Source organism: Talpa europaea, assembly GCF_964194135.1.
Source record: "Talpa europaea genome assembly, chromosome: 2".
Lineage (NCBI taxonomy): Eukaryota > Metazoa > Chordata > Mammalia > Eulipotyphla > Talpidae > Talpa > Talpa europaea.
In genome coordinates this window covers 45,001,321-45,145,499 of record NC_140068.1, presented here as the reverse complement: position 1 = coordinate 45,145,499, position 144,179 = coordinate 45,001,321, and the positions used below count along the sequence as shown (strand labels likewise).

The 144,179-nt window shown below is 36.3% G+C and overlaps 1 protein-coding gene across 3 annotated transcripts; it reads right to left on the bottom strand.

The window, feature by feature from the left end:
• Window positions 1–25,534: 25,534 nt before the first annotated feature.
• Window positions 25,535–130,966, bottom strand: ATG5 (autophagy related 5; the record flags this gene model as incomplete). 3 transcript variants are annotated; one of them, XM_084227703.1, is made up of 7 exons in its annotated part: window positions 25,535–25,671; window positions 40,566–40,683; window positions 72,804–72,898; window positions 94,718–94,880; window positions 104,413–104,491; window positions 114,710–114,837; window positions 130,859–130,966. In XM_084227703.1, 7 exons carry the CDS (start codon window positions 130,964–130,966, stop codon window positions 25,535–25,537), a joined length of 828 nt encoding a protein of 275 aa, XP_084083829.1. The 3 variants fall into 3 exon arrangements, with proteins under 3 accessions (XP_084083829.1, XP_084083830.1, XP_084083831.1); XM_084227704.1 differs by lacking the exon at window positions 25,535–25,671 and having other exon boundaries at window positions 40,638–40,683; window positions 72,804–72,894; XM_084227705.1 differs by lacking the exons at window positions 25,535–25,671; window positions 94,718–94,880; window positions 104,413–104,491; window positions 114,710–114,837 and having other exon boundaries at window positions 40,638–40,683.
• Window positions 130,967–144,179: the final 13,213 nt, after the last annotated feature.

Below are 144,179 nucleotides of genomic sequence, written 5' to 3'. Positions count from 1 at the left end.
AAATAATAGTATCCTATTAAACTCCATTCTGAAGGAAGTCCTCCAGGGTTTCCAGGGTGAAGAAGTCTCCACATATTTAAACCATCATTCACTTTCAGACCCTGTCATTCATTTTGTCAGGTGAAGCCTAAATGTCACTGTTGAAAACTGTGTCAAACTGTCAGGCTACTAAAAAGCCTTTGAAATGAGAGCCAAGCATTAGCCTGTGCCTCGTATATCCCACAGACTTACTCCCGGTGGCAGAAGAGGTAAGAAGTAGTAGGATTCTTTCAACAGACCAAGTTCATTCCTACAGGGCCCAGAACAAGTATTAAAACTCTCAGGATAATATTAACCAGTCATCAATATGGCCTCGCTTTTTCCAGCCTCTAACAGGGTTTAGAAAGAGTTGAATTTCTTTTTAAAGACTTTGAAGAGCAGGCAGTGGGACTTGAACTGAGAAGAAAGGCAAAGTGAAAGGGTTTAATGACAGCTGCCACTTCCCCACAGAGCCCAGGACTAACTCCTCACAAAGACAAACCCTGGTGGTGGAGCAGAGACTGCCTGAGGACACACTAAAACTGAGAGCCGTGAAAACCGCCCATGAGATTTTGTTCCAAGCTGATGGGTACACAGTATCAGGAGATCCTTCAGTTCTGAATAGAAAGGTCCTCTGTGATGGAACACATCTCATGGCCTAGCAGTGCTCCACTGACTGACAAGCATCCCCTATGGCCCAGGGCGTGTCCAATTGGGGTCCCCTTAGCCCACTCTTGGGCTAAGCAGTTGGGCAGTGAGGTCCCAACGTGGGGTTACTCTCCGTATAACCTCCCCACCCCCATTCCCTGGACAGACCCAAGGCCTGCAGGCCTGTGCTAGGAAGTACTGAGTGGCCTGGGATAGGCCTACAAACCCTGTGACCATCTTTGCTCCAGCTAGACAGGGTCTTTTTTTAAAGATTTATTTATTTATGCATACAAGAGCTGGGGGTGTGGGGGGGGATGAGAGGCTAGGGGTGTGTGGGGGTGGTGAGAGGGTTCACCAGAGACCGAGTGGGCAACAGAACAGGCAAATTGACCGAAGTACACTGCTGAGGGGAGCAGCAGGAGAGTTAAGAGAGGTCTATGGGCCATGTGGGTTGCTCCCTGGCCAGCCAGGGGCAGGGGATAGAACTCATGCTAATGCTGCAGAGGCTGCGGACAACTTCATAGATTGCGCCTTAACCCTTTGCGCCACCAGGGAGGCCCTAAACAGGTCTGTCTTAATCCAGAGTTCAAGGTCTCCTGCAGAGCCTGAGGAGTATAGTGGCAGCCAGAGCTTGTGTTAGAAATGATCCTTCTTTGGCTTCTCTGTCTAACCTGCAAGTTCATTTCAGCATTTTTAAGAATTAAGGGATATCTGACCATATCTTCAATTTCTATTGGCATTGCCCACAGTGATTCTTGGTGGCTATATTGTTTCTGAACATATTACTTTTACAACCAGAATTCCATGACATTCTATGAGTAGCAAGGCCTTTTAAAAGAAAGACCTCCCTGAAGCTTGATGCTCTGGTTTCCTGACTTCCTTAGCTCAAAGGTTGGTTTGTAGGCAAGAATATTTCCACCAACTTTACCACTAAGGGGCTTGAGTGACTTTGGGCAAGTCACTGCACCACTTGGGCCTTGAATTTCCTCATTTAGATAATGAGAAAACTGGACAAGATGATCTCTAAGGTGGATTTGGCCTCCACATCTCATCAGCTTTGATCTAAACATGCTGGAACTTTCCTGGGGTGCTTGTTACTCATTCAGCAAATGTTTTTTTAGCAACTATCATGTGACAACTTCTGAGCTAGATCGTGGGGATATACTGTGAACAAGAGTGGCCACACTGTCCTCAAGGAGTTTATAGTCTGGTTTAAAAAAAAGTCACCAGACTCTGTTTTTAACACATAAACAGCAGATTCTTGAATGATGACCTCAAATGTTCTATTCAATGTCATTTTTTTATAACACTGATGAGAAAAAAGTTGATTCTGTCAAGGGCCACTATGTGGAGTTTGCATGTTCTCCCCACATCTATGGGGATTCTGTTTCTTCCCACATCCCAAAGACCACATTCAGTCCATTGCTGAGTGTCAACTGTCCCATCTCAGGGGGTATGGGTGTGTAGGGGCGCCTGCACTGGAAGGATATCTTGTGCTTCCCAGGTTGAAAATGAATGAATGAATGAATGAATGAATGAATGAATACAGATATTGTCTAATATTGGAAGTGTTTGGGGTCTTTATTTAGAACTTTGGTGATGTTCTTGCAACCAGAAAAATGTTGCAGGCACTATACTTGTTTATATCAAAGCAACCTATGATAAAATTTGGTTTTGTTATGTCATTTTGCTAAAATTTTAAGTTTCCAAGAATCTGTTGATGACGTTAAGTAACTGTACAACTGTTTTTTAAATTATGTGAGCTTAGTAGAGGTAGTAGAGACCATCATAAGGCTCACTCATTAGTTTTCCATCTTGCAGGGATCCCTTCATGTCCTAATGTCCAGTATTTTGAAAACTATTGTTTCATGTATTTGGTGTGTTTTTTGTAGGTGTTGTTTCAGACCAAAAGATAAATTTGGCCTCTGTTACTCCATGTTGGTCAAAAGCAGAAATCCTGCCAAATATTTTTGATCATATAAGCCAATACAAAAAACAAAAAAATTGAACCTGTCTCCCTCATCATATTTATTTGTAAGTTTAATACATAATATATACTTATAAGTAATAGTAAATATTAGTAATTTATTACTACTGCTATTAGAATATTAAAGCTGAATTTCTTTCTTTCTTAGATTAAAACACAGGTTTAGAGACAAGTTAAAATATTTTCTTCTTGCACTTCATTGGAGTATCCCTGAGGAGAAAGTGTGCAGCAAGTTCAGTACTCTGAAATATCATAATCAATTGAAAAAGATATCTAAGATACTTGGTGTGGGTAATTATACACTTGGTTCTAAAATAAATCAGAGATTGGTACTCTGTGGCTGATAGGAACTAAAACTTAAGTTTCTGTAAAAATCATTTAAAAAATTGCATCCTTTGTTTCAGGGCAAGACCCATGTGAAATGGATTGCCTGACTGTGGGTCCTCACCCATGTCCTTAAAAGGGACTTATAATGAGACTCAACTGCAGGCACACACAAAAAGGTTAATAAAGGTTTACAAAAGAAGGGGAAATGAAAAAACGAGTAACTCAGGGAGAGAGAGAGAGAAATTGGTGAATGCATCCTACCAGTTCTGCTGAGCTGGAACCCCAATAGCACACTGAGAGCCGGCGAAAAACCAAGGTCTCCCCAAGGCCCACATGTCTGGTTATACACCAAACCTGGCTGCTTAACTCCACCCTCAGTTCCCAGCAGTCCTCCCTTTGGGGATGATGACATGATAGGATTTGTGGTCCTTGGGTCTGGGATCTCTTTGGTCTGGGGTCGGGGTGGGGTCCATAAAACCTATATGTGGAGTTTGTTCAAGACATCCTTTCCCCCCAACACCTTGGTCCTGTTTGGCAATCCCTTTACATGGCCAGGCACATTTAAAAGTCAAAAGGGCCATAAATGTTAGCTGCCTACAACCAGTGAATGTGTGTGAGTGTGTGAGTGTGTGTGTGTGTGTGTGTGTGTTGGGGGGGGGGCGAGGAACCTTTGAATACTGCAGGTCCCTCGCAGGTGGGTCTTCACCACTGGTACCTGAAGGGAAAGGAAGTGGGCACTAGGCTTAGGTCTGCCTTTCCTTTCTGGAACTTAAGGAGACGCCAAGAGACCTGGCTCTTTCATTCCTTTCCTCAACCAGTGTGTTCAGCCTGCTTCTCGAGTTTGAATCCCCAGGCGGCACCAGCAGGGAGGCAGCTCCAGCAGGGAGGCAGCAGGGCGATGGGCCTGCGGAGCCGCTGGCAGAGCTCGCTTCGCTCACTTTCACTCTGCTGCTGCTGCTCCGACTGCGCAGGCCCCTCCCCGCGCTGCCGCCCCGGGCCGGCGCAGCAAACCAGCAGGAAATAGAAATGCAGGCAGAAAGGGTAAGAAAGAAACCTGTCCTTTCTCAGATAGGCGCTTCATTTCCACCCAGGTCGACTGCTTCAAAGGCAACTGCCTCACAGGGAGAGTTTGACCAAATCCGGTTTGCAGGTTTAAATAAGAACCTTTCTTATCTGTGAAACTGAGTCCTAGAAGGCGCTTCCCAGCACCCTCAAGTTCCTTTCTTTCCTACTCTGACAGTCCAGGGTATTCCAGCTGTCCCCCTGACTGCTGACACCACCCCCGCCTCACTCCCCAAAAGGAGGTTTAGTCAAGAAGCCCCGGACTGTTCTCCACTTGGACAATTTTGCAAACCTTTGCATAAGAGCAGATTGCACAAGCCTGTGTGCATGAGGCTGAGGGAAGAAAAAGGGAAGAGCATTTTCTGCTTATGACTGGGGGACCCCGTTATTCACTGGGCTGGGGTGTTTCAGCTGAGTTTTGTGGATTAGGAGGCCAAGTCACATCAGCACTAGAAACCTCCTTAGTCTCGGTCATATGGGCTGCCCACCTCTTCCCTGCAGCCCACACTGTTCCTTTAAGACACCCTCGGGGTTTCGTGCTTTCACAGAGCAAAGCTGTTCTGAGCTGCTCTTGGTCACACTCTGCTCCCACTGCCCCAGGGAATCTAAGAGGAGGCTGGGGCACCTCTCTGTGGCCCTGCTGCTGCAGCCAGCCACTTCCCCAGGCGGCAGGAAGCAAGACACACAGCAGAGCTGGCCTTGGTGTCTGGCAGTGGCGGGACTTCCCTCAGCCTAATGCTTCAGGGGAGGAATGTAGGTCCCGTGAAAGCCAGGGCAGTTGTGGAATGTGGGAGACAGTGAGTGCCATGTTCCCACACTGTAAGTCATGATGACACTGTTAAAAGCAACTGGTGGGCGGGGGAAAGTGAAAGAAAAAGAATAGGGGGAACAGAAACCCAAGTGAGACATACAGAAGAACCAAGCAAGAGTAACGGCCAAAGCATGAGCAGAGGCTGGGGGACAGGATGGGCCTGGAAGAGAATCAGGGAAAGGCCGTCAAATGAGACTGTGGGTGGGAGGAGAGATTAGACCAAGGAAAACACAAGGAGACATGAAGAAGAGAAGACATGATCATTTGTTTGAGGAAATGGCAGTAATCTGCCAACACACACACCCCAACAGACGGTGTGAGAGGCCAGGTGCAAGGTCACCCCTGGGTGCATCACCTTCAGAGCGCCCAGCGGAGATCAGTTCCCAGCATGAGATTGGTGTCTCTGGTCTCTCTGGTTGCTCAAGATCCATGTACATTCAAGCAGAAAGGGACTGTGAGACTTTTAGGAGAAAAGAAGGGGAATGTAAGCAGAGGGAAAGGATCAGGGAGACCCATAAACAAAGTCTTCTCCCTTTCATGAGTGAATCCCCAAGGTGACCTGCTCATGGTCTTGCAGGTGATGCCAGGACATAGAAGCCAAGGCTTTTGGCTTCCAGAAATTCACCATCAGGAGAAGGGACGAGATGTACACACACAAAACAGTAAGTAGCAATAATATTATTTGGACTTCTCAGAAAAACACAGTAAGAGATTGAGTCCTGGTTGAAAGAAAGAATAAAGAAGATAACCAAAGAACAGAGATACAGAAGGGCTTTCTTTGATAATGTTATCTTTTGGGGGGAAATGCAGGAATTAAATTAATTGATGTTGATGTAATTGGATGAAAAGTTTACAATTAGGCCAAGGTTACTCGGGCTGGACTCCAGTATACACAGGTTCCAAGTCAAAGTGAAAAACAAGAGGCATATCTGCCCTAGCCACTCCTCCGGGGGAACGGCGCTCCCTAGATTTGACATTCAACCCAATATCTGACATCTTTTTTTTCTATTTAATTGGTGCTCCTGCTTTTCATATTTAACATTAAAAGGCAACAAGGAAAGTTTAGGGAGATGGCCCTGGAGGAAGCGAGACTTGCCTTAGTGTGAGACAGATGTTGGAAGCCAACTTGAGATCAAAGCTCAGAAGAATAACTAAGGTTGGAGGGAGGCCAGGGAGGGGAAGAGGTTGGTTGTATATGTGTGAGTCAAAGAGGCAAGGGCATTCAACTTGCAATTGAGAAAAATGGATAGTGAAGGTGCTAATAATTACCACAACTAACCTTTATTGAGTGCAAACTGCATGCCAGGTGCTGTTCTAAGCACATTACAGCATTAGCTTACACAATCCTCACTACTACCCCATGAGGTATTTATTATTACTATTATTTGTATTTTATCCACAAAAAAACTCAGACAGAGATCAAGCAATTACAAAGTAAGTTAGCCTAGAACTCTCATAAAATTCTCTCTGAAGCCATGGAAAATTCAATGTCTGTTTCTTAGGCTGTAAATACTTGTTATCTAACCTGCTTAGAGAGGCATTGGAGATGATAAAGTCTTTGTGAAGAGACGGGCTGTGTTGGCATTATCTGTGAGGCAATGCTTTTTCTAGAGACACTGAATGTGTGCTCACTTTCTCACGCAATATCACAAAGACTTTAAGAAATTTACAGAGGCTCATCAAATAAAGAACCCTCCTCTGTGCTCACAATGGAAAATAATGTCAAGGGAATAGCTTCTACAGAGAAGAAAGGTCTCTTTCTGACATCCTCTACAGTTCTTTCAAGGTTTGGGGGGTGGCAGTTTTCTTTTTTGTAAAAATATTCCCTACTGAGAATAACTAGGTTCCTGCCCTCACCGGAGCCTCTCCCACACCAGAGCCTCTCCCAAATCATCTCAGATAGGGTTTTAAGTGTGAGAGGCAGCAGATAGAGAAATAGATAGCAAATACATCTGTTTTCACAAGAGCCTGTTGTTCTCTGTACTAACTGCTATAAAAACGACATGAAACTAGCCACACATTGGTTTTGGTTCTCGTGACTAAATCAAGGAATGTCAAGATGGTGCTGTGTCATTAGAAATGAAACCAGTTGTTAAACAAGAGAATAGAGCCGACATTTTAATATCCTTCACGATTTCATAGAAAAATCAGAGCAGAAACTTCAACACCCTAACCCTGAACACCTGCTGCTTAAGTTTGGTTCTGAACCAGTGAAACTTTTTTCTTGCAATGAAAACATGAGATGGGTGCTGACTTGCCCAACACTCACGGTGGCTGGGGAGCCTTCCTTCCACCTGCTGTCATGCTGGGTGGAAAAGGGGCTCCATCTTGGCTTTGACTGGACTGACTGTTCTTGGCACTTTATTTTTTTTTTAAGATTTATTTTATTTATTTATGCATACAAGAGCTGCGGAGTAGGCCAGAGGTGTGTGTGTGGGGTGAGAGGATTCACCAGAGACAGAGTGGGGAACAGAGCAGGTGGATCTACTGAAATACACTGCTGAGGGGAGCAGCAGGTAAGACAGGAGAGGTCTGCTGCGCCATGTGGGTCACTTCCCTGGCCAGGGATCGAACTTGTGCTGCAGTGGCTGCGACATCACTACCAGCTTCATAGTGCTGAGACTTAACCCCTTGCACCACCAGGGAGGCCCCTGTACTAGGCACTTTAGAACAAAAATGTGAGTGTTACCTGTTTCCAATATATGATTGTTACCTGTTTCCAATGGGTAGCCACATACATACATAGATATATCACATAAATTTAGATACATGAATTTGACCTTCCCTGAGACGTGGTCATCCACATCATTTTAGAAAATTGAGTGTTGGGCCTCCCCGGTGGCGCAGTGGTTGAGCGCTGGGTTGCGAAGCTGCCCGCAGCCTCTGCAGCGCCGGTTCGATCCCCGGCTGTTACCCGGCCACCGGAGGAGGGTCCCACATGGCGCGCAGACCTCTCCTGCCGCCTGCTGCTCCCCTCAGCAGTGTACTTCGGTCCTTCTGCCTGCTCTGCTCCCTGCTCTGGCTCTGGTGAATTCTCTCACCCTCCCGCGCTTCTGACTGTACCCAGTGCTTGTATGAATAAATAAATAAATAAATCTTTAAAAAAAAAAAAAAAGAAAATTGAGTGTTGAAAAGGTTAAGTGACTTGACCTAAAGGCAGGCAGAGCTGGGGTTCTGAACACAGGTTTTCTTATCTGTATCTGAATTGTCTCCAATTTGGTCTTTATCACAATAATAATGACACTGATGTAGTCAATCTCTACAGGTTGCCTCCCCAGCATCCATTTTCCCTTTCTCCTGTGCACTGCCTTGAGGGAGCCCCCTCCTGGGAAGTTTTCTCCCCTTTCTCTAAGAGGTGGATATTTCCAGCTTCTAGAGGTGTACCCTACTGTGCTTAAACCAATCATAACACCCATGATCTGACCATCAGGGTGGCCATATGGCCTGATTCAGGTCAATAAGGTTGAAAGAACTGTTTACTAGGGTTTCTGGGGAAAAGTTCCCTTGGTCCTCTGTTGGGTTAGCAACAGTCCTGCCTGGTATATTGGAAAATAGGAAAGTCCCAAGTTCCCTCAGATGTTAGAGTCACCAAAAGTGCCAACGTGAGGATGACACCAGCGCTGAGAAGAGATGGTGCATCTCTATGCACAGAACAGACAGAGAGTTGGCATGGTGAGCAGGGTGTGAGTTCTAGACTACACTCTGGAAGTTTTGGGCTATGAGCCACTACAATCCCTTTGTTCACTTAAGCCCAGTTTGAGTTTGTTGTTCTGTCATATGAACATTCTTAATCAATGCAAACATCACTGACATCACTACCAGAACATCAGGTGTTTGTATTTGTTTCTCAGTCAATAACATAAAACCCATTTGACCAAAATAGCCAATCCTTCAACATTAATCAGCATTTCTGGAGCTTGACTTTCCAGAGAAGACTCACACTTTTCTGTTCCTGGTCTTTGGCTGCTTCCGTTTCCTGCTCTAGGCTGGCTCAGTATAGGCCTGTCCTCTTCCAAGTCCCACAAAAGATGGCTAAACCCTGGTGAGGAAACCAGTGGGGGCTGTTGGGCTGTCAGCTGTAGGCCTCCAGCATCAGCACTGTCAGGAAAAGTAGTATCAAGAAAGGATTGTGCCACAATATATTTTAATGTAATGTTATTTCATGTGAGGGAAGGTTTTTGGAACATGGTGATATAAATGGTCACCTCACCAGCTCTCTGCAAGGAATTGTGGCACCAGTCTATAAGGGTCTTTTATGTCCAAGTGGTTGACTACTACAGAGGTGCAGAGACTGGTATCAAAGACTGTAAAGTCCTGTGGGTCAGAAAATCTGTGATAAGTTTTGGCTTTTGTGATTCTATTCAATCTCAGTTTCTCTTGAAAAATTCTGTTATTTCCACTTCTGGCCAAATTACTAAGCACTGAGGTAGAAACACAGTTTAAAGAGGTAAAACTATGCTCTAACTATCCAATAATGGAGAGAGAACACCTCAGTGAGCCTTGGCAGTGTGAGATGTATGAAGGAGAGCTCTTCCATATTCCATTTTCCCTACTCCCAATCTTGCAACCAGACTTGCCATTTTCTAAATACCCTAACCCATTTATTTCTCTCCATTCTTATTATAGTCACATAAACCATTCATTCAACAAATTTTACATTGAAGGGCTGCTGTGTTCCCGGCTCTGTTCTAGTAGCTAGAAGAATAAGACTGACAATGGAATATGTTTTAGTGACATGTTTTAGTGACTCTTTGTGCTTGGGGCACTGTAAGGGCCGCCTCACTGACAGTGCCTGCTTCTTTTTTGCCCTCTCCTCTCCTCCCATTTTCCACTTAGCCTAAAAGTGGCCTTTAAAGTGTGAATACTTCCCTGTTTAGAACACGTCAATGGCTTGCCATCACTCCTCAGTTGAAATACCAAGGCCCTGCTGCATGGCTGTGTGCCTCTGAACATCCTAGGCCTCTTGGCCCATGCCACTTTGCTCCTCACAGGCACCCTGGCCTCCTTTCAGACCATCAAATATGTCAAAGCCTTTTCTTTCCCAAGCTTCAAACTGCTCTATTTCCTCCTTAAACAGTAGTTTTCAAACTATTTTAGACTATGACCACTAGTAAGAAATACATTTTATATCATGAAACAGTATATACATCAACTCATAGCCTATATATAAAGGCAACATTAATTTTGTATGATACTTATCATGTTTTCTATTCTTTTTTTTTTTTAAAAGCTGGTCATTACCCATTAACCTGCAGTTTGAAAATACATTTCCCTCTGCTCTATAAATGGTGGTATCTTTTTCATCTTTCAACTTTCCTATCTAAATGTTAGCCACACCCCTTGGCCTTCTCTGGCCACCTTATCTAAACTGGGCCTCTGACTTGGCTTATATTTCACCTGAGTCCTTTGTCCTTCTATTCACAGCACGTATCAGAGTTATAATTATATATTTCTTCGTTGGGACTTGCTCATTGTCTGTCTTGCACTCCACATTGCCAGCTTTTGAGGGAGGGACTTTGCTTTGTTCCTCATTTCATATCCTGCATCTGGTTCAATGAGTAGATTCAGAGTGGAATATAAAAAATATTCATCAACTAAGTAAGTGAGTGAGTGTGTGGGTGGGTGGGTGATGCTGAAGCTTGGATGTAAAAGTAAGCCTCTCCAATAAAAGGAACCAGGGCTACAAAGTGAAATGAATATGGTTGCTTCTAGGATTGGAGCAGTAAATATTCAAGTGGTGTTAGCAAGTCCAGAATACTCAAAAAACCAAAGGAGTAGGAGCTTGTTCAAGGAATCTGAAACCCCCCAATGGCCAAATCTGGAATAATTCAAGCAACGAAATAACCTACTCAGTCATTAGCAGATAACGACAACCTCCTAGTAATAAATTAATTAGTAGTAATAACCTACTATACATTAAGTAAATATAAATGAAAGTTCATACTGATATAAATAGCTCACTAAATCAATACACGGGGAGAAGAGAGACAACCTTCAAGTCAGTTATACAGACACCACAGTCCAGAAGCTGGAGCTTGATCCCGCTCTTCTCCATCCCCACCCCCTCAAGGGCAGGAGGGGCTGCGCTTAGTGACTTGCTTCCAAGCAATAGAGGAGGGAAAGAAGGAATAAGGTAACTTGGGGTGGGGGTGGAGAGACTGGGCAAACTCTCCCTTCACCACGTTTAGGCCTGGTTTTGCCATCATGTCACGTGGCTAGCTTGTACCCCTGACTTTATGGGGTAAGAAGAGTGAGTGTCCTCTGTAAGCTACCCCCAAAACTCATAACCCCCGATGACCATTAAGAAAACATCAGACAGGGCCTCCCAGTAGTGCAGCAGTTGAGCGCTGGGTTGCGAAGCTGCCTGCAGCCTCTGCAGCGCTGGTTCGATCCCCGGCTACTGGGTGAGGGTCCCACATAGCGCACAGACCTCTCCTGCCGCCCGCTGCTCCCCTCAGCAGTGAAATTCGTCAGTCTGCCTGCTCTGCTCCCCGCTCTGACTCTGGTGAATTCTCTCACCCTCCTGTGCTTCTGACTGTACCCAGTGCTTGTATAAATAAATAAATATGTCTGAAAAAAATCAAAGCTTACATTATTAAAAAAAAAAAAAAAGAAAAAGAAAAAGAAAACATCAGACAAACCAAAACAGAAGAATATTCTACTAAATACCTGATGAATAGTCCACAAATCTGTCAAAATTTGATTAAAAAACCAAGATTTCAAGTTGTCAAGACCAGATGGGAGACACGACGATTACTTACAATGTGGCTTCCTAATGAGACTCCGGAAGAGAACAGGGAAGTTAGTGGAAACACGAAGGGAATATGAATAAAATATGGACTTTAGTTAATAATAATATATCAATTTTGGTTCATTAATTGTGATAAATATGCCATTATCGTATAAGATACTAACAGTAGGATGAACTAGGTGAGGGTAATTTAGGAACTGTGTATTAGCTTTGCAACTTTTCTGTCAATATGAAACTGTTCTAAAATTAAAAATTTACATAAATAAAAGTTCAGTCTTATTGTCAAGTGCCAGTTCTTCAGTGGGTTTTATGGAGCTCCTACAAAGCATTTAAAATCCTGCTGGGGACAAAGAAGACACATAAAAACACCTGGCAGATGACTAGATAAATACAGGTAAGGCAAAGCATCCAGGATGGTAAAAGGCATGAGTGAAGCAAGGAGGCTTCCATGGAGAGGAGAAACAGGTTTGGGGTGAGGGTGGACATGAGAGAAAGTAGTGACAAGACTGGGAAAGTAAGAGAGACAAGGACGGGCTGGCTTTGGAATGGACTCAGATACTCCCTACTGGAAGGAAGTTCCCTGAAGGAAGAAACCTTGTCTGTCTTTTCATCATGCTAGTACCGCGAACGGTGACTGGGGAAATAGTTAATGTTCACAAATGTGGTGAATAGGTGAGTGGCCAGATAAATGGGCAAGTTCAGGAACTCCACCTGAACTCCAGAAACAATGTTGTCACTTTAGGTTTCACAGGTCCTACTGGATTTGCATGTTTTACATGGTGATGATGGTGATGATTGCATCATCAGAGGCTTCTGAAAAGCGTGCAGATGTTAGCTTTGGATTTGAATGGCCCTTATGTTCATCACAGGCATGGCTGTGCTAGCACATAAGCTTAGTTTCTTGGAGTGTTTGATATTAATAAGTAGGTTGCTGACAAGCAGAAGTGAAGGGCATCTTTGCTCTGTTCTCCTGTCCTGTTCAACCCAGTAGGGACTCACAGCACCGTGGAAATGGAGAGAGTTAGCAGGGAATCCATGTTCAGATACGGTATCTGAAGTACATGGCGAGAGTTTACATAAAAATTCAAAATTTGGGGAAGTTATGGAAAACTATATCCAATTATACAGCCATTAGCAAAAATAGGGAAGATTGTATATTAATATGAAATAATCACTCTACTCTTTTGGGATGTGCTTGTATTACACACAGGCTGTAAATGCCTAACTGCTCTCTGAAATACACATAGAAAACTGGTCAGAAGTGGCAGTTCTGTGAAGGAGACAAAGAAAGAAGGGGAGAAAGAACGATTTTCACTGTACATCTTTGGAACTTCTTAAACTTTATGCACATATGAAGTATTTTAAAATTAAAAATGATTCCAGAGATAGAAATTTTTGAATTTTGGCTACAGGTTACACCCATCCTTTTTTTCTGACTTATGCCTGGATTACTTTTGAATCCTTGCCTTTAGCAGGATCTATTGCATATTGGCTGATAGACAGGTAGGCTGGCCTGCCTGCTAGTCCTTGCTTTGAACACTTCTTCATTGTTCCAATTTTAATATATGTGCTGCTGAAGTGAACACTTAACACATCCTAAAATAAGGCTTTACATGAAGTTACAGAAGTACACTGATGGGGTTGAAAAAGGAAGACATTTGCCATAATTAATTCTAAACTAGGAATTATCTTTAAAATGAAATCTTATTATTTTGTAAATTATTTTGGAATATTTGTATTATTTTGCATTAACTTGTGGTTTTCTGTTAAAAAGCATTACTTTGGGGCCTCCCTGCTGGTGCAAGGGGTTAAGTCTCAGCACTATCAAGCTATCACCAGCCACTGCAACATGAATTCGATCCCCGGCCAGGGAGCTACCCACATGGCACAGTAGACCTCTCCTGACTTGCCCGCTGCTACCCTCAGCAGTGTATTTCAGTACATCTGCCTGTTTTTCTCCCCACTCTGTCTCTGGTGAATCCTCTCACCCCCAATACCTCTGGCCTACCCAGCTCTTGTATGTGTAAATAAAATAATAAAATAAAAAGCAGTACTTTATGGAATATAGACATTTAAAAATCATCTCAAAACCATCAATAGTGAATCACACTAAAAAATTTGTGCAAAAAATTTCTCAAGTCTCTTTGAATCAACAAATAATAGATCCCTTAAATAAACAACTGATCAATAATTCACTCTAGACAAATGTTTCATTAGGATGACATTTGTTTTTAAGCAATTTTCTGGTTTTCTCACATTCCAAAAGCTATACGGTTTCAAATTCCAAAGATAACTCCTTTCTTAGTACTGAGAGAATTACTGTTTGAGAAACATAAGCATTTTCAGTTATTTAAAACTGGAATGCATTTGTGAGAAGATATATTTCAGTCATATGCCAGCAAACTTCAGGAAAAAGGATGTTCAATTTATCTTGCATAGATTTCACTACAAGGTTAAAACACATATAAAATATTCACATTCCACTGCCATTAAAAGAAAAAAATCTTCATAGAACCAATGATGGAAGAGCTAAAACCAGCGGCAATAGAATCCCTTGGGTGTTTGTTGGAAATGCAGAATCTCAGGCCCTGTTCCACCATATTTATTTATTTATTTTATTTTTGTTTATTTATTTTTTTTATAGTGCAGCAGGCCTACAAGACAGCTTTCTATGCTTTTTTCTTTTTTTTAATAATAAATTTTATTTTTATATTCCCCATACAATTGCAACCCCCCCATTTTGACCCCAATCCCTCCCCTCCCGCCCCCGCCCCCCTAAAAGTGTCTCTGGTTCATAGCTTTTTGATGATTTTGATTTTTACTTTCTTATAGTTATTCATTTTCCTGGTCCCTTATTTAAGTTTTCTAGATTCCTGCTATGAGTGAGACCATCCGGTATTTTTCTTTTTCTTTCTGGCTTATTTCGCTGAGCATGATCCCTTCCAGCGCCATCCATGTTGCTGCAAATTGCATGTGTTTATCTTTTTTGAATGCTGAGTAATATTCCATTGTGTATATGTACCACATCTTCTTGATCCAGTCATCTATTTTTGGGCATTTGGGCTGTTTCCAAAGCTTAGCTACTGTAAACAGTGCTGCTATAAACATAGGGGTGCATGTTCCACCATATTTAAAATCACATTTAAAGCAAGAACCTCAGGTGGTGACTCCTATTTCTGTTCATGCTTGAGAAACTCTGTGATAAGAAGCCTTAATTATGTTCGAATTCAGATTATACTCCTTAATAAACAGTATATATGATCTTTATATATAACAATAATACAATAAGTCACAGGAAAATGTGACCTTTTTTGAGACCAGAGTCATGCTTATCAGAAATGACTGTAATAGTCATTGTTCCCACTCTCCTCCTCTTTGTAGTTTAACATTCTTCCTCTTTTCTGAACCTTTTCTAGACCTTATAGAACCCCTTACCCCAGGATGACCACCTTCCTCTTCTCCTGATTCCTTCCCTTTCACAAACACATTGAAGTCTGCCTTACGTACAGAACACACACACACACACACACACACACACACACACACACATTTTCTTTACACCAAGCTAACAGCACAGTTACAATCTTTCCTCTATAATCACTAAATTTCTCAAGACTAATCTGCAAACTGATAACTATCAAGCCCAAATCAAATCTCTTGAAGGCCCCAAGTATTTCACTGTCGAATCCAAAGGGCATTCTCTGTCACTTCCCGAGATCCCTCTGCCACTTATGAATTCTTTCTTTAGCATTAATGTCTTTGGCATCTGCCCTTCTTCCTCTTTTCTGCCACCCAAGTAAGGGTATTCCCCCTAGCTTCACCCAATGTCTCCTCTTTCTACTGTACCCCTTTGCTGTGCATTCTCTCCTCTCTTCCCACACCTCCTGCTTCAAAGGTCACCTCCACCAGGAAACTTGCTGGCCAGTATCTTCAGTGCTGGCCCCTCTCCAGAACTCCAATAGTCTCATATTGTTTTCATTCCTTTAGTAAATGTCTATTGAGGGCCTATGACATACTATGTTTTGGTGAGCAAAGCAGACCATCCCTGCCCTCATAGAACTTACAGATGTGGAACAATTAATACAAGAGATAAATGCTGGAGAAAGGCAGACAGTGAGTTAGGAAACGGTATAACCAAATCTAGTTCAGGAAGTAGTGTTTCCAGATAAAATACAGGGCATCCAGTGGAGTTGGATTTCAGATAAAGAACAAATAATTTTAAGCAGAGTATGGGATAGATGTACTTAGAGTAAAAATCATTTATCTGAAATTCAGCTTTAACTGAATGACTTGTTTTTATTTGCTACATCTGGCAATCCTACTAGGAAGGGAGTGATCAGTTGGAAAGTCCCAAGGAATCGAGAGAAAGGATGAGTAGGAATTAGCAAGCCAAGGAGAGTGGTAGAAGAGGGGAGACACTCCTTGGAGAAGGGATAATAGAGGTAAGTTTGTACAAAAAAAAAAAATTCATGCTTTTGAGAATCTGAGAGAGATGTATAGGAGAGTTGCATGGCAAAGAGAAGGAAGAGCACAGGGGAATAAATCTGGTAGGGAAGTATCTAGATCTTACAAAACCCTGTATCATGGTAAGGACTTTACAGTACCCTAAAAACAATGGAAACCATTAAAAGATTCATGTATAGGGGAAAATAGTTCTTGTACCAATTCCAATTCCTGTGTGTGTGTGTGTGTGTGTGTGTTGGGGAGGAGGGGGTTCTCTATACTACCAACAAGCAATGTGGACACCATCAGTGTCCTATGGTTCAACTCAATCTCACACTATCTCCCCAGATACAGCATCAGATTCCACAAGTCTGCCCACCAAGCCCACCTCGGATGCCAATGCCAAGCCCAGGTTGTTACCAAGCCTTCTGACCTTCTGACCAATTGACTATATATTAGGGATTCCCACAGGCTCCTTCCTCTTGGGTTCAATTAATTTACTAAAGAAGCTCACAGAACTCAGAGAAACATTTACTTACTAGATTATCATTTTATTATAAAAGCATGTAACACAGGAGCAGCCAGTTGGAAGAGATGCCCAGGGCAAGGCATATAGTGGGGGTACAGCGCTTCTCTGCCTCTCCAGGTACTCCATTTCCTCCCAAACTTCATGAGTTTTCACATGCAGAATCTCTCTCAACTCCAACTTTTTGAGGTTTTATGGAGGTTTCATTACACAGGCCTGGTTGATTGTCTCAGTGGCTGGTCCATCCCTCTAGCCCTGCTCCCCTCCCTGGAGGTCAAGGGGAGGGTACTGTGATTCAAACCTCTAATCACCTGGTTGTTTCTCCTGGCAACCAGCCTTCATCCTAAGTGAAGTCCAAAAATCACCTCATTAACACAACAAAAGACACTTTTGTTGCTCTCACTCAGCACCAGAAATGGAGATGAAGATCAAATAAATATATGCGTGTGTGTGTGTGTGTGTGTGTCTATTATAAATTACAACATTGCAGGACCTGAACTACTTTTATTTTTTTAATATTTATTTATTTATAAAAGATGTATTTATTTATGCATATAAGAACCGAGTATAGACCAGAGGTGCGGGAAATGAAAGGATTCACCAGAGACAGAGCGGGGAGCAGAACACGCAGACTAACTGAAATACACAGCTGAGGGGAGCAGCCGGCGAGACAGGAGAGGTCTGCAGCGCCATGTGGGTAGCTCCCTGGCCAGCCGGGGATTGAACATGTGCTGCAGAGGCTGTGGATGGGTATCTTCACAGTGCTGTGCTTAACCCCTTGTGCCACCAGGGAGGCCCCTGAACTACTTTTAAATGATCTTTCTGGCTGCTGCTGGATGAATAAAGGAATTGAAGGGGCAAGAGTGAAGGTTAAAAATTCCATTTCTGAATCTACTCTGATAGTTGAGAGATGTTCGTGGCGTGGTCACGGCTACTTTCTCCCTTTGGGCTCCCAAACTCTGCCTGTTCTAATTCCTCTGTGCACGCTGCCCCTGAGCCATCATCTCAATGGTTGCTCTGAACATTGAACCTATCTACTAAGAGCGTCCAGTGGCTCTTACCGCACACCAGATAAACCTCATCTCCTTAGCTTGGTACTCAAGGTTTTCAATAGTCTTGTCAGAACAGAATATTTTTTTCTGTGTTGCCTGTTCTCTCCTGTCAATGACTTGATTCTCGCCCAAATGAACAACTTTTACTCTGTGCTTTTATTCATGTTGCTCTACCTGGTTCATTGTCACTCACTTTCCTTCTCTCTTTTCTCAGTTGTTGTATTTTTTTTTAAGAATTTCCCTTTCTTCGAGTTCCGGCCCATCTTCTTCAATGAAGTTTCCCCTAACCTAGTCAGAAGCTAGAGAAACTTATGCATTCAACAAATGCTTAAAAAGGCCCTGTGATATGTCAGGCACTAACAAAGGTGTGGGGGTAACAAGACCAATGTGCCTACTGTCGTGGAGCTTTCCTTCTACGTGAGACCAAAAGTAAGCCAAGGCAACTGCAGGAAGTGGGTAAGAGTGTGGCCCCTGGGCCCTATTCTGTCTAGATGTAAATCCTGGCTCTTACTTACTTCATGATGCTCTGAGTTACCTAATTGTCTCATGCCTCAGTTTTCCCATGGGGAGAGTAGGAACTATCTCATGTAGTTCTGCAATTAAATGAGTTAATACGTGAAAAGCACTTAGACCAGTGACTGAGACGGAAACACTCAGTGACTGTGAGCTGTTATACAGCTCATACATGGTAGATGGATGTGTATACAGAGGCCCTGGAGTGAGAATGATCTTGATGTGATCAAGGTGCAGGAGGTACAAGGAGGCTAGTATGGACAAAATAAAGCAGCAAAGGCAGAGTGTGATGAGGTCAGAAGCAGCAACCAGATCAAGCAGAACCTGGTAGAGTTCAGATGTATTTGGGGTGGGATGAAAGAATACAAGAACATTTAATCAAGGAGTGGCCATGAAGCCATTATGTTTTAGTAGCCCAGAGTAGCCCAGAGAGATGATGTGTGCTTAGCTGTAGGTGGTAGCAGGTGATGTGGTGGAGAAGCAGCTATATTCAGGGAGTATTTTAAGGTAGACTCATCTGAACTTGCAGATGGATTGGATGTGGATGTGAAGAGAAGGGGAATTAGAGATACCTAGGTCAGGAATTGAAGATACTAGACTTTGGGACTTATTAGATGGGAAAGGGTAAGAGAGACACAGATTTGGGGGAAAGGCAAGAGTCTGTTTTGACCACATAGAGTTTGAACTGTTGTTTTGTCATCTAAGCTGGATGCCAGGTGGGTGGTTGGGTACACGTCTGGAGCTCAGGGGAGAAGACCTGTGAGTGGTGGTAAAGGCCCTGGAATGAGTTGAGAGTAGCTAGGAAAAAGGACCAAAGCTTGTGCCCTGAGAAATTTCAACATTTAGAGGGCAAAAGGATAAGAAAGAATCATCAAAGGAAACCGAGAAAGGGGCTGAGGTAGAAGGAAAACCAAGAGGGTGTGGTGTCCAGTGAAGAAAGTGTTTCAAGAGTGAAGGTGTGATCAACTGTCAAATGCTTCCGAGAGGTTAAGCAAGATACCATCTAGTTAGCTCAAAGTAAATTGTTTTCTCAGCTCTAATTTCTCATAGAATTTTAAGTTTCTCACTTTAATTTCCAGTAACTAAGCCATATGGTTATTTTGGTTTGTCTTCTCTTCAGAGGTCCTTTAAGGTCAGAGACCATGTCTTATCCCTCCTAGAACATCCACTACCTATTTTTGTTCAATAAATATTTGAGTAGATGAGTGAATAATGGGGAATTTTAGAAAATCTGGGAGAATGTGTCTAATAGAGAGTTAGCAATTAGAACTAGTTTTGCTGAGATGTTACTAAATGTTTTTCTTTAGGACTAACTGTGGGCTTTGCTCTGGTCAGAATAAAAGATGTTTACCACACATCTGATTTGGACTATTGTGAATCACAACCTACCAAGCATTTCAATTTTTTCACAGTAACGTTTTATGCACGGTGTACTCCAAAAGTAATTTAGGTTTTATCTAGTTTGCTCCTATATGATCTATCTACCTATCTATCTATAGATCTCTATCTATAGATGTCTATCTATCTTACATATTCTCCCTCCCCTGTACCCCCACCCCCAGACCTGACTGTCCCTCATCAAATCCACATTTGATGAGGCTCCACAAGTAACTTTTTCTCCTACATATGAGTATGAGCATCATTCAAATAAATCAGAGATAACAAGGTAAGTTACATTTCATAATACCTGATAATTTCAAAGCCAAGACAAAAGGAGCTATAGAAATGTAGATACTAGGGGCCTCCCCTGGTGGCGCATGGGTTGAGTGATGTGCTGTGAAGCTGCCCGCAGCCTCTGCAGCGCCGGTTCGATCCCTGGCCACTGGCGAGGGTCCCACATGGCGTGCAGACCTCTCCTGCCGTGCCGGCTGCTCCCCTCAGCAGTGTATTTCATCAGTCTGCCTGTTCTGTTCCCCGCTCTGGCTCTGGTGAATTCTCTCACCCTCCTGCGCTTCTGACTGTACCCAGTGCTTGTATAAATAAATAAATGAATCTTTAAAAAAAAAATGTAGATACTAGGGATGACCACATTCTTAAGGAGGAGGGTTGAGATGACATATCCAGGAAAAGGCTAGTTGGCCAGGCAATGAAACTTGGCCGTAGGCACAAAATAGTTCAGATACAATGGAGAGGTCACTGAGTTACTGTCTCTGGAAAAGGTAACAGTTTTGAGTAAGCCTTCAGCAACATAATTTAGGAAATCATGCAACTAGAAATGACAAAGTCCCAACAAGTAGATCCCAACCCAGTCCAGTATCCCCCCCACAGATCAGAAATGCTACAGCATGTATTCCTAGTACAGAAACCCCCCCCACCTGAAAGCTTGCCCCTCTGCTTGGCTATAAGGATTTCACTGGGGGCTCTTGGGATTATTTTCTTAGAATGTCACACTTAAGTTTATGGCCCTTTGGTCTAGCTTTACGGTAGCACCTAGAGAGCAATTATTCATCTTTGATTCCCATTTACTATCATTTCAAAGGATTGAGAAGGCATTTTTCTAATCCATTGATCACTTGCCTTCGTTTTCACATTGGAATGAGTATTTTGTAAAGAGATCTTGTAGTCCCATCCTTTACTAGATCTTACTCTGAATATACCCAAATTATGGCACTGCTGAGCAGCCAGCCTATCCACCCATTATTGGCATAATGGATTCTAAACTACAGCATCCATTGCACATATATGAGATACTCAGTATGCAGATGGTGAACTAATTTCAAGAGTGAGACTGAAAAACTGGGGGCATACCTAACAGGAAAGAATAAACAGGCTAAAGATATTTTGGAATCAGAAGCTTGAAAGTGTCTTTCAAATAGAGTTGTCAAAAAAGAAGCAATAAGTCATGCTACAAATACTAGGTCACTGGGATTTAATAATTTAATGTAGCATTTCTCAAATTAGTTTAATATGATATAGTACTAGGAGGTAGGGGAGAATCCAGACATATCTGGAAATACTGGACAAAATAGCAGTGTGCTTTAAACTCTAGAAGGGTGATATACCAAACAGCTTTTCCCAAACTTTTACTTAACTATTAGCATAGTTTACTGCATCCCAGGTTCAGGGCATAGTACTAAGCCAAGCAGACCTGGTCTCTGTTCTTATGGAATTTATGTTTACTATAAGAAACAAATACCACAAAATGGTTATTATAAACCACAATGTTACAAAGGAAAAACTCCTCAGCATCTTCTAAGTAATATGTGAAGCAGATATCCTCTACCTTAGTTTGAATAACTGTGCTCATAGGTTTAACACATTTCCCTAGTTAAAAACGTATTACATTTTCAGAAGTGAAGTCTGGAGGCAAAAGCAAGGCACAAACTACTCATTTATGAAAAGGTCAGAATTAATAAATACCTCCAGATGCTAGATGAGAATAGCCTCCACTTAAGGGGCTGCTGAAATTAGAGTGATGTTGAAACAGAAGATCTGTGCTGTGGTCTACGCAGCTAACGTGAATGTGGACTAACGCAAGGAGCTGATCCACAGTGGTTCCTGCTGAAAGTAGCCGGTTTGAGTAAGCAAGTCTTCTGCAGTAATGCAAACCCGAACTGACTGCACTTTGTATACTGATTTCTAAATGACAAGGTTCTTCCTATTTTTATAACAGAATATAGCACAGATTTTAAAGTGTCATTAAATAATTCTAAGTTAATTTTTTCTCCTTTTCACACACTTTTGGAAAGCACCAGTGGAACTAGATGCTCCACTAAGAACCAGGGAAACCAGAGGAAAAAGCTTGGTTATGTGGGGGTGGGGAAGATAGTGGGAAAGCCAAATTAATCACTTGCAGAACAATCCATTCATATGTCACAGCACACTGACATTCCTAAGTCTACAGATTTGTCTTTATCTCACTGTTAGCCATTCCAACACACTCTTGGCTAACCAAAGTTTCTAAAAACTGAAACATTTCACAAAAAGCTACCTAAAGGATCTGAAAACTGGTCTTCTCTTTACAAATACTGTAATTTGATTAGTAAAGTCCATAGTATTATTGCAGTTGCTACTAAGTACAAAGAATCAAACTTATAATGCATATTTGAGAGAAATTAAAGGATTCTTGTCATATAAAGCTATATGGTAAATGTATTTTTACAAAGTGTCACTTGATCTCAAATTATCTGAAAAGAGGCATGCCTCTCTTATCTCATCCCTGGCACTCCTGTGAATAATTTTCAATACTTTCAAAAGACCAGGAAATGAAAATATTTTGAAAACACTTTAGAAAAAGATAGCACTCGAAATTGACGTATTTTGACTTACTTCATTCCAGTGATTGGCTATGAATGGGACTGACTATACAGGTTTCCCTGCTATTCAAAAGTAGTGTGTTACTATTTGGTATGATTGGATAGGCTGATTTTGGGATTGAGAATACGCTCACCTTTAGTTTATATAGAATGATCTTTCAGTGTTCCCAGCCCCCCCAAATAACCTACCCAGCAGAAAGGCTCTAGTTTAGAATAGTGGAGGAAACCTGCAAATATAATCACACACGATTTTTTTCCCACCATACTCCAAAGATTCAAAACTTCTATTTCTACTACGTTAACGCATCAAACAGGAAACTCAACTCACCTCAGGCCTAAATATGATAGTATAATAAATAAAAAGTGAGACTTGTTCTTCGAAATGATCCACTTAAAATTAAATTTCTGAAAACTGAAAGGAAGTAACCTATAAAAATTAAACCCTATAATCAAAAAAAAAAAAAATTCTAGAAAGGTAACCACTATGTTACTGTCACAATATCAAATCCCATATATTGTGCTCTCTTAGCAAATGATCATTTTTCAGGGGTTACACAGAATGAGACTAGTCCACTCATGGGTTCATCTCAAACTGAGTGGGATGTGGTCTATACGTGCTGCTGTAGAGGCTGGTAGGTCAACTTGTCTAACTCTGAGCTACTTTGGGACTTCCTGTGGGATAAGGTGCTTATCAGCTCATCTCTATCCCTGGTCAGAACTTAGGTCATCCCTATGAAAAGTAACATTACGAAGGACAAGCAATGTTTTACTCTACTTAAGCTGAACTTACTCCTTCCTAGTTAACAATGCCGAATATTTAAGAACAGATTTTAAATTTCTTGGGGCGAGGCGGAGCACTACCAAAGATGAGTTAAAACAAGCAGACTGCAATTTGTGGTGCGCTCTAATTTTCATTCACATGTTCTCCTTTACCCTCATAACTTTTCTGCCTTTGAAAAACTTTTATGATGGGTATAAGAGTAGGGAAATTTTCATGATTCCCTGAGTGGGAACCTGTTATATATAAAATTCATTTCTAACTTCTGGAAAGAAGGACAGACACATTATTTATTTAATTTTTTAATAAACCATAAAATTTAAATATTCAACAAAAAGAAACAAAAATAGATATTTAAGCTAGCACTAATTTTTGTTTTTATTCTTCCTCTGGGTATCAGAGGAAGACTTACTTGGGACTAGAGTAACACAATTAGGATGCTGGTGTAATGATGAACAAATATGTGAAAATGGGCAATGGCTTGACAAAATTTACTTTCAAACCTGGAAGTAAAGCTCGGCTGCTTGGTGAAGCCCAAGACCTCACACTGGTCTTGTCTGTGGAAAACTATTATGGCTTACTGTTCTTACCACACTTTCTTATTCACAGCTACACTCCCTGGCATTTTGATCCTTTCACTCACTGAAGCTCACTTCGGTCTGTCAAAACATCAAGGGGGAAAACCCCCAAACTGAATAGACGAATAAACACTTTTAATGTGAGCAATCATATTCAGATCAATCTCTTGAAAAATACAAGTCAGTGGGTTTTTTAAACTTTAGTAACCCAGATATGCTTTTTTCCCTGCCTTTACTAAAATGGCACTTTTCATTTCATTGACATTAGCCAATTATTTGCTACTTGCTTCTGTTTTTCTCTGATCGCTCTGGCACCCTATGTCTTTCTTCTTGATTCTTCTATTTTCCATCCCCGACCATTTGATCTTTCATTAACTTTAACCTTGTCCTGCCAATCAATCTGATATTAATCAGTGAAAATCACAAAAGGAAAAAGGAAGAAGTGAGCAATACCAGGATTTCACTTCAACATTCATATGATTTTTGTAAGAAACACATTCATTTTTATTTTGGAATCTAAAACCATTGTTGTAGGATATTATGTCTGTCAGCATACTCAAGTGGGCTGACGTTCCACATGGACAGCAAGCCGGCGCACAAGAAACCAAGGATGATGCACAAATACGTGCAGCTGGCAGAGTCCCAGCAGCGTGGTAATAAAGTGCAGCGGAAGTTTCCTTATAGTGAATGAGAACTCCAGTCATCTCAGAATATTTTTGGTAAAGTTAAGGAAAAGCTACTGCAGTCAAGAGATCGGTAATCTTTAGACTTCAAAGACTGACTGCCAGGGACCACCACAGTGAAATATTGGAACTGGAGCCAATGAAAAACACTAGCTTGGAAAGGAAAGGGTTTTTCCAAAAATACAAAATTATCTTATACAGATACTTAGCATACTATGATTTGACAGGTTTACAGTGATAAAACAGCAAAGATAAATGGTAGCATTATTAATGCCTTTAGCATGTAAAGAACACAGATTTAAAAGTTGGCAGCAAAAAGACTCTGTGAAAGCTCCTGAGACAAGTTATTCTACGCCCTCCATCCATTCCATGCCAGTGACAACCAGTGTGAATGGTAACACATAGAGTAAAAACAGTGATCTACTGTGAGTCAGAAAGTACTGGAAAAGTGACAAAATTGTATGTTATTAAATGACAAAACATATTTAGAGGCTTTATTTAAAAATCTCTTACTGTTCATTATCAAAGTTACAAGATTGTTTGCATACCAATAGACAGACTGTAAACATAGGAAATTTTCTTTAAGGAAAGATGGGTTTACTGTAATTTGATCTTTTACAAAAAATTACTGCAAGTTATTGATAACAGAATTTCTCTTTTACTTTCTTAAGTCTAATTCTCTTGAAAATTAAACCAATGTTTCCACTCCCTCGAGCTAAAGTTCAACCATGGTCACCTTAGGAAATACCCCTGTTTATTTGTTAATCAGAAATACAAATTGAGTGGCACATATTTCCATTTTCTTCTTAGGCCGAAGGTTTCGGCTTCATTATATTTTACAAGAAAACAGAAGACTTGCAGTGGTCCTGTGAAGTCTTTCATGTCGCAGCTGAGGTTTAATGACGGCAGTGGAGGAAAGCAGTGGTGATGCAGGCTACGACCAGCCAAGTGCCCTTATCTGACATGGGATCTTTTTCCTGTTTGGCTTGCAGCAGTGTTTCTGGTCAGGTTGCTTCCACCAAACCTGACTGAAGCAGAAGGGTGACATGCTCTGGTAAATCCTGTCGAAGGGTGATTCCGTTCAGGCAAATAGTGGACCCTTCAATCTGTTGGTTGCGGGACGATACTAATATGAAGAAAATTATCGGGGTAGCTCAGATGTTCGCTCAGCCACTGCAGAGGCGTTTCCAACATTGGCTCAATTCCATGAATCATCACTTGATTCTTCTTCTCCCCATCTATTCCAAAAAAGACATCCGACCATAATCAGTGAGTCAAAACAGCTAAAGGGAAAACAACCCGTTGCCCTTTGAGAATCCTTAGCAAATTCAGTGGATTTTACAGCTTTAACAGGTCAAACCTGGACTGTCTCCCCAGCAGGAAATGTGGACATGGAGAAAGTTCACATGTTGCAGTATGTATCACACAAAACAGAAACCTGAGGGTTACAATGAATTCTGATAAAAAATTCTGTTGCTATATGTGAAAGTATTCATTCTTTCTTAATTACTGTGCTTACCTAAGATTGACGTTAATGAAACTATAGTGGAGAAAACAGCGCACTGTACCCACTGACCAAAATTTATTTTAGTAACACATTAAAAACTGTGCTACATGGTTATTAAAAACAACAGGTACATGAAGGAGGTCAACACATTTAAAATATATAAAAAAATTAAAAAGTGATTAGAAATCAAGATCAGTATTTTAGGAAGATTTTTAATAAAACAGGTGGGAGCTGTAGGTTAATTTTCAGTACCATTGTTCAAATATGTAGCTGAAAGTCCTAGAGGCATTAGAATAAGAGTTAAAATTTTAATGAGAAGAAACTATGAATCTGACTCAGGTATTCCTGTTTTAGTCATGAAACCTGATTGATTTTTGTTAACACGCATTCGCTAATTAAAAGGGGGTGCAATTCATACTTTTCAATTCAAATTTTATTGCAAATTAAACTGAAGGTTAGTTTTGTGTCTTTTAGGATTAGTATGATGTACTGAAGATTTTAAAAGTAAACAGAAGCATCCCTGATTGTTGTAGGAAAGCAAAATTAAATCCCTCTTATGAAACAAAACATAATATTGAGGTTTCAACAACTTTATCACTCCTTTGGAACAATTTTTGTTCTCTTCAGCTTTTCAGGTTTGTCTCTTTCAGCTTCCTGGAGATAGAAGACAAGGAAACTGGGAATTCCTGGAACTATGAGAGGGAAATACCCTACTTTTCCCTGATCAAAATGACTTTTGCATCCCAAGTGCTCTAACATCTGGGCAAAATGGGCTGATGACGTATGGTGATAATGGCTTGGCTGGCACCTGAAACAAGAGCCCCTTTTAAAGAAATATTTCAACTTCCTCTCAGAGGCAGCACAGTCCTGGGAGGTGATGGTCAACAGTTTGACAAAGTGAGGATACAAAAACAATACAGATAATTGATAAAAGAGTGCCAAAATAAAAATTGAACAATACTATCAATCCCATGGATGACCAAATAAAAATTCCAAATAAACCCCTGGATCACTGTCATGATTTAAAACAATTTTGGAGAAAAGTTCTCTCATAATACTACCAACTTCAAAAATGCTTTCATTGTTTTGATTTTTCTGCCGATCTTTTTGCTTCTATACTTTTTACACAATTAGAATTACGATGTAATACAATGATTGATTTTCATAGTGATGAATCATCTATAAATAAAAGATTAAGTTATACACAGAATAATGTAGTAATAAAAAGCACGGTTTTAGTGCGTTGAGACAATTTTAAAGTTCAAATGTATAAACCCTAAGCTATGGAATGATTCATTCTTTGCGAGTTCTACACTGTCAAGGTTTTACTGTATTAAATCTTTCTTAGAATATCTGAAAACATTTCCGGTATAGTTTTCTTCATATTCTTATTATATATTTCTTTGAAATATTTTAATATTCTCAGAATCTTCCTCCTACTTAGCACTGAGTCAAAAAATGAAAGAGTGGTGGTGTAAAAGTTCCTTATCTCTAAAGTTTTTCCTTAAAACTTTGGATGCTCTGAAGCAGAGTAGAAGAAACAAGCCACAACTCAATATCCAAAAACTGTACCAAAAGCATATTTAAATATAGGTGCAAATACAACACAGCATGAAATCCACTCAAACACTGTGTGTCTGAGACAAAAGGGTACAACAAACTCAATAAATCACCTTATCGGAAACCTGACCAGGCAACACTGATTCTCTGGTTGAAACTGGGGTCACTTTTAATCAGTAACTAAAGTGGATATAGGACCATTATATCCCTCAGCACAATATTTTAAGTATAGTTTGTCACTATTACATTTGTCCAAACATTTCACCTGTTTATATTATCTCTTTTATTTCTTAACTTTCCCCAACAACACAATGGTTACCAGAAGGATTCTTACAATGGGATGGCAGTTCACTTGGAACTAGTAACTAAAAATTTCTCATCCTTCACTGTACCCCCGTGCCTAGCATACTTAGCAATTGGTCAATACATGTTTTCAGAGCTTGGATAATTTCGTGGCTGGTAGAATATACTGCCAAAATAAATGCTTTGAGACTAGCTCTTGAGGGCTAGCTCTACCACGTAGAAGAGCTCTCTACCCATCAAGACTGCCTTTGTTATTAAAACAACAAAGTCGAAATTTTTTCAGGTAAACCAAGGAGAAATGCTGTCACCCAAATTCATGCTACCATAAATAATAAGAAGGAATGGACATTTTGGCAATATCACAACTAACAAAATGGAGCAGTGAAAAATCAGCAGATGTTTCTGTTTTTCTAATAGTAGAAAGGAAACACTTGATGGTATTACTAAAGTAAACCATGTTTTTGGTAAATATGTCTTTGTGTTTCAAAATGGGAATCTAGAATTTAGTACTCGGGAATAGAAATATGTCACTACAAAGCAAATGACTCAGGAGAAAAATGTTACTCCACACCTCACCCACTCAGGATTAAAAAAAAAAAAAATTAAGTTTGCTGCTTGAAAGTCAGGCAAACATTTAAGACAGTAATCTATATAAATGCTCTCTTATTGGACACATTTTGGGGGATGGCTTCAATTTTCATATAATTTCACACTTAGAGAAAAGTTATAGAAATAGCACAAAGACTTCCCTTCACTCAGATTAATCAATTTCTTAGATATGCCATTATCATCATGCGTGTATATAATTATTTTCTGAATCATCTGAGAGTAAATTAGAAACAATGAGCCTTTTACCCCTTAAGATTTTGTAGGTACCTTCTAGAAAAGATATTCTCTAATATATTCTTTTATATAGTCACAGTATACTTATCAAAATAAAAAATTAATACTGATAGAATCATTTCAAGTGTTATTAGCCATCCCAATTATTTTCTTTTTCCAGTCTAAAATCTAGTCCAGGAATCACACATTTTCTTGTCTCTATATGAATCGTCTATAAATGAAAAAAACCTCAGTTTTTCAATCTCAACAGCTTTTAGCCTTTTTTGGCATTTCTTACCCTTTACAATTTTGAAGAGTACACATCATTACATTAGAGAATGTCCACGTAGCCATTTTTAAGCCTAATTGCTTTAATTTCTCTTATAATTGTAAGGACAGTTATTCATAAGTACTTCAGGTTTGTGAATTAAGGAAAAGGCTAGAAACAAATATCAGAAATCTGTTTTTTCAGGCAGAGAAGGGATTCAATTCACTTTAAGAGTTAGATATTAAATCTGAAGAGATTATATCTAAGTCAATGGAGAGAATGTCACAAAATTTCATCCCTTATATTTATCTTAAAGTCCAAGTATTATAAAGAAGATAATAATGTAAATGTATTATGTAACTTTGTCTTATCACCAACAGACTAATAAAAACAAATTGAATTCTTAACTAGCATCTACTTTTAGACTTGAATATACTCAGATATTGTGGAACTAGAAAAACTACCGCAGAAGCTATATGTGTATGTGTGTGAGTGTGTATGTACATATGTATATAATTATATAGACATATAATTATATAGAAAGGTTACATAGCAAAAGGAAGAGACAGAAATTCATATTAGCCACATAATTCATTAGTGAAAATTATGAATTTAAAACAATGGTAATTTATGATAAAAAATGATGCCTACACACAGATGTAGACGTACATCTGTACACACACATGTACCTAATTGAGACAAATAGACCACAGTGCCAACTACACACTGACAGTTCAGGTCCTACTGAAATACAAATTGGGAGGTAGACAATCTGAATTCTAATTCTGGTATTGGAGGACTCTGGGCAAGCCTCACATCTCTTTTAGGGTGTTGCCTTATATATATAGTGAAGGCGTCTGTCTAGATTCATGTTATACAAATCTGGCTGACCATCAAATCATTTGGAAGAATTAGAAAAGCTGGGCCCCTCTCTAGACCTTCTGAATCAACCTCTGTTTTTAAATGTTCTCTTAAACAGATCTTACAACATAGGTATAGAATTTTTCTTCACACAAAATTTTACGCAGAAACCCAACATACAAGCCAGGGGAAAGTGGGGCAGCTCTGGTTGATGTGGGATTGAGACTGTTCCCCAAGTCGTACTGCTTGCTGACTTAAGACCCATGGTAATGTCTGATGTAACTCTATGGGCCAGTTTGTAAACCACTGTCCTAGAAGAGATCACCAACATGTTTTCCAGTAGTAGTATGAGTCTTTAACACCTAAATAGCAAAATATTTCTTTCTGAGTTAAAAATCAGTATAATTCACTAGTTTTGAATCTGTAGGCAAATAACTTTCTGAGTCAGTTTCCTCCTCTTATAATGTAAATAAAGAATTCTATTCTCCAGGGTTGCATGGAGGACCAAATGGCCAATGCAAGCACAGTACTTAGAGAGCTCAGCACAGGGGTTGGACAGAGTAGGTATTCAATAGTGAGTGGCTCTCTTTCCTACTCCCCTCTCGCATTTACGCCTAAAAAAAAAAAAAATTCAAGAGTCTTAAAGATAATACTTAAAGAACAGGTGAAGAAAAGACTGCTTTTTGAAAGACCATGTATTAGCAACAAAAGATGAACAATCAATATTGGGGATAATTCTTTTAGTACTAGATCTACCAAAAGAGATAGAAAAAATGGATACAATTATGTGATAGCATGCAAAAGGCTGTGAGAATGTGGCCTCATTTAATATATACTCCAAATTACTCAGTCTTATTATGTCCTGTGGCACATGATTTTAGCAATGTGCTAAGAAAAAAAGACTACAATAACTTAAACCCAAAGACTCAGTCATTATACAAACAACTAAATAAATGACATTAAAAAAACTCTTAAACTTAAACCCAAAGACTCAGTCATTATACAAACAACTAAATAAATGACATTAAAAAAACTCTTAAGTATTGAAAACATTTCTGGATTAATCCAGGTTATTCTCAAAACGCAGTAGAGCACATCATCTACATATCCAATAAACCTTTATTTGTACTATGCTCACATTACTTAATAGATTTTGGGTAAGGTTCTTATTTTTAATTTTTAAAGATGAAAATATTCAGGCAGAGGGGGGAAAAAACTTCCAAAATCAACTATATATTTTAAAATATACCACTTGAGAACTCAGAGCATGTGATGAATCCTTCAGAAATTTTATTAGCAATAGCTTATAATCTTTCCCATCCTGATCTGCATTTTAGTCCTTATTTTTCAGCCAGTTTCTACAAGGGATGTGATCTATTGATAGTTTTACAGGTTATTTGAGATTCTATCAAGATGAATGAGTTTTTCTTACTGTTAGTAAGTATAATAAATATGTGAAATCTTTTTGAATTTAAAGGAAGCTACATAAATAGATGGTGTGCCTTCAAAGGAAAATGCTTTAATCAGAAAATTTCAGTTTAATTCAGTAAGTGTTTTCAGTCCATATTTGTGAATATGGAATAACAGAAATGTAAGGCCAAGCAGTATAACTATTGTGTTTAAAAGCTTTGTGGCTTCATGTTTACATTTTATAATTAAACACAAAATTACTTTATTTGCTATTTGGAATGTGTGATGCTGAAGGTAGAGGTTTTGAAAAATACTTCATACTTCTAAAAAGCCCTAAACATAAAATAAAAAAATGAGTTTTCTGATTACCACCAGTTTGAACAATTTTGTTCTGTCTGGCAAATTCTTTAACCTCTGATATGTTCATTAGTAAAACGCCAACTAATTGAATCCATCGACATGAAAAACCACAGGCTGAAATCTGAAGTGCATACATCATGCTGAAGGATTTTGACTCAGCCTCAGCGGTAATAGTCAGCGAGGTCAGGTCAAAGAGGGTTAAACCAAGCCAGGATATAGCCAAAGGAATACATCAAACGCTGATTTTAAAAGGGCAATTAATCTTAGACAGAAATGCTTCCTGGCGAATGAGATCTCAATCTTAAGAGCACACTACATGATGTAGCAGTAAAAATGAACATATACAAGCTTACAGAGCTTTTATCCTATGATCACAAACAGAAGGAGAGTGCTGTTTATCAGAGAAATACAAACCCATTTTAAAATACTTACATTAACTTCTTCCGGATCTATACTCACTTAGCAATACAGATCTTAATGAACACATAATATCACAGTTAATATATACCACATCTCTTTTCATGTATAAAAAATATATTTTATATACTTTTTATTTCTGCCCATTATATTCTCAGAGACATCTCTCTTTATATTTTAAACAAGATTTTCAAGCATGTGTATGGTTAATCTTTCACTAACTTTCACTTACAATTTTTTTCTTAATAGGGAGGACACACACCAAAATTTAAACTAAAAAATTCCATATAATTTGATAATTATAAAAAGAAACTGTATTAAATTGATAGTAAGGCCATTTAAAAAAACTAAGTGTCTCCTGACAGTAGCTTAGGCTAAGGCAGACATTACACCTTGGTTGCTTAGACAAACACAAAAACAAAACTTTGATAAAATAAAATGTTTTTGATCTGCTTTCATAAAACGACCTAGGAATTCTAGTATAACATGAACTACTAATATTTGTCAAGTATGAATTACAGAATAGTTCAAATTTGTTTTACTTAAAATATAGATTATAATCACACTGTTTATATGTGCTCTGATTCAAGTCTCATAGGACTTCTTTTAATGAAGAGATGACTAGCTTTTAATCACCTGCATGTGTTATTATTTTGGTAAGGGAATTTTGTTTTCTAGTGACAAAGATGAAATGTTACTTGTGCGAGTGTCTGTTTCCATTTTTTAAAAAGTCAGATTGTCTTAACTTCTTGAAATTTAGATAGAGAACCATTAACTGAGCAGAATAAGAGGTATTTTCAGACAAGGTCTTATAATCTCACCAGCTTCATGAATGGAGAATGAAAATATTCAGTCTATTATTTCTCTGATTTTAGAAAAGGCATAGGTCAATGGATTAAGACATTAAGAGAGTCTATATACCCCAAGAATAGTGTATGTTGTTCATGTATTGGTTCAAAGAAGAATGATTGGAAAGAGAATCAAAAAGGCAATCAATATGAACTCGTTTTAGATAGAATTTGATGGCATAATGATAAATTTCAGAAAAGAAAATATGTTATAATTACTAAGCTTAAATTGTGTTTAACAAATTGTTTTTGTGCAATCAGATTTGAGTACAGCAGATCTTGACTCGAGGGTTACTTTTGAATTACACCATATTATTTTTTTCCCATAAAATATATATCCAATGAGGAAGAGAACAATGAAGAGCAGAGAGTGTTAGGATAAGACTGAAGGGCGAGGCTCATGATACAGCCCAGTGCCCCAGTCCCGAAGGTCAAGTTTATAGTATCTCATCAAAGTTACAAATGGGTCTTTCAGCGTTAACTTGTGAATAGCTGAAACTTCAAATGAGTATATGACCCATTTACTTACCGTTTTAAATGAAAAACTTTCCCTTGCAGCAACATTTTTGAACCTCTTGCTTGAAAATTTATACTTTTACTATGCTGACAATAGTGATAATTGAGTTGGTTGCAATGACCATGCAGAAATGTTTTATACCTTACCAGAGTCACACTTTCCATTTTTTCTAATCATGTCCAGAAGTTTTTTTTAATATATATATAAATATAGTATATATATATAATATATTATATATATGTGTGTGTGTGTGTGTGTGTATAATATATAAAGTAAAAACCAGTGGTGTAGAACTCTTGCTATAATCTGAGGTATAAGCATTTATAATACATTTACATTTAGAAATTCACCATACATTATATCTTCTGTGTGTAGGCTGAATATCAACAAGTACTTGTCTGCTGAGATTATCAACAAACGAGAAAAACAAAATTGTTTCTTTCTAATTACTGTATAGATTTCTTATGAGTATATTGACTAGTGAGAAAAAACAAAGCTCTAAGAAAAAAATTGTTAATTGAAAACCTTGGAAAAATATAAAACTATGACATCTCAAACAAACCTTTGATTCATTTAAACCCTACAACTGTTTTGAGATTGGTAGCAGGAGGCATTTTTATTTTCCAAATAAAGAAATACTAAATGATGATCTAAATCAAAAGTGTGAAGGTACAGAGGGATACTAGAATGAAAACAGATTCTAAATGAGTGAACAGAATTGTTAATATTATAATGGCATTCTTCTTATTCTTAGACCCCATTCTGATGAAGTCTATGGGTCTGTAGTTTTCTGTGTGGAATCAATTTGCAAACTGAAATGCCACCTCCTGGGGTAAGGGTAAGGGGCAGTTGTCATCACTTTGATAAAAGTGACTACTGCTGGTTCAAACCTCAGATAAACCAGCTTCATTGTTAACACTCAGGGTTCTGCCTCACATGGGTAACATGAGACTTAGATGTCTCCTTTCTCAAACTACTTTATTCCTGAAAAAATTCACTGTAACATCCAACAGTTAATTCACTTTATAAACATAATTTAGTCATGTTTCTAGTAAAGGAGGAAAAACATGTGACTATATCATTGACTTTTTTTTTAAAGATTTATTTATTTATAAATAATTTATAAAAATAAAATTTATTTATAAACAATCTATAAAAATTATTTATTTATTTATATAAGCACTATATTTATATAGTTTATTTATTTATTTATTTATTTATCCATATACTGCACAGACCAATCTATCAGAAGCGTGGGAGGGTGAGAGAATTCACCAGAGCCAGAGCAGGGAGCAGAGCAGGCAGAAGGACTGAAGTACACTGCTGAGGGGAGCAGCGGGCGGCAGGAGAGGTCTGCGCGCCATGTGGGACCCTCCTCAGGTGGCCGGGGAGCAGCCGGGGATTGAACCAGCGCTGCAGAGGCTGCGGGCAGCTTCGCAACCCAGCGCTCAACCGCTGCACCACCGGGGAGGCCCTATCATTGACTTTTTATGAACTCTATTTTGTGATTTATCATAAAGCATTATTAAAAGTAAAGCAATGTAATTTTTAAATTAACTACTTAAATGGGTTATTATGACTTCCCTAACCAAGTTGTTAAAATTATCTTCCAATGTAGTAGCTAAGCAAATAATAGATTAATCTTGGTCACATACATAGTTCCTTAGTGCTTTTCCCATATTTCTTACCTCACTGAAAATTTTCTGCACATTTATGAGAAAAGTAGAAAAACATGACCAATCCCTCAGCAAACAGAGTAGGGCCATTTTAGACCAGTTATTACTCATTAGTAGCCTGTCCCAGAATAGTTGGTGAAGATTCTATTTCTGCAGTGTTCATGAGATATTTGTGCCTTCATCCCTCCCCTTCAGGTCTTTAAGACTTAGAAGTCTTTAAGACTTAGAACAGTTTTCACCATCTCCTCCAGAATGGGTAAGAGAGCAATTCTAGGTGCTTCCCAATATTCGTGGCATGTACCCATTCCTACATATGCCACACAAATCTGTGCATCTTTCTGTCCACTCAAACTGGACCAAAGCTCCTTAAAAGCAGGGAGCACGTCATACATTTTAGCATCCTTAATGCCAGAAGACAGTTTGAAGCAAGTAAGTTGACTGATGAATAATGAAATTTGTATCATCACATGGAAAGCAATAGTTAAGTGGTAGTTGGAAAGGATTTCAACAGGATTAGGATGGAAATGGAAAAAGGTGAATGGCTAGAGGATTGTATGAGAAATATTGATATGAGAGACAAGGCGATATTTACCAGTTTGCCATGGAATTTAAGCAGTTCCTTATACATATATGGCTCCATTTATACAATATTAAACATGGATTCAGAATTAAAACAGTGCAACTGTTTCAGAGACGGATGAACTAGAACCATGAAATAGAATTATAAAAGTGAGAAAGGACATCTTCATTCCCATCATCCTAACTTACTAGTTGTTTACACATCAGAAGACTGAAACTGAAATATGGTTGGGCAAAGCTTACAGATGTTTTATATTCTCTAAAGTAAAAGAATAAAAGCTATGGTTTTTAATTTTTGTTTTGATTTTCTTATAGGTTGATTTTAATGAACAAAGAGAGAAATATTTCACTTCAGTTCTGGTTCAGAAGCTTGATTCTCTGAGTCATTTTAACTACAGCTGACACTACAAAAACAATTTACCTGAGCTCACCTTTGGTTACTTCCTGTTACCTCTAACTTGGCTAACTCCTCCAGCCACTTACAAAAGCAAAAAAGAAACACACAAAGCAACTCATCATTAGTTACTCCACAAGAACAATGACCTAAAGCACGTCTTCATAAATATTAGTATGTTCTATTTTCATGTGATGAAATAAGACAAAATTCTTTCCTACATGAATCACTTGTTATAAGGAGTAGTAGACAATGGTGCCACATAACTTTTATGAAGTACTTTCTCTTTTTATCATGTGATGACAGCCCGTTCTTATGCACACACACCCAATCTTAAAGTCTTTCGCTTTCAACTTAAGTAGGGTGCAGGTGTTTCAAAATGTTTCACGTTTGACAATACCACAGGTGTACTGAAGCAGCAGTAAACAGTTCCTTACCGAAACAGTGACTTAATGTTTTTAGATACTCCACAGATCTTTAAATGACAGTTATTTTTCAAAATGAAGTGACAACAGGAAGGGGCAAATAAAGGTTTTTCCAAAGACAAGACATTGTTACTAGATGTGTAGCTTTCTCCTGGTATAAAGGTACCATCAAAAGTAGCTCAAAAGATGACTACATTAGTCCAGGAAAGTGTGTGTATGGCATGTGTGTGTGTCTTTGATGAACATAAGCACAGGACAGTTTGGGTGAGAAGAAGTCCGTCACACCAAGATATCCACTTACTGCATCTAAAACTGCCTAAGAGGCAGGTTTGTGAATTGAATTGTGAATGTGTACTTTACCCCCAATTCCCTTCAAAAAAATACACGGGAAATTACATTGTACATTCTCCAGCAATGGCTACACAAGAAAAACATTTGGGAGAGAACATAGAATTTGCAAAATAAAAAGCCTCACAAATCTGTGTGCCATTCTTGTGCAGGGCCAGGTTAATCCTGTATGTATTGTAATCTGGTCACAGGAATGGCAAGAGTATCAAGGTGTGTTCGGATAGAGTATTTCAGCTTAAAGCATGTGACTGCTTTTCATTTACATGTTGGAATGTCACAGCCACCATGCTAATAAATTCAGAGGGAAGAGTGGCCAGAATTATACACAGGAACTAAAACAGCAAAGTAACATACCGGAAGTATTATAAGAGATAATAGCATGTAGGCAAGATTGGGCACTACACACAAATCATAGAATAAAGAGTTAGGAAAAATCAAACACTTCAGAATGTTATTTGAAAGGGTTAAAATGTTGAAAAAGTAAAAACAAAAACAAATGGTAACATAGTGAAGTGAAAAACCAATGGAGCAGGAGATGGAGACTAAGGTTCTAAAACCTATTTCTCTAAAAGCTAAGAGACATTTTACGAATTATCCAAAAAATTAAGAGACTGAACTAAATTATCTCTAAGGTCCTACAGTAATATGATTCTTTAAAGATGTCAAATGCCAAATAAACATACAACTGAATATTCCTGCTCTCCTCTAGTAAGTGTTCTTTCATCCTTCTATGTATTTGTTGATAGTTATGCAGCTGGTTAAGGGGTAGATCATCATAGAACTATTGTTTTCCAAAGTTTTGATTTTCCTTGTAATGTTCCCACTCAATAGGCAAGGATCTTATAAAGAAGCAAATTTTAATTGATATGTTTTTGAAAATAGATTTTCAAAAAATGGTAGCACAGTAAAGTGGAAAAACAGTACAGAGAAATGAATAACTGAAAGTCAATCATACAGTGAAACAGGCGTAGGCTTAAGAATCCCATCTATGTTAGCAATAAAAATGAATTAATTTGTTAATTACACTTCAAATAGAACACTAGTCTATATTCTCAAATCCTCAAGATTGTAGCAAAATAGACATTAAAACAAAAACCACTTACTGCATGGGGAAAATGAACTGGAACTTATATCATTATTCTGAAACAATCACATGCTTATGATGTTATTAGGAATTTTCCACTCAAAATTTCTGTAACTTCAGTGCAAAAATAAAACGATCTCTGTAAGAATATACAAAAAGATGATAACACTGGTTGTCTCTGGAGAGTGGAATAATGTTAGGGTTTGGTGGATACGAGTTGGGAAAGAAACTTTTCACTAAATTCCTTTATATACTTTTTGATTTTGAACTAAATAAAATGCATTGTCTATGAGGAACAAAATTTGTTTAACTGAACACAATACAGTAAAAACCTAAAAGTCAAAATTAATTATTTTTACTCTTCAAAAAAAACCCCAAAAAGACAAGTCAAAGGCTAGGAAAAAAGCAGTGCAAATCTTATATCTGATAAAGGGTTTGTACCCAGAACATACAAATAACTCTCAAAACTCAGAAAGAAGATGACAAAAAGTCCACAAAAAAATGTAAAAAGGATTTAAAGAGATATTTCATAACCATGAATAAGTATGTGAAAACACAATATCATGAGTTATTAAGGGAATAAAAATTAAAGCTACCATGTGATGTCACTATACAACTATTAGGATGGCTATAATAAGACAAAAATATATATTGGCAAGGATGTGAAAAATCTGGAACACCCATACACTGCTGTTAGGCCCATAGAATGGTACAGCCACTTTGGAAAAGTTAGGCAGTTTCTTAAAAAAACACTCTTAAACTTACCGTACAAACCCACCTATTCCCCTCCCAATGAAAAGGCATATCTACATAAAAACCTGTATGTGAATATTCATAGCATCCTTATTCATAAAAGCTGAAAACAACCCACAAAAAGTGATGCACACAATATTCAATGGAATACTATTCAGCAATAAAAAGGAACTGATACATGCTATAATATAGAAGAAACCCAAAATATTACACTAAGTTAAAAAAACAAAGTTATAGTTTTGTATGATTATATTTATGTGAAATATACAAAAGAGATGGAAAGCAGACCAGTAGTTGTCTATGGTTAACAGCAGGAGCAGAGATTAGAAGCAAACAAGCACAAAGGAAGTTTTTAAGAATTAAAATTGAATAGCAATAAAGAGAGATTAGGATTCCATGATAGTATTATAATTAACTTTATGTTACTTAGGCCAGGATTTATTAATCATAAATGTTTAAGGGTATTAACACAAAAGAAAGAATTAACTGGAATAATAAGCACACACTCACCCTCACACTGGACAAGAGGATGTTTAAGACACAGTCTATCAGAACACAAATGATATAAGATCTTAAAATATATTTATAATCTTTTAAAAATGGGAATTAATCAATTTCAATAATTTTGAGCAGTGATCAACGATTTTTTTCATTAATCCCTTTTGGTACTCGTGCTGATGGTATTTTAGATACCCCTTTCCTCTCCTTTTGTTGAGCCTTTGTATATTTTATTAGTGCTAAATACATACAGGAATGCCAGGAAAGGCATATCTGATTAAGGAAAACAGTTATAGTCACAAGCCAAATAACATTATTTTGAGCTCCATATTCTTTGTTTAGTCATTTAGGCTGGAGTATCAACATTCCAACAAATCCTACTCTGTTTCCAATTCTACTTATTAGGCAAACTATTTCCTTAGATACTACATGCTTCCTGAACTGTGCAACATAGTTACAAGTGATGTAAGTAATACTGAGCTTACCCCAATCAAGAATGTTAATAAGAAACCGTATTTATTAATGTATTGATGTGTTTACCTTTATGTTAAAGTGATTTTTCTAAAGGATTTAAAGTAGCAAGTTAAAAATTTTTTTTCTATACAATAAATATGAGTATATGTGATATATTAACAAATTCAGTAATATATCACTGAAATTTCTTCTTAGTGACCAATACTAGGACTAGGATTGCAAGTTATTCAGTAAGGAGTGGTGATCAAACTATGACACATAGATATGAAGGACCCTAACACTGCAAACTAAAAAAATTGCTCTATTTTTAGAAATTATTTTTAGCTCTATTCTTAATAGTCATTAAGAATTTTTAATGACTAAAACTATGCTCATGTTATATTAGGTGAAAAGACATGGAATTTTATACACACAGGTACAATATACCTCTCAAGTTTTCAACTGTAGTTTTCCTTATGTTGCAACTAAGAAAGAATTCAGCAATTTTTGTTTTCCTTTGCCTATAGGGAAACAATTTTAACCTAAGCTATAAAATGAAGACTACAGAAAAAGGACAGATTCTGTGAGAGTGTACAGTATTGAGTTAATCATTAGATAGCAATAGAAAATTCATATATAATGCTTATCTCTTATTCAGTATTTTGAACTTCAATATCTCATAGGTAAGAAGATACTTTTACCATCTCTTTATTCCTTCAGAATGAAGAAACACAATGTAAAAATAAAAATAATTATTTACCAGAACTGAATTCACCATTCTATAGGACAACAGAAATGTGAAAAGAATAATTTAAAAACAGTGTATTTTAGATTGTCAGAGAGAGTTGATTCCTTCTTTTGTTAGTGTCAATAATTTATAAAACAATCAATATTAAGTGCCTCTGTTTTCAAAAGATATTTCATTAAAAGATAGTGAAAATATCTTCCAAGGTAACTAGTAAATGTTATATATAAATGTTGAATGCTTACATTACCTCGATAAATAAAGAGAAATGAAAAGAATATTTTAATGTTATTGATCATGTTACCTTCAGGAGCAACTGCAGAAGGACAAACTTCTTTCAGGAGATCTCCTAGAGTGTGCAAATGTCCATCTGCAGTCATAGGACGAAAAAGCTTCTGGATGAAAGGCCGTTCAGTTGTTGTCTATTTGAAAAATGAAAAAAATTCAAGCAAATCTTTGTTGCTGCAGATTACAAATTAATAGATCAGAAATGTAGCGTTATCATTAGCTGTGTTCTAATGCATAGAAGCATACAATATCACAGTATCACAAATGTGGTGTTATTGTCAAAATGCTTAACATAAATTCAAATAAAGCTAATCACCAGACTCAGACAAAACTCCTCAAAAAAGTCTAGGTATTAAAATACAATATAAAAAGATTAAAAGCAATCGACAAAACCTAACAACTAAATACAAAACTACCTAAACTAAATACTGAATTGGAGAAGGAAATGAAAAAAAAAAAAGCTATGAAAGACATTTTGGGAATAACTGGGGAAATATGGAATGAACACTAAGTGCTATAATTGACTAATGTCCCATTTCTCAGATGTGATAAGGACAATTCCTTATTGTTAAGAAATTCATGCTCAACTATTTCAGGATGAGACTACATGAATGTCTCAAACTGACCTTCAAATGGTTAAAAAAAAGTGTGTGTGGGAGAGAGATATGCAAATGTAGAAAAATTTTAACTGCTGTTGTATTTAGGTGAAAGGTAGTGGTCTTAGTTGTTTTATTATTTTAGTTTTTCTATATTTGAAAATTTTCATAAATAGTAGCTATAGTATTTCCTCTGACAATTATTAGTGCTATGTCATAATTTACTGCTAATGGGTTTTTTTTTTTTGCTTTCGTTCTTTTTTTAAATGAGAAAAGACCTAAATAAATATTCCACCAAGGAAGTTACTCAAATGGCTAATAAACACACAAAAATGAAGACATGTACATAAATGGTTATAACAGCAGGGCAGGGGGAGTGAGGGGGCACAGGAGGCTGACTGTTCGTTCTTTCTTCCAGAGCTTCCTGGGAGGAAGACAGTGTTGGCATACCTTGTACTTAAACAGATCCATATACTGCACAGACCAATCTATCATGAATAGTTGTAGCAAGGATGATAAAAACAACACTTTATGTGATCTATTCCTGGCAACCATGGCATCCTGCCCCAGTTAGGGCGCTGTCATTTTCTTTCTTTTTTAAAAAATTTTGTTTGTTGAGGTAACATTGATTTACAACACTGTTTTATGGATGTAGGTTCAAACCTCAACCAACATGTGCTAACACATCACAACCACCACCAAAGCACCAATAATCCTCCAGCACAGCCTACTGAGTCCCCGTCAACCCTTCATTTTCAGTAGCCTCAGTTCTACAATTCTAAAAAACATTTATCGTATTTATTTATGCATACAAGAGCTGGGGTGTAGGTCAGATGTGTGGGAGGTGAGAGTATTCACCAAGACAATGGGGAGCAGAACAGACAGATCTACTAAAATACACTGCTGAGCGGAGTAGCAGGCCAGACAGGAAAGGTCTGCTGTGCCATGTGGGATCAAACTGGCCGCTGGGGATCAAACTCATGCTACAGTGGCTGCACACAGCTTGACACAGCTTACCCCTTGCACCACAGTCAATTTTTTTTAAGGTTTATTTTATTTTGTTTTTGTCTGTTTCTTTTCTTAGTTTTTTTTTCTATTCCACTAGTGAGTGAAAGCATTCTGTATTTATTGTTTTCCTTCTTACTCATTTAATTTAGCATAATCCCCTCCAGTACTATACCTATGGCAAGCTTTCTATTTTGTAGCGGAGTAGTAATCCATTGAATATATATGTGTGTGTGTGTATATATATATATATATATATATATATATACACACACACACCACATTTTCTTTAGCAATCTTCTGTTCTTGGGCACGAAGATTGTGGACATAACTTGTTTATTGTAAATAATGCTTCAGTGAACAAAGGAGTGCATATATCCCTTTGAATTAGTGTTACTGTATTTTTTTGGTGATACAAAAATATGGAACACTTCACCAATCACATGTCATCCTTGTGCAGGGGCCATATTCATTTTCCCTGTAGCATTCCAATTTTAGTATATGCTGCCTCAGCGTGCACTATTACTAGTAATTTCAATGTTTTCCCCACTTTTAAAGTTGTTAATATTTTTCCAAACTACCTCACAGGAGACAATGCTGATGAGAGCCTCACCATGAGAGAGTGCAGGCTCTGGAAACAACCAGTCTATGAATAGCATTACCACTGATGAGATCTATGATCTTACATATTCATTTTCTTTGGGAATATGGGACATTCATATCTCTTAAGTTTGTTGTGGGAAGAACTGAAAATTTATGCCAAGCACTGAATAAATAAAGGAATATTAAAGAGATCTAAGATGATAAACTTTTATTGCTAAGATTTCTAAAACAAAAAATCATAAAAGTCTGTAAGAACAGAACAGTGCCTTACATTTTATAAGAAAATGATTTCAAAAACCTAGTCATTAAATATGTTTTTCTTTTTAATCACAGAGATAAGCCACAACTTCAACACAATGGTTACAGATGTTTTTAAGGGTGAACACAGACTCAAAAAAAAAAAGAAAAACTAGACATGGTACAAGCTACCTTTCCTACCTTTACACTGTGTATTCAGTGGATACATAATAAATATTAAAAATGGTGTAACATAAATACAGCTGAGTGTCTGTGGCAAGGAAAAAAAAAAACCATAGAAAACTAAAATATTGATAATTAGTATGCACTGAATAGCATTCACTAATTGAACTCTTTAGGGATTAATTTTAAGTATGATTATCCTTCAATTAGGAATCTCATACTTTTCACCCAAAATGAAGTGGAGAACAATATAATGCACAATCAACAGTTAACTATGTGAAGATACGATATAGCTAACTCTGTGAAGATAGGGGAGTTCGGAGAAGAAAGGAAAGAGTAGGGGATTGTAGTAATAATTTAAAATAGCTACTACCCACCAAGGGCCTTCTATTTTTCAGGCAATGAAGAGGCTTTTAAGACTTTTTAGCAAAGGAAGTGACGCGATGAAAGAAGCTTTTTCTGAAAGCTAATGGAAAGCAGCGCTGTGTATGATGACTTGGGTAAGAGGTAACATCAGGATGACTGCTGAGAGGTTGTCTGAATAATGCAAGCCCAAGTGATGACAACTGGGACTGAGTTAATAAAAAAGGAGGGGCAAGGCTATATTCCCCTCGCCAAAGAAACAAAAGTTAATCTGTCCAATCTGAATATACCAAAGTTTTCAGTGAAGTCAAAGAAAGCTTTTTAAGAGTCATTCATCCCTACATAGTGGACAGATCTGTGAGTGGCTTACCTATAATAATTTATTATAATAACCTGAAAACAATATGGCAAACAGTGAAGGCCAAATGGTCTTAACTATATATTAAAAAAAATCTTCTACTACTATTCCTAGAAAAATGGTTTGTAATTTTTTGTACTGCTCTTTTTCCCACTCTCCCCAAATCTGAGCAGTTATAATAAAGGTATATCTTCATCAATTTTTATAAAGATGTTATTTGCTTGGGGTGAGGGGAAAGCCCCAGTACTATTAACATATTCTAATCAAGAAAGTGTTCATCAAGAGCTATTTCTCAGATAACAATAAGCTTATTTTTAAAGAAAAAGACCCAAAATACCCAATCAAAAATCTAATCAACATTTTATTTAATAATTAATAGATTGCCTTTAAAAATTTATATTCTTAAAAAAATTAGTACACTGGAAACTGTCAAGCATCTAAGGCTGATGAAAGATTATGCAAAACACTCATTTCTAGGAGTTACGCTTAAAACACAAGTCCTCCCCAGACAGATCACATTCCAATACATACAGAAGATATAAAGAGCAATGGGAGCAAAGAGTAGACTTCTGCAAATTTCTTAACAGACTTCAATAAACATAAGTTGGAGTTTAGCAGAAAAAGAGTAAATCATGCTAGAAAGTATTTAAAAGCTACCTTACTTTTGAATATAGCAAGAATTTTAAAATTGCACAAAGCCCCATGAAGATGAATTGTGCAAATTTTGGCTTAGTATACATGAAACCAGACAACACTAACAATATCCATGTCACTGAATCTTAGCCTGACAGACAAGAAAGCCACTGTAACAGGAGTATATCTCAATACTTACCTTGATCTAGACTTTTATTTGTAAATATGTAAGCTACTTCAGTGACTTCCAAGAAATAGCTTTACTCTCTCATGAGAAATAATATGATTCAGTCAAGTTAATTTTGAAACTACCCTTATTACTTTAAAAAGCATATATGTTAGTCATTTCTTAAATATACTGAACAGGGTATAAAATTCTGGTGCTAATGGCTGACTGTTTACCATCTTTCTACCCATGTACCCTGACTAGGGAAACATCACTTTTTCTCTATATGGAATTATTTTGGAGAGATATTGAACAGAAGCAGAAGAACCAAATTTAAGCATTTTAAATTAAATTTGTAAAATTTTAGCAAGTCTTATGTATTTAGCAAGTCTTATGTATTAGGAAATTGAAGATGAAGGTTGTTACCACTATAGTGTGAACTATAGGCTACATCTAGGAAATAAAATAGAGAAAAGGTCTACCTCCAACATACCTCTAAGTAATTTAACAGTAAAGTTGATAAAACAAGAAATGCTGACTTATTCTAGTAGGTTGAAAATTAGACTATGTATGGTCTTTAAGAGTAACAGGTACAACCATTACAACTAAGGTCAAGTTTGATTCTTACTAGTTACATAAGGTACACATTGCAACAAAAAATGCAAGATAGTAAAGAAGGTATTTTTTGGAGCCAGAAATAACTGGCTTCAAGTCCAGGTTCTGTTCTTTATTACTGGACAATGGGCATAATTACCTAACTTTCCTGAACCTCAGTTTGCTCAAATGTAACACAGGAATGACTATACATGTATGTACACAAACACACAGGAGCACAAAGAAAAAATATTTATATTACAGAGCTTTTGAGATAAGAAAATACATGCACAGTATAATCATGGTGCACAAAACCACCTAAACAAACCCTCATCCTAACACACATACCACCACCACCATCAAAAATTTCAGCATGCTCTCAATATAATGGGTATTTCAACTTAATATTACTTCAATTTAGCAGACTCAAGTTTTATTTTCTTTTTAGTTTCAATCTATTTTCTCTAAGTTCACTTGTCTGAATGCTGGAAGATTCAGAATCATTAAATTCAGCTTAACTTGCTGTGCTTACTGACGTGGCAAGGGGAAAAAGGGTAAAGCCATTTTAGGACCAAGTCTAGAACTTAATACCAAAACTAATATTCAAAAAAGGAAATATTGAGAAAATGTACTCCATCAAAATAAAAAAAAAATCCTGTAAAGATGATGAAAAGACAAGTCACAAACTAAGAGAATATCTGTAAAATACATATCCAACCAAGGTCTTCTATCTAGAATATATTTAAAAAAAAAAAAAACAGCAGAAAGAAGCACAAAGTATTCAATTAGAAAAGGGACAAAAGACACGAACATATTTCACCAACGATGGAAAATAACCATATGAAAATGTGTTTGATACATCACCAGTCATTAAGGAAATGCAAATTAAAACCACAATGCAATAATACCACTATACACCTACCAGAATGTCTAAAATAAAAAGCAAAAAACACAGTAATAACACTAAGTCCCTGTGAGCATGTGGAGAAACTAGATCACTCATATAATGCTGGTGCAAATGTAAAATTGTAAATATAGCTCCTCTGGAAAAGATATGATGTTTCTTACAAAAATAAGCATGCATTTTACCACAATGACCTAGCAATTGTACTTGAGTAATCCCGGAGATATGCAAATTTATGTTCTCAAAAAAAAATTAAACAAAATATTCACAGCATTTTTACTCATAACACCCCCAACTAGACAAACCTAATGTCCTTCAACAAGTGAACGGTTAATTTATCTGAAGTATATCTGTACATGGAATGCTACTCAGAAATAATAACAACTATTACTAATAATTCATGCAATAACTTATATGGAGCTCAAGGGAATTAGATTGTATGACAAAAGTCAATCTCAAACGGTTATATACTGTATGATTCCATTTATATAACGTTAGAGAAGTAACAATATCTTAGAAATGGAGACCTAGTGGTTGTCAGAGATTAGGGACAGGGGGAGTATGGTTGGTGGCTGTGGTTATAAAAGGATAGTTGGAATATTTGTTTTAGAACAATGCTTAGCATATAGTAAATACTTAATAAGTACCATTACTGTTCTTATTAATGTAATTTAACACTCAATATAAACTTAATACTAATATGTATTTTATATTGAGTTGTAATATAAAAACAAGGATAGTTATAGTAAGATATATTAATCTTATAGTAACCCTGTCACTACATAGCACTAGTGCTATTGATCACCATATAACATGAGTTAGGAATGTTGGATTGGGGCCTCCCTAGTGGCGCAGTGGTTAAAGACAGGGCTGTCTCCTCAAGCTGTTGCCAGCCACTGCAGCATGAGTTTGACAGTTGGCAGGGCAGGGAGCAACCTACATGGTGCAGCAGACCTCTCCTGCCTAGCCCACTGCTCCCCTCAGCAGTGCATTTCAGTACATCCACCTGTTCTGCTCCCCACTCTCTCAGGTGAATCCTCTCACCTCCCACACCTCTGGCTTACACCCCAGTGCTTATATGCATAAATAAATAAACCTTTAAAAAAAAAGAAATGTTGGATTGTTAAAAAGGACAATTTACAATTAGAAGGGTATATATTTTATTCATTCATGATGGAGTTAATGACCTTAAAGAGGAGGAAGAATCCCATCAGGTAGTAAAAGGAGTTTCTGCTCACTGAAACATAGTGATTAGAAGTTATAAAGAAAAAAAATGAAAATTCAGAAAGGATTCAATGTAAAAGATGCCCCATGAATGGCTGAAGATTCACTGGGATCCCACACTTATAAATGACCATAATTAGAATTATTCTAGTAGTAGTAGTAACTTGGTTAAGGATCTCTGACCAATGGCCTGAATCACTATAAAATGAATCCTTAAGATCATCTACTCAAACTAGTCTTAAAAGGCCATTCTATTTTTGGTTGGGCTGATGAAACAAATACTATATTGATACTTGCTATAGGTTGCATTTTTCTATGTGTAGACAAGATTTGATATTATCAACTATTTTGTGTGTTTTGCTGTTAAGTCCTCTGAAAGTCGGGATGATTGATTTACTATATTTATAAATAAAATTAATATTAATTGGATTTATAAGAGTTGTTCAAGTATATTAGTTGATTTCACTTGTTAGAATTTTTTTAGGTGCCTTAAAAAAATCCTCTATCTTGATCTATCACTGGATTTAGCAATATCTGTTGGTTGATTAATAAAGAATAGAACTATATTTATTTAAGAACTACTAAGTGATTTAGAAGAATTAAGTCTGGAAAAAGGATATATTGTAGAAACAGCAGTAAGTGAAAAAAACTGCTTTTCAATTTTTGTATAAAAATTACTATATTTACAACTAGCATACATTGAACTGAAAGGAATTTTTATAAACCACATTTTATAATTTATAACTCTAGTAAAACATAAATAACTAAATTCCACCCACACACAAACGCTACTTCCAATATTAAAAAAAACTCCAACAACAATTGCCAGGGCTGTCAAAAACAGTGTATTTTCACTTGACATATAATTTTGAAAAAATGAACTGAATTTAATATTTTTGAAAAGTTTTAGGTAAGTAGTGAAAGCTTCATTATTACCAAAGTCGTGACAATGATGAATAACAATAAAGCTTTACTTATAGACCCTTAGTAAAACAAACAAACTCACAATCTAGTACTTTAGAGAATCATCAAGTTGCTATATTACATTAATAGTGGTGACAGGAATTACAAGAACACAAAGATAAATAAACTGCAATGAAGAAACTGTATTCATTTCCTGCCTATGTTAAAAAGATTTGAGACTCTTATAACAAAAGTAAGCATATAATAACAAAAACTAGGAACACATATGTAGGTTGAGTTGAGTAGAATTATAGCAATAGGGTTCCCAGATCCAGGATCTCCAACTAACGATGACAGGGCAGGGCTACATTATGAAAAATCTTCATTCATTTAAACGTTACTACCACTTACCAGGGTACTACTGTGCTAGTGAATACCAAAAATGAAAAAAGCACATATAAATAATTGTAATATAGTGTTAAGTGATAACAGAAAATATGTATAGTCCCATAAGATAAAATTTAAAAGTCCAAGCACAAAATTTAACTGGACTTTTTGGAAGCTAGAGCAAAAAAGAATGTAACTGGTTACATAATTTTATTTTCTAAGATTGGAACATACACTAGCAGGTACAAAGTAAAAATAACCGAAGGGTGTTAGAATGTAAAATGCTTAAAACAGTAGGTAATTTCTAAAGAGGAATAAAACAAAGGAGGGAATATAGAAACCTTCAAGCTTCCAAATACATAGTATTTTTTAAAATAGAGAGAGATAAGGCCATTTCAGGCAGAGTGCAGCAATAATACCTTTTCATATGCCCTCCCCACTAATGTATTCAGAAGGCAGCTAGAATATAATAGTACCTATGAAAAATTAGTGGCTAAGAGGAGAAAAGTGGACTAACAGCCTACCATACAGAGCCTGGAATGTCAAATACAGTAGAATTAGCAAAATTTTGGTTGGTATCTGAACTCACAACATAACTGAGTACCTATGGCAAATCACATCAATATCTGGAGTCTTTCTGATTTTGAAAATGGGAATAATACCTATCCTTGAATGACTGCTGTGATAATTAAGTAAGATGAGGTACATAAAATACCTAATGCAACAGGTGCTCAACAATGATTAGTTCTTTTCATTTCTCCCTTTTAAACCCCTGTTAAATGTGGAACCAAAGAAAGGTAACACTATTTAGTCTCTACAGAACCAGTTACAGAAGAATGAAAAGATAATTGGTATTCAACCAGAAGTTCCCTTTGAAGTCTTGTAAATTAGAATAAATATGTGGCACAAAGAAAATAGGGGTTTACACAGGATATGCTGCCAGACTTTACCAACAACGACATATGATGTGCCTCAAACTGTCACATGCATATTTGGCTCAAGGTATATTCAAGCATGTCAAATTTTGCATCACATGCTTTTCAAAAGAAGCCTCATATTAAAATTAGCTTAAGAATATACACATATAGCTTAAGAATATACACAATTACAATACCTCATTAAGTAAAAAGAACAGACCATCTTCAAATGAATGCTTTTAGACCTTTACAGTAAACAGTCCTTTTGGGGGTGGGAAATGAGGGAACAGGGACTGAGCTGTTAGAGAAGTCTATGCTACTTCAGCAGACTACTTTCATCCTTTATGTAAGGAAATAGGAGACCTGAAAATAAGCACTTTCTGTAGTTATGCCACCCGAGTCTCAAGTCCACTTTTAATATTCCCGACACCACTAAAAAAATAATAATTAACATTTGAAAAGCCGTCATTATTACAGTCAGGGACACTTAATCCTCAAAGCAGTAGTGTCTTAATTGAAACTATGATTAAATGAAAGCACTCATCAGAATTATATCCACACATCTGGTTTGAAGTTTATATTTTGTCTTATTTAAATTGTTGTATTTATTATAACTCTGTCTAGACAATGCCAAATATATTGTTACATATAAATAAAGGCAAATTTTCTTCAAATACTGCAACAGTTTGTATCTTCCTCATATCCTTTCATTGAATATAATGTGTTAGAGGGAAGCACTATTTTTCTCTTACCCAAGTTGAGATCAACTTGGTGCTGATTGTAAGACAACATATAAAACTAGTTATATTGCTTTTATATTTTTTATCTGAAATCACCATTTGAGTGGCTAAAGAAGAAGCCTCCTACAAAAGTGCTAGGATTGAAGTTTTTAGTAATAATTTCTTCTGCCAAGGTTTCTCCCCAAAGATTTGTAAATCATACTGAAGGAATCACAGCTTAAATTTCATTATCTATAATAGTTTTAAAATATCTTTGCTAATGTCATCCAAGTCACACTAAAATGATAGGCTAATATAAAAATAATGCAATGAAAAAACTGTTTTCAACTGAAGAAAAAAAAGACACATATGGGACACATATGGGCTACTTCTATCTATATGGTGCATTTTTGCAAAATAATCAAGCAGTACTTTAAATTTATATGAATAAAGAAAATCAAAGTAGCAAGGACAATAAGCATGCTGATTTCAGAACAGAAATTCTGTTCCCTTGATGCCTAGTCAAGTGTCATATCCTCTAGAAAAGTATTTTTCTAAATCTGGGCTTGGAGTAATTGAAGCTCTGTAAAGATCCTCAGCCCTCTGAGCATGGTCTGGGAGTTTTATATTGAATGCTATATAAAGTTTATAATATGGATATGTTAATCATTGTGTTTCTGATACAAGTAATTTTTAAAAATGTACCCCACTAAAGGATCATCAAAAGCAGATTTCATAAATTGTCTTTTTTTTTAGAAGCTGCAAATAAAGACAAGTGACAAGTATTTATAGAGCTCACTGCTGAAGTAATCTACTGATTAAGGAATTTGAAGTAATCTATGAAGGAATTATAAAAAAGCACTTTACTATTCTGAAGAATATATGAAAAAACCAAAGTACTAAAACCATAAAATCTTAGAGGAAAACACAGGAGTAAGGTTTTATGGCCTTGGTGTAGGCAGCTGTTTCTTAGAAATGACAATTTAAAAGCTAAAGCAAACAAAGAAAAAATAAACTGGACTTCATCAAAATTAAAATTCTCTGTACTTCAAAGAACACAATCAAGAAAATGAAAACAAAACGCCAAAGTACAGGACTAAATATTTGCAAATCCCAATTATCTGATAAGGGACTAGTATCCAGAATATATAAAGAACTCTTATCAGTTGATAATAAAAAAACAAATAACCCAATTTAAAAATGAGCAAAAGATTAGAAGACATTTAAGATGATTTACAAATAGCCAGTAAACACATGAAAGGATGCTGAACATAATTAGTAATTAAGGAAATGCATTCCAAAATGAATAATATAGCCCTTTATGCCTACTAAGACAGTTATAATTAAAAAAAAACACACACAAAATAACAAATGTTGGTAAGGATGTGGAAAAACTGGAACTCTCATACACTGTTGGTGAGAATATGAAATAGTACACTTTGGAAAATAGTCTGGAAGTTCCTCAAGACTAAACATAGAATTACCACATAATATAACACATCAATTCCACTCCTAAATATCTAGCTAAGAGAACTGAAAATATATATCCACACAAAAACCATTAATTTCATAGTAGCATTTAATTATGATAGGCAAAAGGTAGAAACGATTCAAACTTTTGGTGAATGGATCAATGGAGTATCACTTGTCATAAAAAAGGTATATTCTTGGGCCTCCCTGGTGGCACAGTGGTTGAGCACTGGGTTGCGGGGCTGCCCGCAGCCTCTGCAGCCCCGGTTCGATCCCCGGCCACCGGGCGAGGGTCCCACATGGCGCACAGACCTCTCCTGCTGCCCACTGCTCCCCTCAGCAGTGTATTTCATCACTCTGCCTGCTTTGCTCTCCCCTCTGGCTCTGGTGTATTCTCTTGCCACCCCACCCCGCGCTTCTGACTGTACCCAGTGCTTGTGTAAATAAATAAATAATCTTTAAAAAAATAAATGATTAATTATAATTTTTAAAAAGGTATATTCTTTTTTTTGATATTACATATTTTTATTATTTTTAAATTTTTTAAATTTTATTTTTATATTCCCCATATAATCGCAACCCCCTTATTTTGACCCCAATCCCTTCTTTCCCCGTCCCCCCGCCCATAGTGTGTCTCTGGTTCATAGTTGTTTGTTGATTTTGATTTTTTCTTTATTATAGTTATTCTTTTTCCTGGTCCTTTATTTAGGTTTTCTAGATTCCTGCTTGAGTGAGACCATCTGGTATTTTTCTTTTTCTTTCTGGCTTCTTTCCCTGAGCACGATCCCTTCCAGCTCCATCCATGTTGCTGCAAATTGAATGTGTTTATCTTTTTTGAACACTGAGTAATATTCCATGGTGTATATGTACCACATCTTTTTGATCCAGTCATCTATTTTTGGGCATTTGGGTTGTTTCCAAAGCTTAGCTATTGTAAATAGTGCTGCTATAAACATAGGGGTGCAGGTGCTCTTTGGAATTAATGTTTCTGTGTCCAAAAAAGGTATATTCTGAACCACGCTACAACACCAAGCAACCATGGAACTAAGATACATGAGAAAGAAGCCAGACACAAAGGCCATATGTTATAAGATTCCATTTACATGCAATGCTCAGAATAGACATGGGCTTCAGGGAAAGAGAAATGTGCAGAGACAGTCAAGAGCTCCTCATCTTCCTACTTATTAGCTTGGAACCCCTGAATTCCCACTGACACTGCTGTGACATGAATGGGGAGGAAGGACTCTGCTGTAAAAAGGAACTCTTTTTGAGTTAGGATCTGGAATGGTAGAGGAAGAATATTATTGATACAAAAGTGGGTTTGGATTAATAGGCTACTACTAATATCATAGTTCAATTTCATTAATCACCTGGCCTAACTTGGGGGTTTTAGTATTTAAATATAACACAAGTCTGTATCTCCATAAAAACAATTCAAAATTTTAGTACACAGTATATGAAAAAAGAACTATGAATTCAAAATAGGCTGATGTGTCCCAACAGTACTTTATTTCAGGGTAAAAATAATTCAATACTAATAATTCAGCAAATAAAATTATGGATTTCTTTTCCCTAGTGGAAATTTTGAAACAGTATAAACATTTTGTTATTTAGTACACTACAGTAATTTTTACATAGAGTTCTAAGATTACACATCAAAGATTAATTCTTATATAATTTGAGTTTATCCATCCAAGAAATGGAAGAGAGACTGGTGAGAGAACAAGAACAAAAACAGGAACAGAACAAGGGGCATTTTGCCTCCCAGAATTCATTTAGTAAAAGAGGATACACTGTGGTTAAAAGCTATAAACACCGCAGTTCTTTTAAAGCCCTCTAAGGAATCAGGTCTGAAAAGTTGATAAACTTGGCAGTATGAAGAGTTATCAATCAAACTACAAATGAATTAAAGAGTGTGGTACTTTAACTTAAAATACAGTGTTTTATTTAAAAGATTTTATTTACTGTTCTAGAAGGAGTACCATTATTCCCCGGAATTAGTTACAACAAAAGGAAACCTTCCTTATCACACAGAATATGAATTACAGTGATATTCAATATGGAACATGATTAAACATGCCAAAGTAATGAAACTCTAAAATTATATGTGATATAAATTAGGAAGTTCTAAACTTTAAAACAATAATGTATTAGAGAGAAAAGCAAATTTGTTAGTTCTACTCCATTAAGGATTCCTCAAGCAATGTAAAAAAACCAGAGTTCAAGTTACACTTTGATGTGTGGATCCTTTTGAAAGCTACTCTACCCTGTTTTATATGAAGCATCTGTAGCTAAAATGAACACCTAGTGAAGAGTATGGATGCTGCATTACATAAGCAGACGTCAGAACTGTCCCAAGCTGATTTTAAGTTACTTTAAACATGCACACAGAGTCAGAAATTAGCTATGGCTTACTTCTTAGAAGTAACAGATAATTACCCTCATCATGATGAAAAGGGTTTTAAATGTAAGCTAATAGAGGTATTTTTCCTTTAGCAAAGCTCTGCTTTTAAAAGTAAACTTCAAAACTTTAATTAAAATAGGAAATACTTTACTATGTTGTAAAAACACTTCTCAGATTAGTGAGGCAGAGAAATGGAAGGATTCTGTGAAGGAGGAAAAGTGGGACAGAAAGGGAAAAAGAAAGAAAGAAATGAAAGACTAAAAGGTTAAAGGACTATCAAAATGTATAGCTTCTTGCAAATTTTAAACAGCAGCAGAAGAAATTTCTTTCCTTTGTATACATGAAATGTGTACAATGTTCCCCTATCTATGCTTTGAAAAACTTGGACAAATAAAATGTTAAGAATAAGTACTACAATGGATTTCTGAGTCCTTAGTTTTGAAAATCTATTAGTATATGTTAATTTTTTACAATTCAACTGCAGTCTACATTTACAAAAATGTTATGAGACAAGTTTAATATGTAAAACATGGTTTACTGGAAGTTTGGTAATAAGTAATTTATTAGTTTGACTGCTCAAAGTTTTGTGTACATCAACTCAACCACATCTCTGATAGGCAATATAGTAGTATCTAGTAGATAAATAACTAATAATTCACTAATCATTTGAAATCCTCAGTGAACTAACATATAATTTCACAAGCGGCACAGTTTAATTAATTTATGTTGTGTACACGTTGTGTTACAACACATGTATGCAGAGAGGTAACTTTCCTGAAAAGACAGACATATGGTTTACTCAGGTATTGTTTCCAAATGTAGAGTAAAGATTCTGTTGCACTTAATAGTGATCAGACTCATCATTCAATTGATAAAGACCTCTCCCTACTGCTCACACAGTGGCTCTTTATTTATTTTTTTTATTTTTATTTATTTATTTATTTATTTATTTATTTATTTATTTATTAATTAGTTTCCATTCCTTTATTTTTTTTTAATAAATTTTATTGTTATATTCCCCATACAATTGCAGCCCCCCCATTCTGACCCCAGTCCCTCCCCTCCCGCCCCCGCCCCCCTAAAAGTGTCTCTGGTTCATAGTTTTTTGTTGATTTTGATTTTCACTTTCTTATATTCATTTTCCTGGTCCCTTATTTAAGTTTTCTAGATTCCTGCTATGAGTGAGACCATCCGGTATTTTTCTTTTTCTTTTTGGCTTATTTCGCTGAGCATGATCCCTTCCAGCGCCATCCATGTTGCTGCAAATTGCATGTGTTTATCTTTTTTGAATGCTGAGTAATATTCCATGGTATATATGTACCACATCTTCTTGATCCAGTCATCTATTTTTGGGCACACAGTGGCTCTTTAAACCAACATTGAGCTTACTTTAAATTTACAGTCTTTTTTGAAAGCTGATGTTGCTTAAGACAAAACATTTTCTGTAACATGTTCCCAAGATATTAAAAATAAAACAAATGAGAGCACTGTCTAGATTTAAATACTAGATTTCTTATAGTCCTTAGGCTGGAAATTAACATTTTAATATGTCACAATCAATTTCTGAAAGAAGAAACTTGCCTGAAGATTTGTTTCAAATGTGTGTATAGCTACAACTGTATCTATATGTATTGTGAATATAATCGAAGCACAAATCAATATATCTATGCACATATTTCATTTATATTATTGCCTTAGTACTTGTCTTATTATAAACCTGCAAAGATCATAAAACAAAATTATTATATTAACCTCCACAAAACCTTAAAAATTAAAAACAAAACATAGTTAATATTTATAATACAGTATTGTATATTTGGAAGTTGGTAAGAGTAAATTTTAAAAGTACTTATCATAAGGAAAAGAATTTATTTCAACCATGCATGGGTATGGGAGTTAATGACATTTATTGTAGTAATCATTTCACAAAATAAACAAATGTTTCATCATGTTGTATACCTAAAACCAATATAATGTTGTATGTCAATTATATCTCAGTAATAAATACATAAGCAAATAAGCACATACAAGAAAATAATAATAGAATGCCTGTTTCAAAATAAGTACAAAAAAATGAGTGACCTAACAATTGATGCATATATTTCATCAAAAATTATGATACCAGGGTATGAAATGTCAAACAAAATTTTCCCTGTTCAGGTCACAAATTTTTAAAAATCAGGACATTGATCTGCCTTTTTAAGTTGGTTTTTCCTCTTTATATTCCTGAATAATCGTCCTATATTACCTACTTGAAATTATTAGTAACTAGTTATTTTAAAAGTATGAGTAATTAGACTAAAAGCAACTCTCATATTTACCCAAAAGAAGGAACCACTACTAAGAATCAAAGTCTAGTAATTCTGTTCTTAAGAGACAGGTGTTGTGTGTTCTGGCATGTTATATGAAAATCATTTATGAGAAGAACAGGAAAAAAAATCAGAAGGTAGTTTTCACTATTGAAATAGATAAGTGATTAAGCAAATTTTCCTACACTATGAAATTGTCACTAGATTAAATGATCAACCTAAGGGGTACTATTTCTGGGTGATGGCATTCTCTGGGATGGAGAGAAAAGGCACTGGAAGAAAAATGAGAGAAACACAGAAAAAATGTGGGTCTTAGAGATCTTTCTGAATAGTAGATTAAAGGAATGAACATTCTTGCAACAGGGATGAAGTTCAGGCTTGCAACTGCTAAGACCTTATTAAGCCGGTAGTAAATCGACAAACTATAACCCACAACAGTTAAGGAACACTGGAAGATTGCAGGTCAATCATGAAAGCAGCAAAGACTCTGGGTGACAGTCCCAAAGCATACATTATCTCTGGCATATATTACACTAGGGTTCACAATTCCTCTAAGAAACTGAAATATTGACTATAATATGAGGTGTCCTAGTAAATAATGGTAAGTCAAGGAGCAACTTATTTTTAATACATGAAAATCTCATTTTATAATATATACACTATCGAATACTTAAGTATGAAACAGTTCTATTTTCATATTGGCCAACAGTAATTTTTACTTTTTTTAAAAAAGATTTTATTTTATTTATACAAGAGCTGGGGTACAGGCCAGATGTGCAGGAGGGTGAGAGGATTCACCAGAGACAGAGTGGGGCACAGAACAGGCAAACAGACAAACACACTGCTGAGGGGGGCAGCGGATGAGACAGGAGAGGTCTGCTGCGCCACGTGAGATTCTCGCCGGCTGGCCAGGATGGAACCAGCATTGCAGAGGCTGCGGACAGCTTCACAGAGTGGCGCTCAACCACCTGCGCCACCAGAGAGGCCCCAACAGTAATTTTTAAAGCCATCTCACATTTAACCTAAGCTTTGTCAAATTTCAAATTGATCAACTGGATTCTAATTTATTTTTGCTATATCTATTCATACTCCCAAAGAGGCATTAAGGATAGGTGAATATCATCAAGAGGGGAGAAAGAGGAAGAAGAAAATGTAATAACTGAAAGTAAGGTTAATGCTTACATAAGCTAGAATAGCATAATAAAATACCAAGTATCTTATTACAAGAATTCTTTGTGAAAGGAGTTAAAAATCCTTTTTAGTGAAATAATTAAATCAATTATATAATATCTGTCTTTTTAAAAATGAAGTATTTAATATTTTGTCTTCTAAAATCACCCCCAACTACTATATGGTTGAACATGGGGAGTGAAATTCATTCTATTCTTATATTTGAGTTAGTATTTTAATGTGGTCACTAAAAATTGCTTAATTTACCACTGGAAATAGAACATTCTGTAAATAAAGAGAAAGAAAAATCACATACATTTCAATCTCTTCAACTTAAAGGGGGAATGTTATGTTTTTACTTTCTGTCCTTATATTTTCTCTATTCGAAGAAAAAAAGGACTGCAGGCAGAAAGCAACAGAAAGGGTGGAGTAATAAGAAGCCTGATATGTGTAAAAACTGGAAAACAGTCTCAAATGGAAAGTTGTAATAGAAAGAAGAAAATAAAAGTAATGAATTTAACAATATATGAAAGGGAATATTGATTAAGAGTGCAGGCTCTTGGAGCCAGAAGCCTGGGTTCAAATCCCAACCCACTTACCAAGCCTAGTGATCTTGGGAAAACTAAATAATCAAACTTTGAGGGCCTCCCTGGTGGCACAAGGTGTTAAGCACGGCATCATGAAGCTATCTGAAGCCTCTGCAGCACAAGTTTGATCCCCATCTGGCCAGAGAGCTACCCACATGGTGCAGCAGACCTCTCCTGTCTCACCTGCTGCTCCCCTCAGCAGTGTATTTCAGTCAGTCTGCCTATTCTGCTATCTGCTCTGTCTCTGGTGGATCTTCTCACCCCGCTCCCTGCAACTCTGGCCAGTATCCCAGTTCTTGTATGCATAAATAATAAACCTTAAAAAAAAATCAAACTTTCTGTCTCAGTCACATTCCCTACACAATGGGGATAGAGTCAGCACATATCCCAGAGAACCACAGTGAAGATGAAATTTATTAAAACCTATAAAATATTTAAAATAGTAGTTGACACACTAAAAGGTACTAGATAAAGGTTAGCTATTGTCTATATTTTAATTACCAGCAATATTTTTTAAACAAAAATAATTAAAACAATGACCTCGCTTAGTGAAACAAAATATTAATGAGAAAATACTGACTTCTTTTAATAACTTTAGTAGTTTGAAATAACACTACTAATTCTGCATATCTTAATTTCTCTAACAATAAATTAGGGATAGTGCCATCAGATTATCTGTATTATTTTTAAATTACTAAAAAGAGCAAATTTTTAAAAGTTGAAAAAATACTGTTTGCTCCCATCAAATGTTTTTAAAACTAAACAGCAAATTATTACATCAAAAACATACCATTCCTATGCAACTGCTTTAAAATATACTTGCCAGAGGTTTATAATTAACACTTGCTTTCATTTTTCAAGGAAGCAATTAAAGTTTATTTATTTATTTATTTATTTATTTATTTATTTATTTATTTTTCTGTCTGAACAATTTGTGAGGAGGTTTATTATTCTGCATATCAAATCCTTATTTTTCTTTTTTTTCCCATGTTCTCCATGTGTGTTATCTTTTATTTTTTTATTTATTTATTTTTTAATTAATAAATTTTATTTTTATATTCCCCATACAATTGCAACCCCCCCACCCCCCCCCATCTCAGAGACTGAAGAAGCTAGCTTATTTAGCAAGGGCAGTCAAAACTTGCTGTATTTGGCTGCCCCCTACAGGCCTCAATTATCTATTTCTTTTCAGAGGTGTGGAAGTAGCAACTATCATCGTAATTTTACATTAAGAATATTAATACTAAAGCAAATTATTATTCATTCTAGAAGGAAACAGATTGAGAAAGTTATAAAGATACATAAAGAAATGAAACAATTCCTTGTTCTCTAGAGATGTGAGGTGAATGCCCCAAATCACACAAGTAGTTGGAATATAAACTTAAAATTGCCTTAATTGAAAACTTCTCCCTATTAATCACTTGCTATGCTAATGAATATTACAGATTCAATGTTTTCATATTTTTCAAAGGCCTGTTTTGGAGAGTCTATGTGGGGAAAAAAATTCCAAAATAATCAAGAGTACACTTTTACAAAAAGTAATCATCTATCATCTGTAACAATATTCACATTGTTAAGCAACATACTGAGTTATAATTTTTATACTTAGAAATAATTAGGATAGATTTAAAAAAACTTAAAAAAAAACTCCCCACCATTTTCTTCCCTACAATTCTACAAAATTTGCAAGTTAAGAATTATTACAAGTGATGATGTCATTAGTAATGGACTGTAAGTATCTTCTCCTCCATAATAACAATAGAACACTACTATAAACTGTCAGAAATCTGAACAGATTTATAATAAGAAAAAGAGGGACTTTATTTTATTTATTTTGGCTGATTTCATTTACTAATATCCAGAAGTGAAAATGAAAAGAAAAACAAAATCTATGAAACATTTAGAAATAAATTTTTAAAAAATCACAGAGCCTATTTAAAGAAAATTTTAAAATCTACATAGAACATAAAACAATCTGCATAAAGAAGATAAGGAAAATTTTGGAGACACTGCGGGTTGAGTTTCACTGCTATAAAAATCAAATGAATCCCATGAATTCTTTGGTTTACCAGTGCATATAAAAGTTCTATTTACACTACACTGCAGTCTATTAAATGTGCAATAGTCTTATGTCTTTGAAAAACATATATACCTTAGTTAAAAAGCACTTAATTGTTAAAAAATACAAATGATTATTTGAGCCTTCAGTGACTGGTGGAGGGTCTTATAAAAAATGCAGTATCTGTGAAGAGTACTAAAGTGAAATGCAATACAATGAGGTATACCTGTTTTTAATCTCAGCATTGGAAGATGAATTCTACCGAAATTAAAATTAAAATTTAATGTACTTCCACTTATATTTAAGTGAGATTCAATGAAATTATGGGAGACTGAATGAAATTATTTTAAAAGTCATAAGGAAAACAATGACGGAGAATAACATGAAGAGTTTGATAAAAAGGTAACAATGGAATTGCCCCAGCAGGTGTCAAAAAACTACAATCAAGGGCCTCCCCGGAGGTGGCACAGTGGTTGAGCACTGGGCTGCGAAGCTGCCTGCAGCCTCTGCAGCACCGGTTCGATCCCCAGCTGCCGGTGAGGGTCCCACATGGCACACAGACCTCTCCTGCCGTGCCCGCTGCTCCCCTCAGCAGTGTCCTCCGTCTGTCTGGCTGCTCTGCTCCCCACTCTGACTCTGGTGAATTCTCTCACCCTTCCAGGCTTCTGACTGTACCCAGTGCTTGTATAAATAAATAAATAAATGTTTAAAAAACAAAACTACAATCAAAGAAAAATAAAGTGGTGTAAGAATAAACAAATATACCAATGGAGCAGAATAAAGAATACAGAAATAGATTCCAGTGGTCAAACTACTTTAATGTAAAGCAGTGGTGGCATTTTTATCTAGTGGGAAAAGGATATTTTATATCATCAGTCATTATACTATGACCTGCAAAGCAAATTGTGCCCTCCATCTGTTTTTATAAGAAAAGATTTAATGGAACAAACCATACCTATTACCTGCAAACTATCTATGGCTGCTTTCAAGCTACACAGTTACACAGTTTTAACAGAGACCATCTAGTCTGCAAAGTCAAAAACATTACTGTCTGGCTCTTTGAAAGGAAACTTTACCTGCCCTGGGCTTATGCAATGACTGATGCTATTACGACCAACTATCACCTTGGAAGAAAATAAAGCTGTGCCTCTATGTTTCACGAGTACATAAAAATAAGCTCCAAATGAATTAAAGACTTGCATACTAAAAAAAGTAATCAATCTTACAAGCAAGGTTAGGTAAGAAAACTGTATAATCTGCAGGTATAGAGGGAGGCACCGACTTAGCAAAGAAAGAAATCATAGATTACTAAGAAAAAGAAACAGATAGTTAGCTATATAAAGAGTTAAAAACTATATATGTAAAGCTACCATAAAAATCAAGAGAAACACTGTAGTTGGTTATTTTTTACAAAGTATTTGATGATAAAAGAATCTTTTAAAAACAAGATAAATAACACAAAAGAAAATTGGACAATACAACCCATGAAGCAATTCACAGAAAAAATCCCGTTGAACAAGGTAAATAATGACTGCCTACACTTAACTGCCTACACTTAACTGCAGGGAGGGGGGGGGGGGAATAATTTTCAAAAAAATGAGATACCTCTTTATTTCCATAATACTTCTGTATGTCAAATAATCATAATGCCTAATTGCTGGCAGTGATATAAGGGGAGAAATACACTCTCATTTAAAATGCTACATTTTGAAAAAGTAACTTGGCAACATTTAAAAAAATACTTAAAAAATGAAATGAATTACTAAATAAAAATAATTTAGTCTCTACCTTTGAATCAAAAGTCCATTCCTGGGTATCTAACTCATAGATCTAAAAGAATGTGTTTATAATGCTGCTTACTGTAGCACTGCTTATAATGGCAAAAACTACTGTGTCACACAGTATGGAGATTCCTGAAAATATTAAGACTAGATCTCCCATATGATCCAGCAATTCCACTCCTGAGTATCCACCCGAAGAATACAAACAAAAGACACAAAAGAACTGACAAAACTAAACCAACATAAAAACCCTAGAAATATGACTGCAGAACTGAGACTACTACAGGGCAAGTGGGAATGTGGGCGGGATCAGAGGTGACAGGAGGCACAATATAGTCAAGGACTATGGGGGTTTGGATGGTGGGGAAAGGGCAGTAATATAATGATACATCTGATAAAATGTGAACTTATTCCCCTAAATAGTGTTGTAAGCCAATGTTGCCTCAAAAAAAGGACAAAAACTAGAAACCAATAGGAAACATCAATAGTTAAGACTGAACGTATTACAACACACCCAAAGATTGAATATAACATAGCCATTAAAAACAATAAATTAAATTAGGTCCTATAATTCAATCTGATTAAAAAATGGGCAAATGCAGAACAGACATTCTCCAAAGAAGATCTACAAATATCCAACATGTACATGAAAGGATATCAACATCACTAGTCAATAGGGAAATGCAAAAATCAAAGCCATAAGAAGATACTACCTGATATCCTTTGGGATGGTTATAAAAAAAAAACCCAACAAAAAAACAGACCAAAAAATCAATATCTGCCACAAGAAAAAAATAATGATTGCTGTTGAAGATGGTAAGTAACTGGAAAATCTGGGTGCTGTTGGTAGAAATGTTGAAATGGTGCTACTATGAAAAACAGTACAGCAGTTCCTCAAAAACTTAAAATATCAATTCCACTTCTGGGTATATGCCCAAAAAACTGAAAAGAGGGTCTCAAAGACATATTTATACACTTAATATGATTGTTTATTTTATGTTATCTTAAATTGAATTATGGCACCCAGATATTTGGTTAAATATTATTCTTGATGTTTCTGTGAAGGTGTTTTTTGCATGACATTAACATTTAAATTGGTGGACTTCTAAGCAAGGTATTCTTCACAATGTGGGTGAGCTTCACCTGAACAGTTGAAGGTTTAATAAAACAAAGGCTGACCTCCTTTAAGCAAGAAGGAATTCTGTCAGCAGAAAGCCACTGAACTCAAATTGTCACTCTTCCTTGGTCTCCAGCTTGCTGCCCTCCATCAGATTTTGGGCTCACCAAGGCTCAGAGATTATGCGAGCCATTCTTTAAAATAATTCTTGCTCTCCGCTATTCCCTCTCTCTGTCTCTCTCTCACATCCTTTTTTTGGAGAGAATCCAAACTAATATACCCATGTTCACAGCAGCATTCTTCTCAACAGCCAAAAAAAGCAAGTTTAATGTCTACTAATGGACAAACAAAATGTGGCATAAATATACAGGATACAACATAAATGAACCTTGGGGACAATACATTAAGTAAAAACAAGTCACACATAAAATTATAAATTATGATTCTAATTATACAAGGTACCTACAGTAGTCAAATTCATAGTTACTTAATGAGTATAGAGAATCAGTTTTACAGGATGAAAAGTATTTTATAGACTGGATGTAAAACAATGTGAATGCACTTAACATTACTAAATTATATGCTTAAAAATGGACAAAAAAAAATCTGTTTTATCTCAATCAAAATATTCTTGAAATTTTCAAAAAGGTACTTTCCAAAAACTGAAGGGACACACATTAAGCCATGGACCAGAGGATGTCACATTTTATCTGGCTAAAAAGTATTAAATAATCTCTGCACAATTCAAAATGTAATATAAATCATTCAGTTTCTTTCTGAAAAGACCAAAACCAAAATTAAAAGCAATAATATTCAGTTTATTGCCCAATAAATCCCTCTTCCTGTTTCCTGGCCTTTCTGCTAGATGTTACTGCATATATTAGATTTATTTTTAAAATAAAAAGGAACGAAAGAATAGAATTATAATTTCTCACGAAAGCTGCCACAAACCTAGAGGAGAAGGAAGCCTACCACTGTCATAATTCACCACACAGTTCTATTGCCCTCACTTTCAAAATTCATAAATCAACATTTCTGAAAAGTGAATCTAAATTTTGTGTTCCTTCTTCAGTCTAGGAAGTACCAAATTAATCTCTGAAATTCTGGTTTCCACTTTGCAAAATGTACTATTTCTTCTTCTAAATCGTAAGTATCTAGATTTTAAAAATATTTTATTTATTCATTCATTCATTTTTTAAAGATTTGTTTATTCATACAAGAACTGGGGTACAGGCCAGATACGCGGGAGGGTGAAAGGATTCACCAGAGACAGATTGGGGATCAGAACAGGCAGACTGACGAAATACACTGCTGAGGGGAGCAGCAGGCAAGACAGGAGAGGTCTGCTGCACCATGTGTGGGATTCTTGCCGGCCAGCTGGGATTGAACTCACGCTGCAGAGGCTGTGGACAGCTTCACAGTGCGGTGCTCAACCACCTGCACCACCAAGGAGGCCCTTTAAAATATTTTAGCACATTACAGTAGAAGTTAAATAGATTTGCTTAAAAGGCAAGTAAGCTTCCCAACAGAATTTAGTGGAATTTGAATGACAAACAATTTTATATTGAAATATTAAGGAAATAACAGTAAAGAACAGAGTTCTGAGGACTATAACAGAGAACAGAATTAAGTTAAAAATCTTATTTATTTTACTATCATGTAACTTACAAACAACTTTTGCCAAAGACAATCTAATTACATTTATCATAATCACCTCAAGTTTACTCATTCGTGGTATATAAATAACCAAAAGGAAAATATGGTAGTTACCAGTGGAGAGGGGAAGAGGGTTAGGAGGAAAATATGATAGTGTGAGGGGACAGCTTGATGGTGGGTCAGTGAAGCATACACACATATCAAGATATGAAGTTTACTCCCCAAATTATATAGTTTCATAAATAAATGATAAAGCAATAAAATTGGATTTAAAAAGGACAAGTAGGAGTCCATTTTCACTTCATTAGAAAATAAGCATTGTTAGGCAACAACAAATGTTGGTGAGGATGTGGTGAAAAGGAACTCTCCTACACTGCTGGTGGGAGTGCAAACTGGTCCAACCATTGTGGAAAGCTGTCTGGAGGTTCCTCAGTCTACTAAAAATAGAGCTACCATATGACCCGACAATTCCACTCCTAGGGATCTACCCAAAGGACACAAAAACATTGATTCAAAAGAACACCTGTACCCCTATGTTTACTGCAGCACTATTTACAATAGGTAAAACCTGGAAACAACCCAAATGCCCAAAAATAGATGACTGGATCAAGAAGATGTGGCATATATACACAACGGAATATTATTCAGCAATCAAAAAAGATATACTCATGCCATTTGCAGCAACGTGGATGGAGCTAGAAGGAATTATGCTCAGTGAAATAAGCCAGAAGGAAAAGGAAAAATATCAGATAGTTTCACTTATAGGGGAACCAAATAATAGTTAAATTTCTTATTTATTTTACTATCATGTAACTTACAAACAACTTTTTCCAAAGACAATCTAATTACATTTATCAGGAATATAGGGGAACCAAATAAGACATCAGTGTAAAACAATAATAACAGTACAAAACACAGCAAAGCAAAAACAGACAATTATAAATCAGAGACATTTTGCAAGGGAGGAGGTGGGAGAGGGATCAGAGGGAGGGAGGGAGGAGCACAGGGGAATGAGGTGATGGTGCACGGGTGCACTGGTGAAGGAAGCTTTATGGGGACCACACCTGAGGGGGTGGGTGGAAGCAAATATTGTTTAAAAATGAACGATGTAAAAAATTAAAAAATTAATACATAAAAAAGGGACTAAGCATTGTTTACCATCACTTTTTATTAGAACTAAAAATAATGTTACTTTGTTCCTAAGAGGAATTTACTTGTAACTTCTAAATTAACATTTAGAACAAAATAGGCACTTAAGTAATCTTTTTTTTTTTTTTAATAGAGGCATGTTTATTTATTTATTTGTTTGTTTGTTTGTTCTGTTTACTCATGCACTGGGTACAGTCAGAAGCGCGGGAGGGTGAGAGAATTCACCAGAGCCAGAGCGGGGAGCAGAGCAGGCAGAAGGACCGAAGTACACTGCTGAGGGGAGCAGCGGGCGGCAGGAGAGGTCTGCGCACCATGCAGGACCCTCCTCCGGTGGCCGGGGAGCAGCCGGGGATCGAACCGGCGCCGCAGAGGCCGCGGGCAGCCTCGCAACCCAGCGCTCAACCGCTGCGCCACCGGGGAGGCCCTACTTAAGTAATCTTCATTGAATGGGTATGAATGGTTATTCAGACTACAAAAGATCTCTAGGATAAAGAGAAAACTCCTTTACATTGACTTTTACCCTTGGAGCCCCACTGCTGTGCTACAGACAGAGGTGGTCCTCTTACTGACAATGTCCCCTCTGCCTGTACCAATTCTTCTCAATACTCTTTGCCTACCTTTATTCCATCCCTCTGTCAGATATCTCAAGATATAATCTGTCATTAAGGGAGTCTTCCATGACCTCCCAAACTAGATCAAATTCCCTTAGAGAAACTAGACTTTTATTGCACTACCTATCTTTCCTTTATAGTACCAATCACAGTTGCAATTTTACATGTTTGTACGCTTTGGTTAGTTTTTTTCCACCTTTAGACTATAAGCTCTATAAAAAGTAAAGTATGATGCTCGTCACCACTTGTATCCTCTGTGTCTAGCACCGGGTATGACATGCAAATATCTGTGTAAATGAACTTGTTGAATGAATGAATAAATGAATAAGACTAACTCTTCTTACATGAGTCATATTGTCAAGGTAACATGTGAATCCATTGCTTAAATATGTTTAATTTCCATTCTGTAATCTAATTACTATGCTTAAGGACTTCAGTCATTTTATGAATCTTTTAAACAAATTATCCTCATTCAACACCATCTGTTTACATGTACTGTTCTAAATTACATTTTAGTTATGTTTCCGAAGCACTTCCTGCTCATAACCTCAGCTCTAGAACACTGGCTAACACGAAGCACCTGGATTTCAGGGACGCAGACCCGAAACTCACACACCAAACAAAAACTGTTATGTAAATGACAGAAATGACACATTTTGGTCTGTAATCTATCTCTAGACTACTTTTGGACCTATTTTACTTTTACCACTAGAAATTTTGGCACTGGGGTATAGTCATTTTGATCCCATAATTGAACTACAGATGAAAACGAACTAAAGGTTTTCAACAATCTGTACAAAAGTCAGCTTTTAAAGAATATCACCAGTTATATTTCCTAGCTCTCTATCAGCTTATTTGGTCAAGGTAGACTTCACTTTATATGATGTAATTATGTCCTTCTATTCTACAAACTTAGTGTTTATAAATCAAATCATACTTTGTCTTACCTAGCTCTGGCTCTAGTTCTTACTATTTTTCATTTGTGTGTCCCTGAGCAAGTAACTTAAAGTCTCTCAGCTTCAGTTTCCTCATATACAAAATCAGATTATCATCCTTACAATACAATTTTAAGGTTTCAAAAGAGAAAATGGACCCCTTCAAGCATTTTCAGTGTCTCCCTCTTCCTTTTTATCACTTGCTATGCAGGAATCCTACTAGGATTCTGCAAAGAAAGACAAATATTTTAGTAAAAATTGCATCTTCATTTATTAATACGAATGGATTTTCAGATTTTATTTAAGTTTACTTATAACTTAAGGTCTCAAATAATACAAGGATTTGTATTGTGTATGTCAAAGAAATGAAAGGTACAGTTAATGAAAATGCTACATAAGAAAAGTTACACTTCGTTAATGAAATACCCCATCCACACAAGTCAACAACAGAAATCTGGCATTATCTTTAGCTCATATAATCAGAAAAATGACAAAGCAAAGCCCATCTTCCTTTGGTGATGAAGATTCAAAAATACAAGAGGGAAATGTGGAAAAGCAGGAAATGACCAATTGGCATAAGTGACTCCTAAAGTTTTATATTACTTCCCTATCTTACTCCAAATATTTAATCAATTCCAGTAAGAACCAAATTGCAAAGGGGTAAAGCCAACAGGAAAGTTACATAGTTCAACTGAAAACCAAAAATGTGCTCAGGCTGTCTCTTCCTGTTTGAGGCAAAACTGACAAATTCTTGACAAAGAAAAGGTCAGCAGCCTTAGCAATCCCCACCTGATAGGTTCTGTGAAGCAAATTTTGAGAATTTTCTAGCTTCCCACTTTCTATCTAATTATAGAGCTTTAAAAACACCATTTTTTTTTCTCTCTCTCTCCCTTCCTCTCCCTCTCTTTTTTCTGTTTTCAATCTCTCTCTCAACCTTGTCTTATGATATCTCAGTAGGAGGTATCATAAATCTCATTTCTCCCAGAGCAGCAATGTAAAGGAAGACCTCCCCTCTGTACATACACTATTATTCTGACAATAATAACCCCCACATGAAGTAAAAATAGAATAATCCACTTCCCCTAGAAGATTAAAGTATTTATAATAAAGAAAGTATATTATAATTTAAAATAATACATACTAGAACCTAACCATCCATAAAAATGCTGGGAGGTATATACCTCAAAACACTTTTGGAACTCTTGGGAATGTCTAAAGAGTATGTGGTATATTTTATTCAACTAAATTCCACAAATAAGATCTCATGCTAGGCTGTGGGGATGCATTATGATTGCTACCATGGCACATCTGGCACAATAGCCCCAAATCAACTATTAATGATGGTACTGATTTAATGAATTAATGAAAATTCACAAATTCATAGTACATGCCAGGTACTTTTCCAGAACCTAGGCACAAAGCATGAACAAAACAAGTGTCTAGCTTCCATGATAAAGATGAACCAGTAGATAAGTATAAATTCAATTTTTAGAAATAATTAAAAATCATATGAGATGATAAAAATCTTCTGCCAAAACAATGCCATAAAGGACAGGACTGCATTTATTGTAAAAATAAATTTGCTCTGAAGTCATGAGTTTAAAATGTTTTTAAAATAGAGTCACTGATATAAATCTGCAATATGGCTTCTTTACAGAACAACTTCAACCAGATGTATAAATTCACCCCGTCAGGTCCCTTTTATTTTCTGGCTGAGGAAATAAAGGCCTGGAGAGGTTGAGTATCCTCCTATGGGTACACAGGTAGTCAGTGTCACACTTCCCAGACATCTTCCCATGGCTCCAAATAGTTCAGTGCTCTTTCCAGGAAACAGGACTCTTTTCAAGGGCAAGTATTCTAGCTTTTATACAGCAAGTATTTGACAACCTTCTGAGCTGAGTGATGTATAGATACAGTCACAAATGTACTAGGGAATCAATGCAAAATGAGGTCAAAATGATTTTCTAGGCAATGAATGAGGCCAAATTGTGATCTTGACTTATTGTGTACTATTACGGGTAACCCTTCCAGCAGCTCTTCCTCTTGCTCCAACTCTTCCCTCATCATTTAGTTAATATTAAAAGTGTTTTGTTTTCTTCTATGACAATAACACCATCTATATTAAAGTTACCATATTTGACTTATAAATAAAAAGCTTTTTTTCCAGTTTTAAATTATGTGATCTTTAGTGCATTTTAACACTCTAGGATTCAATTAAATGTCTTAGAAAGCACTTACAGTGCATGAAATCCTGTGCAAATCCTACCACATGGGTTGTTTTTTCAAATGTAACTCTGCCTTCAAATATCTCACTAGCTGGTTGAGGGTGTCAGTCTATTGAAAATGTGAATTAGATCAAGAATGATCTAACATGGGCAAAGCACTGAACATAGCTAAGACTGGGCACAGAGGTTTTTAAAATGTCCATCAGTATTTCTACAAATATTTGACGCTACAACATCTGGTCCCAGGAAAAGAGAAGTCCAACCACCTGAGTCAGTTCCAATCCTCTCCTGCTAAGCATGCTCAGCCTCAAAGAGGGTTGCTGCTTAAAAAATCTGAAATCCAGTCAGAAAACTTAAGGATTACTTGTAAATTCTAGGATAACTTTTACTATTTTAATCTATATTTAAATACAGATTATCTGTCAGTGATGGTGAAGAAGTAGGTTCACCTTATGAGATTTATAGACAACATAAAGAATCCTAGTCACTGCAAATATACTTGGTCAATAAAACCTGGCTTTTTTCTTTCTTTCTTTTTTTTTTTTTTTTGAGGTGGGGGGCAGCTTTTCTCTGTGTAATAACTGAAGCATATCACTACTGAATCTAGCTCCATAAAATTATTCTCAAAGGTTCTCTTAGGGAATAGCTTGGTGGTCAGTATTGATTTCTTCTATCAATACAAACAGCTAGGCTTCCTGTAATCTTTCCCACATTATTTCATGCATATGTAGAAACTGTTTGATTTGCCCACTATCAAATAACAATCTCTAAAATTGTTATATCCCTCCTCTCAGCAGAAGGTTTAATCCTCCCTGTACAGAGAACATTGGGATTCCCCCATGAAAACCAACAATTTCCCCCCTCCTTATCCTTAACAATTCTCTGCAACCTCTCCTTTCTCTTTAACCTATACTGTTCATTCCAACCCCCAAGTGCCTTGCTCCATCAATTATTTTCCTTCTTATTTGATAAACATATTCTTCCATAAAGTAACCTAAAAATCTTTTCAGTCTTAGCACTCCCATTATTTCATCCAATTCTTTTTTTATACTATGGATGATTCATGGCTTATGCTACATTCTCCTTAGCTACTGTGAGTGACATTTTAGGAAGTAACTTTATGTACATGATCATATTTTTACTTGGGTAAATTATAAAATTTAATTGTACCCTCACACTAAATGATAGACGAGACATTTCTTCCCTATGTAATAATGCTCAAGAAAGTTTAGCTTTCCCTGATGATCCAGTAGGTTTTCATACTATATATAATGAAAAATTACAACTCATCACAATTTTTTCCTTGCTCTGACTTCAAGTCAGACCTGCTAAGTCTGCAGGTCAATTTTAATAAATTTGAGAATCATTCTCATTCACAGTCAGGTAGTTCCAGTCTAGGTTTCTATTTTATATTTTTCAGTTGCTTTGATTTGATTTTAATTTTTTTTTTCCATTTTGTGATTAACATTTTCTTGAAAATTGCATAGATTCTTCATGATACAGGATAAAATATAAATAAACTGGTATTTGCAAGCTCACTATAGCTATGTTTAACAAAGAATTGTGGAAAATTAAATTTTCATTTTCCTATTAAAAAAAGTGTGGCTAGGGCCTCCCCTGGTGGCGCAGCGGTGGAGCGCTGGGCTGTGAAGCTGCCTGCAGCCTCTGCAGCGCTGGTTCGATCCCGGGCCCCTGGTGAGGGTCCCACATGGCACAACGGGCTTCCCTGATGCGCCCGCTGCTCCCCTCAGCACTGTATTTTGTCAGCCTGCCTATTCTGTTCCCCGCTCTGGCTCTGGTGAATTCTCTCACCCTCCTGCACTTCTGACTGTACTCAGTGCTTGTATAAATAAATAAATACATCTTTTAAAAAAAGTGTGACTAATTATATCACCTGGATTTATTCCATCAAGCATTTTTCTCATTCTATATCTATTGTACATATTGTGAATCCATGATCTAAATATGGTCATTTGCCCTTGTGTTAATGAAATCAATGAGAAGTAAATCTCATTTACTTATAAATCAGAAAAACTTCCTTCTTTGACTATACTGAGATCTTTGTTTACTTTTACTTTGTTTTGTTTTTAATTAGTCTGTTTTCCTCTTTGAAACATCTAAAAAAATACAGAAATAACTTTGAATAAAAACTATTGCTATTCAAAATGGCTACAAAGAAGTTTCATCACAACCTCTTTGACTAAATTTGAAAGGAAGTCCTGCTAGATTAGCGTCGATGGAGTTTTGAAATACTCTAGAGAAATATGGAATCTGTTTCCCCCATAAAAGTGTGCTGCAAGGAGCACTTACTACATAGTTATACAAACTGAAGACTATCTAAAACAAATACAGATGATTCTCATTTTGCGGTAACTATGTTTTATAAAATTACTGCTAACAATGATTTAGCAAATACTGAACTATTGTTTTTAGGAGAAATACAGGGTTGGGTTACTATAAGCCTCTGGCCACAACATACTCTTCAACTGTTTAATATAATACCACATTTTATGTGTGTTTCTGTTTAAATAGAGCACCTCAGCATTATATTGGAAGTAATTTTAAATAGCAAAATCACCAACAAAAATCACAACAATGTGAAAAGTAGCACTAAATGTATTGGGGAGTCACTTGTTCACAGTATGAGAGCAGAAACATGAAGGCACGTACTGTGTGTGCACCAAATCAAATTTTGGGACCTCTGCACATATCAGCTAAGGCTCTGTGAAATATTGACTTTGGGGTTACAAATAAATTTTACCAAGAAGGCAAATCTAAAAATACAGAATTTGTGAATACTGAAGGTCAACTGAATGAGTCAAATACTTCAGAGTTCCTTCTTTGATTTGAATGCAACAAAAAGAGGTCTGGAAATTCTAATAAATACTGTTCGGTTACTATGAACTTAAGAGTTTTGCACTAGAATGCTTTAAGAAGTGAGATGTATGAGGCTTTCACAAGTGTTACTGTTAAAAGTGTTAATTCCTACCTGATATATTCTAAAAGGGATGTAACGAAATCCATTTTCTTCTGCATTATATTCCATGAGTTTCCGATTGATGGCCCAAAACTGGTCAAATCTATCTGCAATGATAAATTTACTTGTTATTTACAATGAACATTATAATAATGATAAAGTTGCTAAACATTCTCCCTTAGATTTTTTTTAAAAGGGTGTCACTTAAATGTTATTTTTTTAAACTAATTTTTATGATTAAACACAAAACAAGACAAAATTGATTTTTTCTACATTATTGTTTCTTCTCCCTAGATAACTATAAACATTTTTCTCATAAGAGAAATCCTAAATATATAAAAGATATTTTTGGTGTCAAGGCAAAAAATATCATGTAGAGGTCAATGTCTAAATTTCCTGGGTAACTATTTTTATAGTCAAAATTATAAAGGTGCAGTTCAAGCAACCTAAATTGTAACCACAATTTATTTAAAGAAAAAAAGTCAAACATGAAACAATAAACATTAAGCAGCAAAGAAGATAATATCATAGGAAAGGTTTTTAAGTAAGTGTGGAATTGACTCTTAAGAAATAACTGTCAACTGCAATTTATTCTCAGACTGATTAGTCAACTTTTAAACATTTTCAGTCTCAATTAAAAAATACAGCTCTACTGAAATATAATCCAACATACTGTAAAAGTTACCCTTTCAAAGAGGCTTGTAGCACATTCACTGTTGAACAACCATTGCCAATATCTAATTTCATATTTTCATCATCCCCCAAATAAATCCATACCTATTCACAGACAGTAATTCCCTTTACCCCTTCTTTTACTAGCTCCTGGAAATCATTTATCTACTTTCTATCTCTATTCTGGACATTTCATAATTGGAATTTATGATATGTGGTAGTTGTGGGATCTGTTTTTATTTTCTTAGTATGCCTTCAAGATTCATTTGTCTTGTAGCATATATCAGGACACTATTCATTTTTACAGCCATATAATATTGTATGGAAATACACATTTTGTTTACCTATTCATCGGTTCATGGACATTTAAGCTGTTTCTACTTCTTGGTTATTACATGAATAACATAGATGAACATTTGTGTGAATGTAAGTTTTCAATTTCCTTGGGTATATGCCTAAGAGTGGAATTGCTGAATTACATATGGTAACTGCTCTAACTGCCAAATGGTAACCACATTTTGAGGAACTGCCTGGCTATTTACCAAAGAGGCTGCACCACTGAATATTCCCACCAACAAAATATGAGTGTTCTAATTTGTCTATATCCTTGTCAACACTTGCTCCCTCTTCTTTTTTTTTTTTTAAGTACAGTAGCCATCTTAGTGGGTGTCAACCTCTCTACTTTTTTTAAAAAAAAAATTATTTTTATATTCCCCATACAATTATAGCCCCCTTATTTTGGCCCCAAACCCTACTTCCCCCACCCCAACCCCCATAGTGTGTCTCTGGTTTAGAGTTTGTTGATTTTGATTTTTTCTTTATTATAGTTATTCTTTTTCCTGGTCCCTTATTTAGGTTTTCTAGATTCCTGCTATGAGTGAGACCATCCAGTATTTTCTTTTTCTTTCTGGCTTATTTCACTGAGCATGATCCCTTCCAGCTCCATCCATGTTGCTGCAAATTGCATGAGTTTATCTTTTTTGATTGCTGAGTAATATTCCATGGTGTATATGTACCATATCTTCTCAATCCAGCCATCTATTTTTGGGCATTTGGTTGTTTCCAAAGCTTAGCTATTGTAAATAGTGCTGCTATAAACATAGGGGTGCAGGTGCCCTTTGGAATTGATGTTTCTGTGTCCTTTGGGTAAATACCTAGGAGTGGAATTGCTGGATCATATGGAAGCTCTATCTTTACTAGGTTGAGGAATCTCCACACAGCTTTCCATAGTGTCAACCTATCTACTTATGGTTTGTCTTGCATTTCCCTAATGATCAACTCTGCTGAGCATCTTTTAATTTGTTTACTGACCACTTATATATTGTCTTTGGGGAAGTGTCTCCATTGTCTCCTTTTTAACTGGGTTATCTGTCCTTTTACTGTTGAGTTGTAAGAGTTCTTATTGTATTCTGTATATAGGCCCCTTCCCCGAGAAATAATACGCAAATATTTTTCATATTCTGGGCATTATTTCTTTACGTAGTTTTTAACTCACTCAGAATTCTATCTTAAAATAAAATTTACTTACATTTATCTCAGTTTCAAAGCTATGAAAAGTACATGAATAGTCCCAGAATTTCAGATCAGTTTGTTATTAAAACACCTTCTTCGTAGGAAAGAATACTTACAATGAAATTAGACAACTCAGAAAAGGAATAAAAGTGAAATTAGCTAAAAAACCAACAACAAGGGGCCTCTCCGGTGGCGCAGCAGTTGAGTGCTGGGTTGCGAAGCTGCCCCCAGCCTCTGCAGCGCCGGTTCGATCCCCGGCTACTCCCCGGCCACCGGAGAAGGGTCCCACATGGCAAGCAGACCTCTCCAGCTGCCCACTGCTCCCCTCAGTGGTGTACCTCGGTTCTTCTGCCTGCTCTGCGCCCCGCTGTGGCTCTGGTGAATTCTCTCGCCCTCCCGCGCTTCTGACTGTACCCAGTGTTTGTATAAATAAATAAATAAATAAATAAATAAATAAATAAATAAATAAATAAATAAATCTTTAAAAAAAGAAAACTTAAAAAAAAACCCCAACAACAAAACACATTCTCTACTCCTATACTCATCTCGATTCAATTTACCATCAATCTATTCATATTGCTTAGGCCTTCATAAATATAAAGAAGAATGTAGTTCAGTTGGTTGTTCTTAAACTTCTCTTAAAAAATGGTAACTGGCTCCAGGCTTTCTCTCATTATCAACTCCAAATATAAAGATTCATATTATATGGTAGGATAGAAAATCTATAATCCAGTTACTTCAGTGCAATTCTAGAGATGACAACTAAAGCCAGGTTAGGAGTTTTATTAAGAACCAGGATCAGAGTCTTGGTCTTTTAATTCAAAGTCCACAACTGTTTCAACAGTTACAACCACAAACCTGCATTTTAATGCTAAGAGTATGTCCTTTGACCACAGTCCTTTCATATATGAATCAATTATTCTTTCAATGCTTTTAAAAAGATTCGTTTTCTAGCAGCAAGTATCAAGTAAGCATGTGATAGCTAAAAAAAATTTCTAAATTTTACTAGCTGCCTCATCATGAAATTTCTAGCACCTACCACAGTCCAGTCCATGCATATTATACACTTGAGATAAACAATGAATAATAGGATATTAAGTACATAAGTTACTGAAAAAATTTGAGGTCCCTAGATCTGCAAGTAAATACCTAGGTGACTAGCTATTCAATTCAAAATTCTACCTTAATTTATTTGTAAGTGAAATAAAGGATTAAATAATTTCTAATGCCTCTTCTAAAAATAAAACTGTATAATTATTTAAGACACCCTCTTTTGTTAACAGCATTTGTTAAAAACTACAGGCAAACATTTGTTAAATTTATAGCTTCTAACAGAGAGAAAAACATGGTTTAAAGCAGTGTTCATAACTAGGGAAGATTTTGCTGCCTAGAGGACCTGGAGACATTTTGACTGTCACCCATAGAATGTGTAGGGACCAGGGATACTGCTAACCATACTACAATGCATAGAACTGTGCCTGACCACCAAGACTTACCTGACCTAAAAGGTAAGGAAAGCACATGCAAACAAATAATAAAAGTACAGAAAGGCAAACAGTAAAAAGTTCTTCATACCTATGTGGCAAAAAAGTAAACTGGAAAAAGGAACATTATTGTTCCCATTATCAACTTTACTCTCAGCTCCAATATTCACCAATTAACAATGCATTGCCATAATGGGTACACTGCTCTAATTATCTGTACTATGACAACCACATAAAGCTTTCTCAGTAGAATGGAGAGGACATTGCAAGAAAAAGGAGTTTCTGCCTGCATAGTCAAACTAAAAGCTCCTACCCCTAACAGCACCTTGATTTTTTCCAGAGGAGGTTCATATAGGCAGCTAGCCTGTGATTTCCTATGAGCTGCCATGCCCCTCTGTACACCCATGCCACATATCCAGATAGTCCTGACTGCCGGGTGACTACAGATCAGCTCCATTCTGGGCAAGACAGCAAATTTCTCTACTAATCAATTGGGCTGGAGGCTACTTTTTCCAGCAAGTTCTTAACACAGACTTTGGGAAGGGGACACCTTGTGTGACTTTCTTCCCTTAGCCTATAGTACTACATGCAGTTTTCTTATATTTTTATTATTCTTTTATCAGAATTTAATAATTGCTTATATAAAACTTACCCTGTTTAACCTTCTGTGTGGTTTCTAACTCAAGACTAGACCCAGATTGACACAACTATGTTCAAAAGGAATTAAAATACAATAAAAGATCTGCGTTAATAGAAGCATTTAATCTTCTTATAAAGATGTTACATTTTTATACAAAATACATTTTCTCAACTATACCAAAAGCATTCCAACAAAGAATAATCTGACATTTACAAGTGATAGTAATTCATAAGAAAGATAGAAATAGAAAAAAGCAAAAGGAAATCAATGCTGAGACTGAATATATAACCAAATGCCTCACACTATATTTAATGGTATCATATTTTTTTCTATCCCCCGGTCAACAATTAAAATAAAGGTGGAATAGGATGCACTACTACCTTCCTATATATTAATGAACTAAGAACATTCTGACCTGTTACCAAGCAATACTTTAAATATTACAACTATGGTATTCGTAATCTACCCGTCAGCCGTGAAAACAGTACTAACAAAAGCAAAATGGTCTTTAGTTATTCTTTTTAAACTACAATTATATGTAAATGTACATCAATCTCAACTTTCAAAATATACTCAGTTCTAATTCTAAAACAAATAAAAACAACTAAATAGGAAAAAATTCAAACTAGCAGTCTGCTTACAAACAATGGCAGATGAGAAGAAAACATACATATTTCTTGCTAGAGTTGGTATTAACAATATGTAAATAAGGTTCTTTTTTCAAAACCTTAACATTCATTTAGAAAGGCTATCAAATCAAGGATCACGAAATTGCCGTATATCAGTTTATTTTTTTTAATGAAAAGTATCAAAAAAATAGAATTCCTGAAAATTTTGCTGGCCACCAATTTTTCTCTCATTCTCTACTGAATTAGACTGTTACATAAAATTTTAAAAAATCTAAAAAAAGTGTATTTAAAATCAAAGTTTCCAAACTGGTACATATAAGAACTAAGAGCTACTGCTGATTACATTTGTATTCTTATTCTTCACATGGAAAACAGTGATCAGTTTAAAGGGTGTATCTAGTCTTCCACACAATTTTTATGCATTAAAAACTCAAAGTAAAAATATTTCTTAACATTCTAATGCCACAAATCATGTGTGTGTCTAAAAGCTCCAACCCTTGGAGTCACAAAGGACATAAAACAGAGTGCAAGAACTGTTATACAGCCTCAATTCAGTAATGTGGTGTGGCTGGCTGGGATTCTCAAACTACGGCAAAGGTGAGAGAGGGCTTCACATGTACACACTATCCACACTCCTGGTCTTCAACAACTATCGTGTCAAACAGAACATATTTATAGCACCCCAAGTTAAGTGTCACGTCAGAGTAACACAAAAAACAGACTTTAAGTTCTTTGTAGAGAAAAATGAATGACTGAAAAAATCACAGGGAATCAACTCTACAAAATTTTGCATAATCAACAGTATTATTCAAATCAGTACTACACGTGGTCATGTAATATACATAGTGTTTTAATCAGAGGCTTTCAAAATATGTAACAGAAAGCATACTCACATACAGACCTATTTGAAGTCACTTCTTCATATGTAATATATTAAACATCTTCATAAAGCAAAATAGGAGAAAAGGGAAGAATAATTTCTGCTGAGCTGCCAAATGCAGGTGTGTTAAATACATGACCTGTATCTTCAAACTTCTTTGATTTGTCTTCTGAGTTAAGTTAAAGGGCTTTATGTCAATAGGCAGTTTGGCTGAACTACAGCAGGGAGCTGTCTTTGCTGGTGCACATCTTCTTGGTACTTGGCTGCTGCTCAACCGAACTATACCCACAGACTGCCTTTTAGTTTGAGGTTTAAAGTTACTGAGATTTTTGGTGTGGAGGCCCTAGCCAAATAAAGTAGTCTTGAAAAGGCTTCAAGGTCCCTGAAAATTCATCATGAAGATAGAAGTATTCAGGATGAGTGGGCTGGCCTCTGCATTAAAGCTGAGAGGAGTGCCAATCCTGGAGAAGCTTAATCATTAATCCTGTACATAAACACTCATCTTGGCAGTAGAACTGTACCCTGGGGAATTGTTATTTGAGTGAATCAAAAGAGCAATAAAATCTGTATCCCAGAACACTTTAACCTGGACTCTCACTGTCTGAATAAACTGAAAGAAAAAATTTACCGCCACCACTCCCCCTTTGCCTTACAAACATAGTACAGTCTCGAAAATTTGCATCAAGGAGAGTAATGAAAATATTCAGAATGTAGTTAATTCTCTCTGTACTCACTTCTACAACTTTCATCTAAATCATTATCATCTCTCTTTTGAACCACTGTGATGGGCTTCTAGTGCCTGTCCCTCCACTTGTATCTTCTCTACACACATTCAGATGTTCTTTTTAAACACACCAAACCATATCATTAATGAATACAGTTCCAAATATTTTTCTAATGGGCAAGAAGGAATACCATTTTATAATGTACTTTAACAATTGGTTTTGTGAAGTTAAATAGTAGAAGTACTACCCCCATATTCCCATATTACCTGTAACTGGGGCAGACTGTTCCCTATCTAAACTCCATACAAAAACAACCATAATGTTAATTAATTAAATACCTCTTTCTCTGGAAGCAGCTCCTTTCATTGTCCTCACTCCTTTAAAACACAGTGGCTCCTGCATTCTTGTGGGATCTTATTATCCACTAATCTGTTTACTTACTAAGTTCCAAGTCAAACCATTTTTCTTTTCTATTCCTGGAAAATACCAAGCTTGTACCCATATCACAGTTTTAGTAGCTTGAAATACCCACTTTTCTAATCTCTACATAGCTGCTTGTTTTCTCATCATTCAAGTCTCATCAAAAATGTCACCTAACGGGCCTCCCCGGTGGCGCAGTGGTTGAGCACTGGGTTGCGAAGCTGCCGGCAGCCTCTGTGGCGCTGGTTCGATCCCCAGCCGCTGGGCGAGGGTCCCACAAGGCGCGCAGACCTCTCCTGCCGCCCGCTGCTCCCCTCAGCAGTGTATTCCGTCTGTCTGCCTGTTCTGTTCCCCGCTCTGGCTCTGGTGAATTCTCTCACCCTCCCACGCTTCTGACTGTACCCAGTGCTTGTATAAATAAATAAATAAATCTTTAAAAAAAAAAAAAAGTCACCTACCTTATAATCCTAGCTAAGATTTACTTTGTTTCTTCTAAACACTTATCATCACTTCAAATTACAGCAGGACCGTGCATAATGTCATGTCATTCAACATCATCCTTTCACAATGAAGATTTTTTTCTCTTCCTGATTCCCAGTGGGGCACTGTCTGTGTGGAATGTGCATAGTCTCCCTATGTCTGCATGGGTTTCTAGGTGCTCCAATTTCCTCCCACATCCCAAAGATGTGGCATGTCTAAAATGTCCCAGCTTGAGTGAGTGTGCATGTGGTATGAGTATGGTGTGGTGTAAGGATGCTCTGTGCAGGGTTGATGCCCGTCTTGTGTCTAAGCTGCCAGGATAGGCTCTAGCCACCCGCACACCTGAACTGAAATGAGTGGGTTTGAAAATGAACGCAAATGATTGCTAAACATTACAAGTGTTTGTGGGTCTTTATTTGCTAACACTGGTGGTGCTTTTGTGTTGTTGCATTTAATGTCACAGTTTCCAAGAAGCTATCTAATGACATTAAGTGAGAATTTATTGTACCATATTTATAGTCTATGTTTAATTACTTTCTCTCTCCCCAACTAAAGTATAAGCTCCCTGAGAGCAAGACCTTTGTTTTCAATTCCTGGAACAAAGTATTTGGTAATGAATGTCTGTTAAATGATTAACTGAATGAATAACTAACTTAGGTACATGGGGAATAACACAAAGAAGGAATCCTAAATATGACACAGCAGAATGAAAAGCAGATGCTATGGAGCCACATTGCCTAGGTTTGCCTCTCAGCTTTTCCATTTAGTAGCTGGGTGAATTTCAGCAAGATTCTTTCAAATTTTATGTTTCAATTATGAACATTCACAAAGTTACTGGAAGAAATAAATGAGCTAATAGCTGCAAAATACCCTGCACAAATAGGTGCTACAAAAGTGTTTTATCCTTTAGGCTGCCTTAAGAGTCACAAGCGAAAACTCCGAGCTTCTAAATTCAGTAGCAAGGTAAGTAAAGTGTCAAAACCAGTATGGGAAAGTGGTTCTGCCAAAACCCCATCATCACAAGATTGCTAGAGTACTCAGCTCTGGCTTAGGGCCAGGGAATCTACCTCTCAGATCAAATGCTGCTTCCAGGAGTTATGCAATGAAAGGCCTTTGCTAGCAATGGAGGGGAGATTAAGAGCCGTAACACACGCCAGTGACACCACCACGTTCCCTTCATTTCTCCTTTTGTTTCCTCCAACCTTATCAGCTCCCATATACAGCATTGACTTCTCAGTCTGTGGGAATAATTTAATTTCCATTTACTGTCCATCAATTTCAACTGCAGTAATCTCCAGCCATATCACAAAATGGTGGCGTGGTAGGAATAGTGGTCCCAGATCATTTACATAGTATCTGAGGAGTCCCCCAGTCTTGACAGGTTAGCCTGTATTCCATCTCCACTACCCTTAAGAAAGAATAACCATTCTTCATCTAACTTTCCTCTTTCTCTTTACATGTCTTAAAGTATTAAGGGAGAGAACAAGCATGATGGAGGAAAAAAATGAGGATTCTTGTCAGTCTGGAAAGATGACAGGCTCATATTGTTGTTCCTTTACAGCATAGGTCTATAAACAGAGCCAGTAAAAACTAGCTTTATAAATGGAAATCTAAAGAAAACTAATTTTACTAAGTTTGAAAAGAGTTGACTATAAATTTTAATTTCAACATCACAAACCTGCAAACGCTAACTTCAAGTTACAAACATCTTTAATCTATTCCAAGAGTCAATCCCAGTAATTGGCTTTATTTTTAAGTAGGCAGAATTTAATTATTGTAGTCCAACCAATTAAGAAAAGTTTATTTCAAATTTATTTTGTACTTGGGCCAGTGACAACTTAAAAAGAATTCAGAAGTCAATTAATTTTCTAATGTAAAAAAACTTAACTAGTCTGTGTGCCCATGTTAAAAATAAAAAAAAGGAAACATGACTTTCAAATATACTCAATTACAAGTGTGATCATCAAATTACACTTGCAATTATGCTCAAATTTTCATTTAATCTAAACAACAATCTTTAAGTTAGTTTGTTTGCCAAAAAGAGATTTACGGTGTTGTAGCACAGTGGCAGGCCAAGACAAATTAACCAAATATAGTCTCGTGTAAATCACCTACAGATTTATAGCCAATAATCTGATTTATCACCTTTCAAAATGACTTTAAATTGAGAAAATGTTTTTTCTCTTAGGCTAAATTAGTTTATCACTTTTCTAATTCAGAGGGTCAGAAACAAATTTAACAAGTAATCAAGCTCATTTTCACTTCACTCATAAAGTCTTAACATAAACATAAAAATCTATATTATTGTTAAAGGCCAACAGCAAAAAAGATACTCAATTATATTCACTGTATCTTTACAATGCTTATTATACAGAGATTATATTATATAGATCACAAATCTCTAATGCATCTGATAAAATATAAATGAGAACATGCTATTCATAATTATTCATTGACAAATAACAAAAACTCTAAAGGGAAGAGAGAGGTAGCACAGTGGTAACTGGAGACCAGTATATAACACAGCTTTTCTCAGTTTTAGAAAAATAAATGTGTAGTGAAGTGGCAAGTTACAAAGTCAATATATAAAAATCTGTCACATTTCTATACACAAATGATGAACTGGAAGAAATAAAAAAAAAATCCATTTGCACCTGCATCAAAAGGAATTAATATCTAGGAATAAACTTAACAAAGATGGTAAAAGTTTTATTAAAAAAATATAAGACATTTTAAAATAAATAGAACATTATACAAAGGAACAGAAAGATATTCTCTGTTCATGGATTGGCAGAATATTGTAAAAATGACCATCTTACCCAAAGCAATATACAGATTCAGTGCAGTCACTATTGAAGTTTCAATGGCATTCTTCAAAGAACTAAAACAAAACATTACTGAAGTTTATGGACTCAGAAAAGACCCAAAATAGCCAAAGCAACTGACAAAAAAAGGATAGAGGTATCATACTCCCAGACTTCAAACTATAGAACAAAACTGTATTAATCAAAATAGTATGGTATTAGCAGGGAAAAAACAAAAAGATGATGTAATAGTATTGAGAGCCCAGAAATAAAGCCACACTTATATTGATAGTTAATTTAGGAAAAAGGAGCCAAGAGTACACAACAGAGAAAGGCAAGTTTCTTTAACAAACAATATTGAAAAAACTGGACAGTAACATCTACAAAAAGAAACTGGACTATCTCACATCATACACTGAAATTAACTCAAAATGGATCAGACTTGAATGTAAGGCCTGAAACCACAAACTACATACAAGAAAACATAGTAAAATGCTTCCCAACACTGGCTTGAGGAATGTTTTTGGTTCCCACTCTAACATCAAAGGAAACAAAAGCAAAAATAAACAAATGGAACTACATCAAACTAAAAAGCTCCTGCACGTGGGAAGGAACTATCATTAAAATTAAAGCTTACCCTAACAAATGGGAGAATCTGCATACCACTGATCTGACAAGAAGTCAGTATGCAACATATAACAAAGAATTCATACAACTCAGTAAGAAAACAAATGACCTGATCAAAAATGAGCATAAAAGCTAAACAGAACATTTTGCAAAGGCATACATGATGGCCAATAAGATCATGGATAAATGCTCATCACCACCTATTATCAAGGAAATGCATATCAAAACCACAATGGGATACCACCTCATGCCATGAAAAAGGCTATTATCAAAGAGACAAGAAGAGAATGTGAAAAAAAAAAAGGGAAGCCTTTACACTGTTGGTGAGAATGTAGATTGCTCTAGTACCTATGAAACAGTATGGAGGGTTGACAAAATACTAAAAATAGAGCTAGCATATGATCCAACAATCCACACCTAGGCATCTACCCAACGAATGCAAAAACACTAATTTGAAGGGATATGTGCATTCCTATGTTCCCTGCAGCACTATTTACAAAAAAGCCAAGTTACAGAAGCAACTAAGTGCCCAACAATAGATGAATGGGTTAAAAGATGTGGTATATACACACAATAGAAAACTACTCAGTTATAAAAGAAGATGAAATCTTACCATTGGTGACAACATGGATGGACCAGAGAGGACTATACTAAGCAAAATAAGTCAGCAGGAGAAAGACCAATACCAGACTATTTCATTTATATGTGGAACATACAGAAACAAAACAAAGGAACAGAGAAAACTAAACCTAAATAAATCCTAGAAAGATGATTGCAAAACTGAGACTACCAGAGCAGAAGGGTAGGGAGACCAAAGTGGGGAAGGGGCCCAATGGACTATGATGGAGGATTTGGGTTACAGTGGTGGGTGCGGTGCTATCATTCATGTGCTATCATATTTCTGAGAAGTTATTAACTTGTGCCCCTAGATTACATAAGTGTTATAAACTGACACGACTTCAATTAAAAAAAAAAAAAACAAAACTAAGGTGTATATTAACATAAACAAGAAACTATTTTAAGAAAAAGTCACAAAATTCTAAAGTTCAGCTTTGAGTAGGGCTATGGTAATATGAAAAAAAAAAAAAGAAATCTTTTTGGCTACATCTTATGGAAATTAACTCCAATTAAAAACACTGTTTGAGATATTTTATTGTTTTCCTTCTACTGGGAAAGAGAGACAAAAGCTATGTGTAAAAAAACAAACAAACAAACAAAAAAAAACAACTAAAGATATTGAGGATCCCTAAGGAAATCTATTGGAAGAAATGCTTCCTAAATAGGAAGCCACTCTGAAGAGAATAAACAGGACTTGACCGGACATGCTACATTTTACATGAACAAAATGTTTATTTTGTACTCATCTTTTGTGGGCTCTTTTCTAATTTTCTAAAATCTTGGGTTAAAATCTTGCAACTCTGAAAGCTTATTAATCACTGGCATAGTTTAATAGTATTTATATGTGATTTTCACATAAAAGATTTCTGGATCTTCTACAGTTTCTACAGCAATAAAAGAGACACTCAATAAATAATTAAGAAAATAGCACAGATATAGAACTGCACTTTCTTCTTTGTTTCAGGAAAAGACATTACTAATGTAGAAAATTTTCACATCCAGAACTCATCGTTGTAGTCACTAGCCAGGACAGAGGTGTGAAATGCTGAAATTCTCAATTATGTAGTATATAAATCTTTGTTAAAAGGTAACGAAATAGACACTCAGGGATAGGTAACATATTGGCTACAGATTACTGAGTTAAAATGTATTATTTGGCCATTCAGACACTGGAAGGAATTTGAAGGAATGGGTCAGAGACTAGATAAATTTAAATGAAAGGTGAAAGAGGGGAAAGTAGGGTTGTTAAGGTATACAAACTAGATCAAGTGCCGCATAGAAAACTGGAGTGTGAGATGAAAGGAAGCAAGAGTAAAGGAAAAATACAGTAGACACTAGACTCCAAAAATCTAAGCATAATTAGTATTACTGAAATGACAGCATACTATTGCTTTTAACTGGCACCTCCGCAAAAATAGTCATTGTAATTATCCACAAACAATTATGACAGTCTGTAAGTTTACATGGTTAAAGTTTTATATCCATATGTATGTGTGCATGTGTGTATGTATGTAACTATGTATGTGTGCACATATGTAAGTTACTGGCCTTGGTGGTGGGTGTAGTGGGGTTGTGTACACCTGAAGAGGTGTCATCCTTTACTCTGAGTAATATACAGTATTGTGAACCAATGTTACCTTAATTTAAAAAAAAAAAGTTAATGGATAAAATAACTGTTTAATTTGTTTATATGTCAAATTCCTTTGTTTAAAGAACATAATTCCAAATGCAGCCTAAATGAGCCATTGTGACAACTGACCATACCAGTTCTCAGACTGAGGAGTAGAACAGATGACAAACTTTATAAATTGGTTGGTGTAGGCTTTATACTTTAAACATCTCTTGTTGCATGGCAGTTGTGATGAAAGTAGTAAGTCATGTAAAGTGCCTACCGCAGAACTTGGGTATTTTCAATGACTGGTCTCTCTAAACGAGAAGCAGTTTTATCCATCACCTCTCTCTAGAGCTACAGAAGTAATACTCAAAGGGAGCGATTTTGTTCCTGAGAGGATATTTGATGATGTCTACTTTTTAATGTCATGACTGAAAGTGGGGAGTAGTGTGCTACTGGCATCTAGTGAGTGAGTAGAGGTCAGGAATGCTGCCAAATATCCAACAATTCAGCCCCCTCCCGCCACTGCTCCAACATCAAAGAATTATACAGTGCAAAATATCTACAGTGCCAATGTTGAGAAATCCTGCTCCAGAATGGTGGTTATCAAACTTCAGTAACGATCATCTGAAGGATTGCTGCACCACATGTTGCTGGAACCTTACCCCAGTATATGATTCAGTTGGTCTAGGACACATTTCTAATCAAGTGCCTACGTACTTCTGGCCCACTGCCTACACTCTGAGAAAAAATTGCTCTAGGAGAAAGTGATAAGGAGCTAACAGACAAGACAAAACAAAAAAATTAATAAAGAAAGTTTATCAGAGGTTTTCTGTTCTCTTAAGGAGAATCATGAATCTTAATTTCAAAACAAAAAAACCCACAAAGTAATTCATCTATATGTGCATATATAACTGTGTGTAGGTGGTGCATTTTTTTTTTTTTGTAAGAAGAAAGAAAAGAGGGCCCATGCTATTAATTCAAATAGTAAATACAGGCTGTGACTCCAAGGGCAAAAATCATTTATCAGCTAATATTTGTCTGCATTCCTCTAAAAAATGTACCAACATTCAAAAGGAAGAGGTTTTTGAACCTTCCCAAACTTAACTTATAGAAAGAATGATAGTATGTTAGATCACACATTCTAAAAGAAATTTTTAAACAGGACCAAATATGAATCTTGCACGCAAAATACATTCTCTACCATCAATGAACTCTGGGACATGTGACTATTCACTGTTATTAATGGACTCTTTTCAATAAACCTTTGTTAGTATAATTTGTAGTGCATTATGAAATAACTGTCTAAATGTTTTCAACAAGTTTTATTTTCCATGATGTTCACTGCCAACTCTACACAAAGCACTGTAAGAGGCTATGATCCAAATTATTACCAAATTTATTTATCCAATTAAATCATGTAATTTTAAGAGCAATCTTTCTCCAGAAGCATAGTAAAGTATCTTTAAAGATTTATATTAAAACATAAATACAAAAAAATTTTAGAGTTCCATTATTTTTAAGTAGAAAGTAGAACACTAAAAAATTTTAAGAACACATATAGAGTAAAACACTTGGTTGTTCCACAGTAAAATTTATTGAATATGAAGGCAGGTTTCACATTTGCTTTAAGCAAATGCCACACACACAGCTTCAGACTGAACTTATTCACCTCATTGCATTGTAGGTAAAACAATAATGAAAATTACTAACTCATCTGTATACAGAAAGAAAATCACGTGGTGGCTAGTGGATATAAAGAATGATGAAACCTCCTGAATAGACAGGACTGATCCATTTTTCACTGCCATGTATCACTGGGAACATTAACTGTCATATCCTTAAAGATGAAATAATAAAGAGGACACTAAAGTTAATGAATAAGAAATTAGAAGTTGCAGCATCCAATTCAAATCTGTTAAGCCTTATCCATCTACTGACACACACAATACTTAACTCTAGCACAACTAATTCAATACATGTTCATATGAATGTCACACAGACATTTCAACCTCTTGTTCACTGGCTGACCTCAATTCAGCCTTGTTTCCCATCCCAAACCTATTCTCTATTTCATTATTTCATATCACAATATAAAAAGCAACACTATCAATAGTCGAAACCCAAGGACTGGTTCTTTTTTTCCTTTTACCCTAACATTACCTCAAATTTAATAATAGAGTGTGTCAATTCTACCTCCAAAATAAACCCCAAATTTATTTGCTTATCTCTATCTCTGCCACTGTCTCCCTAAAGGCGACCATCATATATCACTTATCACTCTACGGCTTAAAAATCCCCCAACAGCTTCCCACTGCACTTAAATCTAAATTCTTTCCTTGGCCTGGAAGGCCCTACCTATATCATCTAGTTCTTTCCAAATTCTTCAACATCATCTTGTGTCACCCTAATTTCTTGGTCACTATATCCAAGGGATACTAGTCTTTTTTCAATTTCTTAAAGCATACAGAACTTCTCTGCCCCCAGTCCTTGAAACATGCTATTCTCTAAGGTGACTGGTTCCCTCTAATACTGTAAGATTTCATATGGCCTTCTTTTGAGCTCCCGGAACTTGTTAATTGCTCTTCTGCTTCTGAGCCTACTCCAGATCACTCCCTGTGTCTGGAAAACTTCCATCACAACCACTCTGCTCTCTATCTGTTTACCCTTTTTCTAGAACACAAGTTATAAAAATAGTAATTTTTTAAAGGCTATCTGTTTAATATCTGCTTCCCCTACTAGACTGTAAACTCTGTCATAGACTCCCTATGTTCCACATGCCTAACACAGCATTAAACACATGGCAGCTTCTTGTAATTGGCTAATCCACACTACCAGGATCTGGGTGTTATTCTCCTATAATCAATTAAATATCAGAGTATATTCTGTAAGCACTATTTGTGACACTAGATGAAAGAATAAAAATGACTCTAAGCTCAAGGAAGGGATAAAAAAGTAAAAGATGAAACAAAACTAGCCATATATTGAAAGTGTTAAGGCTGAGTGATAGGTATGTGGGGGGCTGTTATACTACTTTTTCCTGCTCTTATTTATACAATGTAATGCCAGTGTACCCACAACTGGTTTAAAAAAAGAGAGAGAGATAATTTTACTAAAGAAAAAAGAAGGCTTACCAAAGACCAAGCTTTTATTGGGAAAAAAAAAAAAAAAGATTCAAAAAGAGCACTTATGCTTTCTATTCAATGTTCTACTTAGGAATCTCCTTCTAAGCAGCACCTGGCACATCTGGTAACAAAATCACAGAAACTGAAGCTTCAGGATACAAAGTTGAGTCTAAAATCTCTGTCTTTGTGTTTTAGTAGGTCTTTCCATGACACCACACTTACTTCTGGAAAGTTATCTATTACCTCCCACCAAAGTCCTGCTTAAAAAGTATAGGGAAGGAGAGAAGGAGAAGGAGGGATAGGAGATAAGGGGAAAGGGAGAGGGAGAGAGAGAGGAAGAGAGAGATATTATTAACATTAATATTCTTTTGAGAAGTTCTTCTGGGATCAACTGAATACAGGTACATGTATATATGCATATATATTTATAGTGCTTGAATTTAGTCTTATAAAGAATCACTACACTCTCATTTATAAAGAAACTTCAGCTTATAGAGACAGTGATCTGCCATGGCCACTGGTAAAAGAGTCAGTAAAGTAAAGATCAGGTCCATTGTTCCTTCTCAGACCAACAGAATCTTAGTCTACTATAGGCAACTGATAAAAACAAAGCAAGTCAATGAAAACCCAACTGTCTCTAGCACACAAACCCTCAAGAGCAAGAATCATTGATTTGTCTTTTATGTTACCTACCAAACAAAAGTATTTTCAAAATGTTGACTTGTTATAAAAATCACCTTTAACTTCTTCATAAAAGCCAGTACTAAGTTAAACTGATTACTACCAAATAAAATAGGTAATTTCTATAAAAAGTTACTCAGCTCAAAAAAATTAACCATACTTGAAAATAGCAAATTTTTTAAATCATATTTAGCAGTCAAACCTACATTTATTTGAAAGACTATGGAATTCATTAAATACCACCTTTTCTTTCTCAGTGTACTTAGGAAACTAAAGCTGAAAACGAAGTCATAGATTATGTTAAAAATATTTCTTAGCCGTTTCCTCAAACCACTAGTTTATAATGGAAAAACAGCTTGACATTTAATAGAGTAGAACTTGTACATACACTGACAACTGCCTCGTAAGTAATAAAAATGCTACTTTCTTTTCTTAATTTTTTTGATGAGGAGGTTACTTTTATATTTAAAATGAAAACTCATAAAAAACACTGAAAGGCACAGTGTGCCTTAAATGAGTTTTCTTGGTTTCAAAAGCTTTTCTTATTTCTCTTTCACAGAGATCTGAAAAATTAAAATTAGCATTTGAAAGTATTCAAACATTGTTTAAATTGTTGTTCAGTTGCTGTGCTCTACAGGTGCAGTTCTGAATGAAATAAATTTACTAGTTGCTATGTCTCAATTTTGACCAATTACAATTATACTATTCAAAAGGTGAAATATCTTTGACACCTTCTTTTGGATGGAAAAATTCTTAAACATAAAATCTATTTCCATAAGTAAAAGGTGCTTGTCCTTATTTTATAGTGATAAGCTGTAAAAAGTTGCTAGTATTATTTCTTTGTAGTACTAGGAAGGAACAAAGAAATTATTTCAGTCAATATTTCATCTACTCTACGCCTGTGTCTATACTACATGCTATACACTCTAGCCAGGAGAAATTTATATTTATCAGAAATATATAAACCATAACTACACCAGAGTATGATAAAATATGAGAGTAAAAATGCTTATAAATGGACGAGGAACTATGAGAATATGAAAACAAAAATAGTTCCATCTCTACTGGGCTGTAAGTTCCATGAAGACAGGGTCATTCCCTGTTCTATTCTCATTGGATGATCCCTAGGTTCCTAGGATAGTGCCAGGCAGTAGTTGTGGGTTTGATAAATATTTCTGGCTAACGAAATAAAAGAGGGAAGGCTTTACAGAAGATGACAGGAGAAATGAGCAAGAAATCATAAGTAGGACTTAAGTAGGCAAAAAAGGGAAGGAGAGGGCATTCTAGGAAGAAAGAGCAGAGTGAGTAGCTGCACCCAACTTTCACCAATTTACCCCCATCTAGGTAATATTCACTATTTTGCCCCAAAATGTGTTTTCTACAAACAACTTTTACCCAGCTGAAGATCTCCTGAGTGAATATTTTAATTTTTTAAAAGTAGAGGTAAACTAACAAGGTCTCTAATATCCATCTATAAGATACCACTCATAAGATCTTGTGTGGAAGAACGATCGTTACCAGTGCAAGCAAAATCAAACATATCTACAAAAATAGCTTATAGCTAAAAATAAAAATGGAATAAAGTATAATTTTTTTACTATAATTGTTTTTCTTTTTTTTTAATTATTTATTTTTTTATTTTTTTACATCATTGTTCATTTTTAAACATTATTTGCTTCCCTGGAATAAAGTATATTTTAACCACATACATTTTAAGTCAGATAATGAACTTCAACCTGAAAAGTAATTCAATAGAATTAAACTCAATAAAAACTTTAAAACAGTGATATATCTAAGAAAGAGTAAGAACTAAGACAAAAATAGGAAAAAGTAATTTTATGCCAAAATATAGCAATGATATACCACCAAATAAAATATTTGGCAACTGTTAAACTAAGTCTGATACATCAAGTCATACTAAGTTCTGAATAGATAACATTTTAAGTCTTGCTTTTTGATCAGTGATAAAAAGGAGCTGTTGGCTTGGTCAATCTTCTGTGAACTGGCAAATGTTTTCAGATAGTAAATATTTTAGACTATGGGTGACCTGGTCTGTCTCTGTCACAACTAGTTAACCCAGCTATTGTAGTGTGAAAACCACTACAAACAATACATAAATGAATGGGTGTGGCCAGATTCAAATACAACTTTCTTTGCAATAAGAGCAACTCGCCCGTGACCATTGTTTGCCAAGCTCCATTCTAGAGTCCCAAAATGACTTGTAAAAAACTCTTTTTATCAAGACAGCCTTACTTCTTTTCAAACACTTTCACATAAACTGTGTTAGTGATTCACTAAAGCCTCTAAAGACACATAAAAGTAAGAACATGACAGATATTCTCTTGTTTTACAAAGGAAGTTGAGGGACTTGCCCTATGGAGTTATTAGTAGAGCTGTGACTAAATTAGGCCTTTGTTCTTTTTCACAACTCTTAACCATCATCCTCTAAACCCAATCCTCCAATGCCCCAACTGAAACATCTCATTTTTAGAACTTCTGCTAAATTCTGAGCTCTCTATAGCAGAATCAGCATGTTCACAATACATTTCAAGAACATCTACTTAAGTGTCCATTTAAATTATTTACTTCAATTCTGAAACCCAGTGATTCTCAAATCTATCTCTCATCAAAAGATTCTTGTCTTCTTCCTTTTCAAAAGTCTTCTAAAATGCCACTTCATCTTCAAACAGTGAGAAAAAGGAAAAAAAATACACCTACTTAAGGGGCTGAACTCTTTTAATCATTTAATAAGAATTTATGTACTCAGTAATCTGAAAGAGGTGAAAGGCCTTGGAACTGCCTTTGTTGAACCTCATAATCTAGTTGAGAAATATGAGAGGTTACAAATATGAAGCTAACAACAACAAAAATCCGTATAACTCAGGTCAAACCCAAGAAACACAGAAGAAATGAGAACATTTAATTTACAGTATTCATATTCATAAAATGAACATTTTGTACTACTGAAGTAACAGATATTGATCTATATTTTGCATAATAAAAGTTGAATATGTACGAAATAACTATAAATACCTCTTTGTATTGGTAATAACATAACCCAAAGATAAAACCTGATGATACCTGTTTAAAAAACTGGGGGATGGGGAGGTTCTAGTAGATTATTCTAGTTATTGTCAGTTTATACTGGACAGTTCCCTGATTAAAAAAAAACTATCAAAGGACAAATTACAGACAGCCCTACTTTGCACAGTAGTGTGGGACTAGAAAAGTGAGCATACAACATGAAACTGTGCAGTGGGAACTTAATAACGAAAGGGACTATTTATGATTATCCCGTGATCTCCAAAAAAAATCATTAAAACATTGAAAACTGTTGGCTATAAATGTACATGAAAGGGAAAAACTAAATAAAACTATTTAGTACATGTAATTTAAAACATTAGAAACAGGGCCTCCCTGGTGGCGCAAAGGGTTAAGACACAACCTATGAAGCTAATCGCAACCAATGCAGCACAAGTTAGATACCTGGCCAGGGAGAAACCCACATGGCGTAGCAAACCAATTCTGACTCGCCCGCTGCTCCCCTCAGCAGTATATTTCAGTGGATCTGCCTGTTCCGTTCCCCACTCTGTCTCTGGTGAATCCTCTCCCCCCCCCCCACATCGGGCTTGTACCTCCATTCTTGTATGCATAAATAAATAAATCTTTAACAAACAAACAAAAAAAATGAGAATGTGTCTTATTTCATTGTGAAAATAACTTGAGCATCATTTCAATAGTGCTTGCTTTCCTGATGTATAACTTAAGAGCAAGCATTTTTCCTAAATCTTGGCTAGTTGTCAAGTTCTTTTCTAAGTCTGGATCAACGTCTAATAAGTGAACTTTCAAAGTCACAAAATGTCTTCTCCTTATAGACAAAGTTTTTGCTAGTATCACTTCCTCTGGGATAACTGCATCCCTTTTGTCACAACTACTTTCCACATTTTTTGTGAAAAGTCTGCCTTCACTAAATTCCCGTCTCTTAAGTGATGATAGTTTCAACATTCCCACAGTCACCTATTTCTTCTATAATTTCATTACATCCCATTCAAATTTCACAACCAGCATTATCACTTTGCATTTCTTTGTTACACTTTCATCTTTCTTGGATAGTTTCCTCTTTAGAATACCTCTTTAGAAAAATGCTATGTGGGATTTTTACTGGAGACAAGCAGGCAACACAACTACATACTTTGCTGTCTGTGGGTGAACTAAAAGATGCATAATGACTTATTTATTCACTGACAGTGAAAGAAGGGGTATGACTAGTCACCAATAATGATGTATTATCTGCTGTTTTATAATGATTCATGGACTTAAAAGTTTGTATTTTATGTAATTATTCACAGAATATACTATAGCAAATGAAATTTGAAACACATTGCTGGGGGACTGTTATTATTTAACTTAAGTATGTTAACTGAAATTCACACACAGTGGATCCACGTAAAAGCAAGGACTTCCTATATAAAGAATAACTGTTAGAAGGCACTGGAGGGCAATCAATGCAGACAAGAATGAGGAGCTCCGATCTCTAAAAGATAGAGAATACAGAGGCGAGTTACAGGTTCCCCTCAGCTTTTTCCTTGAGTACATCTTCTAAATTCCAGCTACAAGAGAGAATATAAGCACAAAGCAAGTCTTACTGTTCTGAAAAGCAAAGAAAGGTTAGAGCTGATACCCAACCCAAGTAGAGCTACTCTTGTATGCACACAGTGATTCTCCTGTGATTCCAGAAGGACAGTGACTAAAAGTAAAGGAAATTTCTCCAAAAATTAAACACAGGAAGTTTAAGAAGTTTATACTGTCTTATGGTAATGGATAAAGGAATCAGTCTAATAATAGGGAATCCAGGAAAAGAAGAATATTGGAAGAGTACAACGTAAGCAATAATTAAAGGGAGTGTCTTTGCAAATTTTTGTGTGTAGAGCCTAGATTTTAAACTTGTACCATCAATTATAGTTACTTTATACTAGGTAAAGTGGTATAGTCAGAAATTAAACAATGTTATATTTACCATTTTGTAATCCCATCCAGAGTTGCTTGTGATCTTTTTTCTGCATTTCATTGATTACTTGACTTTTGTGCTTTAAAGCATCAGCTTCCTTAACACAAGACATAAAATGAGCTTCAACTGCATCCTTAGAGGGACAGTGTAGAAGGTCCTTTTCTGGAAAACTCTATTAAAGGAAAAAAAAAAACACACATAAAATAGGTACATACATTACTAAACTAGCTTCTTAAAGAATTGTATTGTCCCCACTTTGCTAGTGTTTTTAGCAAATCATCTCTTACTTTTCCAATAAAGAGATTCCAATATAACTTTTAAATTAGGTTAAAAATCCTTAGCTCTCTGGCATATTCATCCTGATATAATAATGGTTTACAACAACATGAAAAAAGATATGAAACAACACTAAATTGAAAACTAGCTTTATGACCATACCTAGTATTAGCAAGAATGTGGAATGGAATACACTCTGGTGAGGATGTAAAATGGCACAATCACTTTGGAAAAGAGTTCGGTAGTATCCTTAAAAAAGATAAAAACATACCTACCATCTGATCCAGTCATCCTACAACTAGGTATTCACCTAAGAGAAATAAAAGCATATGTCCACACAAAGACTTGAACATGATGTTCACAGCAGCTTCATAGATTTTCCTCGACTTATGATGGTTACATCCTGATAAACTCATTGTTGGTGGAGAATATAAAAATGCATTTAATACATCTAAACTACCAAAAACCATAGTTTAACCTAGGCTACCTTAACAGTGCTCACACTTACAAAAACCTGTAATTGGCCAGAATCATCTAACATAAAGCCTCCTTTATAATAAATGTTGAATAGCCCACATAATTTATTGAACAATGTACTGAAAGTGAGTAATAGTCTACAGAGCATCAGCTGTTTACTCTCCTGACTGTGTGGCTGACAGAGCTGCCACTGCCCCATGTCACAAGAGAGCATCACATTGCATCACCAGCCCGGGAGAAGATCAATATTCAAAATTCAGGGTAAAGTTTTACTGACTATAATTAATTTGACACCACTGCATGTCAGGGGCATGCAATGTATTTGTATTTGTAACAACAACAACAAAACAAAAACAAAAACAAAAAAACCAAGAGGAAACCAGTCAAAAAATGTCAACAAATCAATGAATATAAAAATTATGGTAATATATGGTAACTTACCAAAATGTATACTTTTAATAGTATAATTGGCTATCGGTCAATCAGACCTTAATAAAGTTGCTAAAATATAGCTTTTAGGCTCAAGCAGCTAATCTACTTCCTATACTTTCACTGAATTTTTTTTTTGTCAGTTGAGGCAATGATCATTAGACATCTGAGCAGTTATGTAAATGAGATGACTAATGCAGATTTCACTGAGTCAAATAATGTCAGAAAATAGCATTTAGTTCTAGTCTGCTTAGGTTACTGTATTAATAAACAACATTTAATTACCACAGTCATGGAAAGCTCTGAATGACCAGGAAATTTATAATAGATGCCCTCCCTCCATAAGAAAAAGCCTCTGACAACAACCTACAGCCATTCCCTACCGTGTATTTTTTTAAAATGCAAATTATCAGTCATATCTTCTTCTGTTCTAATGGAGGCTAATCTCATAGTTTCTGCTGAGTAAAAAGTGAGTCACTATGTAACTACCCACTAGCAACAGTGGCCTGGAGCAGAAGGAAAAGATGAGACAATCAAATTGACTCTCTAGGTACAAAAAGTTTTCATTCATGATCCTCTTGAACTAGAAGTCCACAAAGAACTAAGGTGTATGTTTCCAGACATAGGTATACAGATGCAAAGAACATGAGAAAATATAAAATTTCATCAAACTGAAAAGGCAAAAGGAGAATGAATATGAGAGACAGAAAGGTAAAACTAAATGAGGAGAGGCTATGGGATGGGGTGAAGGAGGGAGGGAGGGAACAGGAGACCCTTGAGTTAATCAATTTAACAATCAACTATATTTGCTTTGCTTTAGCTAAACTAAGGAAATTTGTTATAGTTTTTTGGCCAGGACAAAATATTAGACATCATATCAATTCTATTGTATATGGACTAGTAGCATTGTGATAGTTATTTCTATTTAAGAAAATTTTAACTTTGATATATCTGATTTATAAATTTAAAAAATAAGGCCTTTTTAGATATACAATTCACTATGTTGCTAATCATCCACTTTGGTTATGAATGGATTGCAGAAAAATAAAAGCTCATATTCTAAAGATAATACTGTCATTTGGTTTAAATTAACCAATGCTGACACCTTAATGACAGCTGATAATTACTAATGACATTCTTACAGCAAAGAGTCTATCAAGAGAATGCAGATATTTGTGTACCTACCCTTCAACAGAGAATGCTCTACCTCTATCTAGGAGAGAGATGAACTCTAATGAAATTAACTTGGAGGAAACGAAAGTGTGACATAACAACAACAACAACAACAACAACAACAACAAAAGGTATCTGCTTAGATAGTCAGGGTGTCTTGAATAAATTGTGGCCAAGTATAAATTCACATGTCTCAGTCAAAGCCCCCTTAGCTTCTTTTCATAATGTTCTTCTCTTTCTGTGATTCACTTGGGGGTGAGGGTGAGAAAACTTTTCTCCAAAGATTCACAATAAAATTACAAATAGACCCTTGATTCAATACAGTACATTTCTAATCTTCTCTTACATATATTAGCAGTTGATTATAAGTACAAATATTTTCAGTCCAAAAAAATTCTTGTAAATAAAGGTAGTGAGTTTGACACTATGCTTTCACTAAACTTCTAAGTCAGAATAACTAATAAATGAAACCTAACTTCAATTTTGCAGAAATGATCGAAAGTTCCCATGGACATAGATATTACTTGTGTCCTTTAATTAAAATGTTAATGGAGATAGATGATAGAGAAGAAATAGCTGAACAACATTAAACAACACTAAACTAAAACCACTTAAAGTAAATGGAGAAAGAAAAGCCTTTCAAATCATTGGTAATATTGCAATATTCTATTAAGACAATAGAGCAGAGAATATTTGCTCTAGTGAAAATATTTCCCACACAATCCACAAGTATAACATCCCATTAGAAATACAGGAGTTGCCAATAATTATTACTTCAGATTCAAAGTTTGTGTCCCTCATTCCCCTCTCCCCAATAATCACATGTTCAAGGAGCAACCCATTGGGGCTGTATTTGGAGAGATGGGGCCTTTAAGGGAGCAATTAAATGAGGTCAAATAGATGGGGTACTGATCTATGGGATTAGTGTCCTCATAACAAGAAACATCACAGCTCACTCTCCCTGACATAAGGAAATGCCTCACTCTCCTTCAAACCCAAAAGGGGCCATGTGAAGACAGTGAGATGGCAGCCAACTGCACTCCAGGAGGAGACCTCACCAGAAATGGAATCCTGTTGGACCCTAACTTTGGACTTTCCAACCTGCAGAACCATGAGAAAATATGTTTCTGTTGTTTAAGCCCCCCAGTCTAACATAGCCCCCCAGTCTAATAACATAGCAATGTTATTCTATTTTACTGTTGAGTCATCTCTATCAGCAGACTCAGCATTCTAACAGGGAAAATAAGAAGCTATAATTTAATGGCTTACTCTTATAAAGTAGTAAAATGTTCTTTCAAAGATTATAACTTAGTTAACATAGTTTTAATTTCCCTTATGATCACTTCTTTGATCCATGGCTAATTGAGGATTGTGTGGCCCAAACACTTATATAATTGCAGTCATGTATTTTACAGACATTAGCCCTGCCTTAAGATTACGTTATTCTTTAAGTAGTCATTTCCCTTTTAAACAAATTAAGAGGTATTTACTATTCGCATATTTTGGTGCTCTTAATTACTGTGTGAGGAATTTTCAATGCCTGAAAATGTCACTGCATTTCTTTTGAACTTCCCTGGTAAGCAGTCATCATTCACATCACTGTTTTCTTTTATGATGTGTCATTTTTCTGTGACTACTTTCGAGATTTTCTATTTTTAACTGTTTTTTTTTTTTTTTTTAAATAGAGGCATGTTTTATTTATTTATTTATTTGTTTGTTTCTTTGTTTGTTTTGTTTATACATGCACTGGGCACAGTCAGAAGAGCGGGAGAGTGAGAGAATTCACCAGAGCCAGAACAGGGAGCAGAGCAGGCAGAAGGACCGAAGTACACTGCTGAGGGGAGCAGCGGGCGGCAGGAGAGGTCTGTGCGCCATGTGGGACCCTCCTCCGGTGGCCGGGGAGCAGCTGGGGATTGAACCGGCGCCGCAGAGGCCGCGGGCAGCTTCGCAACCCAGCGCTTTACCGCTGCACCACCGGGGAGGCCCTATTTTTAACTGGTTTACAGCAGTATAATTAAGATCTGCTTAGGTGTAGTTTTCTATATATTTACTTGCTGAGCTTCTTGGACACACATATTGATGTTTTCTCCAAATTTGGAAAATTACCTATTTTTTTATTGAGATATCTTATATGTAATCTACTTAAAATTCAATATTTTAAAGCATATAATTCAGTGTTTTTTAATATATCCACAAGGTTATGAAACCATCACTACTATCTAATTACATAACACTTCCATCATTCCAGAAGGAAATTTCATACCTATAAGCAATCATTCCCATTCTGCCTCCTTCCAGTACTTGAAAACCACAAATCCATTTTCTATCTCTATGGAGTTGGGTATTCTGGACACCTCCTATTAATGAGTGGTGCAATATGCAATCTTGTTTGTTTACCTTCTTTCATTTTGCATGTTGTTTCAAGGTTCACCTATGTTGTAGCATATAGCAGTACAAAATTTTCAATTCTTTGGGTATATAACTATATTTGACATTAGTGGATCAAATGGAAAATAGATGTTAATTGTTTGAGAAACTTCCAGGGTGTTCTCCAAAGTGGGTGCATCATCTTACATTCCCAAGATTAACATGAACATATGAAGAATACAAATTAGTCCACACCCTCTCCACTGCCTGTTACTGTCCAACTATTTGATTACAGCTATCATAATGGGCAGGAAGGGGCAACTCACTGGGCTCTTTCTTTGCATTGCCTAATGACTAATTATGCTGAGCATCCTTACATGTACTTACTGGCTATTTATGTAGCTTTGAAGAAATGTCTACTCAAATCTTTGCCCATTTTTAACTGGTTATTTATCTTTTCATTATTGAATTATAAGAGTTCATTATAATTGCTGTGTACTACTCTTGTTAGATATCTGACTTGCAAATATTTTATCAAAATTCTGTAGGCTGCCTTTTCACTTCCTTTGAAGAATGAAAATTTATTTTGGTGAAATATAATTTATCTATTTTTACTTTGGTTGTGTTTTTTTTAAGTGTCATAACTAAGGAATCATTACCTAATCCAAGGTCATGAAAATTACTCCTATGTCATTTTCTAAGAGTTTTATAATTATGGCTTTTATATTTAAGTCTTTGATCCATTCCACTTATTTTTTAAGAGGGATCAACTGCATTCTTTTGCAGTTGTCTTAGCACCATCTGTTGGAAAACTATTCTTTCCCTCACTGAATTGTCTTGGCTTTCACATAGAAAATCAACTGCCCATATATGTAAACATTTACATTAAGCACTCACTGCTGTTTCATTGATCCATATACATATCCTTATGCTGGATCCAAACACTTTGGATTACCGCAGCTTTGAAATCAAGAAATGTGAATCTAATCATTCTTAAAAATTATTTTTTTTTTTCTGACCATTTGTCCTTTCTCCTCTCCATCTGGGACTCTAACTATGTGTATGTTCAATAGTTTGGCAATTTCCTACATGTCACTGGAACTCTGCCCCAGCCCCTGATTTCCTTCTTTTGGTTCTTCACATTAGATAATTCTATAGACCTGTCTTCAAGTTCATAGAATCTTTCTTGCGTCATCTCCAAAACTTAACCTTTCTTGTGAAAAATCCAGTGAATTTTTTCATTTCAGATACTGTTCTTTTCAGGTCTATAGTTTTGTAAATTTTATTTTAAGTCATTTGAGTTTCTAATAGTTGTTTTGCTTCATTTTTTGTTAATTATCTCAGGATTGGTTTCTATCAGCAGCATATTCCCCCCTAGATATAATTCAAGTTTTCCTGCTTATCTGCATGTCAGAATGGATTACATTCTGAACAGTGTGATTATATGATTATAGTATAAGAATTCTAGATATATTCTCTTTCTCATTGAGTTTATTTTGTCCTGCCTGGTGGCTCTCTTTGATCCTAAAAAGGCTTAATTGTATGTTTACTAAGGCTTTATGTATTTTGGAAATTAACACCCCCCTCCCATTCAGACTGTTACGAGCAAATAAATATTCTCCTAGTCCTTAGGCTGCCTTTTTGTTGTTGTGGTTTCTTTTGAGGTAAAGAAGCTTTGTAGTATGATGTAGTCCCAGTTGTTTATTCTTCAAGAAAATAAACAATTTTCTAGAAACTTAAAAAAATCTGTTGTTACTCTAGAAGCATTGATTTTCTAACTATAAACTTAATGCTTACTCAGTTTCATCATAATCAATCAAACGTCATAAGGTAGTACAACAGAGGTGGCCCGACACAGTCAGTATAAACTATTGATTACATACCTGGGGACAACCTTTGCGCTAAGTCATACCTCAGTATAACTTTAATAAAAGAGAATCTAGTACATAGACAAACTATGGACAATAATTTTCCTCCAACATAGCCAGGGTCAGAAAGAGTAAGAACAGCTGGTAGAAACACATTGGTATTTGAGCAAATTGGAAACGTCCTCTATAATTTCCTTATTAGTTCTACAAGTCTGCTTTCTATTTAATGTCTCCTAATTCGCTTTCCATCTGGGAAGAAAATGTATGACCTTCTAAGGACCCCAAGGAGCAATTCACTTCAAAATACCAGAAATAAACCCATCACATGTTAACGTAAAATTCCTGTTTTCATGAAAAATTACTATTTTTCAGAATGTCAACAAAAATTTAGGAAAAACACAGGTATTATTTTACAGTTTTACAAATATGTTTAATATCCAGTTTAACATGAAATAAATGGATTATCTTGTTTGTTTCTAAATCCAACATTCTGCAATTTTTTTTCCTTAAAGTATATATAAATACCAAGCTTATAAAAAATATGTAGTTGGAAAAAGTAGTAGTATCTTAATATCTTTGATTCTAACCTTGTGCTTTTACAGACCTATTATACAGGTATAATACACAGTTATAATCATACAGGTATTTTCTTATAATATCATGCATTGGTCATTTGGAAAATATTTTTTTCCTGAGTTGATCTGAGTTGATGTAGATCTCCAAATGTTGGCACATTTTATTATACAAAATCACAAAACAGACTTGTTAAAATGACCAACAGTATCATGAGAAAATTCCTAAAGAATAATAAAGTTGTCAAGTTTATGGTGGCAGACAGATGTTTCCCAAAGTTCTAATTTTCACTTAAAAGTTCAAGTTTTTATTACTGGAAATAAATACCATCAGTTGTTTTCCCTTCATTTATTTTCAAGAAACTGTCCAACAAATATCCAAGTCTGAATAACCACAGTGTGTCAGTCACTCTTCTCAAATAAAAATGTTCTTTCATGAAAAAAGTTGGTCACCTTGTAACTAAAACAAAGACAAAAGTGTAGTTTCTTAAGTCAACCACTATACTTGGCATACAGAAGTCCTTTATGTATATTTCCCAATTCATCACATAGGCGATTAAAAAGACACGTAATGAAGAATCAAGATTAATGGTAATTAATACTGCTTCATCCAGAATAGTCTTAGGTATAGTTAGTATTCTTTTCATTGCAAGTGTGTAGTGTTGACGAAAACAATGACTGCTACTAGCACAATTTGGTGCACTGCCCTGCTTGCTTTGTGCTATGGTGCCAACAGCTTTACCCACCATCACTTTTGTAGATCTGTACAAATGTAAACACCTTGGAAAGGGCACATAGCATTTCATTATTATGGAAACAGATCTGACCTCATGGATTGCTTGAAAGGGTTTTGGGAACTCCCAGGGGTCCACAGACCACATTCAACAATCTATACCAATCCAAACATTCTGAGCTCTCCCTATCATTATTATAATTCATTGAGTCATTCAATCAATAATAAGGGAGGGCTTGTAGAAGAGCCAGCTAGGAACCATAAAGTGCCTGAGTGTTTGAGTGTGTTTGTGTCATTTACTTGCATATCCCAAGCTCCTAAAAAGAATATGGCTGACACACAGCAAGATCACGATATTTGCTGAAAGAATAAATTAATGAGTATGGCTATGATATACTTTAACAAAGATTTCAAAGTCTGTTCTTATGAATTTCTATATCTCATACACATACAAACAAATAATTTAATCACTGAAGTTATTTTTTAATATAACAGGAAAGACTTGTTAGGCAATCTGGAACTTCTACCCTTATTATGCTTGGAGTAGTTTTGCCTTCATACCATTTGAAACTTAAGTTATTATATCTACAGGCAGTTCTTGCTATGTTGCATACCAGAGTAACTGAAACCCATGCATATCTGAACCATATCCCCACTCTATAAGGTTCCACGGTAACTGGGGTAATGTATTGAGAAATACATTAGTGCAAATGATAGGAAAATAAATGCCAATAACCTCAAATCTCAATTTCAATAAAACATGAAGAAAGTATCTTAGGAAAAATGGATGAGCAGCCTTGGGTGATTGCTACTGAGTGTCCCTATAAGCAAATCAGACACCTAGATGACTTTTCAGACTCTTAACATATCTCCCTCCTGGTATCCATAGTATTTAAGAATCAATCCTTCAATGACATCTGTGAATTGCTTGGGAGGCAGAGAATGAAGAAAGACACAAGCACTTTAAAAAGCATCGACACAAAATTAGTTTATAAGTAATCTAGCTTGGTCTTGAAAACTATAGGAATTATGAAGTCTCAAATCATATTTAGAACAAGTCTATAGAATGCTGTCTCCTAACCCCTCTCTCTATTCAATCAAAACAGCCTTTGAGTTACTCAGTGGTATTAGGTTGTCTCCCTCACCACTCTGATGCCACTCTCTACACTCAGGATTTTGTTCTTTTTTTTTTTTTTTTTTTTTTAATAGAGGCATGTTTATTTATTTATTTGTTTGTTTGTTTGTCCGTTTTGTTTACACATGCACTGGGTACAGCCAGAAGCACGGGAGGGTGAGAGAATTCACCAGAGCCAGAGCGGGGAGCAGAGCAGGCAGAAGGACCGGAGTACACTGCTGAGGGGAGCAGCGGGCGGCAGGAGAGGTCTGCGCGCCATGTGGGACCCTCCTCCGGTGGCCGGGGAGCAGCCGGGGATCGAACCAGCGCCGCAGAGGCCGCGGGCAGGTTCGCAACCCAGCGCTCAACCGCTGCGCCACCAGGGAGGCCCAGGATTTTGTTCTTACTATTTGTAATTTTTAACAAATAAATATTGCAGAATATTTTAAATTTTAAATATAGTATATTACGTTCCAACAAAAAAGAGGCACTTATACATTGTATGTTTAAATGGTTCTGCCAACAGTGAGGAACAAACTGAAAGGTGTTTTATCGATGAACACTACTGGCAGCTTAGAGATTAAAAAAGTGTCATGGAAAAGCAATAAACAATTACACTTAAAAAAAAATCTACTCTAAGTCTACGTACTAAGCACCACAAGTGTGACAAATGGGAAATGCTATTTAAACTATACCTTAAAATGTACTGTGATGTTCCAAGGAAGAGCTGAACTTGATGCAAGAAGATCAAATAGCAAACCAATTGGATAATGCCTAAAAATGAAAGAGTATATTTTGAGAGAAAATAAATATTTAAAGTTATAACTACAACCTCCAAAATAGATTTCTAGCACATTATCAATTATCAGGGACATTTGGCCATGAATCACAGGAAAGTAACATTTTATATAGTTACTTGCCTGGGCTAACAAGGTATAAACTTGTTTCCAGGCATCAAGTGGTTTTTATTCTAACCATTTCATAGCTGAGGGAAGCCTCAACAGACATAATGGGATCATGCAAAGACTTCTTTACCAGCCATGAGCACTGTTAGCTCACAGTAGTATAGCAACTAATTATCTCAGTATTTATATTGGGCAATTAGTTTTTTAAATTTAACTCTATTTTTGAGTTGTACAACAATCTAAAATTTTAGAAAAATATGAGCCCAGAAGAACACCTAAAATAATGGTAATCATTTATTTTATGGCTATATAGCATATAAATTTCCAGTCTCTTATGTATGCATACATAACTAAATATAGATTAGGATCATCCTTTACAAACTGCCATAAGTTGCTTAATTTACACAACAATATGTCAACATTTTTACAGAGTCACCGAATATTCTTCTGCAACCTAATTCAAAAGTTTCTTGAAAAAATTAATTTTGGACTTCTTAATAATATAACATTCCTAATATAATTATTAGTGAACTGCAAAGCAAATTCTTTAACAGTAAACACAGGTTAATAATACAAACCTTGCAGATTTCAACAGGTAAATCTAATTTAAAGGATCTAAAGTGAGATAGCTTATTTGTGAATCAGAATTAAATCCACTTAAGAAAAGCAAAAAGGATTGCTTGATGTTGCATACAGTCCTATTCTTTCCCATATATTAATGACTTAATCCTATAATTACCGATGTTTATGTCAAAATGATTTTGATAGAAGGATACTAACTCCAAACAAATATGATATCTGAATTAACTGACTTAAAATTGTTTCTGAAACTCTGTTAATATGCAAGAGAATCTATAAAATAAAGCGGAACTGGCAAGAATTAATATAATTAATTTCTCTTATAATACAATTTATTATGTCAAGGATTTCAAAAGTACTAATTTGCTCGACTCCTCTAGAACATATTCTATATATCATTTTGTCAGAAGGTTCCTAACCCACAACACAGAAACCATATAAGCCATAACTATAAGAAAATCATAATATTGCCATTTGGCCGATATGTTGCCACTCCTGCCAATCTAACCTAAATTTAATAAGAAAAGGAAGCGGTGAGGATTTGAACTTGGAATATATCCCAGAAGAAGACCCAATTAGCTAAAGTTTCAATGTATTGCCCTATAAAAACTTACTGCAGCAGAACATTTAGCATTAGATCTACTTTCACATTATTCATTTCTTTCTCTTCCTTAAATTGCTCACTTTTTCCTAAATTTAATTCTCAAAATTAGTAAGATTTGCATTTTTCTTTGCATAAGTTGTTTCTTTACCCATTCATTATATATGCCAATATACACATACACATACTGGCATTTGGTATAGAAGTAAGAGTTATGCTGTGAAACTAGCTAGGATGTTTATTCTCATTCAACATCTGCAGGAGAAAGAAACCAATATTCTAAGATCACATTAAAGGAAACCTCCCCATGCTAGAGAACCATTATCCTACTCCATTAACTGAAATAAATGCACCCTATTCAAAGTTTGCTAAATTTATTACTCATTAGAAACAAGGTTACACTTCACTGAATAAAAGAGTGCAATTCAAATACAAATTGAAGTAATTCAAAAATTACAATTTTACTGTACTCTGGCATAAACAAATAATTATAAGATAGTACTATGTATCACAGAATTTTAAGCCTACTCTTATGTATAAAAAAGTGTAAAACTGAGCCTCCCCAGTGGCGCAGCGGGTTGAGCACAGTGCTGTGAAGCTGCACGCAGCCTTTGTAGTGAGGGTTCAATTCCCGGCCGGCCAGGGAGATTGCCACACGGTGGGGCAGACCTCTCCTGTCATGCCCACTGCTTCCCTCAGCAGTGCTTTCGTTCTGTCAGCCTATTCTGCTCCCCACTCTGCCTCTGGTGAATTCTTGCACCTGCGTGCACCTCTGGCCTGTACCCCAGTTCTTGTATAAATAAAAAAATAAATCTTAAAAAAAAGTATAAAATTAATCAACGGGATACTTACGAAATGCTAAATAAACCACATTTTAAAAACCTACTTCACAGAATGACTTACAATATTCTAGAAAGTCACAACTTCACAAAAATGACTAAACATGAGAGTCTGCATTGTATTTATGATAAAGATGTTGAAAGATATTTTAAAGATTAAAAAAACTACACATTTTTCACTAAGGCATTTTTGTTAAAATTTACATTTTACATGTGAAATCACATAGATACAGTTTTAAATTCTGGGTCATTCTATTATGTTTAGATCAACATCAGTACTTGTTTGCTTCCTTGTTATTTTTTTTTTAATTCTAAAGGTAGCTTCAGCTCCTTACATTCAGCAACCAACCCTGACAATAAGTCAATTTATACAAAGTAATAATGTCCCATTAGAGACACCTGCTTTTTTTTAATTTAATAGATTTTATTTTATATAATTCTTACATCATTTTTCGTTTTTTGCACAACGTATGCATTTTCATTTTGGTTATATTCCTCATACAATTGTACCCCCTCTTATTTTGACCCTAATCTGTCCTTTCCACCCCCCACCATGGTGTGTAGAGACACCTGTTTTATAGTTGACAAAAAAGAAACTTTTTCTAAATTTTGTAGCTGAAGGCCTAAGGTCTAAATGAATATTAGGGTATGCTAATGAAGAATTCATGAGAAGAACACAGTTATTCGTCTAATAGAAAATTAACATCCCAATTATGAACAGCTGAGTTATGCTAACAAGAAAACTTTACCCCTTAAAATGCAATGTTAGAGCACCCTCTGCTGACTAAACTACTCAAATCACTTTACAAAAGGTGGCAAACAACACTTTCCACCTCCCACGCATTTTTTAAAAGTCAGAAACAAAAGACCGTAGAAGACAAAGCACTAATCAGCTAAAACCCCTTTGGAATTTCTTCAAAAATCAACAATAATAATATATGTTCATTATGTGATAAGCACTGTTCTCAAATATTTTTCAATACTAAAACGGTCAAATTAACACAAACAATTAGAATACACAGAATTAGGGGAAAAGTCAATAATAAACAGAACATCACATGTATGGCAGAAAGAGCCATGAACTAAAATTCTTAAAATCTGTGTCCTACTCATTCACTTGAGCAATTTATTTCATTTTTCTGAGCTTCAGCGTTCTCAACAAAGAGATTAATTTAGATTCATTAATTCATCATATAAACATTTACTTAGTACCTCTTATGTGTTACTGCTTAAGGTACAAAGCCACTGTACAAGCATCCCATGCAGAATTTTAAAACAATTACAATAATAGTAAGCACGAATAGTAAGAGTATGATGTTGACCATAATTATGAGTGCTCTTGAGCACTTTGTGCTAGGCATTGTCCTAAGCACATTATATGTGTTAACTTATTTAATCCTTGAAATAAACTGTTGGAAGGAAGTACTATTATTATCCTCATGTTACAGATAAGAAAAATAAGACACAGTTTAAATAATTTGCCTGAGGTTATATAGCTTATAAGTGATTGAGCTAGGATCTGAAACTTGGTGTCTTGGCTCCAGAATCAGATTCTTAACCATTACGCTACAATACAAAATGACAATATGACAAGTACACAGGAAGTACATACAGTATAGAGATGGATAAAGGTAGAGATGAATAAAAGAATCATAAAAGTAGAAAGAAGTTAGAAATTTAAAATAAGAGCAAAGAAATACACACAAATAAATGAATCCTTAGAAGGAAGGAAACTAGGAAGAGCAAGAGATTCAGCAAAGAACATCAGCACAGGAGTTCAAGCAGAAAATGTCACCCAACATTCACAAAAACAAATGATTTAGTTCATCTGGAAAGAAATGGCTCAAGGAGGACCTTATCACACGTGCATGTCATAATATAGAGTTGGGCTTTACAATGTAGATTAGAAGTTATTAAGGGGTCCTTAAGAAGGAGAGTTAACAACAACAGATTTGTATTTTAGAAAGATCACTTATGGATCTGGGAAAGATAAACTGAAATTAATAGCATTGGAGGTAGGAAGACAAATCAAGAGGTTACTAAAATGATCACTGTGAGAAATTAGATGGGTCCTCGCCCAGGTTAAACAGAGTGAAAAATTCAAAACACAGAAGGCAGAATCAGAACTTAGGAGCTAGATATTAAAGGAATCAAAAGTGAAGTATGAACCCTAACAAATTTTAAAGAATCAAAATGACAGTGGTTTTGACTACAATAGAATCAAACTAACCATCAGTAATAGGAAGAAAAACCTCAAAACCTTTAAAACAACATATGGAAACTTATGGAAATTGAACATATGGAAATTAAACAGCTCACTTTCAAATAATTCATGGTCAAAGAGAAAGTCTCAAAGGATAATTTCTGAAAACACATTAAATGAATGACAATAAAAACATAACAAAGGTTATGGAAAGCAGCTAAAGCAGTGCTGAGAGAAATTTATAAACCTACATGTTTACATTAAAGACAAGGTAAGAAAATACAGTTCTGGTGACTGATTGCATAACAATATGAAAATAATTAATACAACTAAAATGTATAAAAATGGTTAAGGTGGTAAACATTATATTCTGTATATTTTACCACAATTAAAATTTTTTTAAAGATCTCAAATTAGTAAGTGAAGTTCCTATCTCAAGAAACTAGAAAAAGGGTAAAAGAAACCCAAAGCATACAGAAGAGAAAGAATTTACAGAGAAATCAATGAAATTCAAAATAGAAAAACAGAGAAAAAGCAATGAAACAAAAAAAAAAATCTAGTTGGTTAAAAAAATTAATAAATTTGATAAACCTCTACCACAGCTGACAAAAACAGAAATCATCACTGTTAACAAAGAATATCGGGGGCTTCCCTGGTGGTGCAAGGGGTTAAGATGCAGCCTCTGCAGCACAAGTTCGATCCCTGGCCAGGGAGCTACCCATATGGCACAGCAGACCTCTCCTGACTCACCCACTGCTCTCCTCAGGAGTGTATTTCAGTGGATCTGCCTGTTCAGTTCCTGTGAGGCAGGAGAGGTCTGCTGCACCATGAGGGTCACCTCCCTGGCCAGGGATCGAATTCATGCTGCAGTGGCTGCAGATAGTTTCATAGTGCTGTGTCTTAACCCCATGGTGCCATAAGAGAGCCCCTGAAACTACCTCAATTTAATAAAAAGTATGTATAAAACTCCTATCGCTAACAGCACATTTAACCTCGAAAGATTGAATACATTCTCCTATAATCAAGAGCATAAGATGTCCTCATTCTCACTGCTCTAATTCAACACAGTTCTAGCCAGTGCAATAAGGTAAGGAAAACAAATAAAAGACCTACAGATTATAAAGGAAGAAAGAAAAAAAATTTTCATTTGCAGATAAAGTGATTGTTCACCTAGAAAATCCCCAAAACACTTCTAAAGTTCAGCAAGGTTAAGGAAACAAATTTTTTTTTAAAGATTTATTGATTGATTTTTATTGATTTATACATACATACATACAAGCACTGGGTACAGTCAGAAGCGCGGGAGGGTAGGAGAATTCACCAGAGCGGGGAGCAGAGCAGGCAGAAGGACCAAAGTACACTGCTGAGGGGAGCAGCGGGCGGCAGGAGAGGTCTGTGCGCCATGTGGGACCCTCCTCTGGTGGCCGGGGAGCAGCCAGGGATCGAACCGGTGCTGCAGAGGCTGCGGGCAGCTTTGCAACCCAGCGCTCAACCACTGCGCCACCGGGGAGGCCCAAGGAAACAAAATTTAATCACATTCTACAAGCTAACAACAAACACATAGAAACAGAAGTTATTTTTTTTTCTCTTCCAAAATAAATATGGCTTGGGCCTCCCTGGTGGCTCAAGGGGTTAAGCACCACACTATGAAGCAATCCGCAGCCTCTGCAGCACGAGTTCAATCCCCGGCCAGCCAGGGAGCAACCCACACGGCACAGCAAACCTCTCCTGTCTCGCCCACTGCTCCCCTCAGCAGTGTATTGCAGTAGATCTGCCTGTTCTGCTCACCACTCTTTGGTGAATCTTCTCACCTCCCACAACTCTGGCCTACACCCCAGCTCTTGTGTGTATAAATAAATAAAAATATTTAAAAAAAATAAATTAAATAAATATGGCTTGGCATGTGTCTACACCAAGAATTGTATTTGTGGTAGCTTTATTTCTTAATGGCTCCGAAATGAAAACAAGTCAATGTACTTCTACTGATAAATGTATAAACTATTTGTGGCATAACTATACAATGGAATAGGACTCAGTCATAAAAAGGAACCACTGATACAAGCAACAACAAAGGCGAATCTCAAAATACTAAGTAAAGTGAAAGAAGCCAGACACATAAGGCTATATACATTTATATGGTGTCTGAAAAAGATAAAACTACATGCACAGAAATTAGTGACTGCCAAGGACTGTAATTAGGAAGATAGGATAAGAGTGCAAGAGAACTTTGCCTGGTAATAGAAATTATCTATTATTTTGATCATGGCAGCAGTAACACAACTGTATACAACTGTCAAAATGCATTAAACTCTACTCCAAACAACAGACAAATTTTACTTAATCGTAAATTATATGTCTGGGATTATTATTCCCCTGTCAGTCTATCAGATACACAGAAGAATAAAGAGAAAAACTGACTATAATGAGAAAACACAATATGCTTTAAGACTAGGCCATTACCGTGCTCGCTTCGGCAGCACATATACTAAAATTGGAACGATACAGAGAAGATTAGCATGGCCCCTGCGCAAGGATGACACGCAAATTCGTGAAGCGTTCCATATTTTTAGCAGCACTGTTTACAATAGCTAAGCTTTGGAAACAACCCAAATGCCCAAAAATAGATGACTGGATCAAGAAGATGTGGTACATATATACCATGGAATATTACTCAGCATTCAAAAAAGATAAACACATGCAATTTGCAGCAACATGGATGGCGCTGGAAGGGATCATGCTCAGCGAAATAAGCCAAAAAGAAAAAGAAAAATACCGGATGGTCTCACTCATAGCAGGAATCTAGAAAACTTAAATAAGGGACCAGGAAAATGAATAACTATAAGAAAGTGAAAATCAAAATCAACAAAAAACTATGAACCAGAGACACTTTTAGGGGGGCGGGGGCGGGAGGGGAGGGATTGGGGTCAGAATGGGGGGGCTGCAATTGTATGGGGAATATAACAATAAAATTTATAAAAAAAAAAAAAGACTAGGCCATTACCTATTTCTAATATTATTTAAGAATAGTTAAGTATTTAAGAATGCTATTATTAGTTACTGCTAATTTGAATTTATACACTATTTCTTAAAAAGTTTAAAACCAAAGCATTTATTTGGGGAAAAACACAGCTGCTATCCTCTTACTCCAGGCTGAACCAAAAGGAACAGAAAGTCACATTTTTCTCATTTGACTATGATTTATCTGGAACTGGTTTTCTTTTTCTAGCATTTAGAACTGTTACCTTCCATGAAGAAGCAAACTCAAGTAACTAAAGTGGAAGACAGAATCAGTAACAGAATTATAGAAGGAGAAAATACATCATTTTATGTTCTTTTTTTAATAAGTTCTTTAAACTGGTTTCATTTCCTTACTTGAATTTACTTAACATTTCAAAGAATTAAGTATAAAAAAGATATTATTATGGACCAAAACATTATTAAAATGGACCCAAACATTATTGACTAATATCATATGTAGACTATAAACCTACAGAACACGAATCATATCAAGTACAAAAAAAGAGCAAATAAATGCTCTTCTACTTTTAAAGACACTTGTTTAGTCCCAAAAGTTCACATTCACTAAAGTTTCAGTGGTACCTAAGCTTCTTCTATACTACTATCCTACTGCCTATGAAGCACACTGCTTAAATGCCAGGTAGATATTAATAGCATATTTCCAGGAAGACAATTTTTTTAACCTAGGATAATATCGCTATTATTGGGGGGGAGAGGGAACAGTTCCCAGAGGACCCGGATTCCATTCATTCCTCAAGTATACTGGATTATCTAACCACACTAAAAGAACAGTTGAATCAAAAGTCACTAAATACAACAGGCTTACAGCATGACATAACACGGAATAGCACACACAGAAATTTACCACCCCAAAAACTACACTGAAGGTAAGTGAACATAACTACGTTCACATGGCACTCTACAAGGGCTTTCAGATGTGGCAACTACTGGCAAAAGAGGAAGATGACATATTTAAGCCAATGTCTCTGCAGTAACAGGAAAAATGAAACCAAACATTATTGACTAATGTCACATATAAAATATAAACCTATAGAATACAAATCATATCAAATACAAAAATAACCACCATGTGAGTCTGATTAGAACAGCAGCTGATAGATGATTTTGCAACCATTCACTATAAAACCTAAATCGAGAATTCTCATCTCTTCCAAAGTTGCTTAATTGGAGATGGACATACACATACACCACCACCACCACCAACCCCCCCGCAACTTGTTATTATCACCACTAGAGGGAGTGCTACTGGCACTGGCGGGTTACCAGAGTTACTGCTAAAACTCCTACAGGGCAGCCTTCCCACAACAAAGAATTACCCTGGGTCAAAATGTCAAGAGGGTCCCTTGTGGAGAATCTCTGCTTTCTGGTGATAAAGCTGAAAAATCCTGCTTCAGTTGTAGAAATTCTTATGATGATGTGAAATTAATACACATAAAGCAATACAATTTCAACATCCAGTTATCAAAACATCCAGACTGTCAATAACATAGACTGTCAACATCCAGACTGTCAAAAACATAGATATATCCTAGTACTACTCACCCACAACCTTTCCCCCTCTTTCCTTCCCTCTACTTTCCTGATCCTTGCTCCTCTTATATGTCTTTTAAGTCACTTTTCCCATTCCAAAACCTCCAATTCTTCTGAGAAATGAAAAGAAACAAAAAACATTGACTTATCCATGCTGTCTGAGGTCTAGAACTATTCAAGATTCATAGTAAGTCTGATATATGATCATGAAGCTCATATTCTGTTTTAATTAAAATTGAATGCTATATAAAGAAATCTGTCATCCCTTCCAAGAAGCTCCTCAAAAGGTGAGAGACATGATCCAAATGCAATACAAAATAGCACCTGTGTGCTTCTAAACCATTATGAAAAATCTACTCACTCTTGGGAATTCATCAGCACAAAGTAAAATCCAAAAGCTCACTTCTGGTTTCTCAGAAATCCTTGCATGCTAGTCAACTGAACTTAACACCTACTAGTTTTCTTTTTAAAACTTCATTTTAATAGTCCCAGATCCAAAGAGTAAGTCCATCTTTAACCTATTTAAATTTTGGATATGTCCTTTAAATCTTGACTTATTTGTATCATTTCATTTAATTATAACCATATGGCAGCACATCAACACCTATATACCAGCATTCCTTGAACCATTTTTTAGTCTTCTCATTTCTTTCTTTCATAAAATAGCTTTGGAAGCACAGTTAACAAAATTCCTAGTATAGAAGAAATGTAAATACATACACACACACACACACACACACCAAATCCAGATTTACAATATATTGTCAATACATTTCTTAAAAATAAATATCAAAGTGACTTTTTATATCAAAAGGAAATCAATACATTTTAAATACTAAACCAAGGCTAAACAAGATGTGCTTATGATACAGTGGTCAACTAAATGTGTTAATCAGTTTGAAAGATGCCATATACATAATTACCATTTTTCATAAGCATTTTAGAGACAGAAACAAAACTGAATAGTGTGATTCATATGTGAGCTATAAACATAGCTGTAAAAAAATCTGGGTACTAAATATAAAAATCTGCGATATAAAAAAAATAAATATAAAAATATATTTGCGATATAAAAATCTATTGCTGAAAACACACAAATTTGCTGAGTTTTTTCATGCATCCAAATAGAAGGCAGAAATAATTTCAATAAAATATTCTAACAATGCTTTAAAAATAATTAGTCACTATATGAATGAGACTAGTAATTTTTTTTAAAGAACTTTTTAAGCTTCAGGTCACTATACTTCCTTAAAGCTAGCATATACTCAATGCATAGTAGCAGAAATATTCACTCACCATTTCAGTGGTGTGCCTTCATATTCAAACCATATCTCACTAATGTCTTCTTGTCTCATAACCTTCTGAAAGTGTTTTTTCACTTTGTCAGTTACCAACGTCAAATAACTTACTCTTGGCAAAAGCAACTGAAATGAAAATTTTTAAAACCATATTTATTTACTATTTTTTCAAAAAAGAAAAAATATATATATACACACTATAAAGCTTTCTGAATTTTAAGGGAAAAGTCATCTTCTTGCATTAATTTGAATTTTCAATACACAGACAATTGATGTCTACAGAAAATCAAAGTGAAAAAGTTAGGACATATTAAAATTACTTAAGGGGTCATTAATTTAAGTACAGCTATGGCATAAATGCCCAGAATAAACAATAAAAATCTATGTATAAACTTTTTATAATGCTTTTCTGCAAATAAACAAGCAATATAATCAGATGTCATACTATTTAGGATACTTACTAGTTCTATCAAATTTAACTTAAAAATTAAAATGATTTTTCTGCGTTAAACTGTTCTGAGAAACTTAATTCTAATGTATACTTTGACTTATTAATCAAGATTTCTCAACTGCCATCACAGATTTATAATCGATTACATATTAGACTAGCTGCAAGGAAGAACACTAAGACAAAGATGTATCTTCCCTCTTCTTTACGAAGCTAAAATAATACTCAGACAAATTTCTTATGGAATTATTTCATGGTGGCAACAGAAAGGCCTTTAAAGGTCAAATAGAAAACTTAATTTAATAAATAATAGTGGTCTACCACAAAGTCATGACTAAAAGGATGGCCTTATGATAAACAGTAATATTGAGGAACATTCTAGCAACTGCACACAAAAGACTGAAAGAAGACAAGAAAGATTATAGACAGGAAATCTGTTAAGGACATATTATACAGGAGATGAAGATGAATGATTGAAACAGCAAGGAAGGTCTGAAAATCTGAACAGATTTTGGTTATTACTAGGAAGAAATCAAAGCATGAGCTAAGTCAAAGATTGACTTTTTAAACTGCACAATTAAATTTTTAAACTGCAATAAAGCATAAGCTTAAGATATAATGCCGGTAGACTGATGACTGTGTCACTGTCATTCACCTTACTCAATTTTGTCCTTATGAAGGCTGGATCTACTTGCACTTTGAAGATGGAAAAGTCAGCACGGAATGCTGGGCTAGGTAAAGACTCAACTGGGATAACAAGAAGGCCAGCATTGTTTTTCCCTCTGGAAAGGTTCTCAGGAAAATTAAGAGCATTTTGAAAAATTGGGAAGGATGTATATAAAGAATCCACAAGTAGATACAAGGAGGAGATTTGCAAAAATTCATTTTTTTCATTTTGCAGTAGATAGACTAATTTCTTGTTTTCCTAAGCTGCTTTCTCCTTTAGCTCATAAAATTGTTTCCTCTCTTTCTGCAAAATGATTCAAGGTTATGTATTTTGATCAGTAAATCAATTAGAGTTACTGGTTTGGAAAATACACAAAGAGAAATAGTTTGTTTAAGGAACAAGATAACAGGTCCCAATAGACAAGAGAATATAACAATGGTCCCAGGGGCTATAGAGTACATGGGTGTGGGCGGTAGTTGGTATGTCCCAATATGGAACAGAGGTTACTAATACTATGAGCACAATAATATGATAGTATTGTGGATTCAACAGAATATAAATTCCTCTTTTACAAGAAACAATCAGAATATGATTAGGGAAGAAAAAAGGGGAAACTAATACTACAGATAAGGTAAAGCACTAGTTATTTTATGGGGAAGCACTTATTTTATACAAAATAAGCCAAAATCACATTCTATTAAATAAATGGCACAGAAAAGATTCACTAGAGTCAGAAATGACAGAATCAAACACAGATGTGACATGAACAGTTTCTAAGAAATTAAAACAGCAAGGTGAATTGGCCATTTTTTAAAAAAGAAGTAAAATTTATAAGTCTATTAAATTTTCTATTGGTAAGTCTAGAACTTTAAGATGCCTGTTGAGCATCTATTCTATAGAGAATAATATTAATCTAGTAGATGGTAAGAAGGAAGGCACATCAGGACTAACAAGCATGGTTATCAGCTCCTAACTGAGAATGCTGTATTTAATACATGGCCAGGGTTCAAAATTGCTAAATAATTCACAAATGATTTTCAGGAAACAAAAATTTCTTTACAACAAGAAATGGGGAACATTAAAATATAAGCTTCATTAAGACAGGGGTTTTCCCGAATAGCCAAAGCTCTACTGAAAAATAAAGAAGGAAATGGAGGCATCACACTCCCAGACTTCAAACTATACTACAAAGCCATAATCATCAAAACTGCATGGTACTGGAACAAGAACAGACATACAGACCAATGGAATCGAATAGAAAATCCAGAAATAAACCCACAGATTTATGGTCAACTAATCTTTGACAATGGAGCAAAGACTATGCATTGGAGCAAAGAAATTTTGTTCAATAAATGGTGCTGGGAAAACTGGGCCGCTACATGCAAAATAATGAAGCTTGACCACTACCTCACACCATACACAAAAATCAACTCAAAATGGATTAAAGAACTAGACATAAGACCTGAAACCATAAAATACATAGAAGGAAATATAGGCGAAACACTACGGGATTTGCACATCAAAGACATCTTTACAGACACATCACCCAAAGCAGTGATAGTGAAGACAAAGATAAACAGCTGGGACTACATCAAATTAAAGAGCTTCTGCACAGCAAAAGAGACAATAACAAAAACAAAGAGAAACCCCACCAACTGGGAGAACATTTTTGCACCCAACACTAATGATAAAGGACTGATCACAAAAATCTGCAAAGAGCTGAGGAGACTCAGCAACAACAAAGAAAATAATCCAGTCAAAAAATGGGCAGAAGAGCTAAAAAGAAACTTCTCTGAAGAGGAAATGCAAATGGCCAACAGACATATGAATAAATGTTCAACATCACTTGTAATCAGGGAAATGCAAATCAAAACTACCATGAGATACCATCTCACACCAGTGAGAATGGCACATATTAAAAAAACTAGCAACAACAAATGTTGGCGAGGGTGTGGAGAAAAAGGAACTCTTCTGCACTGTTGGTGGGAGTGCAAACTGGTCCAACCACTATGGAGAGCTGTGTGGAGATTTCTGGACCTACTAAACATAGAGCTTCCATATGATCCAGCAATTCCACTCCTAGGTATTTACCCAAAGGACACAGAAACATCAATTCCAAAGAGCACCTGCACCCCTATGTTTATAGCAGCACTGTTTACAATAGCTAAGCTTTGGAAACAGCCCAAATGCTCAAAAACAGATGAGTGGATCAAGAAGATGTGATACATATATACCATGGAATATTACTCAGCATTCAAAAAAGATAAACACATGCAATTTGCAGCAACATGGATGGCGCTGGAAGGGATCATGCTCAGCGAAATAAGCCAAAAAGAAAAAGAAAAATACCGGATGGTCTCACTCATAGCAGGAATCTAGAGAACTTAAATAAGGGACCAGGAAAATGAATATAAGAAAGTGAAAATCAAAATCAACAGAAAACTATGAACCAGAGACACTTTTTGGGGGGTGGGAGGGGAAGGATTGGGGTCAGAATGGGGCGTTTGCAATTGTATGGGGGAATATAAAAATAAAATTTATTATTTAAAAAAAAAAAAAAAAGACAGGGGTTTTGTTACACTGTTCACTGCTATAATCCCAAAGCCCAAAAGAGTGCCTGCTTGGTAGAAGTACACAATTTGCTAAAGAAATCAGATTCCAAAAGTTAAGTGGGACAAAAAAATAGAAAACAATAATCTTAAAAGTATGTCCCAACAGAATCCACACTGCAACGTTGTTGGAATCTTCCTTCAAACTGGCCTGTGAGTATAATCTGTAACTAATATAAATATCTACTATAACACTAAGAAATAACTCTATGATTTAAAATTGACTATATGAGAGTAAGTACAAATACAATTTATCTAGTATTTAAACAGACAAAAATGAAAAGAAAATGGCAGCCAACATTAAAAAAAGTTAATAGGGAGGAAAAGCGGCAGGTCCCAGTGAGAACTGGGACACGGAAGATAAACGGGTGACTCCAGCAAACTGCCCGAAGAAGAAAGTGGCCATAAAAGAGGACTAGAAGGGAGGGAAGCGCAGAACCCTGCTCCCCTCCCCCGCCCACAGAGGCGGCACTCTCCGACCAGCAGAGAGGAGGAAAACAACAAACCAAAACGGCCACCAAGAACAAACGACGCAGCAAGCGGGACTATGAGTGGAAAGGAACTATTGCAGCCACCACACCCCTTGAACGGGAGCTGAGGCGAACCCTGCAGGATTCGCCGCGGCGGTGAGCGAACAGCTACAGCTCCGGGCGCCATTAGAGAAGAACAAAGACCCCGGGAGACGCGCACACAGCCCGGGCTGCCGGTAAGCTTGCGCGGATAGCGGCGCGCTCGGTGCGCTTGAAAAGCAAGTGCAGACCAGGATCGCGGCTGCCCAGGTCCCCGCGCCTGCGACCTAGGCTTAGGAGACGACCTAGGCTTGCGGGGAGACGCGCGGAGGTCCTCACTGAGGTGAAGGTCCCTCCCTGAGTAAGCAGGAACCAGGCGCCCAGGCACGGGAGCTGTGCAAAAGGCGCGTTCCCGCGCCACTGAACTGGGCTACAGCCCGCGTCCTGGAACTGAGGGCTTTGGAACTGAGACCCGGGGCACGAAATTAGGGGCGTGGGTTCCCCACGACGGTGGGGCACAAGGCAGACACAGCACCCCAAAGCCGTTGAGATGTACCCTACCATCCCCGCTTTGCTCCCTGTCCCACGTCCCACGGGGTGGAAAATCAGCTCCCCAAGGGCTCTAGGAGAGATCTTTGGCGCCACCTAGCGACTTGTAGCCAGCACAGGCTCCTGAAGGAGCTAGTGGCCAGCTGGGGAGTTAGCCCACACCGGGCCCCTTCCGAACAAGTAGTCTGAGCCCACAGGGAGAGCGAGCACCCACAGCCAGGGCAGACCAGGCACGCAGAAGAGTGTGCCTGACACCGGACGCGCAGGGAGTGTGTCCCACATCACCATTTTAGAACAGCGACATTTCTTCAGTAAAGACTACCTGCAGAAGGCTTCCTCAGGAGCCAGAGGTGAGCGGGGGAAGTTCGCCCACGCCAGACCCCCTCTGGCCTGCAGTCCAAGCCCAGAGGGGGAGCAGGAACCCACCGCCGGGGCAGACCAGGCGCACAGGGGAGTGTGTCCCCACATCGGCATTTTAGAAAGGGACCTTTCTCCAGTAAAGACTGCTTGAAACTGACAGATGACTCCTGGAGGAACCAGAGGGGAGAAGAGAAGCCCACCCAAGATGCCGGCCAGTCCCAACAACACAGTGTCCCAACGCATACGGCAAATTAGAAAACAGACAGTAGGGAGGAGAAGAACCACACGCAACCTAGCAACTCTCCAGAGAAAAAGCACACCACAAAAAGAAAACCAGCCCCCAGATTGCAACGACAGTAACTTGGAAGAACTTCTGAGCCTTCCAGAAAGAGAATTTAAAATTGCCGTGATTAAAAAACTGACAGAAGTCATAAAGGAAAACAATGATAAGGGAAAAATAATCAACGATCAGAAGAATGAAATTGAGTCCCTAAAGAGGGAAGTAAAAGAAATGCAGGAGATCAAAGAATTAGTGGAAGAACTAAAGAATTCTGGGAAAAGCAATGAAAGCAGAATTGATGAAATAGAAGAACGAATAAGTGCTCTTGAAGACACAGAAATAAAAAGAACCAAAACAGAAAAGGAAAGAGAAGTACGAAGGAAAAAGAACGAAGAAAGACTTTGGGAACTATCTGACTCCACGAGGAAAGGAAATATAAGAGTTATAGGAATACCAGAAGGAGAGGAGAGAGAAGTAGGAACAGAGAAAATATTCAAAGAGATAATTGAAGAGAACTTCCCAAATGTGAAGAAGGAGCTGAAAATTGATATACAAGAAGCAAGAAGAACACCAAACTTCCACGACAAAAGAAAAAATACAGCAAGACACATAATAGTAAAGCTCCCAAGAATCCAGGACAAGGAAAAAATAATGAAGCTGGCAAGAGGGAAGAAACAGATAACATTCAAAGGAAAGCCAATCAGGCTGACATCAGACTTCTCCGAAGAAACACTACAGGCAAGGAGAGAGTGGAGGGACATAGTCAACAGACTCCAAGAAAACAGATGCCAAGCAACAATACTCTATCCCGCAAAGCTCTCCTTACTCTTTGAAGAAAGAATATGGACCTTCCCAGACAAACAGAAACTCCGGAATTTCATTGCAACTAAACCCCCACTCCAAAAAATACTACAAGGAGTCCTAAAGCCAGAACCTCAGAGGGACGAATAACAATGAAAGAAGGCCAAAAAAAAAAAAAAGTTATTAAAAGAATAAATAAATAAAATCAAAGGAAAGACAAACACAATGGCAAATACAGATGTTAACATATCAATATTAACTCTAAATGTAAATGGACTAAACTCTTCAATAAAAAGACACAGAGTTGCAGCCTGGATTAAGAAACAAAACCCAACCTTTTGCTGTCTCCAGGAAACACATTTAGCTACAAAAGATAAAAATAGGCTCAAAGTTAAAGGATGGAAAACAATCCTACAAGCAAATGGACCAAAAAAGAAAGCAGGAACAGCTATACTTATATCAGATAAAACAGATTTCAAACTCAAAAAGATAAAAAGAGACCCCAATGGTCACTACATTATGATCAAGGGGACAATACTTCAAGAAGAAATAACACTCATTAACATATACTCACCAGGGGCCTCCCCGGTGGCGCAGCGGTTGAGCGCTGGGTTGCGAAGCTGCGCGCGGCCTCTGCGGCGCCGGTTCGATCCCCGGCTGCTCCCCGGCCACCGGAGGAGGGTCCCACATGGCGCGCAGACCTCTCCTGCCGCCCGCTGCTCCCCTCAGCAGTGTACTTCGGTCCTTCTGCCTGCTCTGCTCCCTGCTCTGGCTCTGGTGAATTCTCTCACCCTCCCGCGCTTCTGACTGTGCCCAGTGCATGTATAAACAAAACAAACAAACCAGCAAACAAATAAATAAAGCATGCCTCTATTTAAAAAAAAAAAAAAAAAAAAAAAAAAAAAAAAAACAAAAAAAAAAACATATACTCACCAAACGAAGGAGCACCAAAATATATCAGACAACTGTTGTCCTCTCTGAAAACAGACATCAGAGAAAACACATACGTAGTGGGAGACTTCAACACACCACTATCAACAATGGATAGATCAACAAGACAAAAAATAAGTAAAGAAACCAAAGCTCTAAATAAGGACCTAGAGCAATTAGGCTTAACAGACATCTATAGAACACTAAACCCCCAAAAAACGGAGTACACATTTTTCTCAAGCGCACACGGATCATTCTCCAGGATCGATCACATACTGGGGCACAAGACAAACATCAACAGATACACCAAGATTGAAATCATATCAACCATCTTTTCTGACCATGAAGGCATCAAACTAGAAATAAACCATAAAAAGAAGGCAAGGAACTTTCCTACCTCATGGAGATTAAAAACCACACTACTGGAAGACCACTGGACTAATGAGGAGATCAAAGAAGAAATTAAAAAATTTTTTGAATTGAACGACAAGGAGGACACCAATATCCTAAATGTATGGGATGCAGCAAAAGCAGTAATAAGAGGAAAATATATAGCAATAGAAGCTCACATCAAGAAACAAGAAAGAACTCAAAGAAACAACCTAATCTCGAAGCTCAAAGATCTAGAAAAAGAACAACAAAAAACCCCAAAACCAGTAGAAGAAAAGAAATAATAAAAACCAAAGCAGAAATAAATGAAATTGAAACTAAAAAAACAATCCAAAAGATCAATGAAACCAAGAGCTGGTTCTTTGAAAAAATCAATAAAATAGACAAACCCCTAGCCAGGCTCACAAAGGAAAAAAGGGAGAAAGCACAAATAAACAGGATCATCAATGAAAGAGGAGAAATCACAATGGACACAGCAGAAATCAAAAGAATAATCAGTAACTACTATGAACAGTTATATGGAAACAAGTTTAACAATCTAGAGGAGATGGACAAATTCCTACAACTCTACAATCACCCAAAGCTAGATAAAGAAGAAATAGAACACCTAAACAGACCAATTACAATTAGCGAAATTGAAATGGTAATCAAAAACCTCCCCAAAAACAAAAGCCCAGGACCTGATGGATTTAAAAATGAATTCTACCAAACATTCAGAGACGAATTAGTGCCTATCCTTCACAAACTCTTCCAAAAAATTGAGAAGGAAGGGACAATACCAAACACGTTCTATGAAGCCAACATTACACTAATACCAAAACCGAACAAGGACAACACAAAAAAGGAAAACTACAGGCCAATCTCCCTAATGAACACTGATGCAAAAATCCTCAATAAAATTTTAGCCATCAGAATCCAACAATATATCCATAAGATAATTCACCACGACCAAGTAGGATTCATTCCAGGGGCACAAGGATGGTTTAACATCCGAAAATCAATCAACGTTATCCAACACATCAACAAAAAGAAATATAAAAACCATATGATAATATCAATAGATGCTGAGAAAGCTTTCGACAAAGTGCAACACCCATTCATGATAAAAGCCCTTGAAATTCTTGGGATACAAGGAACATACCTCAACATCATAAAGGCCATCTATGACAAGCCAACAGCCAGTATCATTCTCAATGGTGAAAAGCTGAAAGCAATTCCATTAAGATCTGGAACAAGACAAGGATGTCCACTCTCACCACTGCTTTTCAATATAATACTGGAACTCCTAGCCAGGGCAATAAGACAAGAGAAAGACATCCAAGGAATCCAAATAGGAAAAGAAGAAGTCAAACTATCACTATTTGCAGACGATATGATATTATACATAGAGAACCCCAAAAACTCCACAGAAAAGCTAATTCAACTCATCAATCAGTTCAGTAAAGTGGCAGGATACAAAATCAACATGCAAAAGTCAGTAGCCTTCCTATACACAAACAATAAATCTGAAGAAGAAGAAATCAAAAAAACCATCCCTTTTGTTATTGAAACAAAAAAAATCAAATATTTGGGAATAAATCTAACAAAAGAGGTAAAGGACCTATACAAAGAAAACTATAAAACACTGTTAAAAGAAATAGAAGAAGACACAAAGAAATGGAGAGACATCCCCTGCTCGTGGATTGGAAGAATAAACATTATTAAAATGGCCATCCTTCCAAAAGCAATATACAGATTCAATGCTATTCCAATCAAAATTTCAATGTCATTCTTCAAAGAAATAGAACAATTATTGATGAAATTCATATGGAATCACAAAAAACCCCAAATAGCCAAAGCTCTCCTGAAAAAAAAAGAAGGGAATGGAGGCATCACACTCCCAGACTTCAAACTATACTACAAAGCCATAATCATCAAAACTGCATGGTATTGGAACAAGAACAGACATACAGACCAATGGAATCGAATAGAAAATCCAGAAATAAACCCACAGATTTATGGTCAACTAATCTTTGACAAAGGAGCAAAGACTATGCATTGGAGCAAAGAAAGTTTGTTCAATAAATGGTGCTGGGAAAACTGGGTCGCTACATGCAAAAGAATGAAGCTTGACCACTACCTCACACCATACACAAAAATCAACTCAAAATGGATTAAAGAACTAGACATAAGACCTGAAACCATAAAATACATAGAAGGAAATATAGGCGAAACACTACGTGATCTGCACATCAAAGACATCTTTACAGATACATCACCCAAAGCAGTGATAGTGAAGGCAAAGATAAACAGCTGGGACTACATCAAATTAAAGAGCTTCTGCTCAGCAAAAGAGACAATAACAAAAACAAAGAGAAACCCCACCAACTGGGAGAACATTTTTGCACCCAACACTAATGATAAAGGACTGATCACAAAAATCTGCAAAGAGCTGATGAGACTCAACAACAACAAAGAAAATAATCCAGTCAAAAAATGGGCAGAAGAGCTAAAAAGAAACTTCTCTGAAGAGGAAATGCAAATGGCCAACAGGCATATGAAAAAATGTTCAACATCACTTGCCATCAGGGAAATGCAAATCAAAACTACCATGAGATACCATCTTACACCAGTGAGAATGGCACATATTAAAAAAACTAGCAACAACAAATGCTGGCGAGGGTGTGGAGAAAAAGGAACTCTTCTGCACTGTTGGTGGGAGTGCAAACTGGTCCAACCACTGTGGAGAGCTGTGTGGAGATTTCTGGACCTACTAAACATAGAGCTTCCATATGATCCAGCAATTCCACTCCTAGGTATTTACCCAAAGGACACAGAAACATCAATTCCAAAGAGCACCTGCACCCCTATGTTTATAGCAGCACTGTTTACAATAGCTAAGCTTTGGAAACAACCCAAATGCCCAAAAATAGATGACTGGATCAAGAAGATGTGGTACATATATACCATGGAATATTACTCAGCATTCAAAAAAGATAAACACATGCAATTTGCAGCAACATGGATGGCGCTGGAAGGGATCATGCTCAGCGAAATAAGCCAAAAAGAAAAAGAAAAATACCGGATGGTCTCACTCATAGCAGGAATCTAGAAAACTTAAATAAGGGACCAGGAAAATGAATAACTATAAGAAAGTGAAAATCAAAATCAACAAAAAACTATGAACCAGAGACACTTTTAGGGGGGCGGGGGCGGGAGGGGAGGGATTGGGGTCAGAATGGGGGGGCTGCAATTGTATGGGGAATATAACAATAAAATTTATTAAAAATAAATAAATAAATAAATAAATAAATAAATAAATATAACAGAAAGGTCAAAAAAAAAAAAAAAAGAAAATGGCAGCCAAAGACATCACCCCACCTTCTATGTCCACATTGTATCATTCATTTTTTTTCTTAGGTATATCTCGTGTGTGCGTGTGTGTGTGTGTGTGAGAGAGAGAGAGAGAGAGAGAAATACATTCACACTGCACTGCTCTGCAACTACCCCTATGATCTCTCTACAAAACTTTTTCATCATCCCAAATTCAAATTTTGTACCCATTACACAGTCTCTTCTTTCCCCAGATTCTTGGTAATCACTATGCATTTAACTATTATAGGAATCTCATGTAAGCAGAATCATAAAAATATTTGTCCCTTTTGGATCTAGTTAATTTCAATTTGCTTAATGTCTTCTAAGTTCTTTAGTTCTTTTAACATGAAGAAGATTCCCCTTCTGAGGAGAGAGACTGTCAGTTACATGTAATCTATCCTCTTATTCTTCCTATTACAATGCAAGTACCTAGTGAATGTGATACAGTGAGTCACTATTTTCACCACAGCTTATAAGGAATATATGTTTTACACAACTGTATACTTATGTTTCTGAAAAAGGTGCTTACAATTTTACTTATTTATGCCAAATCCTATTTTACCCAATATTTTCAAACTGCAGATTTACTTTTCTAGAACAAAAGGAGGATTGAAATATACAGAATTCAGATCCATTCAATGTGTGAGGAGCCTAACACAGGCAATGAGGATAGAACACTGAGTATGACAGACTTCTTCCTCTCAAGGACTTTACAATCTAGGGAGGAAGACAGATTCTAAAAGAAAAGTTACAAATATGATAAATGGTAAGAAGGAAGTAAAAAAGTACTATCAGAGCAAGTAGCAAAGGCATTTAAGTGAATACAGGAGCTCCAGGGAGGCCTTGACAGTCTTTTTTAAGGCAGGAATCAAAAAGGGCAGGAGTGAACCAAGCATGGGTGACTATGAGTGTTTGGATGTGAGTAGGGTGGGAAATACTGGTGTTCATTCTAGACAGAGTAAACTGCTGGAAGGGATGGAGTGAATACAAAGACAAAGAAGTTGAATAGGACAGAGCAGTGCTGAAGAATCAAAAGACCAAAGCATGGAGAATCTTATAAATTTCATTGAGGAACCTAAAGACGATGAAAAGCCATTTAAGGTTTTAAGGTTTTAAGTAGGCAGGTGACAAGATGAGATAGGTTTTGAAAAGATTATTCCAAGTGCAGGCTGGAAAACTAAGAGGGCAAGATCGAAGCCAAGGAAACTGGGTTAGTATAATGAAATCCACCAGTTTTTAAATGGTTGTCTGAACTAGGATACAGCAGTGGCTATGAAAAGAATCACCTAAGTTCAAGAGATATTTGAGATGTAAAGTCAGATGGACTAAGATACTGACTAAGTATCAGGGATATGGGAGAGAGAAGCATCAAAGAATGAGTCTCATCTTAATGGGACTCTCATGGTAAGAATAATTAATTAGCCAGATGATAGATCTACTTGTCAAAATAGGAAGGGAATATGGCAGAAGACCAACTCCACCTGGGAGTTAAGATGATGAGCCCAGTTTCAGATAAATTAGTCGGCATTCCTTCTAGACATCCAGTGAGAATATTCATCAGATATATAGATCTGGAGCTCAGAAGAAAATCTTAGGAGTTGTTGAGATACAAATGCTCAACAAAGCCCTAAAGATGGATGAGAACTCTGGGGCAGGGGAAGGTTAAGAGAAAATAAAAGGCAAAGTCCCAAGGAATGCCTATATTGAGGAACAAGCAAAGGCTAGAGATCTGGACAGGAGAGCACACTGTGTACCCACCCCCCAAAAAAAACAACCAGAAAGGTACAAACAAAACCAGCAACACAAGGCACTATAAGACCAAGAAAGGAGAGTGCCATAAAATGGAGAAAACCGCCAACACTATCAAATACTGCTAAGAAATCACATGAAAATTCAAAAACAGATAACAGGTCTGGGAAAAAAGACGTCATTACTGATTGTGCCAAGAACAGTTTTATTGGAGTAGTATGTATTATAGCAAAATAAGTGGTGAAAGCTGGAAAGAAGTCAATGAGTATAGACAATCTTTATAAGAAATCTGGCTGTAAAGGAAAAACAAGAGTAGAAAGAGAGATGGGAGAACTCTTTTAGAATAGGAAGAATGTAAAAAAACATTAATGCTGCAAAGGAGTCAGTAAATAGAAAGAGGTTGAAAGTAAAAGAAAGAAAGCAGGGTGGGGTGAAACAACCAGCTTCTTGAGAAGTCAGAAGTTGGGGTTCAGAACAGACAGAGGCTTGGGTCTTACTTAAGAGGAAAGATCTCCCACTAAAACAGAAGAGAGTACATGTGTGGATAGCTGAAAGTGGGTTTTTCAGACTTGGTAACAAAGTTAAGGAAGATCCTAGCACACTGTTTCTATTTTCTTTGTGAAGCAGGAAGTGAGGTCACCTGTGAAGAGAGAAAGTTGATGTCAGAGCTCAGAGATATGGTCATAGTGGAGAAAAACTAAAGAAACATAAAAGGACAAGTGGGTATGTTTAGGGTCTACTCAGACTGATGACCATCTATATGATGGTACGAAATTGGTAACAAGTTGCAAAATATGCATGAAAATTAGGATGTACATTTTTATATTGGAAAATCTAAATGAAAAGCAAAAGTTTAATAAATATAATGGAAAGAATAAAAACTGTAAAATTGCCTAGTTTTTAGCAAATTTCCTTCTTAATATCACTGCAAAAGAAGACATCATTCTCAAAGGATAAACATACAAGATACAGGTTGAAAGCAGCTTTATGGAGTGGCAACAAATTAAAATGCAGAAACAAGCAGGAATACATCTAACATTAATATGCTTTTTCTTTTTTTTTTTTTTAAGATTTATTTATTATTTATACAAGCACTGGGTATAGTCAGAAGCACGGGAGGATGAGAAAATCCACCAAAGCCAGAGGGGAGAGCAGAGCAGGCAGAATGACGAAGTACACTGCTGAGGGGAGCAGTGGGCGACAGGAGAGGTCTGCGCGCCATGTGGGACCCTCGCCCAGAGGCCGGGGATTGAACAGGCGCTGCAGAGGCTGCAGGCAGTGTCGCAACCCAGCGCTCAACCGCTGCGCCACCGGGGAGGCCCTAATATGCTTTTTCAATGAAAACAGAAAATTCCAGAGACTCTTTAAATATTTACTATGAATTTGATATGAGTGTGTATTTCAAAAATGTAGCTGTAAGAAATAATCAATAAGCATTATAAAAAGTAAACTATCAGTACATTTCCATGTATCTCCACCTCATATGGATAGATTCTTCAGGTCACAGAAACAATGCTGTTACGTCACCTCGCCTGAGTTTTGAGAATATGAAAGAAAAAGGTCTACTGGTTCCCCAGTTATGACATTTTAACCTCATCTCAGAGTCTTTGAAACATTATAACTATAACTATTACAAACCAGAGCATATTAAAAATACTTTGAAGATTAATCTATAAGCAAGATAGATGAGATTTAAAGCTGGCAATAAAACTATTACCTATAATTCTAAGGCTAATCAATGGAAAGTTTTTTCATATTCTTTCTGTATCAACTTATACTTAAAAATATATGTATTTAAAGAGTAAAATCTGGATTATGTTCCATGGTTTTAAACCCTTGCTTTTTAATATTTATTATATACCTATCATCCACTACTCTTCAAAAGCACAACCATAATGACTACGTAATAATTTCTTCTTGGGGAGGATTTATAGCAATTCAAGAAAAAAAATGACCTATTAGACAAAACAATCCTCTTCCTCCTACAGTTTTCCCAATACTTTCTGTCATTTTCACCTGATCGCACAAGTCTTTCCATATTAAAGAGTTTCATATATTTAAAAAGGAAACATTATATTCTTTACTTAGATGTTTTTAACTACAGGAAATCTGTCAAATATCATATTCTGAATTAAAAGTAAACAAACTTCATATTTTTGTTTTTCCACTTTTGCCAACTAGACACATCTCCTTTTTTAGATATTGTTTAAAAGTTACCAAGGTTAAATGTTTTAATTAAAATAACAAAAAATAGTTTGAAAACAAATGATATTCTAGGCCATATTACAGAAGGAGAACAGAAAAAATACACCTGATAAATGGAATTATTGACCACATTCTGTTTTTAACTATGGAGTTTTTCTAAAGGCAGAAAAGAAAACTATTGTGATTACCAAAACTAAAATGACAAATGTGTATGAACAGTTAACGATTACAGCAATACAAGCAACAAAAGACCACTTAATATCTCTGAAATTGTCATTTCAAGTAACAAGAAAAACCCAGAGACAATTTAAAACAAATTCCCAACATGACTCTGGGGAGACTTTGATGCACTACAGATGGTAGCATCTGCAGGACTTATGCCAGATGCTGAGATGTGCAGAGAAATAGAAAATAGTCCCTATATCTAAAAAGCTAATGAATGGACTCCTTAACTTAAAATTGGAGCAGACTGAAGAGGTACTGCCTCTGCAAATGAAAAAGAAAAAAGCAAAGGGCATGCTTTATTAAAGTGAATCTACAGTTGAGCACTACAAATACAATTTCCAATTTTCCAGATCCTCCTGGGTAAACAGTATTTGGTCTTCCTGAGACACAAAAGGAAAATGATAAAATAATGATAACAGATTGTCTGCCTATCAGGGGCTATTCAGAAAAAGAGTCAGGATAGTATTCTCTCCAACAGACAGATGCATAAGTTTAGATTGCATAAGCACTTAGAAAAGGAAAAAAAGCAGGTTAAAAATAAGAAGCTATTTGATACTCTATTTTAGAACAGACAATGCTCTAACATAAACCTGCAAGCCTGTATATAGCAAGTTATGGTATTAAATAATATGTATTAGTTCATGAATATATGAAAACACACACACATTCATATGACCATTCAATTAAAAAAATTCATTAAAAAGTTGCTTGGAATCATCTAAATACAAGAGAATCAAATCTAACCCTATCATTTTCCAAAATTTGTTACAGTTAAAAAAATAAGTATGGAACTTATGATTGTATTATAATATATTTTATGTATAAGAAAAAAAAAGTCAAGAAGGTCCCATATTAACAGATGAATGGTGGATTTTTTTCTTTGAGTGATAGGATTAGAGGTAATTTTTATTTCTTTCTTTTTGTTTATCATTGTTTTCCAACTTTTTTCCATAATAAATACATTTGACTTAATATAAAATGTTGGAAATATCCCTCAGGTTTTTTATATATTTATTTACCAAAAAAACTGACAAAGTTAGCAATCCCATTTGCTACCATCAACATACTTACATAATATGGTTCTGCCTCCCGTTCAGTTATCTCATCCTGATACAGGGTGAAGCAAGTTGGAATTCGTCCAAACCACACATCTCGAAGCACATCTTTGTCATCTGTCATTCTTCCAGTGGTTAAAGCAGTACATATAGGCTAAGTTTTTTTTTTTCAACCAAAGCCAAACTGAAAATAAAATGAAAAACATTAGTCAAATCCTTGCAAGGATGAATGAACCTGCTCTGAAACAAAGAAAGACTACAGAAAAAAATTAATGTATTTCAAAATCATGATTGGCATGCTTTAAAACAAATGCAAAAATTAGTAAAACAAATTGTATATGCAGAACTATTATTTATTTAAAGGAATCACAGAAGTAACCCACTCTAAATTACAAATGCTGGGTCTCCCCTGGTGGCGCAGCGGTTGAGCGCTGGGTTGCGACACTGCCCGCAGCCTCTGCAGCACTGGTTCGATCCCCAGCTCCCTGCAAGGGTCCCACATGGCCTGCTGCTCCCCTCAGCAGTGTACTTCATCACTCTGCCTGTTCTGCTCTCCGCTCTGGCTCTGGTGAATTCTCTCACCCTCCCGCGCTTCTGACTGTATCCAGTACTTGTATGAATAAATAAATAAATCTTTAAAAAATGAATAAATAAATAATTCTTATAAAAAAATAAATTACAAATGCTACAGTATGCAAGTAATAAAATCAGTCAAAGTTGAACTCTACTTATATTCTTTTATGCCCCAAAGTCTAGCCCTTATCTAAAGTGAACTCTTCACCTATGCCCCACTGTCACTTTAGCCCAACTCTAAAAATATCATTCCCACAATTATTCCTGCTCCATCTAATATATTCAACCCTTCCTAGTCCAGACAGTTTTGCCTCTCTTTCTACAAAAATACACATCTCTCTCATCTTGGAAACTATCTATAACCCTATTATAAATCCATTCTAAATTTCATCCTGTCCACAATTCGATCACACCAATATTTCCAGTCTTATTTCTTATATTTCTTTCTAAAAACCCTTTTAAATAGCAAAACTGGTCTCTTAAACACTTTGCTCTCTACTCTATCATTGCCCTTGTCTAATATGTTCTTCTCTCATCTATTCAAATCCTACTCACTTGGCAAATCCAGCTCACAATCCTCCATCCCAGACTAAGTGCTTCTGCTGTGATATCACAAATACAGTACTAAATCTGCAAACGAAAATATTCTGAGTAAAGTAGCACATAACTTTTGACTGCCATAATATCCAAGTGACTTGTACTGATATTCTACAATTAGATAACACTAGAATAAACTGTATGAGCAAATGCTGAAAAACTACAGGTACCTGTATACTCTCCCTCTACAATATCCCTTCACTCTTATATTTATACATTTCCCAACTTTCACAGGCTAGCCAATTCATAATTCATTACAATGTATCCTGTGGCAACATCCTAAATAACCACATTAGTTTAGCCAATCAAATATCAATTATTAACACTGAATTATTCTAGGATCTTATGTCCTGTTTTCCACTGACCAATGTCAAGTGCATCAAGATTGCCAGAAATTACTTAAAATTGTGTACACCTTGGAGGTCAATCAGGTATAAGTCATCAAAAGGTAAGTAAACTAGAAGAGGTGAAAAAAAATTATCCAACATAACAAGACCACATAATTTGATTGCACTATGTAACAGTCAAACCAGGATAGGAACTGGTCACTTGAACTGAGACTAGTGTTATTTCCAGCACACCACTATGTTCTAATTTATATGAAAATAAACCACATCCATAAAAGTCCCTATTTGAAGCAAATGATACACACATTCAAACGTCACATAACTCGAATTGATGGGTTTCAAGTTCAAAAAATATACTGAGTTTCTGTATTGTAGAGAAAATTTCCAAGTTTATACATCACATAAAATTAGCTCACTGAAAACAAGGAAGTTCTCACCACTTCCTGATGACATTAATATATAGTTTATTCTTTTTAAATGAATCTACTGATTGCAGAAAATAATGAAATCTGAGTTATGACAAATCTAAAGTTGACCTGATATAAAAGTGATAAGCAGTGGTTTCTGTAGCAATGATATATCATAGCTACAACTGATATTCCTCTCCTATGAAGAAAAACAAAACAAAATAAAACTTAAGGCAAAGAGCTCCCTTCCTAAGAGACTTCATGAGCATTTAAATATAATTTTAAAATTGAAAAGTCACAATCAGTATTTTCACATGGGATGACTTTTCTTTTTCAGAAAAAAAACAGGTAGAAACTACAATTCAAAAGAAAATGCAAAGTTAAGGTTCTTATGGTCACCTAAGGAAAGGTGCTTTCCCTCTGCACAACCACTGTCCTCTCAAGAAGGAATAAAAATCTGATTGGTTACATTCCAAGATACCATTTGAGCCATGTTTATAAATAGGCAGGAGTCACCATAAACCCAAATACCATGCATGGATCTGGGTACAGTTTCCTTTTCTCTCCCTCTACATTGTCAGATAACAACATCTGGCCGTCCTGCTTTTTTGGTCTGTGGCATTTTCTTTTGCATCTTCCTTTCATGTGTGAGGAACAGTAAAAAGAAATGGCTAATGTCTCCCTCTTCTCTGTTTCTTAGATATTCTACCCAACAGTGATACAAGTTTGGACTTAAATTTTACTGGTTTAGTAGCAATAATCTCACTGAAGAACTTCAGCAAACTAGGCTGGAACAAAAAACTTTACCAAAGTTCTGCAGTAGGGTTTTAGGTACAAAATCAGTGAAAGATAAACCCCCCACATTTCACTATTTCTTACGTATATATTTCTTTTAAGACCTCAAGGAATGAACTGACTGAGACAAGAAAGTGCTGTACAGAGTTATGGAAACTGCAAACAAGACTACTTACTACGTCAAAATATAGACCCAAATTTGTAGACTCACAAAATGTTAATCTTTCTATGTTATTAAATTTTCATCTATAATGAATTATGTAAGAAGGCAAGTTTCTTACATAAAGAAACGTGTTCACAGCAGCATTATTTACAATAGCCAAGACCTGGAAAAACCCAACTGTCCTTTCATGGATTAATGAATAAAGAAGTTGTGATACATATAATGGAGTATTATTCAGACATTAAAAAGGGGGGGGGAAATCCTGCCATTTGCAATAAAGTGGATGGACCTTGATGGCATTATGCTAAGGGAAACAAGTCAGATCCCTGTTTATCTCATTTACATGTACAACCTAAAAAAAAAGAGATCAGACTTTGTTTATCAGAGGTGGTGGAGAGGAGATGGGATTGGGAAAAGGTAGTCAAAAGGTATAAATTTTGGTTTAAGACAAATATATACTAGGGATATATATAAAAATGTGATGACTATAGCTAGTGTGCTGTTTGATACACAGGAAGGCTGAGTAAATCCTAAAAGTTCTCATCACAAGAAGAAATTTTTTCCCTATTCTTTTCTTTTTAATATTATCTATATGAAATGACAGATATTAGCTGGTATTATGGTACTCTTTCTACAACACATATATAAATCAAACCTGTACAACAAAATCAAACCTATAAATCAGAGTCACACTGTATATCTTGAATTTACATGGTAATACCTGACAATTATTTCTCAATAAAATTGGACAAAAAAGTTTAATTCTAATATAATGAATACACTTAACTAAAAAAATACACATGAAAAATTGGCTGGTACACAGATTAAATTAAATGTCATTAAGTATTTAATAATCCTTTTTTAAAATGAAAAACAGAACAAAAGCTTAACTCGAGAGGCCCTACAATGCGGGGGGTTCAAAATGTCCAATATGGAACCAGACTGCCTAGATTCAAAACCTTGCTCTACCACTTTCTGCATGACCTCAATAACAAAGAATAATCAAAAGGCTTATATGATATAAGCAGGAATTACAAGAGCATAAGAAAATAACTAAAAATTAAGCACTGGACATTGCTAATCAAATTTAATAGTCAGTAAATACTTGGCTATTTGATATGTAGTTTTATGGCAGGCAGCAAGGGTACATAAAATGATGGAAAAGATAAGAATGAAAATGTATTTTTAAAACTGCAGACACTGCCCAGAGGAATTATATCCAAATCTACTAAATATACCATACACTCCCCTTTCTATGGTTTTGCTCATGCTGCAGGTTCTTTACACTTAAGGTAGCTTTCCCCACCTTGTCTTCCAATACAGGCACTCTCCAGAATCCAGACTTCCGGACATGACTCAAGCAGAACCTTTGTTTCCTCACTTCACCTGTACTTTTCCTTATAAGCTTATACTAAAGATTTCTTATCTCTGATTTCGAAGTTCATATTCTTTCTATCACACCACAGCAACTGCCAACTCCAAGATGTCTATAGTTGTAACTAAATATTACTATGTGGGAGTTTTCATAAGGAGGAGGGAAGGGAAGAAATACAGTATTAATCTATCCAATCAGTGGTCAGGGAAGAATTTTTTAAAACGTGAATCAAGGAAATAGATGGATAGAATACAGACGGGCAAAGAGAAATCAAACATTCTAAGTAGAGCAAAATAGCATTAGCAAAGGCAGGGAGGGAGCAGGAACAGTTTATGTGCCAACTTTTAAGGAAATTTTGGGTTGGCAGTAGTGAATAATAAAAGAGCTAACATTATGACATGTTTTATTATCACATGTGATCCTAGGCACTGAGGCTCAATTTCCTTATCTGGAAAATTCACCAGGCTTTTCTGCAATAAAAAAATAGTAACAATAAAAAAGCTAGAATGTTTAAATTAGCACTGGATTAAGTGCTGAGAAATAAAAACAATTATACTTTTAATGTCAGATCTGTTCATGTAAAATGAGACTAGACATGAAGCACACCAAATGGACAATTGTGGGTTCTCACTATCATCCAATAAGTGTAGAGAGCCTATAATATAAGGTGGTAACTGTGAAATAAAAACATTTATTTGGTGGCAGCACACAAAAGATCAAGTAAGAGAGAGGCAGTTCCAGCAACTAAAGCACCTGAGTGCCTCACTTACACTGGTATCAGTGGCTTGATAAGAGACAAATAAGAGGTTTATAGAAAGGAGAATGAATAAAAGTAGGTAACAAACTGGCTGACGAATAAATAGCAAGGACAGGGAAGATTTAAAAATCTGACAGCAGACAATACAGTAAGGTAGTTAAGGGGATTTGAAATCCAACTGACATGGCTTCAAACCCTGACATCCACCTATAACCTTGTGTCCCTGGAACAAAGGTGACTTCTTTGAGTCTTTATCTATAAATTAGAGATAATTCTAATTTTACAGGGCTGTTGGGTGTTTAGCACCTGGTCACCACTTACTAAATTGTTTATGCATTTAATACACCATTTCCTTGTGCTTCCATGACTCTTCTGCTTGAATCTCTTTTCCTCTTCTTTTGGTCAACTCTTAATCCTCTTTTAAGAGTCAGTTTATAACATCACCTTCTTGGTAAGCTTTCCACTAAGTAACCTCCAATCTAATTACTTCTATAATAGTATCCTATAACCATGCATTCCAACTATGCTTATTTGTCTCTTGTACTGAGATTTCCTGAACAGTAGAAACTGAGTCATATTTACCATTTATTCCCAATACTAGCATAATTAGCATATAGGCGGTGAAATTTTTTTGTTATACTGGAAAATATGTAAATATATGAAACAGATCCAAGTGTTATACTAGCTACTTAAGACACTTTTCCATCTAAACTCTTTCCCAAGTCAGTACAATTACACTTTAAATTCAACAAACTTCATTATCTCAGAAAAAAATACTTTTACTTGAACCTCCTTGGTGGCGCAGGGGTTAAAGTCAGCCCTACCAAGCTCTAGGCAGCTACTGCAGCATGAGTATGACCCCTGGCCAGGGAGCTAAAACACATGGTACAGCAGACCTTTGCTGTCTCGCCCACTGCTCCTCTCAGCAGTGTATTTCAGCAGATCCGCCTGTTCTCCCTGCTCTGCCTCCAGTGAATTCTCTCACCTGCCCCCCACCTCTGGCCTACACTCCAGTTCTTGTATGCATAAATAAAAATCAATCTTACATAAATAAATAAAAATAAAAAATATTTTTCCCTCTCAAACATTACATTATCATCACCATTTGGGAACACAGGAATTCCAATACAAGATACAATCTCCTTGAAATAAGCTTCTTGAATGTACAGCAGGGCTACCTCTTCTTTCTTTTTATGTTTGAGTTATATTGGCTTATGATACTAAATGCTTTAGGGGCACATGTTCACACCTGTACACCATGCCTACCACCAAAGCACCAATCAATCTCTCTCTCCCTCCCTCGGGCCACACCTCCCCACCAACCCCCCAATGCCACTGTTCCTAAAGATCAGTAATTTTCAACAGGGGTTTTAATGAACAGCCTCATCCCCAGGGCTCAGTCACTGAACTCACCTTTGCAGATCTCTTGGACTTTAAATACCATTTATACATTACCAATTCTTGCACTTATATTTTACCTTCAGCCGAAACATCTCCAGTTTCAAATATACTACCTGAATATGGATACTTCATTTGAAAAATTTAACTTGTACAAAACCAAAAATTATTTCAGGACTTTTCTCCTTTCCCCTATTAACTCTGTGGTCTTCCCAATATCACTAAGTGTTGGCTTCTATTCTTTGGTTGCTCAGACCATAAAGCTTGGCAGTCATCCTTGGCTCTCTTTATACCTGAAGGTGCAAGATTAGAAAGGTCTAACTGGCCATTTCTCACCAGCTCCATATTATCACATTGATCCAAGTCACTCTGACTTTTAACCTGGATAAATGCAAAGACCTGTTAACAGATCTTCTTATTTCTGCCCTTGCTGCAGATAAACAACACAGTAATGAGAAATATCCTTTCAAACACAAATCAGATCAGTTTTCTCTTTTACTCAAAACCCTACTACCCCAGTCAGAGTAAAAATTTATAAAGTCTTACAAGACTAGACAGATGATCTGACCCCATTTTGAACTGCTTATTATTTCTCTCCATCTTGCTCATTGGTTCTAGCCAAACTAGTAGGTATGGTCCTGCCTTGGGACTTTCTGATTGCTCTTTCCACTACATCCACATGGTACCCTTGTCACTTTTAAGTTCTCTGTTCAAATATCATCCTTCTAAGGCCACTGCTGCAATATCCGATACATCTGAATCTTGGACCTGAACTGAACTATATGTGATTTTCATAGAGGGAATTGTTAGATGAATTTTGAATTTGAAAGTAACACTGATAGCATTTGTTGCTTTATTTTTTCCTACTAGCTCTTTTCGCCACCTGACAAATACTGTACTTTAATTACTTTTTATATTAATGTTTCCTCCTACCCTCAAAGTGAACTTCATGATGGCAGAAGTCTTTATTATTTTGCAGTGTTTTGTTTAGTTTTTATTCTTATTAAATTAATAGTTAATCTACACTTACAGACCATACATCAGTCTCAAAACTCATGTCCACAGAGTTCTACTCTTCTCTTCATTTCACCCTATTTTTAACCAGCATACTTTTGAAGATCAAATCACATGTTTAAGCCTAGTGTAAAATCCTACTTAACTACCACCCTTTGTCCAACAGCATTACTTTCAAATTCAAAATTCAACCACCTTCCTCTATGAAAGTCACATATAGTTCAGATCCAAGTATCCAGAGCCTCTGACTCAGACTTATAAATTATCTTCTAGAAGGTTGGAAGGCCAGTACTCTCTGACAGTCTCTGGATTTTCATTCTGGATGAAGATACTCTGTGTCTCCCAACGCCTCAGAAAAATCTAGAACCAATTCAGTTTCTTTAAGGTTTCTCAAGTTCTAGTATGATCTGAAAATAATCTAAATAATTAAAGCACGTAAAAGCACGCTGCCAACACAAAACGGCTTTGTTAGCACTAAATGCCATTAAAATAAGACAAGGAACGCCGTTACTGGAGAAGATAACTTGTCGGGAGGAACTGTCCACCGAATCCATAGAACTGTACAGCCGGTGAAATCATTATGATTTAAATAAGTGTTCCACCGGGGGCGGAAAAAAAAATGCAGGTCCTGAACTGAACTCTAGAGTCTGCCGTAAGACCTGGGACTTCTTACCTTAGTAAGGAACAGAAACGCTCCCTGAAAGCGATCGCACGGGCTACACCCTGAGCCGGCCCAAGGGCTGCGGGGCAGGCACCTGGCCAACCCCACCTCCCCCGGAGCAACCACCTTCAGACACGGCCGCCGGGGGAGCGTTCCTCTCCCCGATCACTCACTCCTTATTCTTACCACACCTACCTGGTACCTCCCCAACCTCCTCCAGGCATTCCCTCGCTCTGGGGACACACACACACACCCTACCAGAAGCGCCGGCTCCTCCGGCTGCCCGCACCGGTGAAGTCGCTCAGGTCCCGGGATCTAGCTGGGCGGAGGCGCAGGGTAATTGACACTGTCCCGCAAAGGCGCACGAGCTAGGAGTCCCCAGGACCCGCGCAGCCGCAGAAGGAGGTCGGAGCCGAGCCTGCTGCACTTCCGCCCTCCGAGATCCAGAGAATCCAGCCGCAGCGCCGCGGAACTCGGGAAGCCCACTGGAAGTCCAGTCACCCTCGGCGCCCGGAGATGACATCACGGGACCCCACGTGGGCCGCACTCCGCCCTCGGAGATCCGCCCCACCCTGCGCGGAGGCCAGAGCCCCGCGTGAGCATGCGCGCAGTGAACGAGCGCATGGAGGTGGGGTCAGTCCTCTTGGCAAATTCATGACTTCTTCCCTCTACGGGTGTGTGACACCTCTGGCAAAATCATTGGTATTTGGAGAGGTTCTTGCAATAATTCTCTTAGAGGAGAGCGTTTTTGAAATACTGAGACACCGCTCACTGGAGCTTGATTGAAGCAACCCTCTCTCCTTGACTTCACAGAAAAAATAATAAAATGTTGGTTTTAAATCTGTTTTATCTGGTTTTATGTCAGCTTTGTCAGAGCCACGGCAGATTTTATTAGCCACATCTGCAGAAGACTAAAACAAGAGTACTGAAGACTGTATCCATCAGTAGTGCTTATTACTATCTGAAAATAACAAACACTTAGAAAACTTACTGCTAAAGAGTGATCAGATCTATCTAGGAGTCTTGCCAGGTTTGTCTCCTAATTACTCATACCATGCAAAGTAGTGCCATGGATACTACGTAATTACTGTGATGAGATTTGAAGAACAAAATAGGTGGCCCCCAAATATGCCACTGTGGTATATTGATTACTTTTTAATTAAATTTATTTAAGAAACAACTCGTGCTAAAGACACGCTGACCCTCCTTTGTATCCTTATGCTTTAAGCAGAAAATTCTGAAAGGTACCCCCTCTGTCGCTAGAGGTAAAGAGATAATTCTTATCTCCACTTAATTAGGGCAAGGAATGCTATATAAACAAATTTACTCACTAATTTACTACCCCAAACCCAAACTTATTTGTCTTATCAGTTCTTCAAAAATTTGTTCCTTTGTCTAAATGATGTAAAAAATTTGCTGTTTTTGGTCACTTGTTTAGTTGTCATATTTTTGGGCCTCAATATGTAGGAAGTTAAATTTTGTTTATCTCCTGTTAATATCTGGTTGATTACAGGGATGTCTCTCTGCAGACTCAAAACAGGTTGTTTGGAAGACTAGGAAAATCCTACTTGTAGCCACAGGATTCTTTTAAAAAGAAAAATCTTCTGGAGGTTAACCAGTCCAATAATTTTCAAAAAGTAAATCATAGCCTATGGGTTGGTCATCAAATTAATTTAATGGATCACAATGAGCATTTTTCAGTTGAAACAACAGCTTTCTTCACTCACATTAAGGGAAATATTGTTTCCTGAAATTTTTAGTTCAATATCTATGTGGAATACACTGAGTAGTTACAGGAATACAATTGTTACAATGGCAGCTGTCAAAAATTTTGAAAGCCACATTCCATTCCATTCCACTTTCTCAAATGCAGAAATCCTCTCCACAACATCCCCAACAGACAGCTATTAGCTTCTGTGAAGACAACAAAAATTCTGTCCATCTGTCTATTTGCATTATGAAAAATAAGAGTCAAGAACATTGTGGGGGTCGGGGAGATAGGGGAGTGTAGAATCTCCAGGGATAAGGATGCCCCACCTTCCTAATGATAACTACACTGCATGGAATTTACTCTGAAATATGTCTTCAAAAATTAGATGGATTGATGGATAGATAGAGAGACAGATGGATAAATGACTTCTCTCTTCTCTGGATATGATCCAGTCATAGGTATCCCTGTTATATATTGTGCTTTTTTCCATTTCATGATTATGCTCCTTGAGGGAAAATTTGGAGTGAATTTTGTATTTGCTCTGTCATTTCCACTTGTTAACATTGCCTTCTCTCTCAATCAGTGATAATACATGGGGTTTTTTCTCTGCAAATAACTTCTAACAAGATCTTTCTCACTGGACTTACAATTTCCCCCAAACCTCAACTCAATCTGGGTGACTCCAGGGCAACTCTTTGACTTGCATAAACTTGTTTATAAAGTTCATGGTTCACCAAAAGTCAAATGCACAATTCCTACAGAATTTTGGGTCCAGAGCAAAGATTCCAGAAAAGTCTCCTATCTATAATAAGCCTTCCTATCTTCTAACTATAATAATTTGCACTTGTAAAGTGCGGCTTTTATTTTGGCGTATCTCGTAACTTTTTAAGACTCAGAAGTATGGGTATCACAACTTTTCTTTTCTCAAAATGCACTTAAATCTACTTTCCTAAACTTTACTATCACCCCCTCACCCCACATGGCTCTGATACTCCATTCACTGCCTGATACCAAGGTCCTATCTTCTTTCTTTTATCTTCGACATGCTAGATGCAGTGGATGAATGAATTAAGCCAAATTTAATTTCTACTCCAGCTCTAGATCTTTGGATTTCTAGCTTCAACCACCTTACCTGTCTCCTCAATGCCCCTCACCATTGGATTCTTCCTTCATTCTGTAGAGATGCTCAAGTGTTCTCCCATCCTTTTAAAATGCTCTCTTTGAGCTACCATAAGATCTGGCAATTCCACTACTAGGGATCTACCCAAAGGACACAAAAACAGTGATTCAAAAGAGCACCTGCACACCTATGTTTATTACAGCACTATTTACAATAGGTAAAACCTGGAAACAACCCAAGTGCCCAAAAATAGATGACTGGATCAAGAAGATGTGGTATATATACACAATGGAATATTATTCAGCAATCAAAAAGATAAACTTATGCCATTTGCAGCAACATGGATGGAGCCAGAAGGAATTATGCTCAGTGAAATAAGCCAAAAGGAAAAAGAAAAATATCAGATGGTTTCACTTGTAACAGGAATATAGGGGAACCAAATAAGACATCAGTGTAAAAAAAAAAAAAACAGTACAAAACACAACAAAGCAAAAACAGACAATTATAAACCAGAGACATCCTGCAGGGGAGGAGGAGGGAGAGGGATCAGAGGGAGGGAGGGAGGAGCACAGGGGACTGTGGTGATGGTGCAGGGGTGCCTTGGGGAAGGAAATTCTATGGGGACTCAATCTGAGGGGGTGGGGTGAAGCGAATATTGTCTAAAAATTTTTAAAAAATGATAAATGTTAACATTAAAAAAATAAATTAATTAATTAAAAAAATAAAATGCTCCCTTTAACTTTCAGCACCTAAACTCTTAAGATAGCCTCCTTATTGATCTCCATGCCTCTACTTGGCCAGGGACCATCTATATTTAATTTCAATTTCAACCACAGTGGGATGATCTAAAATGCATCCTAACCATGTCACTGATACTTACAACCTTTAAGTGATTCGTTCTGGACAAAATCATACTTTCTTAGCATAACTAGGAAGGCCCTTTAGAATTGTTTCCCTCCTTCATTCCTTCTAGTATCATTTCCCAGTACTCTCTGCCTTTTACTTCAAACTCCAATAGTATCAAATATTTTGCAGTTCAGTGCACTCTGTGTATCATGCTTCTGTGACATTGTTCCCACTGCCTCTGCTGCCTAAAATACTATCCCCTACCAAAGTATCACCTTTTTTCTTCCATAACTTGGCATATACCACTCATTCCCCAAGACTCAGTTCCAGCGTTGGAACGTTTTCCCTGATGCACCCAACCTAGGCTAGGTGCTGTTTGTAATTTGCTGAATCATTTTTTGAATCCCCAATGCCAACACAATGCCTGACATTCAATAAATGTTGAAATAAACTAAATTGAATATGAACTTTCTTCCATGATTGTCATCACTTTCCCCTTACAAACTAAATTCTTCCTCAGAATTTAAATAGAAAGTAGTGGTAGTGGTTTCTTGAATTACTTCATTAATTTCAAAATTATCAGCAAGGCAAACTGAAAGTGATTGAGATAACACTGCTGTTAGCTGAGTGGGAGGCTCACAGTTGCCTGGCAGTTACTACAGCCTGTCTTGGTGCCAATTTTGTGATCTGCCTGGGAGAGGAGTCACTGCTTCTTCCATCTGGCTGCACATGCTGCAGTGAATTCCCAGAATAAATTCCATTTCTGTTCTTCTATCCATTGTCCTTATTCAAATGATGCATGTCAAATGATGCTGGAATGAAAACTCCTAGAAAGTAGGCATGAATTCCTATACTATAGAAAGACTGCAAAGTGGAATTCCACAGTCCAGAACAGTAACTCTGGTATGACACTTTAACATACTCTGCCCTCCTTTGGTGTACACGCTGTGATATTATTCATGTACTAGCTTAAGCTTCAATTCAAACTGAGAATACACACTTCAGAAGTGGACAGGTACCAGCATTTCAGTCCACATTCCAGAAACAGCTATTGCAAGGATGTCTGTTACCACTATATAGGTCCAAGTAGTAAATATCAGATATGGATTCTTATTTTTTGATTTGCTCAACAGTATGGTAAATATTAGAAATGGGATCTTACTTATGAGGTTAGCAGTATTTGAAATATATGAATTGATTGAAATATTTTAGAGATCCTTGCTACTCTTGTATAAGCAAAGCATAGAAGTCCATGAATCCATAAGTTTTCTTATGTCTTCAAGAAAGGTTTTAGAAGAAAAAAAAAAAAAGAAAGGTTTTAGAATTCAGCTTCAGGAACTGTGTTACATCTGCCTTTAGAGAAGTTTTCTTACAAGGAGAGCATCTTAAAGGGCAGTTTATAAAGGGAGTTGTTTGAACTTTTTAATAAATGTTTGCATGTACATTGGAATTTTATCTAAGATTGATTTCCATTATAATCTCCCATTTAGATTAGAAGGAAGTGTTAATCCTCACCCACCTCAGCTTGGTGGCTCTGGTTATCTGTTTATAGGATGGAACCAAGGAGTTAAAT